At 42.2% G+C, this 144,179-nt stretch overlaps 4 protein-coding genes across 7 annotated transcripts in view; 3 read left to right on the top strand and 1 right to left on the bottom strand.

Moving 5' to 3' along the window:
- The window catches only part of rnf11b (ring finger protein 11b), a 37,915-nt gene extending 37,448 nt beyond the window's left edge, over positions 1 to 467 (top strand). The window contains exon 3 of the mRNA XM_035782064.1: positions 1 to 467. This exon is cut by the window's left edge and continues 1,516 nt beyond it. The gene's annotated coding sequence lies outside the window, so the exon portion shown is untranslated.
- Positions 468 to 8,013: 7,546 nt separating this feature from the next.
- Positions 8,014 to 12,699, bottom strand: cdkn2c (cyclin-dependent kinase inhibitor 2C (p18, inhibits CDK4)). 4 transcript variants are annotated; one of them, XM_035782034.1, is made up of 3 exons: positions 12,562 to 12,699; positions 11,031 to 11,157; positions 8,014 to 9,390 (listed from the first exon to the last, which is right to left on the bottom strand). In XM_035782034.1, the coding sequence occupies exons 2-3, from the start codon at positions 11,154 to 11,156 to the stop codon at positions 9,031 to 9,033; spliced, it is 486 nt and encodes a 161-aa protein (XP_035637927.1). In that variant the 5' UTR covers position 11,157; positions 12,562 to 12,699; the 3' UTR covers positions 8,014 to 9,030. The 4 variants fall into 4 exon arrangements, with proteins under 4 accessions (XP_035637927.1, XP_035637919.1, XP_035637936.1 ...); XM_035782026.2 differs by lacking the exon at positions 12,562 to 12,699 and adding an exon at positions 11,829 to 12,532; XM_035782043.2 differs by lacking the exon at positions 12,562 to 12,699 and adding an exon at positions 11,945 to 12,532.
- Positions 12,700 to 26,689: 13,990 nt separating this feature from the next.
- faf1 (Fas (TNFRSF6) associated factor 1) lies at positions 26,690 to 106,646 on the top strand. Its single transcript, XM_035782001.2, has 19 exons — positions 26,690 to 27,068; positions 29,322 to 29,390; positions 35,077 to 35,123; positions 38,769 to 39,004; positions 39,638 to 39,729; positions 39,934 to 40,025; positions 44,436 to 44,541; positions 62,334 to 62,420; positions 68,925 to 69,020; positions 69,111 to 69,237; positions 69,331 to 69,394; positions 69,495 to 69,576; positions 81,021 to 81,175; positions 86,641 to 86,777; positions 86,965 to 87,053; positions 91,195 to 91,275; positions 91,568 to 91,645; positions 98,399 to 98,614; positions 105,804 to 106,646. Exons 1-19 carry the CDS (start codon positions 27,021 to 27,023, stop codon positions 105,885 to 105,887), a joined length of 1,986 nt encoding a protein of 661 aa, XP_035637894.1. The 5' UTR covers positions 26,690 to 27,020; the 3' UTR covers positions 105,888 to 106,646.
- Positions 106,647 to 118,124: 11,478 nt separating this feature from the next.
- LOC118391042 (doublesex- and mab-3-related transcription factor A2-like) lies at positions 118,125 to 121,800 on the top strand. The gene is made up of 2 exons (XM_035781986.2): positions 118,125 to 119,627; positions 119,957 to 121,800. The coding sequence occupies exons 1-2, from the start codon at positions 119,180 to 119,182 to the stop codon at positions 120,799 to 120,801; spliced, it is 1,293 nt and encodes a 430-aa protein (XP_035637879.1). The 5' UTR covers positions 118,125 to 119,179; the 3' UTR covers positions 120,802 to 121,800.
- Positions 121,801 to 144,179: the final 22,379 nt, after the last annotated feature.

Below are 144,179 nucleotides of genomic sequence, written 5' to 3'. Positions count from 1 at the left end.
ATGAGTGTGCTAACCACACCAAACCTTTAGATTTTTGTGTTCGTCTGCATCTGTCTGAGCACGTGTGTTTCCTCATCCTAATTGTAAATAATGTTGTTTTTTCAAGACTTTCCTGATTTTCATACTTAAACATAGAAAAAATCTCTAATGTATTATGATAACATGCTGGAACCTTTTACAACTATTCAATCAACACAGTTCGCTGTAACCAATAGTTAATAAATAATGGGTGTGGTTTTGATCATATTATGTTGCTGTATTTTGACTGGCTCGAATTAAATGCAAATGTTTATTTACATTTTATTTTAAATGGGGGCAAAGTATCTTTCATGTTAAGTGATCATTTTGCGACATTTAATAAAAGTATTTTAGATGTACTTTGTTAATTGAAAACCTGTTCTCTCATAGTTGGGAAAAATATGCAAATGTTCCATAAATTACTATGAAAGCATAAAATGTTGATCCATTTTGTTAGTTCGAAGTTTTTGGATGTGAAGAGCGGTATATTATCTATTTTACAAAGGAAGTCATGTCGTAACTTGTTATCACTGTTTTCTCCTCATCCCAGACATTGAATTCACCACCGCCAGCTCTCTTTGGCATTCAGAGTGCTCGTCACATTCGTAATAATTGACAGATCTTTGATTTTCTCAGTGGAGGTAGAAAACATGTCTTGAGTGATCATTAGTCCACTGTTGATACAGTCCCAAAAGGTTTTCAAGATATTGGACTTCACCAGAAGTCACCAGAAGATAGTGTTTGTGTGGATTTTTCCTTAAATCTTTTAGTGTTATTTTGATCTCCATTCAATGTGGAGTTCCATTCCCTTAGGTCTTATGAGATGGAGGTTGATTAGCTCCCAGTCTGGCATGGGACCCACATTATCTCAAAGAGATGATGGGAGTGAACATGGATCCCAGACATATATATATATATATATGCCATTTAGCTGACGCTTTTATCCAAAGCGACTTACAGTCATGTGTGCATACATTCTACGTATGGGTGGTCCCGGGAATCGAACCCACTACCCTGGCATTACAAGCGCCATGCTCTACCAACTGAGCCACAGAAGGAATGGCCTGGTCATTGCCGATAAGTTTTAAGGACACTAGAGATGGTGGGAATACTGAAAGATGAAGCAACAATGAGATTGTGTACTTGAAATTATCCACAGCCCCCAACAGCATAAATTACAGGAATGCACTGCAAGACTAGAAGATATACAGTCAAAAGTTTTAGAACACCAACTCAATCTAGGATTTTTAATACTATTTTCTACATTGTAGAATAATAGTGAAGAGATCAAAACTATGAAATAACACATATGGAATCGTGTAGTAACCAAAAAAGTGTTTAACAAATCAAAATATATTTTATATTTGAGATTCTTCAAAGTAGCCACCCTTTGCCTTGATGACAGCTTTGCACACTTGGCATTCTCTCAACCAGCTTCATGAGCTTCATGAGGTAATCACCTGGAATGCATTTTAATTAACAGGTGTGCCTTGTTAAAAATTAATTTGTGGAATTTCTTTCCTTCTCAATGCGTTTGAGCCAACCAGTTGTGTTGTGACAAGGTAGGGGTGGTATACAGAAGATAGCCCTATTTGGTAAAAGACCAAGTCCATATTATGGCAAGAACAGTTCAAATAAGCAAAAAGAAACGACAGTCCATCATTACTTAAAGACATGAAGGTCAGTCAATCTGGAAAATTTCAAGAACTTTGAACGTTTATTCATGTGTAGTTGCAAACACCATCAAACGCTATGATGAAACTGGCTCTCATGAGGACCGCCACAGGAAAGGAAGACCCAGAGTTACCTCTGCTGCAGAGGATAAGTTCATTAGAGTTATCAGCCTCAGAAATTCCAGCCCAAATATTTGTATTTTTTATTTCACCTTTATTTAACCAGGTAGGCCAGTTGAGAACAAGTTCACATTTACAACTGCGACTTGGCCAAGATATAGCAAAACAGTGCGATACAAACAACAACATAGAGTTACACATGGAATAAACAAACTTACAGTCAATAACACAATAGGGAAAAAATCTATATACAGTGTGTGCAAATGAGGTAAGATTAGGGAGGTAAGGCAATAAATAGGCTGTAGTGGCGAAGTAATTACAATTTAGCAAATAAACACTGGAGTGATAGATGTGCAGAAGATGAATGTGCAAGTAGAGATACTGGGGTGCAAAGGAGCAATAATAAATAAATAACAATATGGGGATGAGGTAGTTGGATGGTCTATTTACAGATGTGCTATGTACATGTGAGCTGCTCTGACAGCTGATGCTTAAAGTTAGTGAGGGAGATATGAGTCTCCAGCTTCAGTGATTTTTGCAATTCGTTGCAGTCATTGGCGGCAGAGAACTGGAAGGAAAGGCGGCCAAAGGAGGAAAAGGCTTTGGGGGTGACCAGTGAAATATACTTGCTGGAGCGTGTGCTACGGGTGGGTGCTGCTATGGTGACCAGTGAGCTGAGATAAGGCGGGCCTTTACCGAGCAAAGACTTATAGATGACCTGGAGCCAGTGGGTTTGGCGATGAATATGAAGTGAGGGCCAGCCAACGAGAGCATACAGGTCACAGTGGTGGGTAGTATATGGGGCTTTGGTGACAAAACGGATTGCACTGTGATAGACTGCATCCAATTTGTTGAGTAGGGTGTTGGAGGCTATTTTGTAAATGACATCGCGCAAGTCAAAGATCGGTAAGATGGTCAATTTATGAGGGTTTGTTTGGCAGCATGAGTGAAGGATGCCTTGTTGCGAAATAGGAAGCCAATTCTAGATTTAACTTTGGATTGGAGATGTTTTATGTGAGTCTGGAAGGAGAGTTTACAGTCTAACCAGACACCTAGGTATTTGTAGTTGTCCACATATTCTAAGTCAGAACCATCCAGAGTAGTGATGCTGGACGGGCGGGCAGGTGCAGGCAGCGATCGGGTGAAGAGCATGCATTTAGTTTTATTTGCATTTAAGAACAGTTGGAGGCAACGGAAGGAGAGTTGTATGGCATTGAAGCTCATCTGGAGGTTAGTTAACACAGTGTCCAAAGAAGGGCCAGAAGTATACAAAATGGTGTTGTCTGCGTAGAGGTGGATCAGGGAATCACCAGCAGCAAGAGCGACATCATTGATGTATACAGAGAAAAGAGTCGACCTGAGAATTGAACCCTGTGGCACCCACATAGAGACTGCCAGAGGTCACGACAACAGGCCCTCCAATTTGACACACTGAACTCTGTCTGAGAAGTAGTTGGTGGACCAGGCGAGGCAGTCATTTGAGAAACCAAGGCTGTTGAGTCTGCCGATAAGAAAATGCTTCACAGTGTTCAAGTAACACGGATCTCATTATCAACTGTTCAGAGGAGACTGCGTGAATCAGGCCTTCATGGTCAAATTGCTGCAAAGAAACCACTACTAAACTATACCAGTAAGAAGACGTGCTTGGGCCAAGAAACATGAGCAATGGCCATTAGACCAGTGTAAATCTGTCCTTTGGTCTGATGAGTCCACATTTTTGATTTTTGGTTCCAACCGCCGTGTCTTTGAGAGGCGCAGAGTAGGTGAACGGAGGATCTCACTTGTGGTTCCCACCGTGAAGCATTAAGGAGATGGTGTGATGGTGTGGGGTTGCGTAGCTGGTGACACTGTCTGTGATTTATTTATAATTCAAGGCACACTTAACCAGCATGGCTACCACAGCATTCTGCAGCAATACGCCATCCCACCTGGCTTGCAATTAGTGGGATTATCATTTGTTTTTCAACAGGACAATGACCCAACACACCTCCAGGCTGTAAGTGCTATTTGACCAAGAAGGAGAGTGATGGAGTGCTGCATCAGATGACCTGGCCTCCGCAATCACCCAACCTCAACCCAATTGAGATGGATTGGGATGAGTTGGACCGCAGAGTGAAGGAAAATCAGCCAACAAGTGCTCAGCATATGTGGGAACTCCTTCAAGACTGTTGGGAAAAGCATTCCAGGTGAAGCTGGTTAAGAGAATGCCAAGAGTGTGTAAAGCTGTCATTTTAGTGCCATTCTCCCCTGGGTGTAAAAGAGACCAGGAGTTGCACCAGCAGTGTTAGGAGTGTGTAGATTTGATTGATTTATTTTATTTAAACTTTATTTAACCAGGTAGGCAAGTTGAGATCAAGTTCTCATTTACAACTGCGACCTGGCCAAGATAAAGCAAAGCAGTTCGACACATATTACAACATAGAGTAAAACAACACACACATTGAAGCTGGTCTGTAGGGTTGTTAACACAGTGTCCAAAGAAGGGCCAGAAGTATACAGAATGGTGTCGTCTGCGTAGAGGTGGATCAGAGACTTCCCCAGCAGCAAGAGCGACATCATTGATGTATACAGAGAAGAGAGTCGGCCCAAGAATAGAACCCTGTGGCACCCCCATAGAGACTGCCAGAGGCCCGGACAACAGGCCCTCAGATTTGACACACTGAACTCTGTCGGAGAAGTAGTTGTTGAACCAGGCGAGGCAGTCATTTGAGAAACCAAACCAAGATACTTTGAAGAATCTCAAATATAAAATATAACTTGATTTGTTTAAACTTTTTTGGTTACTACATGATTACATGATTACATGTGTTATTTCATAGTTTTGATGTCTTCACTATTATTCTACAATATAGAAAATAGAACAAATAAAGAAAAAACATTAATGTTTTTAGTTAACCTTTATTTAACTAGGCAAATCAGTTAAGAACCATTTATTGTTTACTAAAACAGCCTTCCCCAGACAACTCTGGGCTAATTGTGTGCCCCCCTATGGGACTCACAATCACAGCCAGATGTGATAGCCTGGATTCAAACCAGGCACTTTAGTGACACCTCTTTTACTGAGATGTAGGTCCTTAGACCACTGTGCCACTCAGGAGCCTAATGAATGACTAGGTGTGTCCAAACTTTTGACTGGTACTGTATGTAAGGAGTGTTTATACAGTATGTGTGTTTGTATGGGTGCCTGTGAGAATTTTCTTTGTAAAGTATACATTTGCATATGATATGTACTACAGGCAAAAAATAAATATAAACTATGCTATGGGACATGTTTGTGTGTGATTTATTTCATGGTGTCTTAGAATAGAAACTGCTTGGTTTTAGCTAACAAATGTACTCTGGTTTGCAAACCCTTCAATCACAAGCAATGTGTGTTGTTTCTACAAAATGTTATCCTTACATTTCCGGAATTAACCAACCAACCAACAGTTGCACATTGTGAACTTGTAATTGAAAATATGTCCAGTAGAGGGACATGATATTAATTATAAACTTGCATCCATTGTCAAAACACAACCAATATTTCGAACAGAGTATAAAAAAATATTTTAAAAGTGAAAAGAAAAACAACATTCACAATTGCTTTACACAAGACATTGACCTATTCGGTGCAGTGTCCAACTCAGAATTGTAGCACACTTTTATACGTAGACAGAGCCAAGTAGTAATCCTAAAGTAGTATTCAAGTAGAAAACGATAATACATCTGTGTACGTGAGGATTTACATTTTCTACACAATCTGCTTACTGATCCTCCCTGCAGCCATGCGCCACACTGAGAAAGTCTTTGGGAGGAAGCTGCCTTTGATGAAGGCCCTCTTGTCACTCTCCCTAACCAGAATACACTGCTGAAAGAAATAGGAAGTATATATATATATATCTCCCTAACCCTGTTGTGGTTAGGTGTTCTTTGGCTGCAAACACTTTTTTTTCTGAATCATCTCTTGAGAACAAAAGGGAAATATATCTTTGCCATATCTATGAGAAAGGTAACACATTCAAATTCCAGTGTAGATAGAGGTCATGTTCCAAGAGTTGGGGATGACACAGAGGTCAAAGGCTCTCTGGACACTATTTTCATGTCAAAAAGGTTTTTAGTCCCCTACTCCCCTGGGTGTAAAGAGACCAGGAGTTGCACCAACAGTGTTAGGGGTGTGTAGCTGTTGATCAACTCTTAATGCAGTGGGCCACAGGGCAACTTAGTGAGACAATCCTGTGAGGAAATCAGACAGTAACAGAGGATGAGATCGTACATTGTGGCTTTCTCTCTTTCTCTCTCTCTTGTTCTTTATTTTTTTCTCACTCTCCCCCGCCACCCCCCCTCTCTCTCTCTCTCTGGGATCTAGCTGATTGTGAAAAACATTCAGTGCCAGTTGAAATGTTTGTTGACTTTCGTCACCTTGAACCCTGGATAATGACTAGACAGCCCACATCTTACTGGAACTAAATGTCTCCCTTGTAAAGACACTATATGTGTCTCAGTGGGCCTATTACTGGTTAAATAAAGGTTAATTAAATTAAATTGAATAAAATGATTGTTCCACTGCTTTGTGTTTGGATAGAATCGACTGACTCAGTTGCAGAGGCAATGAAACAGCTATAAAGGAAGGAGACATAAGGGGTGACACTTGTACGAGGGTGAGTGAGAGAATGGTCAAAATAAGGTACTGATAAGAACAATGAATCATAGTGATGTCTAAAGATATGGGGAAAATAAACATTTTATTTATTATTATTTATGATTAATCAGCCCATGTGGATTCTCAGTCAGGGTTATCAATGTATTTTCTATCCAAATCATGTTTAGGGCCATCACTTTTAGATGCGACTTCCTTCCAATGCCCACCAGAAGTTCTCTTAATACTGTATCATATTTCATATTCGTCATGCCCCCCCCCCGCGCGCTCAAGTTGTGGAAAACTGTAGGACAGTGCAGAATTGCCTGAAAAACAGCCTATTTAAAATCCATAACCATTATACACGTTCTGACATCCTTTAATGGACAGGAATCCAACATTTGTAATTTCAAACCATATCAAATCTAGCCTACATCTGAACCGACTGCGCTGCAGGACAACGGTGAAGATTAACTGATAATTACATTCAATCGGATACCTACCTGACTACTTGTGTCTTAGTGACTGTATCCCGATTTATTAAAGTAGTCTCTTCGCTTTGCTTGCAATAATTATTAAACTTGTTTAAGCGACAACACGATGAGATGCACACAACCAGGAAGAAGCCAAATAAATAGTTATATTAGCTATTACATAGCCATTCACAGTTTGACTACACTGATATGTATGCAGTGTGTTTTCTTCTGATAAATATTGACGTTTTCTCGCTTTTGAAAGAAAAATAACATTGCCATTCAAAGCGCCAAAATTCGAAAATATGACCGTCGGACAAAAAAAGGACATGTTCCTCCTACTCACCTAACGGTTGTAGGCTATGCTTTTGCATTTCTCCATGTGGCATGCACAAGCGTGTGACTGTTTTAAGTTCGTGTTTTAATGTTCATTGCACTGTCCATTTGCAAAGGAATAACAATATATATACAAAAATTATGTAAGAATCGCCTGTTTCAGTGGTGAGTGGCCTATAATTTCATGCAGATATTATTAGTGTTGGTTATATATCAAATAATGTTGTCTAACATGTCATAATCGCATCTGAAGTATCCTATAAGTATTACTGTAATTGTAAGTGAGGCATGCCGAGATTATGTCCTGATTCAAAATCTGTTTGAATGTGAAATGAGGATGGCCTAAAGACAGACGTGTCTATAGAAGGCTTGAATAGCCCCATAAAATAAAGCAACTCTATAGTCACAGCAAAACTAACATTATGTGATTTCATAATCACACTGATATTACTAGACACTCAATTCAGAAGTAACGGGGATGTCATATAGCCCATGTTTGGATATGAGTAACAATATTTGCAGCATTTTTCATTTTGAACACTATGTAGGCAATTTACGCTCCAGCTCAGATATTTAATTCCAATATATAGGCCTACTTTCAATAGCCTATATTTTCTTCTAATGACTGAGTAAAGGAAAGGCTATAGTGTAATGCAAAATGATTCATGTAGGTGCATTTATCACAACTGTAGTGCTGAGTAGCCTCGGCTATCATGAAAGCATAGGGATCTAGATAAAAAGGTCAAATGCTAAAAGAAAAACGACAACAATCGAATAATCAGTGGACAACTGAATTTATTCGTCTCATAAATGACAACAGTGCAAAACATTGATTAGCAATATTCAAATAAAAGACAATACAGAAAAATGACGGCCGTCTACATTCTATTTAAACCTAATTTTGACCTGACACGCCAATCAGAAAATGAAACAAACAGGTTAAACAATGCAGACCTGTCGTCAGTTGCTGTCTTTGGTACAAAATAAAACGTCAATATTAGCAAACGCATGCTTTCACAGTTCATTACAAAATGTACTTGTTTCCCTATTTACAAAGTGCAAATAAAATCGAAGAGAATCGCCACATCAGTCAGGCTACCATTAGATTGGTAATTTATTACCAATGGTATGCATGGAAAAGGAGAAGAAAGGTATAGGCTACAGCTTTTTAGTCAAAATATCATGAGTTTAATTAACCGTTGCAAATGGGACAAAATAAGATATTTGCTATGGTGCATAAGAGTACAATGGATGAAGAGGGTCATATTTTTAAATTGTTACAGTCTAGAGAAGTTAAACGATACAATGTTGTTCCTCGTTTCATTTGAAATGGTCGGTATAGCCTACTAAACCCATCTCAAATTCAGTTATTATATTATTGGGATTGAATTGAAAGACAAATTCCTCTTCACTTTAACCAGCCATTAGGCTTACATTAGGCAACATCCCAAAACGCAAGATCATGTTGCCGCTCGAGATGTTGAGTTGTTAGGGAAATGTTGTGGGCCTAAAAGTTTTTAATGGATTAAAATTATTGTTATAGTTCCAGTGGCATATAATCTTGTCACATTTGTTTCGCAATGGAGCAAACTGGAGTCAAAACCTATATGGAATGTGTTCTTATCAGGTTACAAGGAAACGTAACTCGACCTGAGTTCATGATAGTCTTTATGGTTGAAATTGAGGCTATCATGTCTGAAAACATCCAAACACATTGTAACAAAGGAGAGGTAGATTACATGTTTGCTACTCTCTCTCCACCTCTTTATCCCAGTCAGGATTGTCCCATGTATATTCATAAATTCATGTGCGCCTGAATGTATAGCGCAATGGATATTCTATTGTTCATAGTCGCCAAATCATAAGGTGTATGGCCTCCGGAGTTGTGCCTTGCGGCGTCCTTCGTACAACCAACAAGGAGCTGAACCACGTCAAGATAGCCTTCTCTTGCGGCTAGATGCAATGGAAGATTGCCGTCGTTGTCCAAGAGGTTGACGTCTGCGCCATGATCTATCAGGACGCGTAGGGTGTCCACGTATCCATCCCTTGCAGCATCATGAGTGATAGTGAGACCCCTGACATGGTCGCGCACATTTGGATTTGCGTTAGCCCTTAGCAGCGCCTCCGCGATGGCTGGGTTACCAAGTTTCATCACCTGTAAAATATAATGAGAAGAGGTTATAGAGCAGGATAATTACACACAAGTAATAATATAAAGACAAAATGTACCCTATAGGAAGTCAAAGCTACAGTTTTAATATAAAATATAAATCCTTTAGGGATATGTTGCAGAGACACAGGTCTAGATTTACACCTATGTTTTCAAAAGGAATGATCCAAAATAAATCGTACCCACAAAAAGATTTATCAGTCCTGGGATATAAATGATTATCTTCAACTTTTTAAAATTCTTCTTCAGACCTAAATGCTTCAGACCAATTACCGTCTGATAAACAGAGTACACTTAATGAAATCATAGAGCCTTAGTTGATCATCGGTATTTAACTAAGTTTCATGATAGGCCTATATATTTTTCATTTGGAAGAGAGGAGCGATACGAATAGCTCATTACAGTTTTGTGGCAGTTTTTTGTTTGACACAGTGTTGTGTCATAGGCCTACTTAGATGATCTTTAAACAAAAAATAAGGTCAAGCTTTGAGCGCTTTGAATAAAGTATGCCAATTTGTAAATTGTCATTATACATTCAACCGGCTAAAACACTTTTCTTTTAGCATTTTCATCTGTGCCCTGTGCCCTATGACATGGTAAGAGATTAGCCTATCTGAAAATCTATGCAGCTTGGTCATATGAACAGGCTGTCCAAATCAACCAAGTCTTTCACAATCTGCAATGTGTTCGTTTTTCATATTAGTTTGATTGTGTAACTTGACAAAACAATAAACGGTAGTTTACATTCCTATAGCAAACATAGCATGTTGGGACTCCCATGTGGTACAAAGGAAGTTATTCAAAGGTATCGGTCAAGGAGGTAACAATACAAGCAAAGCAATACCGTATAAGTTCTCAACCACCATAATTGAAGTATGAGATGAAAAAACATATAATTTTAACTATATTTCTATAAATCGAGAAATATTCTTGTTGAAAACTATTAACGTTTTCATAGGCCTATTTGAGTGTGCATGCGGGCCCAAAGTGCATGGGGTCATGCAGGGTCTTGATGTTTCTATCTTATTTTCTTATCACTACTGATCAATGATCAGGCACACATTATTCTTTAAAAAACAACATAATCACATTATTCAACGAGTTTTCATAGTGAACCCATGTGATTCACCATCTTCATTAAGAAATGTAAAGCTGCTAAACTTTTAGCCTTCAAAATGTGTAAAACAACAATATTACATTGCATTTAGAGTGTTGTATTCTGTATTTCACGTCTCTGGTAAATCATATATAAATCATTAATCTACATTGTTTTTTTTAGTGGTTCAGATAGTGCTACTAAATTAAGGCCTATAAATCACTTTAAAGCCCTCTAATTCCACAAATCATACAATACAATTATGACATCCAACATAGTAGTCTATGCTTTATAAGGCCTTGAAAATCACTTGGATTTTTAAAAGTAAATCCAAGTTACAGAAATTGTATAGCCTCTTAATACTTTTACCACTTTGTCACCAAAGCACACCGTTCAGTCTATTTGACATGATGTCAATGCACAAATATGCTAATATGTTGTAGTTTAAGTTGAAATCGATCATATAACTTCTGAATAGACCGAATAATGAATTTATAGATTTAGGCTTCATATAAAATGCTTTACCAACCTGTAACGGTGTCCTGCCGAATACATTGTTTGCATTAACATCTGCTCCGTTCTGTAATAACATCTCAACTTCTGCCAAGTCTCCTCTCGCAGATGCACTGCTCAGTCTGTTTGCCTCTCCAGTCATTCTTGGTGGACGAAAACAATAAAGAGAATAGGGTTATATAATACAGGTTAAAAACCTTGATAGGCCTCCTCTGTATGTGCTTGATTTTGGTTGTAAGTCTTGGTTGTGACACAAGGCACTGCTAAAGTGTAGTAAATAGTCTGTAGCCCTCTGAAAGAAATTGGTAGGCTACACTGCCAGGGTCCGCCTCCCTTTTTAATGCCATCCCACTGTAACAACTCGCTTCGGCACGGAAAACAACAGGGATGTCACGCCATTTCTAACTCAAATTCATGGTCATCATCACCTTCCTTAAAAATATAGATTTTCATCACGTTGGATTGGTGTATGGGATTTCCAATAGTGGACCAAGACGCACGAAGTTGAAAAATGTCAAACTAATTCCAATCGCCCAGTTGCAGAATTGACGTTCATACTTATTATTGAACCCTGTTCACGTGCAGTCGGTAACATTTGAGATTCTAAAATAGAGTTCATGGATATTCCCCATGTTTATGTATAGGCTAGACCGGTGTTATTCCAGATGATTTTACCAAACTCTGCAGGTAGCATAGCCTACCCTCATAAGATTTTAACCTATAGCCTGATAATGTTTTCTAAATGCAGAGAGAGGGGGGTATGTCCATGAAATGATATCATCCAACAGTTACAACGCATTAGGCTACAACTCACATTCAATGTCCAATTCGACCTTGAGTAAAAACCCATTAAACTATTCTGTTTCATAGACAGCCTACTCCGTTCGATAGTCTACTTCACTCTGGGACTGACAATATAGGTTAGCCTACAGGTGCAACTCCCCAAAATGCTGGTCTGCTGTTCTCAAAAGCGTTGCTTTTGTCCTGCAACTGTATCCATGGCTGCCGTTTCGATAAGGGCTTGCAACTTTGTAGCGTCTGATTGCCGATTTGCTCCCTCACCAGTCCCGGATGAGAAAGAGAAGAAAAAATATTCTGACAACGTTAGGTTATCCAATGACATTTGGAGAGATGCTTGTTCAGACTTTTATGTAAACTTCCCGCCCATTTTCAAATGATGAAACTTGGTCTGGATATCGTCCTTCTTTTGGTTCAATAATAGTAAAGCGTTTGTTCAGACAGTGCGCGGGAACAGTTTCGTCATTTGATAAGCAACGTTCTCTTCTTCCACTTAGCACAATGTAGCAGTATAGGCGACCATCTGTTACAATTAAAATATTTAGACTACTAAACTTTTGTAAAGGTGGGTAAATCAATAAAAAAATCAACCACACCACGGAGTTTACGGGATTTAGTAGCGTTTCAAGTTCAGCCTGCAATAGGCATATGCCGGGTAGGTGTAGCCTAGTCGTGTAGGAATATTAAACAGAAAAGCTTACACGATTTTCGATTTATAGCCTAGACTTGATATAACATCCCCTACTTACTAGATACAACACCTCAGCATCAGTTGTTGAATGAGTTCACTCATTCGATTGGTTGGCAGTCAATATTTAGACGGGGAAAAAACGCTGGTTTTGACATAACTTATTTTTGAAATACAGAGCCATACGCCCACATAACAGTCGATGAGAGCAAGAGAAGGAGGGCGGGACAAAAAAAGACTGCAGTTGTGACGATAGCCTGGGCTTCTTTCCCGGTTGTAAAATAACATTTTCATAACCGAAAAATGCCACGACGTGTTGCTCTAGAACAGTTAATATTGCTTTCTGGTTAGTTTCGGTAGCGCTCTATGGGAAAGACAACAACGATAACCTAAATCATAAGCATTATTCTTTTGCTATGAGGTCTGTATGGCTAGATTATGTATTGAAAGCTCAGTCTTTATCATTTCAACACCCCTTTGATAAAATGAGGGATGGAAAATATTCATAGGCAGAGCTAGGATGCAATAATTGATATTCCATGAGATTGATAATTTTAACAATACTTTGAAATCTATTGCTTTTAACCTACATTGTTAAAAGGCTCAATTGACAATAAAAAAACAACCGTACATTCTGCGTTACGATGGGGGGCAGCTGCAGGGCCTATCACACTAAGCACGGACCGACGCAGACGTCTTTTGGATGTATTTCTTTGGTCCTATCTCGACCACCCGTCTTTTTTTATTTATTTTATTGGCGCGGTCCGAACCCGCCTTGATTTCAACGTTCATAGATTTCTATGTTTGCTTAATCTTTGGTCCGATTCGGACCGACCTATATTTACCGAGGTAAAGTTGGTTTTATATTCACACATTCGGACATTCAACAGACATTCAACAGACAATTCAACAGACATTCAACAGACATTCAACTGACATTCGCCAAAATCCATTTAAAAATGTAAAAATCAATAACTAATTCATCGTTTGTCACGGAATCATCAAACTAGATAAGATTTATTCTATAAATGTCTTGCATACGTTTACAATCTTTGTTTTGAGTAGAAATTCCAGTTTTGACTTGATAGAAATACATACAATCTAGAAAAATGCCATTTAAAGCGGTATAAATCAATAACTAATTCACCGTTTGTCACAGAAACATCAAACTATGTATGATTTATTCTATAATGGTCTAGCATACTTTTACAACTTTTGTTTTGACTAAAAATTCCAGTTTGGATTTGATAGAAGGCATGTAGTCTGTCTAGGTCAAAGTTCTAACGAGTCTGTTATACCCTATTAGAAGGGGCCTGGCATGAACTTTTGCATCTTCAGTCATATTCAATTTGATTACAGGAAAAAACTATGGGATGAAGGGGTCAGGCCTGCCTAACCAAGAAGACAGGTGGACATGGACATTCCACAGGGGACATAAGGACAACGAAGAGTGAACAATAACATACACTACCATTCAAAAGTTTGGGGTCACTTAGAAATGTCCTTGTTTTTGAAAGAAAAGCTATTTTTTTTGTCCATTAAAATAACATCAAATTGATCACAAATACAGTGCATACATTGTTAATGTTGTAAATGACTATTGTAACTGGAATATCTACATAGGCCTACTGAGGCCCATTATCAAATCAATCTTTATTTGCCACATGCGCGGAATACAAGTGTTGACTTTACCATGAAATGCTTACTTAGAAGCCCTTAACCAACAGTGAAGTTCAAGAAGAAGAAAATATTTTCCAAGTAGGTTAAAATAAAAAGTAATAATAAAAAGTAACACAATAAGAATAACAATAACAAGGTTATATACAGGGGCACCAGTACCGAGTCAGTGTGCAGGGGTACAGGCTAGTTGAGGTAATCTGTACATGTAGGTGGGGGCGAAGAAACTATGCATAGGTAACAAACAAACAGCGAGTAGCAGCAGTGTACAAGGGGGGGTGTCAATGTAAATTGTCCAGTGGCGATTTTTATGAATTGTTCAGCAGTCAAAAGGCTTGGGGGTAGAAGCTGTTGAGGAGCCTTTTGTTCCTAGACTTGGTGCTCCGGTACCGCTTGCCGTGCAGTAGCAGAGAAAACAGTCTATAACTCGGGTGACTGGAGTCTCTGACAATTTTATGGGCTTTCCTCTGACACCACCTATTATATAGGTGCTGGATGGCAGGAAGCTTGGCCCCAGTGATGTACTGGGACGTTCGCTCTACCCTCTGCACCGCCTTACGGTCAGATGCCAAGCAGTTGCCCTACCAGGCAGTGATGCAACCTTGTCAGGATGCTCTCGATGGTGCAGCTGTAGAAACTTTTGAGGATCTGGGGGCCCCGACCAAATCTTTTCAGTCTCTTGAGGCAAAGTCATTATTATGTGTCGGGTGATTAGTTGACGCTTCTTGTGTGCTTGACATCACTCCGAGCCCTTACCAAAACACAAAACAATGGCAGACAATTTCTCTCACCTTGGATCTAAAACCAGTAGTAGCTAACCACCAACTTCAATGACAGTTATCTTAAAATTAAAAGACACATCTAATATTCCCACTGTCACGGCTTCTATGAGTAGTGGGTGGAGGAGTCAGGCGCAGAGAGCAGAGTTAGTTCAAATGTGGGTCTTTATTCCAGGAACAGAGTAACGGTCACGCCAAACACACGGGCGCATAAATAACCAAGTCCAAGAAACAGAACAAAACCTTCCAGAAAAAGGAATCCACATAAATCCACACACATTAACAGAAAAACAAGCCCGCACAAAAGCAGGCGGGAATACCGGGTTTAAATAGCCCAAAACAAAACCCAAACAAGAAACAGGTGAAACTAATCAGACAAAACAAACTGAAACAGAAAAGGGGATCGGTGGCAGCTAGTAGGCCCGGCCACGACGACCACCGAGCACCACCCGAACAAGAAGAGGAACCATCTTCGGCAGAATTCGTGACAGTACCCCCCTCCCCCCCTGACACGCGGCTCCCTCAGCACGCCGACCCCGGCCTCGAGGGCGACGCGGAGGGTGAGGCGCAGTCCACGATGTTCTGCAGGCCCCTCACCCGGTGTCTCGAGTCCAGAATAGCTTGTACCGTGTACGCCGGGGACCCCTCGATGTCCGGAGGGGGCTGAGGGAACTCCGGCACCTCACCTTCTTGTAGGGGACCAGCTACCACCGGCCTGAGGAGAGACACATGAAACGAGGGGTTAATACGATAGTAAGACGGGAGTTGTAATCTATAACATTTAGGATATAATGTTTATCCTCCTCAGGACTTTAAATGGCCCCACACACTGCGGCCCCAGCTTCCGGCAGGGCAGGCGGAGGGGCAGGTTTCGGGTCGAGAGCCAGACCCTGTCCCCTGGTGCGAACACAGGGGCCTCACTGCGGTGGCGGTCAGCACTCTTCTTCTGCCGTCCACCAGCCAGGGCTCCTTAGAGCGCTGCACCCACTCCTCCACCGCAGGAGCTTCGGTCTGAATGGCGACATGTTCGTGGAGGAGTGGCGGAGTGAGTTCTGTGCCACCTCTGCCCATGGGACGTACCTCGCCCATTCTCCTGGCCGGTCCTGGCAATACGATCGCAGAAACCTACCCACTTCCTGGTTCACTCTCTCCCCCTCCCCATTACTCTCGGGGTGATAACCAGAGGTCAGGCTGACCGAGACCCCAGACGTTCCATAAACGCCCTCCAAACTCGTGAACGTGAACTGGGGACCCCGATCAGATACAATGTCCTCCGGCACCCCGTAGTGCCTGGAAGATGTGGGTAAATAGAGCCTCCGCAGTCTGTAGGGCCGTAGGGAGACCAGGCAATGGGAGGAGATGGCAGGACTTAGAGAACCGATCCACAATGACCAGAATGGTAGCGTTTCCTTGAGACGGGGGAAGATCGGTAAGGAAGTCCACCGACAGATGAGACCAGGGCTATTGTGGAATAGGGAGGGGCTGTAGCTTCCCTCTAGGCAGGTGCCTAGGAGCCTTACTCTGGGCACACACCGAACAGGAGGAGACATAGAGCCTCACGTTCTTAGCTAAGGTGGGCCACCAGTATTTCCCCCTAAGACCCCGTACTGTCCTCGCAATACCTGGATGACCTGAAGAGGGTAGTGTGTGAGCCCACCGAATCAATTGATCACGGACACCAAGCGGCACGTACCTGAGACCGGTAGGATCATGTGAGGGCACAGGTTCCAACCACAATGCCCACTCGATGTCCGCATCGATCTCCCATACCACCGGTGCCACCAGCCTAGAAGCTGGAAGGATGGGAGTAGGATCGATGGAACGGTCCTCAGTGTCATAGAGACGGGACAGCGTGTCGGTCTTAGTGTTGAGGGAACCTGATCTATAAGAGATTGTGAATCTGAATCGGGTAAAGAACATGGCCCACCTAGCCTGACGAGGATTCAGTCTCCTTGCCGGCCGGATATACTCCAGATTGCGGTGGTCAGTCCAGATGAGGAAAGGGTGCTTAGCCCCCTCAAGCCAGTGTCTCCACACCATTCAGGGCTTTCACCACACAGCTAACAACTCCCGGTCCCCCACATCATAGTTTCGCTATGAGAGCTTCGGCTCTCGCGTTCTGACTTTAGTTCCTTTGTTATGTATTTGTTTTAGTTTGGTCAGGGTGTGAGTTGGGGTGGGTAGTCTATGTTCTTTTTTCTATGTTGTGGTTTTGTGTTTGGACTGGAATGGTTCTGTCACGTTCTGACCTTAATTTCCTTTGTTTTGTCTTTATTTAGTATGGTCAGGGCGTGAGTTGGGGTGGGCAGTCTATGTTTGTGTTTCTATGTTTTTTCTATTTCTGTGTTTGGCCCGATATGGTTCTCAATCAGAGGCAGCTGTTTATCGTTGTCCCTGATTGAGAACCATATTTAGGTAGCCTGAGTTTCACTGTTGGTTTGTGGGTGTTTGTTTCCGTGTGTGTGTTTGTCACCACACGGTACTGTTTCGGTTTGGTTATTTCACGTATTCATTTATTGTTTTTGTATTTCATAGTGTTCAGTGCTTTTCTTCTTAAAATCGTCATGAACACTTACCACGCCGCATCTTGGTCCGATCCTTACTCCTCTTCAGACGAAGGGGAGGAAATCTGCCATTACAGGTTCTCATTCGTTGTCTCTGATTGAGAACCATACTTAGGTAGCCTTTTCCCACCTGTGTTTTGTGGGTGATTATAGTTATATTATATTATTATTTTAGTGTTTTCTGCACCTTTCACAGGACTGTTTCGGTTTTCGTTTATTTCACGTTGTTATTTTGTATTTTCAGTGTTCAGTAAAATAAACATCATGAACACATACCACGCTGCACATTGGTCCAACATTTCATACTCCTCGTCAGAGGAGGACGAAGAATTCCGTTACACCCGCACAAAAGCAGGCGGGCATACCGGGTTTAAATAGCCCAAAACAAAACCCAAACAAGAAACAGGTGAAACTAATCAGGCAAAACTAACTGAAACAGAAAAGGGGATCGGTGGCAGCTAGTAGGCCGGCGACCGCTGAGCACCGCCCGAACAGGAAGAGGAACCATCTTCGGCAGGACTCGTGACACCCACACCCCAATAACATTGTTGCCGAGGTGGGCTTGTTAGTTAGCTACAGGGTTTGAGTCACCTCAGCCATTTTTTACCTTTATTTAAGTAGGCAAGTCAGCTAAGAACAAATTCTTATTTCCAACGACAGCCTACCCCGGCCAAACCCGAACGATGCTGGGCCAATTGTGTGCCGCCCTATAGGACTCTCAATCACAGCCGGATGTGATACAGCCTGGATTCAAACCAGGAACTGTAGATGCTGTGCCTTAGGAACCCATAGACATAGGCTTCAGGAGCTAGCTGGTTAGATATGATTCCACCACGGGCAACAACTGGCGACAAGTTCGTTTTCAGACAAATATGTTCAACTCATAGTGTATCCACTGACCACTACATTAAGAAGGATAGCTAAATTACTAAAATGTTACTGGCAAACGAATCGTGATTTCATATTCTTTGATACATTTGGTTTAACTTGCTCATATCGAGTAACAGACAGTTTGTGGAAAGGTAAAAATAACAATAAGTGGACTAGTTTTATGAATCGGACAGGGAAACTAAAATAGATATGTAGCTAGCTGGTGAGGGTTTCATTTATTCTCCAGTTAATTAAGCTGAAGCTGGGTTTCCCGAGTTGTTCGGTACTTCTATATCTGCATTGCTTGCTGTTTGGGGTTTTAGGCTGGGTTTCTGTATAGCACTTTTTGACATTGGCTGATGTAAAACAGTGCTTTATAAATAAATTTGATTGATTGACTTACTGCTTATGCTGGCAAGCAAGCTAAACAGACGGCTCTGCAGCGTATCTGTGTGATGTCACACACCCTAGAAGGCTCAACCAATCACCCACCATAAGTCATGAATAATAATATTTTTGTAGGAGTATTTTTCTCCGCTCTGCTGACCAGTATTTTTCTCCACTCACACAGGAGTAATAAAGGCCTAGTGCACTAATTTGGTGGCCCAAAAATGTTTTAAATATATTTTTTCAATATATATTTTAGCATTTTGATTTATCAGGGTGCTGCATCACACTCAGCACTGCCTACTTCCCCGCGGCTATGCATTGGAAAGGAGGAAATTGCCTATGTTAGCATCCCTATTTGTCAGACTTTTATGTAGGATTAATAACCTAGCCTACGTAATTCCAGTGGTGGAAAACTACTCAATTGTTCAAGAAAAGATAGGAAAATGACTCAAGTAAAAGTGAAAGTCACCCAGTAAAATAATACTTGAACAAAAGTCTAAAAGTATGTGGTGGTGGAAAAGTACAACATTGTCATACTTCAGGTGAATTCAGAAAGAGCGGGACATCATATAAACTGGGACAGCTTAATCCTGACACGTTTATTTCTTGGTCTGACATAAAACATCTTGTTGTTTCTAAACCACATGACCAAAATTACATTCCTTCATTGGTGTGACATCATAGAGGGCCGGAAGCTCACCCGGCTCAGTGACAGCTGTTTTTCTGTTTTGATGTTAAGGTTATAAAACGGTAATAAATAATGCACTGTCCCAGATTGTGATGTAAATGTGCATACTATGAACTGGTCAATCAAAACACATAAAAGAGTTGCCAATATTAGGTTTCAATTTTGTCATTCTGTTTTTTTTTTGTCATCCCACTTTACCATCCATAGTTAGCTAAAGTAAAAGAGCATGGAATAGCTCAAGTGGGACAGACTTACAGTATAAGCTTTTCCAGTTCACATTACATTACCCTGTACTTAGGTTAGGCAGAACTCGGGTTCTTGTAGTACTATTCATGTATTTCTTGTACTGTTATTGTCACGGCTGGCTGAAGGACTGGACCGAGGTGCAGCATGGTAAGCGTACATTTGAACTTTATTTAAAAATGACTCCGACAAAACGAAGAACAAAAAAAACAACCGTGAAGCTTTGGGCTATGTGCCCTGAACAACTACAAAGTTAACATCCCACAAAACAGGTGGGGGGAAAAGGGTACCTAAGTATGGTTCTCAATCAGAGACAACGATAGACAGCTGTCCCTGATTGAGAACCATACCAGGCCAAGACATAGAAATACAAAACATAGAAACAAGGACATAGAATGCCCACCTTAATCACACTCTGGCCTAACCAAAATAGAGAATAAAAAGCCTCTCTATGGCCAGGGTGTGACAGTTATTTGAGTGAATTCAGAAAAAGTGGGACACTTTTTGCGTTTCTGTCTTTTGTAACTACTTCCGACATCTAGCCAACATATTAGCCCAACACATGATAGATTTCTGAAATTGTCAGATGTTTCCTAATAACACACAATTGAATTGAATGTTGTCCCAGTTGATCTAACCTGCTTGATCTAGTCTACCGAATGCAAACTGAAAATAGGATTTTGACTCAGTGTACACATGCCTCCTGTGAATATGATATCAACATTTACTTTGTGTGTGATTAGGAAACATCTCGAAGATTTCAGAAATGTATCACGTGTTGGGCTAATATGTTGTATAATGTCGAAGGAGGTTACAGAAGACTGAATTGCAAGAAGTGTCCCACTTATTCCGTATTCCCCCGACATCAAATTCTTTATATTAAGCAAACCAGACAGCACCATGTTATTATTTTTTAAATTACAGACAGCCAGTGGCACATTCCAACACTCAGACATTATTTACAAACGCAGTATTTGTGACCGCCAGATCAGAGGCAGTAGGAATGACAACGAGTTATATTGATACGTGTGAATTGGACCATATTACTGTCCTGCCTGAGCCTCTAGGTGTCAGGGAAAATGTGTGGGAGTAAAAAGTACATATTTTCCTAACCTCTTAGGCAAAATTGGCAAAATAGACATACCCAAAAGTAACTGCTATTCATGTGTAATTGCATGATTCTGACATGCCAAAACTTGGTATATTTGGAAAGAAGATATCTGGGAGATTCTGAGGAAATTATGAGAAGGTAGATATGAGTTACACAGTTCAGAATACACAAGATCAAGCACACACAAAGTAACCATTTTTTTATTTTGAAAGTAATCTTTAATTGACAACCTATCAGTGAATTATTGATGCCCAGAGCTGGAAACACATCAGATGGCTTCCACAACATGTGAACAATATCAGGAAAAAATGGGATTGATAGAATTAACAACTAGAAATGGGTAGTTGTTTTTCGTAAGTGGTGTCAGGTGTGGTCACAGGACGTTTCAAAGTGTCCCTAAACCTCTCCAAATCAAATTGAATCAAATGTTATTGGTCACATACACGTATTTAAATCAAATCAAATGTATTTGTCACATACACATGGTAAGCAGATGTTAATGCGAGTGTAGCGAAATGCTTGTGCTTCTAGTTCCGACAATGCAGTAATAACCAACGAGTAATCTAACTAACAATTCCAAAACTACTACCTTATACACACAAGTGTAAAGGGATAAAGAATATGTACATAAAGATATATGAATGAGTGATGGTACAGAGTGGCATAGGCAAGATGCAGTAGATGGTATTGAGTACAGTATATACGTATACATATGAGATGAATAATGTAGGGTATGTAAACATTATATTAAGTAGCATTGTTTAAAGTGGCTAGTGATATATTTTACATCAATTCCCATCATTAAAGTGGCTGGAGTTGAGTCAGTGTGTTGGCAGCAGCCACTCAATGTTAGTGGTGGCTGTTTAACAGTCTGATGGCCTTGAGATAGAAGCTGTTTTTCAGTCTCTCTGTCCCAGCTTTGATGCACCTGTACTGACCTCGCCTTCTGGATGATAGCGGGATGAACAGGCAGTGGCTTGGGTGGTTGTTGTCCTTGATGATCTTTATGGCCTTCCTGTGACATCAGGTGGTGTAGGTGTCCTGGAGGGCAGGTAGTTTGCCCCCAGTGATGCGTTGTGCAGACCTCACTACCCTCTGGAGAGCCTTACGGTTGTGGGCGGAGCAGTTGCCGTACCAGGCGGTTATACAGCCCGACAGGATGCTCTCGAATGTGCATCTGTAGAAGTTTGTGAGTGCTTTTGGTGACAAGCCAAATTTCTTCAGCCTCCTGAGGTTGAAGAGGCGCTATTGCGCTGTCTGTGTGGGTGGACCAATTCAGTTTGTCTGTGACGTGTACGCCGAGGAACTTAAAACTTACTACCCTCTCCACTACTGTCCAATCGATGTGGATAGGGGGGTGTTCCCTCTGCTGTTTCCTGAAGTCCACAATCATCTCCTTAGTTTTGTTGACGTTGAGTGTGAGGTTATTGTGTGGTTATTGTGTGGTTATTGTGTGACACCACACTCCGAGGGCCCTCACCTCCTCCCTGTAGGCCGTCTCGTCGTTGTTGGTAATCAAGCCTACCACTATTGTGTCGTCCGCAAACTTGATGATTGAGTTGGAGGCGTGCGTGGTCATGCAGCAATGGGTGAACAGGGAGTACAGGAGGGGGCTGAGCAAGCACCCTTGTGGGGCCCCAGTTTTGAGGATCAGCGAAGTGGAGGTGTTGTTTCCTACCTTCACCACCTGGGGGCGGCCCGTCAGGGAGTCCAGGACCCAGTTGCACGGGACGGGGTTCAGACCCAGGACCTCGAGTTTAATGATGAGCTTGGAGGTACTATGGTGTTGAATGCTGAGCTGTAGTCAATGAACAGCATTCTTACATAGGTATGCCTCTTGTCCAGATGGGATAGGGCATCGTCTGTGGATCTATTGGGGCGGTAAGCAAATTGAAGTGGATCTAGGGTGTCGGGGTAAAATAGAGGTGATATGATCCTTGACTAGTCTCTCAAATCACTTCATGATGACAAAAGTGAGTGCTATGGGGCGATAGTCATTTGGTTCAGTTACCTTTGCTTTATTGGGTACAGGAACAATGGCTGGCTATCTTGAAGCATGTGGGGACAGCAGACTGGGATAGGGAGAAATTGAATATGTCCGTAAACACTCCAGCCAGCTGGTCTGTGCATTTTCTGAGGACAAAGCTAGGGATGGTGTCTGGACCGGCAGCCTTGCAAGGGTTACCACGCTTAAATGTCTTTCTCACGTTGGCTACGGAGGAGAGCCCACAGTCCTTGGCAGCAGGCCGTGTCGTTGGCACTGTTATACTCAAAGCGGGCATCTCATGTCTCATGTCTGAGCCGTTGAATTGCGACTCCACTTTGTCTCTATACTGATGTTTTGCCTGTTTGATTGCCTTACGGCGGGAATAACTACACTGTTTGTATTCGGCCATATTCCCAGTCACCTTGCCATAGCTAAATGCGGTGGTTCATGCTTTCAGCTTTGCGTGAATGCTGCCATCTATCCACAGTTTTTGGGTAGGGTAGGTTTTAATAGTCACAGTGGGAACAACATCTCCTATACACTTCCTGATAAACTCAGTCACTGTATCAGTGTATTTGTCGATGTTATTGTCGGAGGCTACCTGGAACATATCCCTAGTCCACGTAATTTAAAACAATCTTGAAGCATGGATTCCAATTGGTCAGACCAGCGTTGAATAGTCCTTAGCACGGGTACTTCCTGTTTGGGTTTCTGCCTATCGGAAGGGAGGAGCAAAATTGAGTCGTGGTCAGATTTGCCAAAGGAAGGGCGGGGGAGGGCCTTGTAGGCATCCCGGGAGTTGGAGTAGCAGTGGTCAAGTGTTTTAGCGCGAGTACTACAGTCTTCTATGTGTTAATAGAACTTCGGTAGCATTTTCTTCAAATTTGCTTTGTTAAAATCCCCAGCTACAATAAATGCAGCCTCAGGATATGTGATTTCCAGTTGACATAAAGTCCAGTGAAGTTATTTGAGGGTCGTTGTGGTATCGGCTTGGGGGGAATATACATGGCTGTGACTATAACCGAAGATAATTATTTTGGGAGGTAAATAGGTCGGCATTTGATTGTGAGGTAATCTCGGTCTGGTGAACAAATCACACCATTAGTAGTTAATCATAAAACATACACCCCAGCCATTCTTCTTCCCAGAGAGATATTTATTCCTGTCTGCACGATGAACTGAGAACCCAACTGGCTGTACGGACTCAAGACAGTATATCCCAAGAGAGCCAAGTTTCTGTGAAACAGAGTATGTTACAATCCCTGATGTCTCATTGGAAGGAAATCCTAGCCCTCAGCTCGTCAACTTTATTACTCAGAGATTGAACATTAGTGAGTAATATACTCGGAAGTGGTGGGTGGTGTGCGCGCCTCCTGAGTCAGACTAGAAGTCCACTCTTCTCCGCCGGCAATATTTTGGATCTGCCTCTGGATCAGTTCAATTGCACTGGGGGCTATGAACAAAGGATCCGATTTGGGAAAGTCGTATTCCTGGTCGTAATACTGGTAAGTTGTCGCTGCTCTTATATCCAAAAGTTCTTCCCGGCTATATGTAATAACACCAAAAAATATATGGCCTAGTAATGTAAGAAATAACACATGAAAAAAAACTGTAAAGTTGTGTAGGGGCTAGAAGCACGGCTGCCCTCTCTAGGCATAGGCATCCTTTTCAGTAAGTGGCATACGTCTGTAAATTACATAATTGCTATTGTGCTTTTACATATTTGTAATCCATAAATTCTATTTGTTCAGTATAAAAACACAATATATACCATATCAACCTCACTCAAACACTGTCGTGTTGTTATGGGGTATCCAGGGTACATTCAAGTGTCCTTTCAACCTCTCCAAAGTGTCCAAATGTGGTAATTGTACTGTTTTTGCACACTGGATGTGCCTTAAGTTATTGTTCACTATAAAAATGAATGTCTACAACACCAACCTCTCTGAAACATTGTGGTGGTGTAGGGGATATCCAAGTGTTTTCTCATCATATTTTTCATGCACAAAGATGAAGTCATACATCATCAGATAACATTGGCAGTAGGCTAGATTTGTTCCAACCTAAGCATTCATTTCATACACCCCATGTAGCTATAGCTCAAACACAGACCAAATCTAAGATGTTTGCTGTTTGGTGAAAACGTTGTGTACAATAAACATTTTCCCTCTCAGGGCTGCTGATCAATAACGGTAGGTCACAGCCAGACAAATAAGACATCCTCATGATCTGTGGAGTCCCGGCTTTCGGTGTGAATCAACGTATTCCGTGTTAATTTCGTTTATGCTTCACAGCGCTAACCGGAATGTAGGTAGCAGCCATCTTGGAATTAGGTCTGTATACGTGCATTTGTATGCCCATATATGGTAGTAAGTCACACCAAAGATTGTGCACAGATCAATAGCCAAGACACTCAGCTTTCCGCAGACACACTGCTTTTGCAAATAGGGACTACCGTTCACATACCAGACTGGATTGAATATAAATAAATAAATAGGATCCTCAAATATTGGGACTTTACATTTAAGAGGTTTAGGGTTAAACTTTGTGCATACAGTGAAGGCGCAAAGTTACAATGTTGGAGATAGAGCCCTCTTGGATACTTTTTGTGCTTATATATTTCATTCCATCTGCAATATTCAGAACATTGTGGCAAAATTAACCCTATACATAGAAAATAAAAGAGGCTTCTAGAGGCCAAAAGGCCGTTTTTGCATGGGCAGCGCCATTGAGGACTTCCACTATGCTTCCACCATTTTAAAGTAGTCAAAGTAGACCCAGTCAATTTGGTGGGGATTCCAATGGATTGTAGCCTAACTGGCACTGTGCCCATGCTGTCACAGACACTATTGATGGGTTAGCTGACAACGTCACAAAAAGGATGTGCACGCTTCAATGGGGAGTTGTTGTGATTCTGGATGGCCAGGTAGCTACCAACAATTACAATAAACTGCCACGTGGGGAATCATAAGTGACTCGTTGGAGCTAGTTTCATCTTGTTCTTGATACCATGTCTTGTTTTGAGGTGTTTTGGCTGATTTCATGTCAATGCTAATATGGCTCAAATTCGCTAGCTAGCTAACCAACAACTGTAATGATGTATTTGAGAGATAAACGCTCATTGTGTACATGTATTTATGTTCTCAATAAACATTGGAGACAAAATATAATTTAAATGTTGTCAACAATATATATATATTTTAAAGTATTTTTTTATTTAACCAGGTTGGCCAGTTTAGAACAAGTTCTCATTTACAACTGCGACCTGGCCAAGATAAAGCAAAGCAGTGCAACACAAACAACAACACAGTTACACATGGAATAAACAAATGTACAGTCAATAACACAATAATAATCTAAGCCAACCCTGTCTGTTTTTCCCCATAGGTGCTCACGAGTCGGTTGTGTTGCTAAACATCCAACCCGTATATAATAGAGAAATAGTAATGGCGTCTTTTTGTAGGCACTAACTCCACTATGGTTCATTGAACAATCCCTATTGAGAAAATGAATGGCGTTTCAGTAGGGTTTTTGGATGAACACTGAAAATAAGGTCTGTGGTAGCCTAAACACTGGCTTAGGAGATCTTATATGTTTTGTTCTATGAGATAATGTTAATCAGCTAACATCAGTTTTTGTGAATTTTGAAGAATGTATGTTATTAAAAATAAAAAAACACATAGGCTTCATAATTATTCATAGTAATGTTAACTGGCTACTATTATCTCAATGAACAAAACGTATAAGATCTCCTAAGCCTGTGTTAAATTAAGACCTTATTTTCTGCGTTTATTGCAAAATCATATTATTTCCCCATTGATTTTCCATATAGCGATAGCTGAAACAACCAGAGCAAACTATTTTCCGGGTTTTAGGACTACAAGTTGGCGAGCTCTATGGCACAGATATAAAGATGAGTCCTCTATCAATCTCTATTACATTATCCCACTTTGTGATTGCCGTAAAGAGAAGACAAAGCCGTGAATACCAACCAGAAAAAAAGTGATGATAACAGAGAATTGAAATTCATTTAAGTCGTAAAACCCAACCCAAAGTGCGGCATTTGCGACTTACATAGCTACCGCATATATATGTATTGAGTTTACTTAAGCAGATATTTACATGATATCGTACTCACCATTTGTTTGAGTGAGTGAGGCGAGAAAGCAAGCGATAGCTAGACGAAGAATCGCGTTTAAGCAGTCACTGCGATGGCCTCCGATAGCATGGACAGAGAAATGATTCTTGCTGACTTTCAGGTGGGTTCGGACTTTCCTTAGGATACAAAACTATCTAGATTGCTAGTTTAATTATGTTGAACCTTAACATTAAACAATATGCAGTGTTAACGTCAACAGCAATGTCTCGTCAGCTGACACGGCAAACACATTAGCTTACTAGCAAGCTAGCTAACACGATAGCTAGCGAACATTAGATGCGTTACTAATGAACGTTAACTAGCTAACGTTACGTCTAGACGCAGGAGCGAGTTTGCTACTAAATAATTGCATTGTTGCATAACATTTCGTAAAGCTGTCTACCCCAAAAGTATCTGAAGTCAGCAATATAATATACCAGTATGTCTGTTAGCTATCTAACAGTACTGTTAGACGTCAATTTAGCGAACCAACGTTAGTTGTTAGCTAAAAAGCTAGCTAGTTAGTAAAAGCTGGGATCATCGTGGCTAATTATAGAGGAATTTAAAAACGATATAGCTACCGTTAGCTTGCTTTGTCATTTCTCAGCGAAGATATATGCTGTATGAATTGTAAATGTTCTCAACTGAGTTGGTTAGCTAGCTAACTTGTGTTTGCTTAACTCTCAAACTAACGTTGGGTAGCTAACTACTTGCTTGGTCACTATTGAGTTTAGCTAGCTAGCCTACTATCAAGTGACATCACTAGCGTGCATTTCTTGTGCATGTTTCCAAGCTCTGTAAATTTAACGTTCGTGTTGAACGCTTGAGCTCTTCATCCTGACAATTTACAGGTCTTTGAATAAATAACAGGGCCACAAAAAACTGAAGAACACCGTTTTAAGCTGTCAGTGCTACATGCACTCCTTTTTAGCTCCTCGTTAATCACATTAGGCTACATGGAGGTAAATAGTAATTCTGGAAAAACTTTCTTTCAATGTAGCACTAATACTAGCTTGAGCATACTTGGTTGGTGCAATGTAAATACTTCTAGCTCACTGAAACATGTCGTTATACTGATAATGACCAGTCAGTCAAACCACCCAGTGATTTACTGAGTGGAGGACCAGATTAATTTGGGTGGTTGATACCAGGTAAATTACAGTATCATTCAGTGTTATGGTATTGATAATGGCAATTTATGCGAGCAGTGTACTTTCAGCTCAATGTCCATTTGGAATGTGGAACTTTTTGAAAGTCTGCTATAAACCCAATATCTTAATATCAATCAATCAAATGTATTTATAAAGCTCATTTTTACATCAGCAGATGTCACAAAGTGCTATACAGAAACCAGTCTAAAACTCCAAACAGCAAGCAATGCAGATGTATGGTGGTTAGGAAAAACTCCCTAGAAAGGCAGGAGCCTAGGAAGAAACATTTACATTAAAAAGGAACCAGGCTCTGAGGGGTGGCCGGTCCTCTTCTGGCTGTGCCGGGTGGATATTATTAGAGTATATGGCCATTAAGGCCATATTGTTCTTCAATATGTTCAAATATTCATAGATAACCAGCAGGGTCAAATAATAATCTGTTTGTAGAGGGTGCAACAGCCAAGCATTCAGAGGTCGAGACAGCAGGTGCGGTAGAAAGTCGAAAACAGCAGATCTGGTACATGGTAGCATGTCCGGTGGAACTGGAGAAGCAGCACGACCAGGTGGACTGGGGACAGCTAAGAGTCATCAGGCCAGGTAGTCCTGAGGCATGGTCCCAGGGCTCATGTCCTCTGCAGGGGGGAGAATTAGAGAGAATAATACAATTCACACAGGACACCAGATAAGACAGGAGAATTACACCAGATATAAGACTGACCCTAGCTCCCTGGCACATAGACTATTGCAGCATAGATACTGGAGGCCGAGACAGGGAGGTCGTGGGACACTGTGGCCCTGTCCGACGATACCCCCAGACAGGGCCAACCAGGCAGGATCTAACCCCAACCACTTTTCCAAAGCACAGCCCCCACACCAGTACAGGGATGTCAACAAACTACCAACTTACTACCCTGAGACAAGGCTGAGTATAGCCCACAAAGATCTCCTCCACCGCACGAGCCCAAGGGACAACAAACAAATCTGCTAAAACTCGTCAGTTTCTAAGAAGATGTCAAAGTTGGCCTTGGTTTATTTACCAGATGCTTTTATCCAAAGTGACTTAGGCTACAGAACAGGTCATAGTGGCAGATTCAGTATATGTTGCAGGATGCAAGAATCAAATCTATAATGCTGGTATTTTTGGTCAGCATCATAAATGCTCAATTACACTTTCTATTGGTTCTTGTGTTTTATGTACATGACCTCTTCTGTTTTTCTCACAGGCTTGCACTGGCATTGACAACATTGCAGAGGCAATCACGCTCTTAGAACTCAATAATTGGGATTTAGTGGTAAGTTCACACATCAGTAGGTCATACGAACCTGACATTTTCTTCTTTTAAATTGAAAATATATTATATACTTATTTTGCTATTAAAATTGTTAAACAACCTGGCCACTGTAGTGACTATAGCCTTTACCTCATTGGTCCCCAATCATAGCCGTGGGCCTATTTTTATTTTTTTCCCCCTTGAACAGATAATCGGGGGCCTGAACAGAAGCTAGTTTTCTAAGATTTCCATGCAAATATTCTGAAATCCACATAAAAACAATGTTTTTTTTCCCATCAGATGTTTCCCTCAAATGTACTTTTTGTACAAAAAAGGCTGTGTGATGACGCGGTGCACATAAATGTCTTTGGCAATTAAATTCCCATGTACCCAATTTAAAAATAAATAATAATAATTTTAATGTGTTTTCATTATGAACTCAGCACTAATGAACCCCTATGTACTCACCATCTTACTCTCTAGTCTAGGACTAGGTACAGTTCTCACCTTTGCCTGCTCCCACTGACTAATTGCATGAATAGGCCTTGAAATCAACACCCTCGCTATTATTCCAATTATAGCGCAACAACACCACCCCCGAGCAATTGAAGCAACAACCAAATATTTTTTGACACAAGCAACCGCCCAGGCAATAATCCTTTTTGCAGCAAACTTAACGTGTAAATATTTGTATGAACATAAGAATCAACAACTGAGACATAAACTGAACACAGACATGTGACTAACAGAAAGGGGGGGGGGGGGTTCAAATTTAACATTCAGTGTCTGGTGTGGCCACCAGCTGCATTAAGTACTGCAGTGCATCTCCTCCTCATGGACTGCACCATATTTGCCAGTTCTTGCTGTGAGATGTTACCCCACTCTTCCACTAAGGCACCTGCAAGTTCCCGGAAGTTTCTGGGGGGGAATGGCCCTCACCCTCCAATCCAACAGGTCCCAGACATGCTCAATGGGATTGAGATCCAGGCTCTTTGCTGGCCATGGCAGAACACTGACATTCCTGTCTTTCAGGAAATCACGTACAGAACGAGCAGTATAGTTGGTGGCATTGTCATACTGGAGGGTCATGTCAGGATGAGCCTGCAGGAAGGGTACCACATGGAGGAGGAGGATGTCTTCGCTGTAACGCACAGCGTTGAGATTGCCTGCAATGACAACAAGATCAGTCCGATGATGCTGTGACACCGCGCCAGACCATGACGGACCCTCCACCTCCAAATCGATCCCGCTCCAGAGTGCAGGCCTCGGTGTAACGCTCATTCCTTCAACGATAAGCGGGAATTCGACCATAACCCGGGGTGAGACAAAACCGTGACTCATCAGTGAAGATTTTTTGCCAGTCCTGTCTGGTCCAGCGACAGTGGGTTTGTGACGTTGTTTCCGGTGATGTCTGGTGAGGACCTGCCTTACAACAGGCCTACAAGCCCTCAGTCCAGCCTCTCTCAGCCTATTGCGGACAGTCTGAGCACCGATGGAGGGATTGTGCGTTCCTGGTGCATCTTGGGCAGTTGTTGTTGCCATCCTGTACCTGTTCTGCAGATGTGATGTTTGGATGTACCGATCCTGTGCAGGTGTTGTTACAGGTGGTCTGCCACTGCGAAGATGATCATCTGTCCGTCCTGCCTCCCTGTAGCGCTGTCTTAGGCATCTCACACTACAGACATTGCCATTTATTGCCCTGGCCACATCTGTAGTCCTCATGCCTCCTTGCAGCGTGCCTAAGGCACGTTCACACGCAGATGGCATGTGGGCTGTAGCCAACAGCTCGCAGATGCGGTGTGGGCATTGCCGAGATTATGGTCAAAAGAGCAGGATTATTTTCATTTGTCAAATTGCAGCCAAGCGTCAATCATCATGTCACCAGAGTAAGACCCTCAATTTATTGGAAAGTAGCAGCAAGTGATTCACCTTGCACTTTCACCACCCTGTGAAGTCTTATCATAATTAATTTAATCTGTAACCAAATTACTGCATGCTTTCCCCGAGTTGTTGTTGTTGGAAGACCACACAACGTATCATCGTGAGACTCCAAGTTTACTATGATTTGATGGTTATTACAGTGCATTCGGAAAGTATTCAGACCCCTTGACGTTTTCCACATTTTGTTATGTTACAACCTTATTCTAAAATTGATTTAATAAAATAAAATCCTCATCAATCTATGCGCAATACTCATTATGACAAAGTGAAAACAGTTGGAATTTTTGCACCTTTTTATATAAAAAAAATACCTTTATTTACGTAAGTATTTAGACCCTTTTGCTATTGGACTCGAAATTGAGCTCAGGTGCATCCTGCTTCCATTGATCATCTTTAAGATGTTTCTTCAACTTGATTGGAGTCCATCTGTGGTAAATTCTATTGATTGGACATTATTTGGAAAGGCACACACCTGTCTATATAAGGTCCCACAGTTGACAGCGCATGTCATCGCAAAAACCAAGCCATGAGGTCAAAGGTCAAATTATCCTTAGAGCTCCGAGACATGATTGTGTCGCGGCACAGATCTGGGGAAGTGTACCAAAACAATTCTGCAGCATTGAAGGTGCCAAAGAACACCGTGGCCTGCATCATTCTTAAATGGAAGAAGTTTGGAACCACCAAGACTCTTCCTGGATTTGGCTGCCCGGCTAAACTGAGCAATCGGGGGAGAAGGGCCTTGGTCAGGGAGGTGACCAAGAATCCGATGATCACTGACAGAGCTCCAGAGTTCCTCTGTGGAGATGGGAGAACCTTCCAGAAGGACAACCATTTCTGCAACACTCTACAATCAGGCCTTTATTGTAGAGTTGCCAGATAGAAGCCACTCCTCGGTAAAAGGCTTGGAGCTTGCCAAAAGGCACATAAAGGACTCTCAGACCATGAGAAACAACATTCTCTGGTGTGATGAAACCAAGATTGAACTCTTTTACCTGAATGCCAAGCGTCACATCTGGAGGAAACTTGACACCAGCTCTATGGTGAAGTGTGGTGGTGGCAGCATCATGCTGTGGGGATGTTTTTCAGCTGCAGGGACTGGGAGACTAGTCAGGATCGAGGGAAAGATGAATCCCGCAAAGTACAGAGAGATCATTAATGAAAACCTGCTCAGGACCTCAGACTGGGGTGAAGGTTCACCTTCCAACAGGACAATGACCCTGAGCACATATCCACTCCTGCATTGAGTTGGCTTCGGGACAAGTCTCAATGTCCTTGAGTGGCCCAGCCAGAGCCTGGACTTGAACCCGATCAAACATCTGGAGAGATCTGAAAATGGCTGTGCAGCTATGCTCCCCATCTAACTTGGCAGAGCTTGAGAGGATCTGCAGAGAAGAATGGGAGGAACTCTCAATATACAGGTGTTCCAAGCTTGTAGTGTCTTATCCAAGAAGACGCGAGGCTGTAATCGCTGCCGAAGGTGCTTCAACAAAGTACTGAGTAAAGGGTCTGAATACGTATGTAAATGTCTTTCTTTTATTAGACATTTCCGCCGCCATTTCTCACATAATGAATGTTTGACCCCTAAAGATCCCACGTTGTCTAGTCTGTTTTTTGTTGTTGCCATTTGCGAAGTTTACAGATGAATTTGCTATTTCCATCAGGCCTATCGTGATATTTTTGTACTTTACTCGCATAAATTGGTTGTGTGGAAACTTAGTTCTAAATAAATTGTACACTGCAAATTTAATTGCAACCGTCCCAAATGGATATATTTGACAAAAACAGAATCAGACCTTGATTACATTGGAATACGATCACGTATGCCTCTATTTATGCATTTGAATACTTGAACAGATTTCCAAAATCAAAATCACTGAGTAGATTTCCTGGTGATATTATAGTCTTATGTCCAACAACAAAAATTATACGAAACAAATTATATATTAAAATATATTTTGCTCAACTTGGGGTGCCAATTAAAATCACCGGACCACCTATTGGGGAACTTGCTTTACATTGTTGCACGTACTCTTGTGTAATGTGAGTTATAGATTTCCGTATGTGCTCTACGTTGAAAGTACTAATGTTATTTCTAGAATATTATGCCTAACCATTTTTTTTTTTAGCATGTAATGTCTATTGATACTCCAATTACTGTATTCTGAGATACATTTATCAAACGAAGACCCATTTATATAAATTCAAGGCCATGGGTAGGCCTCATTAACAACTCTCTACTCCTGTCATCCACCAAGGCTTAGTCTACATGGTGAACCTGACCAAATCATACTACAGTACAACTGTGAGCACTGGTGCTTGCTAGTTACTTCAACTTGTAAGCCAATTCAAATGACCAATTAAGCAAAAAGCATAGCTGCTAAAAGCACACTGTGTGATTTCATTACCTATTTCAGTTTGCTTCCTATTTGAACTACAATGCTACACTTATTACTGAGATGTATCGTCACCTTGATTGTGACATTTCAATCAACAATGCACCATCATTGCCATGTGTCTCCGTTTATCAGTGAGACATAATTTGGGCTACCTACCACCCCTCTTTAATGGGCGTATAAAGAAAGCATTGTGTCAGCTTTGATTTTAAGTTTGAGATTCAAAGGAGCGGTATGAAACTGTTTTCACTTTATTCCCACAATGTAACCCTTTATCATAGTGTGTGTTGGATGGGGTGGGCTATATTTAGCTGAGAGCTGTTCTTGTGCTGGCAGCTTTTCAAAGCAAGCAAGTAGAGCCTAAGCAGCGGTTAAACGCACCTGTAAATGTGATGACTTGCAGTTCCTTTTCGGTGCTGTTAGGTTGAGCAAAATGTACAAAAGAAACCTGTGTGTTGGGACAGGACAGCGAACAAAAGAAACCTGTGTGTTGGGACAGGACAGCGAACAAAAGAAACCTGTGTGTTGGGACAGGACAGCGAACAAAAGAAACCTGTGTGTTGGGACAGGACAGCGAACAAGTGTTAAATACTCGGTGGCCCTTTTCTCATGGATTTGTGGCTTCACTAGTAGACCTACTTACAAACTTTTCTTAATACTTGCCAAGTTTTCACAATTACAATTTTCTCTGGTATTTTTGTCCATTTTAAAATATTTTCTGTTCATGTACTTTTTAGTTGATGGTACATTTTGCAATGTTTGGAAACACTGCTGGACATTTCCCAGTGTTCTAGAGCACTCATCTCAATAGGTCTCCTAACAATGGGCCAAAAATAAACTCATTGGGAGTATTGTCCTCTCGCTGCTCTGTGTACTCAACAGTTCCCCTAAATCAGTTTCACTGTTTAAAAAACTTTCTGAGGCCAACTACGTACTTCAACCTCCTTTCTCATCAATGATCTGTTCTCGTATGAATGTCATATCATCGTTTGGGCATCAGTGCCCCCTCATTTTCTTGCATTACGTTCCCTTTACGTTGAGTCCAAATATGATAAAAATCTAATCGTTTTAACAGAAAAGAGTAGCCCATCAATGCATGCCTATAGCTTATACCTAATGTGTCTGATTATCATCCTAGCTTAGTACACTAACATTCATTTCAGAATTATAGTTGCTGTAGAGAGACTCACAGCCACTCGTATGGCTACCAAAAGTTGCCTTTGAAATTCAAATGACTAGTTCTATTGGCAGGAACTGGCAGTAGATAGTTATGGGAACGTTTACTGTTGATTATCAGTGTTTGAATATGCATGCTCTCAAGAGTGTAATACTTTGCGACACATTTTATTCCATGGTCTTTTCTCTTTTTACAGGCAGCCATCAATGGTGTGATGCCACAAGAGAATGGGATCTTGCAAAGGTAATATGCCAGAAATGACTGTTGCGTCTTCAGAAGTTAATCAAGTGTTCACTGTGCATTTTCTAAACATCCCCTCAAACTAATGTTTTGACCATATTGCAAAAATGAATGTTAACCAAAATAGGAAGCACAACTTGTACACAGGAGGTAAGCATAAGGGAAGGGAAAGGGGGAAACCTAGTCAGTTGTACATTTCAGTTGAATGCATTCAGTTGTATCTTACGCATTTATCCCAACCCCTCTGAATCATATGGCACAGTGTCATATGCAAAAACGCGTCGCCGTCAATGTGACGTTCTACCTGCTACACAGAAACAAACCAAAATCAACTTTATTTGTCATTTCAATTCACAAGCTAGAATACAAAACTACCATAGCACATGCCCACACCTGTGCTTACATGAAGAGCAAGGCCAATAACCTTGTTTTGTTGACCTGAATATTAATCAAATGTATTTATAAAGCCCTTCTTACATCATCTGATGTTACAAAGTGCTGTACAGAAACGCAGCCTAAAACCCTAAACGGCAAGCAATGCAGGTGTAGAAGCAGTACAAAATTTTGTATGCATTTCTGCTAGAGGTTATAGAAATGTACTGTCTAGAACTCTCAGTGAAAGCACATTTTGGAGAAATGGTGGTTACTTGTTCATGCAAAATATTTTTTTTATCATTTTGTAAAGTGCAGCTGTGGTCTCGTCTGTGTAGGCCTGGATGTCAAGAGCTAGGTTTTGTTATGTTTTAAAACGGCAATATTTTTTTTATTTAACCTTTATGTAACCCGGAAGGGCTCATTGATGAAAATCTCTTTTTCAAGAGTGCCCTGGCCAATCGAATTGTAACCTTGTGGCCTGATGACGATTGAGGAGTTCAGAAGATTTAGGATACATGTAGTAATCAATGGCTACATCAGTCACTTGACCTCTTGAATATGTAGCACTCGTTTTTGTACAAAGCCTATTGAGTAGGCACAAACTGACATGATGGAAAAAATTGTGATCATCAATGCAGGAAATTGAGGCTTTGGATCTCATTTCCCCCACAAAGCTCAGTGTCATGTAGTTATTCAGTCAAGATTTGAACACCAAATTAGGCAGAAATCAAACAACCAGATTTGTAGCCCATAGCTGGGCAATATTAAGTGAAATACTGTGGGGGTGGTTATAGTTTGAAGTGATATTACAAGTTGTAGGCTTGACATGGCTTTGAATTACTGCATTTCAGTGGTAGGCAGAAAAATAGAACTCATATAGAACTCATAGTATTTGGTATGCTCTTTGAGTAGAGTATCAGAAACGGAAGTGTTTTTATGTGAAAGAACATAGAGAGGAATATCTTCCCAAAAACTGGAATTAAAACGGCTACTGAGAAAAACGCCTCTGAGGCATTGTGGCTCACGTTTTGTCTCAACGGTCAGTCCGAACTCTATGAATACACTGGGCTGAAGAACAAATACATTGACTGGGCACATTCTGTTAAACGGTTTATTTTGCGAGTTTCTGAAGACTTTGGGCATGAGAACATGGTTTCTTAAGGGCACACATAATTATGAATGGAGCCTGGCTGTGTGACTTGCAGTCAGCCCGTATACTGGCTGGCACCAGGCTGCTCTCGTAGGATGGCACTCCTCCTCAGTAAACGGCTCCATTGAGGTGACCGGAGCCAGTTGGAGGCCTGCTCTTAGCCCAAGCCTGCCTCCTGACTAGGTGGAGAGCGACATCTAGATGTATGCCATGGAACAACCATTTGTATTATTTTTAACACTCATAATAGTCAACAATCCTCTGTATTAATGTGCCAAGTTTAACATTTTAGCTTAGAATGCTTACAAAAACCTTCCATCACGTTGCAAGGGAAATGTATAGCCTACCGTCTAGGGTGAATTATGACTTTGCTTCTTTCATCCTGTTTAAGAAATTGCGTAGCATGTCCTCATTGTTAGACCATGTTATGGTTTCTTTGGTTGTCTACACCCTTGATGAGAGTACAACTCAAACACACCAACATCTTCTATGATGGATATGAATGACAATCAACCGTGTATAACAGTTTTGCACCAAGATACTGAAACTGAAATATCAGTGCACTCTAGTTTTCTAATTTGTGTAGGTACAGGAAGTGTTTATTTGCGGTATTGGCTGTTATTTCACTCACTGAATTTACTAGCTAATGGTGAGTTACCTCAAACTGTCAGTTTGTTTTTTGTGTATATGTAAATGCTTACTGCATAGCTGATTATGACTTGATCTAATTTTCCTAACATCCATGCTTGTAGACTTCTTATTCTGTGGTTCATAAGAGGACGTTATGCACCTGTGCAGATCTCTGTAGGACAGGTGTTTGTCCATGCAGACTTAGACGGTTAGACCTTTGTATATGTCCAACAACAAGCCTCTGCTCTCCCTGAAACGTCATTTCCACCTGCCTATGACTGTAGGCCTAATTCTTGGCTGTGGGTGAATCCAAACCTCACAAGTGGTTTCTGTGTACAGTATGTTGTTTTATGCCATTATCATGGAACATTGATCTCTAATGATTTCCTACGTGCCCTCAGAACCCCCAACGTCTTTAACCTTTTTGGTATTGTAATCAGGTTGGATAAATACAGCCTTTGTGCAAGACCCTGCTCTCCCTCCCAGCACGATATGTGCTGACCCACGAGGAAAAGAGAAGCGTCTTTGTCCGGGTTGGGAGAGAAAATACATTATTTACTGCCGTGTGGGACAGAGCCTCGAGGGAATTCAGGCCTTAGACACGGAGAGAGGCTGAGAAAAAAATATGTTTTGTGTCTCTGGCCTCTGCAGCAGAATACGACTGAATTTGCTCTGTGGCAGACAATTCAGCATCTGCCCATATTATCCACTAAAGCCTGTTTACACTGACTCTGAAACTGTTTGTATTGCTGCTGAGAGGCTCTTGTTGCTGCCTCAGAAGCGGGCTGTGGGTATTTTGTGGATTTTGAATATTTCTGTTCAGTGTTGCTTGTACCATTTGTGATAGGGAAGAAACAAAAAGCATAAAATCATTTTCAAGCTATTTCAAAGGTTTAGCCCAGGGTTTTCAATGAGGTTCAGAGGCCTGGCCTGAATGTGTTCTATAGTATTTTACCCAAAACAAAACCATTTTTTTTTATGCTCTCTCACTGTCTAGCTTTCATTTCTGTGATTATTAGTTTGCTGGACACAGTCAAGAAACCTTATGAATGTAGGTCTTTTATCACTTCTGCACAGTTTCTATTTTGTTTTTAGGTTTTTTAAAGTATGAGTTTTACTTTTTTGCTCAAACTACCCATGGGCTGGATTGAACCCCTGGTTTGACACCCCTGCTTTAGCCTATTTAAGTGGACAATACTTTTTTTCCTGCGGTGGACAAAGTATTCAGAAACCCAGTAAAATCTAAATAGGCTAAATGTTTGAGTTTATTGAAATATTTAGCTTTGTTTTTGCATTTCAATGGTGTTGAGTAAAATTCCACATGTAGGGTTTAGTCTGAGAATTACATTATTTTGGTGGTAGACTTTCTACTTTTATAGACACACTTAACTCTGTATACAATTCAATATGATATTGAACTGCACAACATGATGCTCCCTGTGTTGATGTTTTCTGAACCTCTGCTTACTGTCTGAACCCACAAACTTTCCCAGCGAGGTGTCTCAGGCCAACATCTATGGGCCTCACAGCCAAGCAGCAACAGCAGATGCAGCAGTGGCCCCACCAGCCACCTCATCGTCTTCCTCCTCCCCGCCATCCTCCTCCTCAGCCTTCTGCCCTGTCCTCCCCTCTCGACACATTGTGGAGCGCCAGCCGCGCATGCTCAACTTCCGGGTGGAGTACCGCCAGCGCACTGTGGAAGTGGTCGTAGAGGAGGGCAGCGCAGTTGGTGAGGAGATGCGCTCACCGTACACTATTCTTCATACTATGGTTCCTACACTAATATTCCACTATGGGCCTTACACTAATATTCCACTATGGGCCTACTCATCATTATGTTGTAGAAATCTGTTGTGAATGTCTTGTAATTAAAAAAATGTATTACTGCCTTGATTTTGCTGGACCCCAGGAAGAGTAGCTGCTGCCTTGGCAGGAACTAATGGGGATCCGTTATAAATACAATACATCACACCCTTACTGCTTACTCAGAGAAAATGTGGGTGTTACAGATGTGGTGTTACTGAGAATCCAAAATATTGTGTGTTTCTGGTAAAAGGAGTGATGTTGGTCAATACAATACCTAGGTATAGTGCTTTCGTTTTTAGACTTTGAACCCTTTCTCAGAATCTACACACTTGTACACAGTGTTGAAACTATTTATGTTGTGAAGATAAGGTAGTGGAAGTGTGTATTACAAATGTAAATAGCTTGTAAAGGTGTAAACTTTCATTAATACACAATGAATTTTGTACTTTGCTTTGAAAACATGTTTTCTCATCTATTACTGCCATCTTATGGTGGGGATATGTCCAACTGCCAGTTCATAATTCTACAACTTGTTTCTTCCTTTTCTTGTTTGTAGGGGAAATCAAACATATTCTTGAGACAGAGCTTCAGGTCCCCATATCACAAATGCAGTTAAAGGGTTGGAAAAGTGGAGACGTATCTGACGTTGTGAGTATTTCTCAAAACAATTGTTTTGGTTAATGTAATACCTCTTGAAATGAGCATGTTTAAAGTATCTCTTTGCCACCTTTTTTAGTTTTATCTTTTATTTTTCACATCGGATGGGGTTTCACAATGTCACTCACACCCATCTAGTGGGGATGGATAAAGTACCACTTCGTATTATTTATTGGTCTGTCCCTGTGTCCTCAGACGGTTCTGCGAAGTTTACACTTGCCCAAGAACAACAGCCTGTATGTGCTCACCCCAGATATCGCCCCCACTGCCAGCACCAGCCAAAACAGGTACCCAACTTGACTCCTCTTTTGTTTCCTGTTTTAAGTCACATTATCTTCAGCAAACAATTCCCAGCAGGTAACTGACACTGTTTACCCAATACCCTCCAGTACCTCAATATGCAGCTGCATTGATTGTTACACTGATTGTTACCCACATCAAAAGGACTGGTAAATCAACAGGACTGCACCACTTTGCCAACAAAGCCATTTTCATATGGGTTGAACACTAGGTGGCACTGTACACCTAGTAATTTAAAAAAATAATTTATGGAATATATGCCATGAATATTGTACAATAGCTTCCAATTTGAATATTTACAAAGATATTTGACCCTTGTGCACAGAAGTTATTTTGACATTTGAAGTGAAATCCTACTGAAATATTCTTTGTATAATATAAATAATGCTCTTTATTGCTGTATTTGTTGCTATTTCCAGTCTTTATTTTGTTGCTGAAAATATTCTCTTCCTCTACAAATAGTAGAGCAGCCTTTTCACTTCTGTAATTTTGAGAGAAATTTGAAATTCAATGAAGAGGATCCATTAAGCCACTCTAGAAGGTCATCCTACCAAGCTTTATGAATCCAAGGAGGCTTTAGCCACTTCTCCTTCTAAAATGTCATAATATTCATCATTGAGCTATAATCCTGTCACGAAGGCTGGTTTCGTCGCTGATCTGATATTTCATCTGTATCAGCCAGGTAAAGTTCATACTAATAAGGAAATCCCACTCACTGTAATAATTCTCTCTGGTGCATCTGCTCACCAGCATGGCAACTCACCAATAAGGCTTGTCAATATTTGGTACGCTGTACACATGTTCAATCTTTATCTGAGCATACTTTAGCAACATCCTATTCAGTTTTCCCCGAATGTAGAGCGAGAATGGTGTAAAAGGCACTAAGGCATTGCTCCTGTAATTGTTGATGAGCTGAAGTGCTGTTGGAGTGTGTCTGTTGTCGGTTGTAACAGGAGGGGATGTGTCTGTGTAATTATCTGTGTTGATTAGGGAGGCTGTCAGGCCCAGAGGGGTTGCTGAGGAGATAGACACGTGGCACTGCCATGCATTATGAAGAGTCACTCCGGTTCTACAGCAGTCGTTGTGCACCGATGTGTGTCGGACAGGAGCACAACAGTCAATACAGCTGGTCTCATGTTTCTTCCCCGTGTTCATCTCAGAACCCATTGTATCAAACACAGAGAAACGGACAGATACCAGCATGGGTCAAATATTGCAATGCCTTGTGTGGTTAGGGTTCTATAATATCTCACAAATATGTAGGGTGTTGATTTCCAAAAAGAGAGAACGCTGCTGCTGCCATTGGCTGTGCTGCTTTGACAACCAGTAAGTAGAGGTTTGACTGTGTGTAGCATGCAGCTAATGGCTATTTTCTGGCTAAATATGGCCACTGCAGTGTCTAGTGGTACAATTCTCGTAGTGCTATAGCTATCATTTTCAGTGTTAGGCGCTCATTATCCTCCATAAACTATTTTGGTAAGGGTGTGTGGCGACCCTGTTGTGATCTTTGCTGCTGGAAGAGGGTGACAGATCACACCGCTCAGAGGAGCAGGCCTCCTACAGGGAGGGCAGGCAAGCTGTTAGCACAGCGGCATTAAACTAACTAACTAAATAACCGTTGCAGTGCATTCACAGAGCTGGAAGTCTGCTGCTGTCAGAGAGCTGCCATCCCACCGTTCTAACAAACCCTGTACTAATACCCGCTGAAACAGGGCACTACTAGCAGGGCTAGCTTGGGTACCACCTTTTTAAATCCCAGGGAACAACCAAGATGTACAGTAGCACTTCTGAGTTTTACTGAAGAGGGTGCATTCAAGCCTGCTTAACTCTAATTGAAATGAAACTTTGTAGTAGGCAGCAAGCTGAGAAGATTAACACTTTTTACTATTTATCTATTGCCTTCAGTTATGGAAGGCCATTACGTTTGGGGGCAATTTATTTATTCCAAAATAATCATATTGACTGCTTGCTGGAATAGACCTTCAGTATTTAATACTTTTTTATTTTTTTTAGTACTTCACTAGGATGTTTGTATTACTATGCAAGGAGTACTTGTGTCCTTATGTAATATACTCATTGCTTGAGTTTAAAATAACATTTTACCTCTGATTTAGTTCCTATTCCTTTGTAATAATTGGGAGAAGTTTCTGAACATGGGACATAACTTAACAAATAAAAGCCACAGTAGGCAATTACTTCAAAAGCACATCTCTGCACACCTAAACCAAACAGACTAATCAAATAGTTATCCATATCACCAGGCCCACTCAGTCAATCCTCTGTTTGATTTGAAATAAATTGGGAGGCTTTGGAGATTTCAGACAAGCGCTCCCTCCTCAAAGGTAGTTACCGAGATCCACTCCTGAGCCAAACAAACGTTTCCCGGTGTCTGTGTTGACTGACGGTTAATACAGGAGGGTATCTAGATGGAGCTAATCTCTTGCATAAATAATGTAGGATGATTTTATATTTTAATGTGACTCATCTATTTCTGTTGCTTCCAGGAAGTGTTTTATTGAAGGTTATTTTAATTTGAACTCTGATTGTGAAATACAAATGGATTATTAGACGTTTGGTATTAATTTGCAGCGTCCCTCCCTCCCCAGTTTGTTATCCCCTCAGATACTGATGCCTCATGCTGGCTGGCAAAAATCTGTGGAAATTATTACCAATTAGTATGCTGGTTGGTCTTGAGACAAAATTGCAGACCAACACATACCAGATCATGGGAGATTGCGTATTTGCCTATTATGTTGCAGGTCCAGAATGTGGAGGTAGGATGGTTATGCATGTCTGCTTGTAGTTTGGCCTCTTTAGATCATACATCACAGATGAGATGGTCAATGTGTGTGGTGTTCTAACGTAAAGGGAAAAGTGTGTGTGTCTCTCTGGCAGGGCTATTTTAATAAAGTCTGTGTGTCTGCTCTGTGCCTGGGGACCCTCCGAGGCTTATCTCAGAATGAAACCAATCTGTCGACTGCTCCTCCCCTGCAAAACGGTTTATTTTTTTGTCTATAAAGTTAATTGACATTTTACTCAGAACACCTCATGCCGTGTCAAGTACTCCTGAGAGGACACACACGGTGCCTCCATGTATAGAGGTCGCTGGCGCAAACGCTCAGACGCAGGACAGCCTGATGGGAGTGTAGGGAGAACGTCATGAGAGGAGCTGAAAGCACTTTGAGTCAATAGTAGGACCCCGGAAGCGAAGATATTAATTATCCTCTATATATTTGCTTAGGTCTTTTATCTCAATACGACCAACTTGCTGGAAGCCAAATCGCTAAGTTACAGAGGAGACAAATGCCTCACAGTATGGGCCACAGTCCGCTCGCGTTCAGTCTTTACTGTGTAAAGCCATAAGTCTTATTATTATTATTATTGCTGTCTTCACAATGGCTTATGTTAATGCTACAACACAGCTACCCACTTTTCCCCTATGCTGTTTCGTCTGCCAGAATCAGTCGGGACTGTGTCTAAAAAAATCATGCTGATATTAGCTGGCTCCCCTAAGTGAGTCCCCATTCCTCCCTCTCCCCTGCCTGCCTCTCCCTGCTCAACCCATTACATATGCATCCAGTCCTTCCACACCACACATTTTCAATCTTCCCGGTTAGCTACAACAAACATTACATTTACATATTGATTTCGTAGTTTTAGTCAATGTAAATATGCTGTCATTACAGTAAATTTGAGCTTCTGTTAACATAAGCTCGTCCAGATCTGTGCAGATTAAGGCAGTGATTGCATAATTAATGTGTGCTACATATTAATTCCGACTATCCTTTTCCTCCTCCCTTCAAGTTGAGCTCTGATTAACTGCCTGGCTTGGACTAAGCTTCCGATTCATATTCACGAACACAGACTGAGCGTTTGCTCAAACCGCTACTTAACCTCAACGTTTATTACAAGTGAAGCGTCCAAAACTTTAATCTCTCTGTGAAGCACACAGTGTCTTCCTGTACTGTACACATCCTCAGTTATTGCTCATAGCTGCAAGCTAGGGCCTAGAACTCTCCACTTGTCAGCCCTTAAAAACCACTCTGGCCCAATGTATAGGAGCAACTTTGAGAAAAATCAGTCTGACAAATCAATACATTGACTTGTCTGCCAGACGAGCAATGTTGAGGGGGCTGTGAACAGGTTGTGTAAGTGTGTGTGTGTGATGTCACTGCTGTGGCCCTGTGTCCTGACCACCACATGCGGTCTCAGGGAGCAGGCTAGCAGGCTGCTGAGCAGAAGAGGGACCCGGCACCAGGCCTGTCTGGACAGAGACTGAGGAGTGGGCACGAGCCCCAGGGGAGACACAGGGAGCCATCTCACTGCGGGGATAAGTGTCTGACTAGTCTCAGCTTGTTCTCCACTTGACTCTGTTTTATTTGTTCCTCCTTCTCCAGCGTTCTTCAGGAGTCATTAAATCAGAACTTCCTGCTTGTCATCAGCCACCGTGAAGCCCAGAGAGACTACAACCTCAACTTCCCTGGCAGCAGAACCATACAGGAGGTGGGTCTCCCTCTCTCTTCACATAATGTCCTGTCAGTGCTGAAAGTTCTTCAAGATATGGCCTACTTCCAGTAGGATAGTTGTACAGTTTGCTTGATATTACAGTTCTTATAAAACATAACTGCCATCACTGAGTAGGAACATTTTTAATATTTGAATTGACTATACAACTCTAATAACCGCTAACTGCAATCAAAGTTTTGCTCAGCCATTTTGCTACAATAGGAATTAATATCAATATTCTACATGAATGCTCAAATTTTACACACAGCTGTGGTGCATTGTTTGCTTACTAAAGGTTGAAAGTCATGCGTGAAAGTCATGCGTCCTCTGATACACAACCCGACCATGCCGCACTGCTTCTTAACACAGCTCGCATCCAACCAGGAAGCCAGCTGCACCAATGTGTCGGAGGAAACACCATGCACCTGGCCACCTTGGTTAGCGCGCACTGCGCCCGGCCCGCCACAGGAGTCGCTGGTGCGCGACCCCTACCAACCAAGCCCTCCCTAACCCGAACTACGCTAGGCCAATTGTGCGTCGCCCCACAGACCTCCCGGTCGTGGCCGGTTACGACAGAGCCTGGGCGCGAACCCAGGGACTCTGATGGCACAGCTGCAGTACAGCGCCCTTAACCACTGCGCCACCCGGGAGGCTGCCAGTGACTTTCTAAATGTCCGAAAAGCTGTTTGAGGACAAATTGGCAAGCAACATTGGGGAGAAATGTGTTTGTGTAGTGGTGGTTGGGAACGGGTCATGCTCATTTTCTTTATCTGAAACCAAACACTGGATTTGGTAGCAAATTTAAATATTCATACTGGCTTCCTATTTGCCCCTCTTTTTACTTATTATAGTCTCAGCTGCAGCTCGATCTGAGGGTTGAAGGTGGTAGGGTGGGTGGACTGCCATGTAGACAACACCATAATCTATTCAGTCAGTGCATCTCAGTTCAGTGGTTTCCCTATATGCATTTAGCAGTGGTGCATGTCCGAGCAAAAACCAAGCCATGAGGTTGACGGAATTGTCTGTAGAGCTCCGAGACCGGATTATGTCGAGTCTCAGATCTGGGGGAAGGGTACCAAAACATTTCTGCAGCATTGAAGGTACCCAAGAACACAGTGACCTCCATTATTCTTGAATGGAAGAAGTTTGGAACCACCAAGACTCTTCCTTGAGCTGGCCTCCACGGCCAAACTGAGCAATCGAAGTAGGTCAGGGAGGTGACCAAGAACCCAATGGTCACTTGGCAGAGCTCCAGAGTTCCTCTGTGGGGATGGGAGAAACTTCCAGAAGGACAACCATCTCTGCAGCACTCCACCAAACAGGCCTTTATGGTAGTGGCCAGACGGAAGCCACTCCTCAGTAAAAGGCACATGACAGCCCGCTTGGAGTTTGCCAAAAGGCACCTAAAGGACACTCAGACCATGAGAAACAAGATTCTCTGCTCTGATGAAACCAAGATTGAACTCTTTGGCCTGAATACCAAGTGTCACGTCTGGAGGAAACCTAGCACCATCCCTACAGTGAAGCATGGTGGTGGTAGCATCATGCTGTGGGAATATTTTTCAGCAGCAGGGACTGGAAGACTAGTCAGGATTGAGGGAAAGATTAATGGAGCGAAGTACAGAGAGAGATCCTAGATGAAAACCTGCTCCAGAGTGCTCAGGACTTCAGACTGGGGTGAAGGTTCACCTTCCAACAGGACAATGACCCAAAGCACACAGGCAAGACAACGCAGGAGTGGCTTCGGGACATGTCCTTGAGTGGCCCAGCCAGAGCCCGGACTTGAACCTGATCGAACATCTCTGGAGAGACCTGAAAATAGCTGGAGAGACCTGAAAATAGCTTTGCAGCGAGGCTCCCCATCCAACCTGACAGAGCTTGAGAGGATCTGCAGAGAAGAATGGGAGAAACTCCCAAAAATACAGGTGTGCCAAGCTTGTAGCATCATACCCAAGAATACCCAAGGCTGTAATCGCAGCCAATGGAGGTTCAACAAAGTACTGAGTAAAGCGTCTGAACACTTATGTAAATGTACTATTTCACTATTCAGTATTTCAGCAGTTCTTAACCTGTTTTTGCTTTGTTATTATGGGCTATTGTGTGTATATTGGGACGGGAAAATAACAATTTAATCAATTTTAGAATAAGGTTGTAACTTAACAATGTGTAAAAAGTCAAGGGGTGTGAATAATTTCCGAATGCACTGAATTGGCTAGTAGAGCAGTGGCCTGAGGGTGCACACTTTTTAAAAATGTTTATTTTCCAATAACAAAAATAATAAATAAAAAAAGACAGATTCTAACATTGACCTCCATTGTACTGTTGCATGGGATGGCATATTTAGAGGCCAAAACTTAACTCAAGCATACAAAAATAATCCTATTTAGGTGTTATACACTGCTCACAAAAATAAAGGGAACACTAAAATAACACATCCTAGATCTGGATGAATGAAATATTCATATTAAATACTTTTTTCTTCACATAGTTGAATGTGCTGACAAAATCACACAAATGATCAATGGAAATCAAATGGATCAACCCATGTAGGTCTGGATTTGGAGTCACACTCCTGGAAAACCACACTACAGGCTGATCCAACTTTGATGTAATGTCCTTAAAACAAGTCAAAATGAAGCTCGGTAGTGTGTGTGGCCTCCATGTGCCTGTTTGACCTCCCTACAACACCTGGGCATGCTCCTGATGAGGAGGAACCCAGGGTCAACCTCACCAGCATATGGTCTCACAAGGGGTCTGAGGATCTCATCTTGGTACCTAATGGCAGTCGGGCTACCTCTGGCGAGCACATGGAGAGCTGTGCGGCCTCCCCCAAAGAAATGCCACCCCACACCGTGACTGACCCACCGCCAAACCGGTCATGCTGGAGGATGTTGCAGGCTGGAGGATGTTGCAGGCAGCAGAACGTTCTCTGCGGCATCTCCAGACTGTCACGTCTGTCACATGTGCTCAGTGTGAACCTGCTTTCAGCTATGAAGAGCACAGGGCGCCAGGTGCGAACTTGCCAATCTTGGTGTTCTCTGGCAAATGCCAAACATCCTGCCCGGTGTTGGGCTGTAAGCAAACCCCCCCCACCTGTGGACGTTGGGCCCTCATACCACCCTCATGGAGTTTATTTCTGACACATGCACATTTGTGGCCTGCTGGAGGTCATTTTGCAGGGCTTTGGCAGTGCTCCTCCTGCTCAAAGGTGGAGGTAGCGGTCCTGCTGCTGGGTTGTTGCCCTCCTACGGCCTCCTCCACGTCTCCTGATGTACTGGCCTGTCTCCTGGTAGCGCCTCCATGCTCTGGACACTACGCTGACAGACTCCGCAAACCTTCTTGCCACAGCTCACATTGATGTGCCATCCTGGATGAGCTGCACTACCTGAACCACTTGTGTGGGTTGTAGACTCCGTCTCATGCTACCACTAGAGTGAAAGCACCGCCAGCATTCAAAAGTGACCAAAACATCAGCCAGGAAGTATAGGAACTGAGAAGTGGTCTGTGGTCACCACCTGCAGAACCACTCCTTTATTGGGGGTGTCTTGCTAATTGCCTATACTTTCCACCTGTTGTCTATTCCATTTGCACAACAGCATGTGCCATTTATTGTCAATCAGTGTTGCTTCCTTAGTGGACAGTTTGATTTCACAGAAGTATAATTGACTTGGAGTTACATTGTGTTGTTTAAGTGTTCTGTTTCCTTTATTTTTTTGAGCAGTGTATATTATTTGTAGATGGCATAGTCATTACAAGCAGTGTAGCTAAGTGACATTTAAAATTGCATGGAGTACTGCACAGGGTAGCAGCAGCTCATCAACCCAGTTATGAAGCTGGACTAGACCTTTTATCCTGTATAGGCTGCCATATTTTGTTTAACAGACTTCTATTGGAGGTATGGTATTGAATCTTTTCCATATTCATTACAGTACGTAAATCCTGTAACCACATTTCAAAGGTAGGTACAGTCTCCAATTTCCAAAATTGCATTATGAGCCTTTTGGCGAATAGACTTCAAAGATAGACAGCCTTCCCTTCCTTGTTATTCCCATCAACTGTACCAAACAGAGCGATCAATCGGTCTGGGGCTATAACTCTATCAAAGGCTTTAGATAAGTAATCAGAAATGAGAGCCCAGTAAACATGTATTTTAGGATGTCCAAAATAACTGGGTCAAAGTCCCCTCCTGCTTGCTCCTCTCACACAGTGGTGAGGTGTCTGGGAATATTTTATGCAGTTTCACATTTGAGTAATGTAACCTGTGTATCACCTTAAACTGAACAAGGTTGTGCCTGGCATTCACAAAACTGTTTTATATTCCTGAGAGCTTCTACCCAGTCCTCATCTGAGATTTCTGAACCATGTTTCCCTTTTTAATAGTGTATGTAGATACAGTTGAAGTTGGAAGTTTACATACACTTCGGTTGGAGTCATTTAAAACTCGTTTTCAACCACACCACAAATTTCTTGTTAACAGACTATAGTTTTGGCAAGTCGGTTAGGACATCTACTTTGTGCATGACACAAGTAATTTTCCCAACAGTTGTTTACAGACAGATTATTTCACTTATAATTCACTGTCACAATTCCAGTGGGTCAGAAGTTTACATACACAACGGTGACTTCACCTTTAAACAACTTGGAAAATTCCAGAATATTGTCATGGCTTTAGATGCTTTTGATAGGCTAATTGAAATCATTTCAGTCAATTGGAGGTGTACCTGTGGATGTATTTCACGGCCTACCTTCAAACTCTGTGCCTCTTTGCTTGGCTTCATGGGAAAATCAGCCAAGACTTCAGAATAAATTGTAGACTACAAGTCTGGTTCATCCTTGGGAGCAATTTCCAAACACCTGAAGGTACCACATTCATCTGTACAAACAATAGTATGCAAGTATAAATACCATGGGACCACGCAGCTGTCATACCGCTCAGGAAGGAGACGCGTTCTGTCTCCTAGAGATGAATTTACTCTGGTGCGAAAAGTGCAAATCAATTCCAGAACAGCAGCAAATGACCTTGTGAAGATGCTGGAGGAAACGGGTACAAAAATATCTATATCCACAGTAAAATGAGTCTTATATCGACATAACCTGAAAGGTTGCTCAGCAAGGAAGAAGCCACTGCTCCAAAACCGCCATTAAAAATCCAGACTACGGTTTGCAACTGCACATGTGGACAAAGAATGTACTTTTTTCTAGGAATGTCCTCTGGTCTGATGAAACAAAACTGTTTGGCCATAATGACCATCGTTATGTTTGAAGGAAAAAGGGGGAGGCTTGCAAGCAGAAGAACACCATCCCAACCATGAAGCACTGGGGTGGCAGCATCATGTTGTGGGGGTGCTTTGCTCCAGGAGGGACTGGTGCATGTCACAAAAAAGATGGCATCATGAGACAGGAAAATTGTGGAAATATTGAAGCAACATCTCAAGACATCAGTCAGGAAGTTAAAGCTTGGTCACAAATGGGTCTTCCAAATGGACAATGACACCAAGCATACTTCCAAAGTTGTGGCAAAATGGCTTAAGGACAACAAAGTCAAGGTATTGGAGTGGCCATCACAAAGCCCTGACCACAATCCTATAGAAAATTTGTGGGCAGAGCTGAAAAGGCGTGTGCGAGCAAGGAGGCCTTACAAACCTGGCTCAGTTACACCAGCTTTGTAAGTAGGAATGGGCCAAAATTCACCCAACTTATTGTGGGAAGCTTGTGGAAGGCTACCTGAAGCGTTTGATCCAAGTTAAAGAATTGAAAGGCAATGCGACCAAATACTAATTGAGTGTATGTAAACTTCTGACCCACTGGGAATGTGATGAAAGAAATAAAAGCTGAAATAAATCTCTCTACTATTATTCTGACATTTCACATTCTTAGGATCACCACTTTATTATAACTGACACAGGGAATTTTTACTAGGATTAAGTGTCAGGAATTGTGAAATGGAATTTAAATGTGTTTGGCTAAGGTGTATGTGAACTTCTGACTTCAACTGTACCTTTTTATGTGGGCCTGTAGCAAATTATAAAGTCTAGAGACTGACCCTTTTGAATGGGGTTTGATAAGGTTATCTAATGTAGGATTCTTTGGCTTAATGCCGTACTGTGGGATGTGTCCTTAAGAAATTCCTGATTTGGAGGGATCTGAAAAAGTGTTGATGGCATGTTATACTTATTACCTTGTAATTGTTGAAATTAAGCTAAATGACCAATGTATAAGTTACCGATTTTGTTGTGAGCCCCTTCTCTCTCCACTGTGATAACACCATATTATCCAATGCATGGTGGAAAGCATGATTCAGGCAAATAGGGCTGTCAATGTATACAGTGGGTATGTTAAGAAAATACAGAATCTGTTTCCAGATCCCAAGAGTGTGACATGTCTGGGTTAGAGTCATATGCTGGGCTGTTAACAAGTGCAGGGAGTGAGGAACATTTGACCGGAGGTCTGCTCAATCAAAAGTCATGAAGGCATATCATTCTGTCAGATCCCAGTTCAACTTTCCCTCCAGAAAGACACAATGTTCAATAATACAGTTTAAAGTGAGGAAGGCCAAACCCCCCCTTGTAACTTGTACTTTCTTAAATGCTTCTTTGAAATTCTGGAATTATTATTGAATCCAGTTTCTTAAAATAGCTTTGGTATGAAATTGGGTAGATATTGGAAGAAGTAAAGAAACCTGGGTAGGACAACCATTTTAAGTGTTTAACCAAGGAGAAAGGCCCGAGTTCTCCAAAAATCTGTTTTTGTTTAAGCTGATCAATTTTCATATCCCAATTCATTTTCAATAGCTGATTTAAGTTTTGTTACTGATGCCAAGGCTTGTGAACTTGTCCATCACTGTTCTAAATGGGGTAGATTGCAGAAATTGCATAATCACAGGCGATGATATTGGCATCAATTTGCTTTTTTGCCAGTTTATCTTATAGCCAGAGAAGGAGCCAAATGTATTCATCAAGTTAAGGGGGAAATATATGTTTTAGGCTTGGATAAAAACAAAATAACAGTCTGCATTGAGGGACATTTTGTTCTGCGTGTCTTATTTTAGCGGGAGCTATATCGGCACATACACGAATGAGAGTAGCAAGGGGTTCCATGGCTATAGTGAAGAGAGCAGGCAAGATTGGGCACCCCTGTCGGTAGCCTTTGAACAGGTGGAATGACTGCAACATCTCCTGATTGGTTACCACGGATGCCATTTGGGTGTGCATAAATAATTCTTATCCAATTAATACGTTCCTTTCCAAACCCGAAATGCTCCAGAACTGACATACTTCCGCTCAATCTGATCAAACGCCTTTTCTGCGTCGAGCAATTACCACTGCCTCAACTTTATGATCATGATACATTACGTTGAAACGGCATCTCAAATTGTAGTATATATGTCGACCTGGAATAAAAACCTGTCTGGTCAGGGTGTATGATGTCAAACATATTTTTTTCTATCGGTTTGCCAATATCTTAACCCACATTTTATTTTCTATGGGGAGCAACAACACGGGGCGATAAGAAAATATCTCTGTGGAATCTTTTTTCAAGATCAGTGCTATAGTAGCCTCATACAGTGTTTGTGGGAGTATGGCATTTTCTTTGGATTGTTTAAACATTCGCAACATAACTGGAGCTAGACTTGCGCAGTGCTACTTATAGAATTCTATTACATATCCATCAGGCCCAAGTGCCTTGGTGTTTGGAAATTGTGCTATCGCTGTGTTAATCGCCTCTAAAGTTATCCTGGCATCAAGTGCAGCAGTTGCCCCCCTGTCTAGTTTAGGAAGTTCACATTCGGTGAGAAAAGTGTTCCATAGTTTGGATCAGTAGCATCGCATTTCGATTGATATAGCTATCAGTTAAACTGCACAAAACAATTGTTAATATCCTGTTACTATTTTACCATTGTCTCTTTTATTTTATAAATAGTTCTAGATGGCTGTACATGCCTTACCTGTCCGGCTAATAATCGATGTTGTGTTTCACCCAGTTCAAAATAATCCCGAGCCCTTACGGGAGTTGTAGTGATGAGACACGATAGTAATTACTAACAACAATTGGATACCACAAAATTGGGGAGAAAAGGGGGTAAAATGTATTTTATTTTTTAATTTTACCCCCTTTTCTCCCCAATTTTGTGGTATCCAATTGTTTTAGTAGCTACTATCTTGTCTCATCGCTACAACTCCCGTATGGGCTCGGGAGAGACTAAGGTTGAAAGTCATGCGTCCTCCGATACCCAACCAAGTCGCACTGCTTTACACAGCGCGCATCCAACACGGAAGCGTCCGGTTACGACAGAGCCTGGGCGTGAACCCAGAGTCTCTGGTGGCACAGCTGGCGCTGCAGTACAGCGCCCTTAACCTGTAGTGATGCCCAGCCTGTGAACGGGACCGTTATCATCTGACACTAATTAGCATAACGCAACAGACATAAATATTCCTATTCATGAAAATCGCAAGTGAAATGTATTGGAACACAGCTTAGCCTTTTGTTAATCACCCTGTCATCTCAGATTTTCAAAATATGCTTTACAGCCAACGCTAGACAAGCATTTGTGTAAGTTTATCATAGCCTAGCATAGCATTATGCCTTGCTACCAGCAGGCAAACTTGTCACGGAAATGAGAAAAGCAATCAAATTTAATAGTTTACCTTTGATGAACTTCAGATGTTTTCACTCACGAGACTCCCAGGTAGATGGCCAAAGTTAATTTTTTTCCCAAAAGATTATTTTTGTAGGCGAAATAGCTCCGTTTGTTCTTCACGTTTGGCTGAGAAATCGCCCGGAAATTGCGGTCACCACAACGCCAAAAAATATTCAAAATTGGCTCCATAATATCGACAGAAACATGGCAAACGTTGTTTAGAATCCATCCTCAATGTGTTTTTCTAATATCTATTCGATATTATATCCGTCGGGACAATTCCTTTTTCTCTAATGGCTACCTCTGCACTTTACGTGAGAATCTCTCTTGGAGCCACCATGTGACCACTTACGCAATGTGCCCCCATACGGCTATTCTTCAACAGAAATGCGTAACACTACGTCACAATGCAGTAGACACCTTGGGGAATACGTAGAAAGCGTAAGCTCGTTGATGGTACATTCACAGCTCAATAGGGACTCATTGGAACGCAGCGCTTTCAAAACCTGGGGCACTTCCGGATTGGATTTTTCTCAGGCTTTCGCCTGCGGCAGGGTAGCCTAGTGGTTAGAGTGTTGGACTAGTAACCGAAAGGTTGCAAGTTCAAATCCCCGAGCTGACAAGTTACAGATCTGCCGTTCTGCCCCTGAACAGGCAGTTAACCCACTGTTCCTAGGCCGTCATTGAAAATAAGAATTTGTTCTTGACTGACTTGCCTAAAGGTTTAAAAAATAAATAAAAAAATCAGTTCTGTTATACTCAGACAATATCTTTACAGTTTTGGAAACGTGTTTTCTGTCAAACGCTGTCAATTATATGCATATTCTAGCATCTTTTCCTGACAATATCCCGTTTTAAAATGTATTTTTTTGTAAATAAATAAAATTGAGAGGTGCTCTAACAACACCTCTTTTCCATAGCTTGCTCTCTAGCGCCACTTAATGTCTTGCGAAAAGTGTTAATATTTTATATCTCAATGATGCTGGACCCCAGGAAGAGTAGCTTCTGCTTGCGATTCTTAATAAATACAAATAGGATGGCCACCATTGCCCAGCCCCCCCCCCACTAACTTTACCGCCACTGCTGAGAAAATCCTAGGGGAAACACTGCAGTTGCTCTCTTTTCATCCATTGCAGCTTTAGCCTCTAGTGTTTCCACTTAGTTCGCTCAGAGGACTAAAAAAGTTGTTATGATAAGGACACACCTCATCCTCTTTCTCTTGTTTTAATAGCATATGCAGAGCAATCTGAAATGGCTCCATTAATTATTCACAGCAGGTAGTCTGGTCCACGTTAAATGTAATAAGCTCCCCATGGACTGACGGTGTCGCTGAAATCCCTTTTCAATGTGAGCGATACTTTGGTATGTAACTCACTCGGGGAGTAGCCTCCATTTTGAAGTTTGAATCAAGTTTGTTGGGACCAAGTAAGAATGTTGAGTCGGCAATGACCTCTGACAGTCCCAAGGCACAACAAGTTCTGATTGATAAAAAGCAAGATGATATTCAAGTACAAATGTATCACCTTTGTAGTAAAGTTGTTTTCATTCTATTCTGTTCATGTCAAAGGCAGCATTTCCACTACTGGTGACTCTAGCGACGCCAAAGTGCCCGTGGTTATTGTTTCTGTCTCTCATAATTAGTCGGACTGCAGACAGACCGTTGTGTTTTGCTGGTGCATCGGTTAGATTGGTTTCCTGGGCCCCAGCGTCCCCTGCTCTTGGTGTTGCTGCCTGTATGGCGCTGGTGACCATTACTGTAATCAGCCTACTTTACGGGTTTGTAATGGTGCTAATTGAAGAGATTAATACAGCAGCAGCGGCGTGAGGGTGTCCTCTCCCCTTCCTCAGGCAGATGGTTTTGATGAGCACCCACTGTGAACCTTAAGTGTTTCTGCTGGGATTACAAACACTGGGGAGGGGTCCCTGTTGTGAAGAGGGGGAAAAGAAAAGAGGAAGAGGGCTGGTAGCTTGGTGGGGGAGCAGGCGAGGGGACAAAGCAGAATCAAACAGTCCTCCATGTCCTCCCACATGCTTGTCTTTAGGCATTCTGTTCCCTCAAAAGAGAATATGAGGCCCAGCACCTTTACCGCTGTACATTGATCTGTGTTTCACTGCGTGTTGGGCACATATTTACTGTTTGGTCATTGAGAGTTTTATTTAGTATTTTATTTTTTGCACCAAAAACGTGTAGAATATAATGAAAGATGCAGGTGATGTTTCATAAACAGGTGGAAAACTGCTTTTTGTATCGTCAAGTGCCAGGCCTAAAGAACATCAAAGGGTTTTGGAATACTTCATAAAACTCTGAAATTCTTAGAATAAGTAGTGTGGGGAAATATATAGTTGGCTGTCTATTAATTGACTTGCCAAGTACAAGTTCTAATGTAAGGGATTGTATTGCGGTCATGGAGATCTGAATGATCAAATAAGAAGGCAACAAAGAAGCAACACCATATTCAAAGATGCAGCCCCCTTTCGTCCATTCTGTCCCCAACACCGCCACACAGGGAGCCCAGTGCAAACCATCTTTCTCATCCTCTTTTGTCTTAGTTGAAGACCAGCCGATGGTCTCTGCTTATGCATATCAATGGGGAGAGTCCTGTCCTCTTGTTTGTCTTTGCCAAAAGCTCTGGCTTTGCCTTGTGGCTCCCAGGGAACGGCTCCCTGCTCTCCTCGCTCACCACAGTTCTTCCTCGGGGGCTCTGATTGGCATTCACAGCCAAAATGTGGGGGTACGCTAAGCTGGAGTGCAAATGTTTGCCAGGAAAGTGGCGGGTAGAATAGTGATGGCCGATGGGTCTGGAGTGTCCGTGATCAGAAGAGTTGTCCGGGGGATTTCTCCAGCCCTTGCCGTTTCTACTCTGCAGCTGGAGAGAGGAACGGAGAACAGAAAAGAAAGGGGGGAGAGAGACTGAATGAAAGGCATCTGGTGCTGGAGAGCTTGTGACTGTTTAACAGCAACCTTTTCTTCTCTTTGATTTTGCTCCAGCCAAGGATTACTAGTACTTGGCATTTAGAATGATTTGATCATTAATGTTTCTGTGTATGTTGCCCAAGCACTGTGATATTGAGTACATGCTGGTCTCAGCCTTAACAGCAGGGAAGGGCTTTCTGTGTGTTATAAATTCTGTTAAGTTATATATTAATGTGTTATTACAGTGGATAATTCATTTTCTATCTATATCCTTGTGTAAAATGACACCGCCTCAAAGCATTTGTCACAAACTATTTCTTTCATTGTCTGCGTCACAAACTGCTATTACCTTTTGTAGTCACAGCCCTTTTTGTTATTACTTGAACATTTACATTTTAACAGGGATATCCCATTGAGACCAAGGCATCTTTTGCATAGGGAACCATGCATGTATACAAAATGTACAAATACAATGTAATATTAACATCCAATATTTGCAAGCAATTTAAAAGCAATCCCAATCCTCAACAAGGAGGTCCTCCATTAACTACTACCCCACTCCAGAGCATCAAGGTGCAGAGCTCTACAGAGAATTCTATCCACGGGTGCAAAAAAATAACCAAATGCAGATTTACTTAATTCCATAGAGATCAGTGGGACCTCTTGAATTTCTGTGGAATGTGGATTTGCACAAGGCTTTTGACAGGGTTGACCATAGTATCATTCACTACAAGATGAAAGCCCTTGGTCTTAACCGCAGGACCAAATGGTGGATGTTAAAGGAAAACATTCTAGTGCGAAAGGGATCAGCTGTGGAGTCCCGCAGAGGAGCATCCTTGGTCCACTTCTCTTCCTACTGTACATTTTAATGATAAAATCAGCCTGCTCTCGTAATTCGTTTTTTTTTTTTATGGGTAACTACTCTACTGGTGTCCCATAAGAACAAAGCCTCGGTCAAAGAACTCCTTAGTGCAGAGTTATCCAATATCAGTAAATGGCTTTCAGATAACAAGCTTTCTCTGCATCTTGGAAAAACAGAATCCATCTTATTTGGTTCCAGAGTAAAGCTTGCATGATCCCCTGATTTTAGTGCCAAAGGGGGCAACTCGGTGGTTACACCAAAAACTTCAGTCAGTGACATTGGGTGTGAATTGGAAAAGTACTTGCCTGGTGAAACTATGGCCCTAAAGGTTTTAACAAAGATAAACCAAGGCATTTAATTCCTAGCTCAGACCTCAAAACATCTTGATAGTGACAAACTAAAGACTCTGGCAGGTGCGCTAGTTCAGTGACACTTTGATTATGCGTACAGATACCTTTTTAAAGAATAAGCTACAGACCAGCTACAATACAAGCTGGTGAGTTGTACTTCAACTGTCCCCTCATACTCATCTGAAGGTCAAGCATTTTAATCAGCTATCTGTACAGAAGTGTAATATTAATTCAATTTGGTCTTTTTCAAGATGATTTTACTCATTAGATATGTCCACCAATACAACACTAAAGCCAAAGACTATTGCCTGTTTAAAATAGTTTTTTGTTTTAATTGTTGTATCTGGTAAGAAGACCTTTTCATATGTGTACTGTTTCACGCAACAGACTACCACAGCAACTCCAAGCCATGCCGACCAATTTAAAAAGAATCTCCAAAAGCTGGCTAACGATCGAGCAATAGAAAATGTTTCTGTATGTAATGCTCTAGGTTATGACAACCTTGTCCTTTTTTGTTTTGTGTAACCAAAGTACGCATAGTTTACCCTAGGCCTACTAAGTTTTGATGGCGTGCGCAATTGGCATGCTGAATGCAGGAATGTCCACTAGAGATGTTTCCAGAGAATTGAATGTTAATTTCTCTTCCATAAGCTGCCTCAAACATCGTTTTAGAGAATTTGTCATTAAGTCCAACCGGCTTCACAACCATAGACCACATGTATGGCGTTGTGTGTGCGAGCGGTTTGCTCATGGCAACATTGTGAACAGTGCCCCATGCTGGGGTTATGGTGTGGACAGGCATAAGCTACGGACAACAAACACAATTGAATTTCATCTATGGCAATTTGAATGCACAGAGGTAACGTGATGAGATCTTGAGGCCCCTGGTTGTGCCATTCACCCCTGCCATCACCCCATGTTTCAGCATGATAATGGGGCGGCAGGGTAGCCTAGTGGTTAGAGCGTTGGACTAGTAACCGGAAGGTTGCAAGTTCAAACCCCCGAGCTGACAAGGTACACATCTGTCGTTCTGCCCCTGAACAGGCAGTTAACCCGCTGTTCCTAGGCCGTCATTGAAAATAAGAATTTGTTCTTAACTGACTTGCCTGGTTAAATAAAGGTAAAATAAAAAAAATAAAAAATGCATGGCCCCATGTTGGAAGGATCTGTACACAATTCCTGGAAGCTGAAAGTGCCCCAGTTCTTCCATGGCCTGCGTACTCACCAGACATGTCACCCATTGAGCATGTTTGTGATGCTCTGGATTGATGTGTACGACAGCGTGTTCCAGTTCCAACCAATATCCAGCCACTTCGCATAGCCATTGAAGAGGAATGCGACAACATTCCACAGGTCACAATCAACAGCCTGATCAACTCTATGCGGAAGAAATGTGTTGAGGCAAATGGTTACTAGATACTGACTCGTTTTCTGATCCAGGCCCTCTTTGTTTTAAGGCATCTGTGACCAACGGATGTATATCTGTATTCCCAGTCATGATTAGGGCCTAATGAATTTATTTGACTGATTGCCTTATATGAACTGTAACTCAGTAAAATCTTTGAAATTGTCACATGTTGGGGTTTTATCATTTTTGTTCAGTATATTTATAGTTGGCTATCCATTTGATCTGGTTTGGTGACTTGTGTATCTGGAATTTAACAATGAATTAAGGTACTGCAGAAGTTAAGAGGGCTTTATAAACAAAGAGAGCAGTGTATCAATCTAAGAGACTTAAGAGAGGGCCAGCCTGCTTTCTGATATAGGATGCAATGATGTGTACTCAACCTGTCCCCTGTAATAAAGGGAAATGTGCTGTGGTAAACTGCATCTAGTGGTTTGAATGTAGTGGCAGCTGCATTCATATAAATGATGTCACTGTAGCCTAGCACTGGCAGGAAAGTTGACTGAATGATCTGTTTTCTCCTGTTCATGCAGAGGCACAGTCTATTTCTAAAGAAGCCCATTTTTATTCAACTTAACTCATTTATCCATATGCTTTTTAAAATAACTTCATCAATCCATATGCCCAGATATTTATTTATAATATAATAATCTGAGTACTTGTACCGTTTCTTAACATGTACCATTCTAAATATTCTACATAAAGGGGATTGGGCTACATGTTAAGAAATTGTACATTACATTAAAATCACAACTTGTATCTGGTGAAGTGAGACCCTAATCAAGCTGCTCTCAAAGTAAATACAGTTCTCTGGCAGACAGGGGGCAGCATTAGACAGCACTTATCAGAGTATGTGTCTAACTGGCCTTACTAGTAATGTGATGGGCTTTTTTGAAAAGTGAATTGTAATATCGCTTTTGTCAGCAGTGGTAATGGTAGGTTCCTTTGGTGAAAGCTGAGCTGGGCGATTGGCGTTTTAATGAGATTTGTAATTGGAATGCCTAGCAAAAGGCTGTAGTACATAGAGATAGCATAAAAACATCGTGAATAGTTAATGCTTGTTCTATTTAGCCAGATATTGATAAAGGAATCCTGGTCTTATGTTGATATTGATTTTAGGGCAACTTCAGAGAGAATTGGTCACGATGGTTGTTATAAGCAAACATAATTAGCCTAATTGCTCATTTAGTTCTTTCCAAATTAGGGATGGGCATGAGTACTTTAACGGACGTCAAATTTCCATCTTTAACCAGAAATACTGTTAACATTTTTGGTGGATGTGCGTTGTGGGTGCCCGAACAGGCAAGTGAAATTTTGTCTTGAATACCTAGTTAATTTTCTTTGACTCTAGTGTTCCATTTGTACATGTGCATTTGTGGGTCACAAAAAAAAATAAACCAAGCCAAGCATCACACAGTTCTTCTCCCTAAATTACTTTTCCCCCTCAGTGTCTCATTCACTCAATTGCCATCCAACTGCTCCCTACACACACACACACGTGTGTGTGTGTGTGTGGAGTGCGCCCACGAGCTCCAGTTAGGCCTACAGAAATATATGCCTTTCAAAACACATTCTAAATGGACTGGATTTATTAAGCATATGCCAAAGCATATGCCAAAGAAAATGTCAAAGAACAGACAGAATTTTCTAAATTGAACATCTGTATATCACCCCGTTTCAAATGATCATTCTTAACTGGTTTAACTGGTCCAGATGTGAAATGTGCATAAACTTTTTTTCATTTGGAAAAATATTCTGTTCTGTTTGATTTAATTAATTAATTTTTTACTATGATGAGGGCTCAGGAAATATGGGTGTCTTGTCTGCTAAATTTAACCTTATTTTGTTATGCCATTGCACATCTATAGGCTTCTACAAGCAAGCACCACTGCTGAGGTTACTGCCTTTTCGAAGATTGCGTTGCACCATCTTATTTAACCAGTTGATATTACGGTTTCAATAAATTAATTTTATGGCACTTTTTTCTTTAATCGACTGACGTGTATACACTACATGACCAAAAGTATATGGACACCTCATCTAATATCTCATTTAAATATCATGGGCATAAATATGGAGTTGGTACCCCCTTTGCTGCTATAACAGCCTCCACTCTTCTGTGAAGACTTTCCGCTAGATGCTGGAACATTGCTGCGGGGATTTGCTTCCATTCAGCCACGAGCATTAGTGAGGTCGGGGTTCCAATTTTCTAAATCAGTGTGTAAAAACTTGACTGGCCTGCACAGCCAATACTTCAACCCATCGAACAGCTTTAGGATGTTCAACGATCAGGTTTCCACGTACCTTTGGTTGTGCATCTTACTTTTAGAAACTGTTCTCACAGTTCTGTCAACTTTCTTGTTGGTTTTGAGACTCGCCTTCCTGTTCTGTCTGCTATGCACGTGTTAGAGGATGTGGATACGTTGTGGTAGGGAAAACCTTCATTAAAGCAGGCGATTGTAATGCGTCTCGTAAAATCTGAGATAATAAACGTATCGCTGCTCGGATAGAATAGGTTTGGTTAAAGTGCTGTTTCCAACTTGCAGCCACCAGGACCTCCTTTATGGGCATTAGTTTGTTGTTTCTCTAAGGCTGCCTTAACCTTTGACTGGAGACGCTTAATTACAGCTGGGCGCTAGTGTTTATGCCTGCCTGTCGGTCAGCGCTAGGAGGAGAAATCCCTGTAGCCCTCTGGTCAAACACAGATATTACACTCTGTAATAACACTGGCCACCCGGCCTGACCCCACTCCACTTCATAAAGAAAGGCACTGTGCATGTGTGTGTTTGGGACTGGCGAGAGAATGAGGTTTGAATATCGTGATCCCATGTCAGCCACGCATTGTCTAAACTTTTACCAAGCCATTTTCAGGCCTGTCTGCTTCTTACCAAGTGACACAGACCTCAACACAGACACTCGTCTGCAGAATTGTAGGCTTTTATTCAACATAAAAAAGCTCTCCATCTGTGGGCACGAGACTGCAGTCTCGGCAAGGATACATCTCTTCCTCTGAGTGTTGGAGGATTTGGCTGTGTGTGGAGGGAGCTTTCTACCACAATGGCCAGTTTGCTCAGCATCAGTATCTACCCCTGCAGGGTAGTGCATTCTGCAGGGGTAATGCGCTAGAATCTAGCACTCAGGCGACACTAGCTTTGATCAACCTCTCCTTGCGCACATCAGGCTGGCATTGTGCTTTAAACCATCAGGGCAGGGATGGCGGGAGCTTGGTGGTCGTGGGACGCTGCGAACGGTTTAAAAGCACGGAATGTTAAGTGCAGATACACTTAAAAGAATGGGAGAAGAGAAATACTGTTCATTTGAGTGTTTCTGTGCATTAAGCAAGGCATCTGTGGAATGCAGATGACACAGCTTTTTCTCTCTGTCCAATGCCCTGTGCCCTCCCATCTTTGTTGTTCCTTTCCACACCTCCATGGGAGACAATAAAAGCTATGCCGACACACCAATGATGTTGTCTCTCATGATGTGTTTACTGTTATAGTTCGGTATAGGCTACTTACTGATATTTTCAGTTCTTTTCTTCAGGATTTCCATTAAAAGTATTCATGTTTTAATCTGAAATTATAGATTTAATAATTATTTGCCATTGTCTTTCTTTCCAGGTGAAAAGGAATGTTTCCGACCTGACAAACATCCCAGTGCGACACCAACAATGGGAGGGCTGGCCTGCTGCGGCATCTGACGATTCGGTAAGGAACAAAAACACATGTCTCTCAGGCTTGGACTTGGGAACACCACTCCATTTCCATGTTGTCTTTGGACCTTATAGCTGCTGTTCTCCAGCAGTCTTACATAAATTAGGAAAATATGTCACCCATGTTTTCATTTACTGAATATATTTTGATTTAAGAAGGTTAAAGACCTGGGTTCAAGTTTATTCCATGAAGGCTTTATAAAAGCCTATTTTACATGTAGTGAATCTCAGTTTGAGAGAAACTGTTAAATGTTTTCAGTGCTGAAACCATCTGTCCAGTCTAAAAGTAAGAGGTAGAAACTAATTAAAATGTCAGGACAGTCTGCAGGGGTTTGCAGGGTCCTTCTATCTGTGGACATTAAAGCTCACGTCATTGAGTGTCACTGACCTCTCCCGCCTGGGGTCACCGTTCAGCCATTCAGCTAAATTTAGTCAAAGTGAACAGACGCGGTCCTCACACGGAGCCCTGAGGAACTCCGAACCCCCCCCGCTTCTTTGACAGCTTGTATGTTCCCATGCTAATTTTATGGATGATTGTGCAACTGGGTTGTTCCATACACATTCTGTTGGCTCTTCAACTTTTATATTTGCTGTTGTTTTAAAATATTACCTCTTATTACATTATTTTGTGGCATTCTCTTTACTACCCTGAACTGAGTTTTCTTGCTCTGATCATGATTAAAATCTACAATGACATTTCTATTTTAGATGTAGTACAGGGTGTGGTCACCTGGTGAGAACCTGTTCTCTTAATGTTGTGTGGTTCTTATGGCAACCCTCTCTTTTCCCATCTACCATCTACATTCAAATATTCACGTTGGCAAATTGAATTAACAATCCCTGCATCTTTTGTTGTTTTGTTTTTAAGTGGAGCTTTTATGTCTCGTTTGGTTGCTCTCTTGTCAAAGCAAATACGTACATTGCAACTGTTTATTTTCCTGAAAGGCTGAGACAAAAGGTTCTATTTCTTTTTTGTTCTAAATTGTTTGCTCTTTGTGTGCCTTAATGTAAAGCGCAGTGGCCAAAGGCAGCCTCTCAAACTACAAACCCTATACAGCACTGATATGGATCTATTTAATTGTTATCCATCTCTTTCCTTAGACAGGCAATCTAGCCAAGATGTCAAGTCCAACCTGAAACCACAGTAAAGTGTACATTATTACTTCTCACCCACAATATTCCGGAATATGAGGTGGGCTGCTTGTCAATGAGTCTTGGCTCGACCAAAGCTCTAAGGTGGCTTGGGGATGAATAGAACGTGGCTTTAGGTCATAGCCAGGCTATGGCCAGGCACATTGCTAAGGCGGCTCACTGCTCCCATGTTTCTTGGGAGGAGATATTAAAAGCATTGACTGCAATATTAGGCCTCTCCAGCCCAAACCCTTATTGAAATGTCTCACAGCATTACAGAGAAAGCCCTTGCATGCCAGCCTGGCTCTTCCATTGCATATCTCATTAACCCCACCTCATCTCTGGGGATTTGTACCAATAAACATGGCAGCTAGGGTTTAAAAATACATTTTCAAGGAGTCAGAATCGGTGACTACTTTCTCATTATTTTTCAGCCTTTTTTCATTCAATGCACTCACTTAATATTTAGTGGGGGAAAAGTCAGAATTCTTTTTTACAGTAATCATTTGTTGTTCAATTTAGGGATCAATATTGTTCAAACATATAGGTTTTATTGTCACCCGGCTGTTTTATAATTAAATAACCAATTTAAGCCACGTCAAATGGTTGTCTACGTTCAAGTGAATGGGAAAAATGTGTTGTTTTTTTTTCAGACAGAAACACAAACATGCATACTGTTAGATAACAGGCCTTTATATTTGTGGTGCACAGTTTTATAAACTGCTGGAGCATCTCTGGAGTTAAAGATCAGTTCACAAGCTCAGCTGGGCACCACTTCTGCCAGCCACTGCCTTTTGATAACCAATTACCCAGACTCATTTTTATTTAAAGCCTTGCAGAGGTTGAAAATACAGTTTTCACATCCAAGGCTTAGATTTGTCTAATTAAACATGAGCTAATTGATTAACTTATTTACCTACTGCTTATTTTATAACTGTGCTTTACACTCAGAAATCGTCATCTTCAAAGATTGTTAGGTTGTTTCGTTTTTTTGTACAAGAAGTCAAATGTGGTAGGAGCTTACCTGTGGAGAAACAAGTGATTGGTTTTGGTACTTCACCTCCCTGATTCTGTGCCTTTGTGTATTGATCTACAAAGTGTTAGCCTACATCAAATTTAAATCGGAGCAGGAAGAAACACCTCTTGTTTTGGTTGGCTATATGATTCAGTGAGGTAATTTGATACTAAAAATGTAAAGGATGTGAAATATAAAAGGTGATAAAGGGAACTGCAAGCAACCTGGCCACAGAAACAAGAGGGTAATGCTCATTTGGCAGTGTTAGCCTATATCCATGGTGCCTTAGATTATGATGAAGCTGACGCTTTAAAGTCCCCATGCAGTCTTGAAATTATTGTTTTTAAATCACTGTCATGTGTATTGAAAATAAGAACTTTTTGTAATGTATTTCCCTGCGCCTCCTTTTGCCATTTGACATGTTAAACTAGGCAAGTCGGTTAACAATTTCTTATTTACAATGATGGCCAAACCCGGACGACTCTGGGCCAATTGTGTGACGCCTCCGCCCTATGAGACTCCCACTCACGGCTGGTCGAACCAGGGTCTGTTGTGACACTTTTAGCACTGAGATGCAGTGCCTTAGACCGCTGTGCCACTCGGGAGCCCCTCCAGTGTCGCCATGTGTTTACATTAACAACCCTGAATGGCGGATAGGATTGTCTAGAATCTAGAGCACGGCTCTCCAACCCTGTTCCTGGAGAGCTACTGTCCTGTAGGTTTTCACTCCAACCCTAATCTTCCACACCTGATATTGGAGACCCCTGCTCTAGAGCTTACCCCTTGAAAGTTGGAGGGTACATATGGAAATAAAAGATAACTGACCATCGGCCTAAATCAGATTTTGATGATCTGGGCCAAAAACATCTCACCTGAACAGACTGAAATTCCTGTATTTAAAAAAACAATAATAATAAATCAAATAAAAATTCAAATGACTCTTACATAAAAAGGGCATTATCATAATTTCACAATTTGAGTTTTTTTCTGACCTCTCTTTGGAAATATCATTAGAGGGGCAGTGCAGTCAAAAGTTTGGGGTTAGCTGAGTTGAAAAAACCAAACGCACATTGTGGAGAAACAGTTGTTGCTTGAGGTAATGGGCCATTGTCTGACTCCCTTGGTGTGAAAGATGATTGATCTGTTGTGAGACTTTCTTATTACCACCACTTTCGTCTACTCCTTTGAGGAAACAAGCCGAGCCAAGCGGCAAGTATTCTGGCCATTCTGATTGACAGAGCGGTCCTGCACCTGTGGGAGTGATTGACAGACAGTGAGACATCCTTATTAGACTCTGCTTTTTTCTCTTCCGCCATAATTGCTGACATTTATCCAGTGTTTCATGGTGTTTGCTAATGTATTAATGCAGTCACTCTGAGGGCTCTGAGCCCGGCTCCTCTCCTCCCAGCTTTTAATGGATTCTCTGGTTGACAGCCCCGTGCAGGCTTATTGGGGCCTGCTGGTTGCCGTAGCGACAGGGCTCAGTGATAAGCCGAGAAAGAGCCCCCTGTGTGATTGCTGTCTTCAGGTAACATTCAGTGGGGCCAGACTCAGTGAGGAGGACATGCGCTGCATGGAAGAGAGACTGTGTAGGCTCAGCCTCTATCCATCTCCCTCTGACCAAATGCATTTGCTACTTTGAGGGCTTTAATGCACAAGTCCCCCCATCTCCAGAATGTTCCTCATTCGTTTGGTCACTTCTTGGATCCCCTGCTCTGTGAGCATAGTAGTGAAATGCCCCGCTGTTGATTTCAGCAGCATTTTCCTTCAACACTATGACTTTCTGTGGAGAAGCTGGTGATCACAGTTGCCTGTGTGAACCTCAAACACTTGGTACATGACCCCTGATCTTAATCAGGAATGACATACTGTAAACAGGCAAGGAGGAACCTATAAGAGACCAACAGGTGTTTAGGGTGGGGCTTCTTTTCTTCTGTCTTTATTTTCTCAGGCTCTGTTGTCCCCCTTTATCAAAGAGTTGTTGAACAAGGTGGTATTGGGGCTCTGGGTACTGTCAGTGCAGCTGTCAGTGATAATTATCTCACTCACAGCCAGAGACCTAATCCAAACACTGCCCAGACAAAAAAGAAACAGAAAGAGAATGAGGGAGAGCGGGAAAGAGGCGGCAAGGGGGGCAGAGAGAGAATTCTTTCCTGGCATCGCTCCCCAATGCTTAGAAGCTTCAGTGCAAGTGTTAATTAAAAGAATCCAAAAAAGAGGAGCTTGTTCTTTGTGTTGGGATGGAGGAGAAGGTCAGTGGGGGGGGTTAACCTCTCCCCTGTGCCCCGCAGCGTTCCGCCACAGAGATGGGAAGCTGCACTTATCCCGCAGCATCAGTGGAAGGCACGGGGTCAAAGCTTGGCTTGGATGACCGCTCAACTTTATTTTTCTGATTTTCAGCACATGTCGTCCCTCCCCTCAATGTCCCCCATTGACAAGAGAAGTGATCAACTTTATTTATACACATATTAGGGCCTTGGAGGAAACCTTTTATTGTCGAGGGGGTCCACTTAGCCGCCATTAAGATTCTCACGTTTGATTGCCACTCGATTGGAGAGGCAAGAGAAAAGAGCAAGACATTCCTTCACATCTCAAAGCCCTCGTCTCTGTCCTGCTCAAGGGGTCAGCCTCTCAAACCACTGTGTCGATTAATTTTTTAACAGCACTTGGATTTCTATGGAGCACTGTTTAGAAATTTTCTTTCAAACCAACAAAGTGTGGCAACCAGACTCAATTTACATTCAAGGATATTTCCATCCAATTCCATTTGATTTAATAAGATCAACTTGGCTAATGAGAAAATGGGAATTGTACCGTTATACAATAATACTTAACCCGCTAAAGAATTAGTGTGGGAGTATTTTTGTTACATGAACCATGTCAGGCAATTCTGCTAAGTGTTCTTCCTAGGTGTTCCAGTGTTATTCAGTGTAAGTGTTGCTTTTAATTAACACTTGCACTCAGCTGTCCCAGCCATGGCAGCCTAGTCCTGCCTCTTTATTAATATGTTTTATTTTAAAGTACATTTGCTTTAAGTTAGTTGTGAAAGACAAACACAATCTGTCGTGTGTGTGTGTGGGCAGCGGAACTAACGAGGCCAAATGGGAAGACCATGACAAGAAGATGGTCACATGACTTTACGGACTCTGCTGCACGGCTTTCCTGCATCTTCCCCTGGCACTGTGCTGCACAGCAGGGAAATAGCTATGGGCCACAGCAGGATATTGCTCATGCTTTATTTGTCCAGGGAATACTGTTTTTCTTCTGTTTTTCCTGTTGAGCAAGTGGGAATTTGACTTATTTCTTGCGCCAATAATAATTTAACAGTGGATTCAAATGAGAATGATGGCTCTCTCTATATTTGGATATGTTCTGTTTTTATCATCCAGCAAATCATGTGCCCAACGAGGACTAGTGGTTACTCTATTCTCTGGCTGAATTACTTTAAAAGAGATGTGGAAAACTCCAGCAGTCACTCTGCTTTTGAAACTCAATTGCCGTTACATGTAATCGGGTCCTGATTCAACAACTACCAACTGGTTTTGTTGGCTAGAGGACCTGACAATAGCAACGATTTCCACCCCCTGCTGTTGACGGCCAGGGACTTTCCCTTTTGTCTGTCCGTGTCAATCACGGCATTAGGGTTAAACCTCCAGTTAATGCCACTATATCACTTGTTTGCAATAAACATAAGGTTGTTTTCTCAAACGATGAACCAGTAGGTAAATACATTTTTACTTTATTTGAACTGTAGTGGATGAGTTGGCTTGCTAACGTTGATTATGAACAGACTAAAATACTGTATTAAGTAGAGATTATTTCTGCTAGGTTTTGACAATGATTTTATTAATTTTCCGCTTGGCTTCAGTGGGCCATGTAGGATGTTGTGGTCAGGTTCAGACCATCTGCCCCATACTTGAAATGAAAGCCTGTTAAGACTTGCATTATCGATTTAACACTGATAATCCCTTACACTCTCAGGGAGAGCAGGTTAGTGAGTAGCATAGTTAGAAAGATGGGTGCTGGGGCCCCATCACTTTCCATGGCACCTGCCTCTATCTTTACCCTATCCCATTGGGTTCAGCCATATAGACCGTCTTTAATGAGTCCCTCCAGTGCTGCGGTTGGTGACATTTCCAGTCTTTAATTAGATTGTCCATAAACCATGCCTGTACATTTTATTCTGGGCTTCCTTATAAGTCTGGATAAATGTTTTGTTCTAATCCTAACAAAGTCAGAATGGTTTATCTGTGAATGTGGAACTTGGATCTCTTTCTGCCTTTACACCTCCTTATAGAATGTTAATGCATTGTTCAGATTATTATTGTAAAAAAAATATGTTTCTGTCCCCAGATGACACTGGCTGCCTCTGGAATCAGCTACCCCTGCCATCACCTCAGTGTGTGTCGAAGGTCCTCACCAGCCAACAACCAGGAGCCCACAGAAGAGGTAGAGCAACACACAGTACATTTGGCTTTGTTTTACATTTTTCATTGTATTTGATAGGTCAACAATACTGAAGCGAATATGTTTGAACAGTGCGCAGATGTCCACATGGTAAGCGACAGCGAGGGGGATGACTTTGAGGATGCGTCTGAATTTGGAGTGGACGAATCAGAGATGTTCGGTATGGGGTCTTCTACAGGCTGTCGGAAAGCCGCCTTGAGTACGTACCTCACTTAGCATGATGCTACCACTCGATTCAAAAAGGTTGATTTGGTATTTAATTGTTATCAAGCTAATGTGTTTTTCTCTGCAGTGCCAGAGAATAGTGAGAATGAAAGTGATGCCTTACTGCACTTTACTGCTGAATTTTCAACAAGGTACGTATTTAGTATTGTTTTAAGGGGCCTGTGCTTCTCAAACGATGTGGAAGATCCATGCATTCTTTTTACGGGTCAATCTCCTATGTGTGTGTTGTAGGTACGGAGAATGTCATCCAGTGTTCTTCATTGGTACTTTGGAGGCAGCATCTCAAGAGGCCTTCTATGGCAAAGCCAGAGATGTAAGTAACAGTAGAGGAGCTGGTCTCAGTAGTATAATTTACAGGTTAAAAGGACATAATACTAGTGCCTTCAGAAAGTGTTCATACCCCTTGACTTAATCCACATTTTGTTGTTACAGCCTGAATTCAAAATGTATTAACCGCTTACAGCTCCCCCGCTACTTTTTCAATTTCCGCCTGAAGACATACCCAAATCTAACTGCCTGTAGCTCAGGCACAGAATCAAGGATATGCATATTCTTGGTTTCATTTGAAAGAAAACACTGAAGTTTGTGTAAATGTGAATTGAATGTCGGAGAATATAACACAATAGATCTGGTTTAGATAATACAATGATTTTTTATTGTTGTATCATATTTAAAATGAACAAAACAAAACAAACATTCATGATGATGGGGATAATTTCAGTGAAAAACATGAGGGCAACAGTACTTGTTTCAGAATGATAACATCCAAAATGAGTGTGCTACATGACATTTATCATGAAATCATCACTCAGGTGTCCCACACAAGTAGCCCAAATGTACCCAAGTTGCCAAATTGGTGAAGTTATACATTTTGAATGGAATAACTATTTACAAAATACCAAAATGGTATTCTAACCCCCCCCCAGTCTTTGGAAGACCCTCAGTCCTCTACACAATATTGTGCTGCTGATACCAGGTGCCAAAGTAGTCTATTTCTGCTGTAAAGCAGAGGGTCACCAAGCATGTGGTGCAGGTGATGGGGGACTTGATTTGCAAAGAACAGTGACGCCTCCATGCTGTGCCCCTTTGGCCCTGTGGCACATCCATGCCTGCAGAAATTAATTTGGGCAGATGAACACCACTTGTGGCAGGAGCAGAAGGGACAGAGGTAGAGGGGCCAGAATGTGGTGCTGTGGTGCTGTAGCCAGCAAGCTCCTTGATGAGCAGCTCTGAAGGCTAGCTGTGAGATGGGGGGGCTTTCCACAGCTCTTAACCATTTCCTTGTGTAGCATGAATGCATTCACCACAGCAATGTCGATGAAATTATAGAAGGTCTTGTACCATTTCATCGTCTTATGGAGAACATTGTAATAGCCAATCAGCGCATCTGACAGGTCCACACCTCTCATGCTCTTGTAGTAGTCCTTTATTGCAGTTTGGGAAGGGGGAATTTTTTTGCGGTCCATGCCCCAGTAGCGCTGAGACAACAGGTGTCTGGCTGGTCGAACCAGCTTCAGTGGGGGATGGACACCTTGGCACTGGGGGCTCCCATTCGGAGTCAGTGTCACTGTGAAAGAAAATGTTCAGTTAGAATAGTTTCACATATGAGCCCAGTATCTACAGGTATATACAGTGGGGCAAAAAAGTGTTTAGTCAGTGCAAGTTCTCCCACTTAAAAAGATGAGAGGCCTGTAATTTGTGGTCCTTCTGTAGCTCAGTTGGTAGAGCATGGCGCTTGTAACGCCAGGGTAGTGGGTTCGATCCCCGGGACCACTCATACGTAGAATGTATGCACACATGACTGTAAGTCGCTTTGGATAAAAGCGTCTGCTAAATGGCATATTATTATTATTATTATTATAATTTTCATCATAGGTACACTTACTCTATGACAGACTAAATGAGAAAAAAAATCCAGAAAATCACATTGTAGGATTTTTAATGAATTTATTTGCAAATTATGGTGGAAAATAAGTATTTGGTCACCTACAAACAAGCAAGATTTCTGGCTCTCACAGACCTGTAATATCTTCTTTAAGAGGCTCCTCTGTCCTCCACTCGTTACCTGTATTAATGGCACCTGTTTGAACTTGTTATCAGTATAACAGACACCTGTCCACATCCTCAAACAGTCACACTCCAAACTCCACTATGGCCAAGACCCAAAGAGCTGTCAAAATACACCAGAAACCAAATTGTAGACCTGCACCAGGCTGGGAAGACTGAATCTGCAATAGGTAAGCAGCTTAGTTTGAAGAAATCAACTGTGGGAGCAATTATTAGGAAATGGAAGACATACAAGACCACTGATAATCTCCCTCGATCTGGGGCTCCACGCAAGATCTCACCCCGTGGGGTCAAAATGATGACAAGAACGGTGAGCAAAAATCCCAGAACCACACGGGGGAACCTAGTGAATGACCTGCAGAGATCTGGGACCAATGTAACAAAGCCTACCATCAGTAACACACTACGCCGCCAGGGACTCAAATCCTGCAGTGCCAGACGTGTCCCCCTGCTTAAGCCAGTATATGTCCAGGCCCGTCTGAAGTTTGCTAGAGAGCATTTGGATGATCCAGAAGAAGATAGGGAGAATGTCATATGGTCAGATGAAACCAAAATTATAACTTTTTGATAACTCAACTCGTCGTGTCTGGAGGACAAAGAATGCTGAGTTGCATCCAAAGAACACCATACCTACTGTGGAGCATGGGGGTGGAAACATCATGCTTTGGGGCTGTTTTTCTGAAAAGGGACCAGGACGACTGATCCATGTAAAGGAAAGAATGAATGGGGCCATGTATCGTGAGATTTTGAGTAAAAACCTCCTTCCATCAGCAAGGGCATTGAAGATTAAATGTGGCTGGGTCTTTCAGCATGACAATGATCCCAAACACACCGCCCGGGCAACGAAGGAGTGGCTTCGTAAGAAGCATTTCAAGGTCCTGGAGTGGCCTAGCCAGTCTCCAGATCTCAACCCCATAGAAAATCTTTGGAGGGAGTTGAAAGTCCGTGTTGCCCAGCAACAGCCCCAAAACATCACTGCTCTAGAGGAGATCTGCATGGAGGAATGGGCCAAAATACCAGCAACAGTGTGTGAAAACCTTGTGAAGACTTACATAAAACATTTGACCTCTGTCATTGCCAACAAAGGGTATATAACAAAGTATTGAGAAACTTTGTTATTGACCAAATACTTATTTTCCACCATCATTTGCTAATAAATTCATTAAAAATCCTACAATGTGATTTTCTGGATTTTTTTTTCTAATTTTGTCTGTCATAGTTTGTGTACCTATGATGAAAATTACAGGCCTCATCTTTTTAAGTGGGAGAACGTGCACAATTGGTGGCTGACTAAATACTTTTTTGTCCCACTGTATAGAGTACAGGGAACATAAGGTTGAATATATTATGACAGACCAGCTAGATCTACGGTCTGTTTTATATTATGACATTTCAGCTAGATCTACGGTCTCCATTTCACTTTGGCCATTTGTTGTGGGCCTGTCATCCCCTCAACAGCCTCAAATAGGCTATTTCACGTGGGGGTGGGGTGGAGCGGCAGACGCGCATCTCAGCCATGCTCCCTCTAATCCACAATATGTATATATACACACACAAACCTAGGCTATGGGTCATACACATGCATACAAACACCCCCACCCACAATGTACAGCCAACGTGTACACATTTCATTACATTTTTATATATTGCTACTAAAATTGTAAATAATCACAAATAATATTGTGTATTATTCATTTCAAACAACTGCATTAGCATGAGAAGAACTTACCAGTCAAACGATGTCCTCTCCGTTCAAAAAATATTCCTCCATTTGGGAATCAAAGCTATGCTAGCTAAATGAATCACCCTCCAACAATCTCTCACTTTCCCGATCAATTTCTTCTAAAATTGTGTGTACATCTGTATATTTTGATTTAGCTTTTGTGGTGTTTAAGTGTTCCCTTTTATTTTTTATATTTGTTTTTAGCAGTATATATCAAGCAGTATGGCGAATAGTCGCCATACTGCTTGATATACACTGCTCAAAAAAATAAAGGAAACAGAACACTTAAACAACACAATGTAACTCCAAGTCAATCATACTTCTGTGAAATAAAACTGTCCACTTAGGAAGCAACACTGATTGACAATAAATTTCACATGCTGTTGTGCAAATGGAATAGACAACAGGTGGAAAGTATAGGCAATTAGCAAGACACCCCCAATAAAGGAGTGGTTCTGCAGGTGGTGACCACAGACCACTTCTCAGTTCCTATACTTCCTGGCTGTTTTGGTCACTTTTGAATGCTGGCGGTGCTTTCACTCTAGTGGTAGCATGAGACGGAGTCTACAACCCACACAAGTGGTTCAGGTAGTGCAGCTCATCCAGGATGGCACATCAATGTGAGCTGTGGCAAGAAGGTTTGCGGTGTCTGTCAGCGTAGTGTCCAGAGCATTGAGGCGCTACCAGGAGACAGGCCAGTACATCAGGAGACGTGGAGGAGGCCGTAGGAGGGCAACAACCCAGCAGCAGGACCGCTACCTCCACCTTTGAGCAGGAGGAGCCCTGCCAGAGCCCTGCATAATGACCTCCAGCAGGCCACAAATGTGCATGTGTCTGCTCAAACGGTCAGAAACAGACACCATGAGGATGGTACGAGGGCCCGACGTCCACAGGTGGGGGTTGTGCTTACAGCCCAACACCGTGCAGGACGTTTGGCATTTGCCAGAGAACACCAAGATTGGCAAATTCGCCACTGGCGCCCTGTGCTCTTCACAGATGAAAGCAGGTTGACACTGAGCACATGACAGTCTGGAGATGCCGTGGAGAACGCTCTGCTGCCTGCAACATTCTCCAGCATGACCGGTTTGGCGGTGGGTCAGTCATGGTGTGGGGTGGCATTTCTTTGGGGGGCCGCACAGCCCTCCATGTGCTCGCCAGAGGTAGCCTGACTGCCATTAGGTACCGAGATGAGATCCTCAGACCCCTTGTGAGACCATATGCTGGTGCGGTTGGCCCTGGGTTCCTCCTAATGCAAGACAATGCTAGACCTCATGTGGCTGGAGTGTGTCAGCAGTTCCTGCAAGAGGAAGGCATTGATGCTATGGACTGGCCTGCCCTTTCCCCAGACCTGAATCCAATTGAGCACATCTGGGACATCATGTCTTGCTCCATCCACCAACGCCACATTGCACCACAGACTGTCCAGGAGTTGGCGGATGCTTTAGTCCAGGTCTGGGAGGAGATCCCTCAAGAGACCATCCGCCACCTCATTAGGAGCATGCCCAGGCATTGTAGGGAGGTCATACAGGCACGTGGAGGCCACACACATTACTGAGCCTCATTTGGACTTGTTTTAAGGACATTACATCAAAGTTGGATCAGCCTGTAGTGTGGTTTTCCACTTTAATTTTGAGTGTGATTCCAAATCCAGACCTCCATGGGTTGTAAATTTGATTTCCATTGATAATTTGTGATTTTGTTGTCAGCACATTCAACTATGTAAAGAAAAAAGTATTTAAGAATATTTCATTCTTTCAGATCTGGGATGTGTTATTTTAGTGTTCCCTTTATTTTTTTGAGCAGTGTATAAACAGCTGAAGATGCGCTTTACCAAAAAGGTCCTGTGCATAACATGCGCTTCTTCCAGTATGAATCTTCAATGGCGAATGACCCTCTTTACGCCGGAGTTTATTTTTACATATTGCCGTTTACCTCGGCTCATTGGCTGTCTACCCAGCTAGATTTCAAGACGATCAGTGGTCATTGGGTTAAAATACAGTCGATCAACGAAACAGCAGTCATATCATTGGTGCACAATGATGTCATTACTTGTTGTCTTCAAAATGTTTTTTTTTTTCAGTCAATACGTTCCGCGAAATGACCCATCAAGTTTGGTTGTGTTACAAACAAACCAGTTGATTGCAATGAAACCAAATATGACTGGAAAAGTAACGTTTAGTGTGTGTATTTACATCGAATGTGTCGTCAAATTGAATGAGACGGAATTCACGACACAAGCGGTTCACAAAATGTTTAGTGTTAGGCTATAAAAATGTATTTTATCGAACAAAAGATCATTAATTGTGTAACAATGAGCTTTGGGATTGCAAACAGAAAACGATCGTCAAATTGTAGATGTCTTTGTTGTTGTTCCAACTGCCGTGTCTTTGTGATGCAGAGTAGGTGAAAGGATGATCCCTGCTCGTGTGGTTTCCACTGTGAAGCATGGAGGAGGTGGTGTGCGGGTGCTTTCCTAGTGACACTGTCTGTGATTTATTTAGAATTCAAGGCACACTTAACCAGCATAACTACCACAGCATTCTACAGCGATACTCTATCCCATCTGGTTTGGGCGTCATGCCTCCAGGCTGTGTAAGGGTTATTTAACAGAGGAGGAGAGTGATTGAGTGCTGCATCAGATGACCTGGACGCCACAATCACTCAACCGATTTAAGATGGTTTGGGATGAGTTGGACCGCAGAGTGAAGGAAAAAAAGCCAAGAACTACTCAGCATATGTGGGAACTCTTTCATGGTGGTTGGAAAAGCATTCCAGGTGAAGCTGGTTGAGAGAATGCGAAGAGTGTGCAAAGCTGTCATCAAGGCAAAGGGTGGCTACTTTTTAAATATATTTTTGATTTAACACTTTTTTTTTGTTGGTTACTGCATCAAATCAAATGTATTTATATAGCCCTTCGTAAATCAGCTGATATCTCAGTGATGTACAGAAACCCAGCCTAAAACCCCAAACAGTAAGCAATGCAGGTGTAGAAGCACGGTGACTAGGAAAAACTCCCTAGAAAGGCCAAAACCTAGGAAGAAACCTAGAGGAACCAGGCTATGTGGGGTGGCCAGTCCTCTTCTGGCTGTGCCGGGTGGAGATTATAACAGAACATGGCCAAGATGTTCAAATGTTCATAAATGATTCCATGTGTTATTTCATAGTTTTGATGTCTTCACTATTATTCTACAATGTAGAACATAGTAAAAATAAAGAAAAACACTTAAATGAGTAGGTGTGTCAACTTTTAACTTGTACTGTATGCCTAATCATAATTATATCTCTGAGATCTACAGACATACTTGGACTTCATGGTATAGTTTCTGCTCTGAAATGTACTGTCAAATGTGGGACCTTACATAGACAGGTGTTTCTTTTTTAAAATCATGTCCAAACAATTGAATTGGCCACAGGTGAACTCCAATCAAGTTATAGTGACATCTCAAGAATGATCAAGGAAATTGGATGCACAATTTGGAGTATCATATCAAAGGGGTATGAATACTTCTGTAAATGTATTTCTGTTTCATTTTCAATAAATTTACTAACATTTATAAAAACATTTTTTCACTTTGTCATTATGGGGTATTGTCTTCGAGCTGCATCACAGCAAAGGGGAATAAGGAGTGAAGGCACTGTAAATTACCATTGTCTTTTCTTTTACATCTAAAGGTGGGAGTGCTTGTTCAAAAAGAGCCACCATTTGATTCCTCTCATAAGCCTCATTACATTTTCATCATGACAGCTGTCGCTTTTATTTTTAGCCCACAATTTTTCTTCATTTTTCTGCTTCGTCCTTCTTAAGGAGGGTTGTATCAACTGACAGCTTGTGTGGATTACTGTCTTATTAGAATGGGAGAACACAGCAAGATGTTTGGGGGGTTTTAGACCGTGAGGCAGAGGCTCGGCTTGCCTCCCAGCTGATATCCTCTTCCCTAAGCCAGCTCAGTATGGCCCCCTCTCCGTTGAGCTCTCTGTGGTGCAGCTGGAGACTGTACATTGTGTCAATGAAAATAAACCAATATGAAGGGACACATGCAGCTGACCCCCTACTCTCTCTCTGTAGCCTTAGGGGAGAAACACACATCTAACTCACTGTGACCATTGGGTGTCAACTCCCCAACCAGCACCACCTCCCTCTTGAAGAAATTTGTCTAAATCTCTCCTCTCTTGTCATCGCAACTAGCTGTTAATTTAGTGGATATTGGCGCCAGCTGTGCTATCAGAGACTCTGGGATCGCGCCCAGGCTCTGTCGTAACCGGCCGCGACCGGGAGGTCCGTGGGGCGACTCACAATTGGCCTAGCGTCGTCCGGGTTAGGGAGGGTTTGGCCGGTAGGGATATCCTTGTCTCATCGCGCACCAGCGACTCCTGTGGCGGGCCGGGCGCAGTGTGCGCTAACCAAGGTTGCCAGGTGCACGGTGTTTCCTCCGACACATTGGTGTGGCTGGCTTCCGGGTTGGATGCGCGCTGTGTTAAGAAGCAGTGCGGCTTGGTTGGGTTGTGTATCGTTGTGTATCGGAGGACGCATGACTTTCAACCTTCGTCTCTCACGAGCCCGTACGGGAGTTGTAGCGATGAGACAAGATAGTAGCTACTAAAACAATTGGATACCATGAAAAAGGGGTAAAATTAAATATATAAATATTTTTTTTGTAGTGGATATTGGTATGATGCAGGTTTCAGGGGAAGGAGGGACCAGGGAGAGATTTAGCAGAGGAATCTGTCACACTCAATGTCTGATGGGCTAATCACTAAGTAAAACACTACATTTGATGAAGCGTTTTTGGAGGGAGAGATGCACCTCAATCCAGCCTTAATGAAAATGCTTTGGGCCCCTGAGCCCTCCAGAGGATCAGCAGTAAGGCCCTTCAGACAGGCCACCCATCACTGCCAAGGCTCCCCTCAAATCCCCTTAACGGTGCGGTTAATCGGAGTAACCCTGCTCTCTCACTCACACAAAGACACACATCAAAATTCATAGCAGTGCCGGGGTGAGGGTTTTATCACACTCGAGTATCCGCTTAAATCCCCCGTAGTTTAGCAAAAGAGCAATGAGAGGGAGAGAGGAGAAATCGATACCATGGATGAAAATGTGTTTATCCATTCCCTACCCATCTCTCCCTGCTCAGGTGAAAGTGATCTCATTTTAATGTTTTTATTTGTTTCTACTAGAACACTTCCAGTCAGATGAACTGATGCCCAGCTGAATATTTAGACTATTATAGTTTAATGTGTATAAAGACTGAGGTTTATTATGTTAAGGTGCAATATGTGTAAATCGTTCTGCCATTACCTGGTTGCAAAAATTTGAATAGTTCGCCTAATTTCAGCTTACGTGACAAAACAATGTATAATGTTGAGATTGTTTTACCATCTAAACCACTGTCAAATATATTTTCAATAACCAAACATTTTATTTTCGGCTGTTTTTGAAGCTGATGTCCAAAAGTAAAAGATGCAAGAACAGGGAGCATAGAATAGTGTACCTAGAGAAGATCTACTGCTTCTTAGACTCACAGGTCTATAACTCACATTTATATGTACATTTGGTTAGGTCGCCCACAAAGTTACATTGCAGCTTTACATTCAATTTGACATTTGTGTGCTATTTTGTCTAAACTAAAATTTGACAAGTTTATGGCACCTCAAAAAAATGACATCAGAACTGGTTATTAATACAAAATGTGTTTTTCAATCATGTACCTACCATCTGTTAAAGCATTGATCCGAATGTGTGTTCTCAGTGTGTGTGTGTGTGTGTGGCAGGGGAGCAGTAATTTGAGTTCTTCTTTTTGAAGTGTTTGTTTTTCTTTGGGCTACTGTGGATGATCACTTTCCCCCGGCTTCTTTGCTCCCCAACACTGGCTATAATTAAAAACATTCTTCCACAACACAAATGCATAAACTGAATGAGACTAATGAAAACGGATGGCTGGCACAAATTACATATTTATCAGGGGCCATGGTTATCAAGCAGGTGTATTTTCACAAACTTTTTGTCGAACAAAACAAATGCTTGTATTTTTCACTGGAGTCGTGCTGCATTATCACAACCTGTGTCTGAGTGGTGTGGTTGAAGATGAGATGAGTTCAACATTTCACAAACTTTGTGAGTCGTTTTATTCTGACTGGTCTACTGCATCTTTCGGTTGTCATTCTATTCATCCCCCCAGTGGCACACCTGTGAAGAATTCCTGCTCATGTTGCAGATAATCATACGGTCCAGGCTAGACACAAAGACCATCCGGATGTGAGCTGAGCTCATTCTGCTCCTCCAGCTCCTGGCCAACGGCTACCTGTTTCACATGGCTCTAGTCTACACTAGGAGAGGGACAGACGGAGTGACAGGGTGCTGTGTGAAAATTACTACAGTCTGGCTCACAGAACAGATCGTTTTTCTCTTTCTTTACGCTCTCCCCTCTGTATGGTGAACAGGTGGGAGGATTCACACCAGAAAGAGGGCCTTTTGGGTCACTTTCTAGCCCAGGTTGAACCTAGTAAATTGGTTTTAGGGGATTTGTCCTTGCTAAGCATTAGGAAAGAAGATGGGGAACAGTTGGAGAAGAGGGGGAAAGACAGTTCAAGTAAAGTGAGGGAAAGACAGTTCAAGTAAAGTGAGGGAAAGACAGTTCAAGTAAAGTGAGGGAAAGACAGTTCAAGTAAAGTGAGGGAAAGACAGTTCAAGTAAAGTGAGGGAAAGACAGTTCAAGTAAAGTGAGGGAAAGACAGTTCAAGTAAAGTGAGGGAAAGACAGTTCAAGTAAAGTGAGGGAAAGACAGTTCAAGTAAAGTGAGGGAAAGACAGTTCAAGTAAAGTGAGGGAAAGACAGTTCAAGTAAAGTGAGGGAGTTGGTGATTGGGTGTTTATTATAGGAGAGGGGTTGTTCCCTCTTTACAAAATGTATGTTTTTGAACCTACTGTTTGTAAAAATGTCCTTTTGGAGACTTAAAACAAGTTGCAGAGGAACGTATGTATGTATGTATGTATGTATGTATGTGTGTATGTGTGTATGTGTGTATGTATGTATGTATGTATGTATGTATGTAATAATGAGTGCAAGGGTGTGTGCGTGTGTCTTATTTAAATCTTTTTTGAGAAGGGGGGGGCCACTCTCAATGCTGCATTTGCTTGTCTTCTCAGCATGAGTGTTTAATCTTTTCAGGGCGTTCAATTGGGCCACTGAATGAGCCCCAAGCTCCTTCCCGCTAGGAACCGGGGAGCTTATTCTAAACCTCTAATCGCTGAGCAAACACAGCAGTGCTCTCCCACTCCTTTTCGACACAGGCCACAATATAGCACAACTTTCTTTTAACTTTCCCTCACTTTTCTGCCTGTGCTTATTTTGCTTTTGGTATGTAGCTACAGCTCCTGAGAAATCACCCCCTTGAGTTTTGCAAGGAACGTAGGGGGTCAGAAAGAAATTTGTGAGTGTTATGTAATTTAGAGGGCTTTATTTCCTACACCATTCAAGAGAAGCTTTTCTGTTTGTAGGTTTTTTTTTTGTTAAATGTATTAGTTGTCAGTGAGTCCTGAGAATCTGTCGATCATATGATGGTGTCGATATCCTTGGATTTTAGTGCTTCGTCGATATTTCCCACCCCTACTGCTAACCTGAAGGCTAGTGGCATTTGGTGTAAAATAAATTAAGTGATTTGTCTGTTTTTGTTTTCTCATCGGCCCCCTCAAGGAAGTTTTATTTACTCCCTGTTCATTTGATTTTGTGTTTGCTTTTCATTGGTTTGGCCTTGCTGTCGGTGAAAGCAATCACTTTACTCACGGTCTCCTGTTGAGCAACGTGTGAAAGCTGTATAAAACCTCTCCCTTCAATGATTCAATTCTGAGCAAGGACCAGACTCTGCGCAATGACCCTTTTCTCACCCTGTGTTTCAGGGTCTGGTTGGTCATTAGCTTCTCAATCCGCACACCTCTGCTAATGAAAACCTCTCTGATGTCCATTTCCACAGAGAAAACTGCTGGCCATCTACCTCCACAATGACGAGAGTGTGCTCGGCAACGTCTTCTGCTCCCAGATGATGTGTGCAGACTCCATAGTGGCCTATCTGAGCCAGAACTTCATCACGTGGGCATGGGATGTCACTAAAGAAGCTAACAAAGCCAGGTATGTATTGAGTACTCTATGCCCTCATCACAACTCGGGAATCCACCGCTGTAGTCCTGAAAACAAAATATCAGAGATTGTCTGACAAGTGGATGCCATCTTAATAGCTGAGAATCATCCCCTGCTCCGCACCACTCTTTCTCTTTAACTCAAGCCCCTCTTCATCGCTGAGGGGAGGGGGATGTGTGCTAACAAAAGCAGTTGTGTTTGCCCAATTGGGGCCTCATACTGCAATCTTTACTAATCTGCCTCAATGTTAGAAATGAAGGTCCCATGAAGTCTGCATTGCCTGGGAGAACATCTCTATTTCCCCAAGGCTGAGGGCGCTCATGACATGGCAGCCTTATCAACCAAACTTCATCTTTCCTCCATAGCAATTCACAACCCAATTCCATTATTTCCACCAATGTCCTGCCTGTCGCAGTATGTGACTCCCTGCACTAGCAATACTCAACAATACTCTCAAGCCTTCAACTCCTAACCCCAAAGCCAGGCTTGACCCTCCCTGGACATGCTCTACTCCCCTAGCCAAGGGCAAGAAAGGGGCAGCGTCCCAGGTGTGATGTGGGGAATGGTAGAGAGGGCCGGTAACCAGGTGGAGGTTTGATTGGGGCTCAGCAGCAGCCTCTTGCTCCGGGGCAGGCCCTAGCTTTTCCTTCCACTAGACTTCAGGGCTAAGCCCACCCCCTGGTAGGAGGTGTTTAAGAAAGACTGGGGAAAGGCTCAGACACTGACTTTCCCTCATTCCGCACCCTTTCTCCCTTTTGGTTCTTGCTTTTTGCCCCAGCTGAGCCTTTTTATTGCAGATTAAAGGCAGGCAACTTCTGGAGCTTTTCATAATGTGCACTGCTACTTGCTCTAACGTATGTACGTACACACGTTTTTCTCACGCTCGTAGGTTGATCCTGAGTGACTGGTGATTGGCATGAGTCACAGTGGCTATAAAGAAGGTATTCTAACTCATAGGGCCTCAAAGCGTATCCTTTAGTTAAGTGAAAAATGATGCATAAAACCAGACCTGTCGAATACATGCCAATGTAATTGTTGCCTATGGCAAAATGTCTCTGAAATACCAGACACTGAGCCTCATGCACAGCTAGTATTGAACTGAATTATGAATAAATATACTCAAAACACTACATCTTTCAGATAGTTGTTAGCTTTTGATTCCATGCTTTTGCTTTTGACTGCATACTTTCATACCACATCTCATCTATTTTAATTTATCATACGGTGCTGTACCGATCAATAATGGTATTGAACTTATCGTAATTGAGCACATTACCAGTAAAAGTGTCATGCACTCATCTGACTTGTTCAGAAGCACTGTATTCAAAACGTGAGAATCGCCTGAGAAGTGCTATTTTCCATTCAAAACATGTCTGCGCAGAGTATCTGTGTTTTCTGTGTAGCATCCGGTTCCTATTCCACGTGATTGACTAAAGCACACCTGAGAGTTTGTTGTATGCTCACTGGAGTGTATGTAAAGTTGCAGCAGTCTCTCAACATCTCATGCATGACTTTGATGTAAAATAAGTGAACCTGACAGTCCAGGGAAACATTAACACTTTGCCATGTGGAGAGGAAGAGTGTGAGCAGAATTAGAAGCTTGTCACTCTCATTACCAAACCAACCATGACCTGATATTCAAGGACCAGGTGTTTCCAGTAGTTAGAAAAAAATAACTCCCTTAAGGATTTTGTGAGAAGCAAAGCTATACATTCTTTAAGATATGTTATGGCTGAAAGAGACTGCAGTGAACCGCTGACCTTATTCCTTGGTTTCATTTCTACTTCCTGCGCTTCAGATTTTCACCCTTCATTTGTGATGCTGTGTCAGTACTTGTTATTGTGCACCATATACAGGTTGATGTTTGTCATGAATCTTGCCCTGGAGGCAGAACTGAGTGATTTCCGCAAGATGGCCCAGATGCAATGTCAAAATGATCTATCGTAAAAATGTGTGCAAATTAAAGGTTAGTGTTAGGCATTAGGGTTACTGTAGCAATGTGGTTAGGTTTAAAACCAGATTGACTGACTTTGTAGCTGTGCCAGCTAGTGACCACTATGCAGAGCAGCCTCCAGTATGAGTCATCCCAATAAATGCCGACCTGCGAACCATTTATAGAACCATTTCTGCTCTTTAGAGTTACTCCGGAGTTAGTCAAAAGATTAAGCAGCAGTACACTATGTATGGTAGTTGTAAGAGAAAGGTGTTGGGTTGACTCCTAAGGTGTTTGATTGGAACCAAAGGAGGTTGTGTTTAATATGGGAATTAAGATTGGGTTTCTCTGAAGGCTGTGGCGATTGTTCCCAAGACCTTGGTGACAGGTTAGAATTACCTCTCTCCATTGTTTTGGCCTGGCTGTGTTGAGGCCTTTTCAGGGCCCCCTAGAGCAGGGACAAGGACGGGGCTTGGACATCCTCATTGTGTCATGGGGAGAACCCCTCCTTAACCACAGCTGGATGGTCAAAAGACTGGTCAGCCACATTGTCAGAACCCATGATCAACTACGGTTGAAGTCAAAAGTTTACATACACTTAGGTTTGAATCATTAAAACTCGTTTTTCATCCACTCCACAAATTTCTTGTTAACAAACTATAGTTTTGGCAAGTCGGTTAGGACATTTACTTTGTGCATGACACAAGTAATTTTTCCAACAATTGTTTACAGACAGATTATTTCACTTATAATTCACTGTATCACAATTCCAGTGGGTCAGAAGTTTACATACACTAAGTTGACTGTGCCTTTAAACAGCTTGAAAAATTCCAGAAAATGATGGCATGGCTTTAGAAGCTTCTGATCATTTGAGTCAACTGATCATTTGAGTCAATTGGAGGTGTATCTGTGGATGTATTTCAAGGCCTACCTTCAAACTCAGTGCCTCTTTGCTTGACATCATGGGAAAATCGCAAAAAAATCAGCCAAGACCTCAGGAAAAAAATGGTAGACCTCCACAAGTCTTGTTCATCCTTGAGAGCGATTTCCAAACGCCTGAAGGTACCACGTTCATCTATACAAACAATAGTACGCAAGTATAAACACCATGGGACCACGCAGCCGTCATACCGGGGGGTTTTGCTGCAGGAGGGACTTGTGCACTTCACAAAATAGATGGCGTCATGAGGAAGGAAAATTGTGGATATATTGAAGCAACATCTCAAGACATCAGTCAAAGTTAAAACTTGGTCGCAAATGGTCTTCCAAATGGACAATGACACCAAGCATACTTCCAAAGTTGTGGCAAAATGGCTTTAGGACAACAAAGTCGAGGTATCAGAGTGGCCCTCAGAATGCCCTGACCTCAATCCTTTACAACATTTGTGTGGCAGAGCTGAAAAAGTGTGTGCGATCAAGGAGGCCTTACAAACCTGACTCCGTTACACCAGCTCTGTCAGAAGGAATGGGCCAAAATTCACCCAACTTATTGTGGGAAGCTTGTGGAAGTCTACCCGAAACGTTTGATCCAAGTTAAACCATTTAAAAGCAATGCTACCAAATAGTAATTGAGTGCATGTGAACTTCTGACCCACTGGGAATGTGTTGAAAGAAATAAAAGCTGAAATCAGTATCTTTACTATTATTCTGACATTTCCCATTCTTATAATAAAGTGGTGATCCTAACTGACCTATGACAGGGAGTCTTTACTAGGATTAAATGACAGGAATTGTGAAAAACTGAGTTTAAATGTATTTGGCTAAGGGGTATGTAAACTTCCGACTTCAACTGTACATGAGCTATTTGGTGTAGATTTAGCGTAAGAGTTTATTTAAGCATCAGCTGTCAGAGCAGCTTACCGATCACTGTACCTATACACAGCCGATCTGTAAATAGCACACCCAACTACCTCATCCCCATATTATTATATATTTGTTTTCTCTTTTGCACCCCTATATCTCTACTTGCACATCATCTGTACATCTATCACTCTTTGTTAATGCTAAATTGTAATTATTTTGCCTCTGGCCTATTTATTGCCTTACCTCCCTAATCTTACTACATTTGCAAACACTGTACATAGACTTTTTCCATTGCGTTATTGACTGTACGTTTGTTTAGCCCATGTGTAACTCTTTTTTTGCACTGCTTTGGTTTATTGTGGCCAGGTCGTAGTTCTAAATGAGTACCGTAATTGCTGGACTATGAATATAAACCGCACCCACTGAATTATTAAAAAATATGTATTTTGTACATAAATAAGCCGCACATGTTTATAAGCCGCAGGTACCTACCGGTACATTGAAACAGATGAACTTTACACAGCCTTTAAACGAAACACGGCTTGTAACAAAAATAAATAGGCTTTAACGAAACACGGCTTGTAACAACAATTAAACAGTAGCCTACCAAGAAAGTCATTGGTCACTATCTTCCTCCTCCTGTGCACTGAAACCACTGAAGTCATCTCCTCCGGTGTCGGAGTTAAATAGCCTCAGAATTGCTTCATCCGATGTTGGATCGCTGCCCTCTTCAACACGCAGCAGTCCAGCCTTTCAAAACCCGTTGATGATAGTGGATTTTTTGACAATGCTCCACGCTGTCAGCAGCTCTATTTCTTTTTCCAACAGCCAGATCGATCGCCTTCAACTTGAAAGCTGCATCATATGCATTTCTCCGTGTCTTTGCCATGATGAGGGTGACAAAATGACTACCGTAATCAGAATGATGGGAAGTTTGAGCGCGCTCGATTTACGTCACATTATGTGACGTTGATCAGTTTTTTGGCGGCATGAATCTTGTGAAAGCGGGAAAAATCCATAAATTAGCCTCGTCATTGTATAAACCGTGAGGTTCAACGCGTGGGAATAAAGTAGCGGCTTATAGTCCGGAAATTACGGTACTTGTTCTCAACTGGCCTACCTGGTGAAATAAAAGAGTAAAGTTGTGGTTGAAATGACCTTGTTTCTCCTGGAATGCTGATTGAAGATTGGTTCTAATACTTCCCATGGTTAAGTGTTGAGTCGATGCTGTTCCATCTCAAAGTTTGAAAAGTAATGCAACCTACACTCTCAACTTTGAATTCATGATTAATGAGTAGCACCCCTGACCAGACCAATCACTCCATCCCTCTGACCTCATCCTCCACCCATTTCATTACTCCTGTATTTTACCAGCCAGTTATTAAAGTGGATCTTATTAAAAGGCAGGCAAAAAAATATAATCTGTATTTGCATTCACTCTATAGCAATTCATTAATATTATGACATTTACAGTGAGCGCCAAGGGCCTGCCTGCTACCCTTTTCCTTCTAGTGAAATGTTAATTTAAAGTTCTGTCTTTGTAATGGAATAAGAAATCCTCTCTGCCCTATCAGTTCATCACCACTGGTGGGGAATACTAATTTGTCTACTAGGCCTATTTAGACAGGGACATCTCCTGGTTTTAAAGTCCTTAATGGTATGAGCCGTGTACCTCTCATGTGAATGTGAAAAATGTCCGTCCTGTCTTTTCCTTTCCTAGACTACTCACCATTTGCACGAGGCATTTTGGCAGTGTGGTGGCACAGACTATTCGGACATACAAGACCGATCAGTTCCCCCTGCTCCTTATTGTCATGGGAAAGAGGACATCAAATGAAGTTTTAAATGTTATTCAAGGTAATGAATGTCAACAATATTTGTTATGTTCTGGATAAAAGGAGGGGTTTATGAAGCTATACTTAACTATAGCTATAATTTAGCAATTTACTCTGACCCTTCTGTAATGATAAAATAGTAAGTATTTATGCGAATGAGGAAAAAAATGTTGTTTTTTAATGCCTTGTTTTTTATTATTCTTTTGAAGGCAATACAACAGTGGATGAGTTGATGATGAGGCTAATGGGTGCAATGGAAATCTTCTCAGCTCAGCAGCAAGAGGACATCAAGGATGAGGTACAGATGAGAGGAACTCTGAAAGCACATAGAAGAACAGAGTCTTTAAGGGGGAGTAGATGTTTGAAATGTAAGCCATGATTAGGCCATGGCCACTGAAATATACCATGATTTGTTTAATCAAAGGAGGCCAAGAGGGAGACAATTATTGTGCCATTTGAGCTGTTCTCATAGAATTATGCCATAGTTTGTCTCTGAGCTAAATGGGGACATGCGGAGACAAATCGGAATGCATTGTGACTGCCACCAGCTCCACTTAGGGCCAAGGCTAGGAACACACATCTGAGAGGCCCTTTGTCTGGGGCAGGGGGGCGAAGCACAATTAATTTCCCTCCCATTTGGTTTTAGTTAACTGTGCCTAAGGTCTTCACAATGGGAGCAGGATACAAACTGTTCTCTTTTTCACCATTCTCTGTCCATTGCCGTTTTATAGAAACTCGACAAACAAATTCCAAGCTCCACTCTGAGAGGAAAGCAGCGAAACAGAAGCGGTATTCTTTCATGTGAGGACAGGAATCTTGGGACAGTATGGCTGGGGTCCCTCTGTCAGACATTTACCTGACCTCATGAATGCTGTCTTTTATATGTTGAAATGGATGGATTTAATCATTCTCCCGCTCTAGCAGATATTTACTCAACATCAAATAAACAAAGAACGGCATTCTAGTTTTGTCTGACCCTTTAAACAGGTAGTTCCCCTCAGCTGACTACACCAGACCCATGTTGTCTTTGGCATACAGTTCTTGTTGTTAGTGAATACAGATGACTCAATGCCCTGTTTCTTTGTACTGTTTAAACCTCTCATTAATCAGCAGTCTGGAAGAGATGAAGTGGGAAGACGTGCCATCAGGCTCAGACCAATGTGCTCAATACTTAGCGTCAACTTGTCAGTGGGAGATTATTGACTACCAGTACACATTCTCTCTCACCGACATATCTTTAGACCTTTCACTCTTGTTGATGGGATAGAGGTTTAAAGAAAGAAATGGTCACAAAGTGGTTACTGTCTCTGAGATGAAAGGCATCTGCAGCAGCGTGTTGTAGTAGATGAAAACCTGAGATTGTCTCATGTTCCTCAGCACTAGGCCTGGCTGGTTGCCTGTCTGTCTTAGTCACATCATATGAGGAATGTGTTCGACTCCCACTGTGTTTACTTAACAATACTAGTTTAGTGACCTTTCAGTGTTCGATTAGTTTAGTTACAGCACATCATCATGGGAATTGTGAGACAGTTGTTTTGCGCACAGCCGGAGGGGTAACTGTAGGTGAGCCAATAAGTGTCTGCAACTGGGGTTCCCATTAGGTTCTTATTGGATGTCTACCCTTTCAGAAAAAATCATTAAGACCAATAAGCAACAAGAAGTGTGTGCACATGTCACTAAGCTGTATGTCGTGTGTGTGACCAGGCTTGGATGACACAGCACCAAGCTGTATGACGTGTGTGACCAGGCTGGATGATAGCACCAAGCTGTATGATGTGTGTGTGACCAGGCTGGATGATACAGCACCAAGCTGTATGTCGTGTGTGTGTGACCAGGCTTGGATGATACAGCACCAAGCTGTGACCAGGCTGGATGATACAGCACCAAGCTGTATGTCGTGTGTGTGACCAGGCTGGATGATACAGCACCAAGCTGTATGTCGTGTGTGTGACCAGGCTTGGATGATACAGCATCAAGCTGTGTGACCAGGCTTGGATGATACAGCACCAAGCTGTATGTCGTGTGTGTGACCAGGCTTGGATGATACAGCACCAAGCTGTATGTCGTGTGTGTGACCAGGCTTGGATGATACAGCACCAAGCTGTATGTCGTGTGTGTGACCAGGCTTGGATGATACAGCACCAAGCTGTATGTTTTGTGTGTGACCAGGCTTGGATGATACAGCATCAAACTGTATGACTTGTGTGTGACCAGGCTGGATGATACAGCACCAAGCTGTATGTCGTGTGTGTGACCAGGCTTGGATGATACAGCACCAAGCTGTATGTCGTGTGTGTGACCAGGCTGGATGATACAGCACCAAGCTGTGTGACCAGGCTTGGATGATACAGCACCAAGCTGTATGACGTGTGTGTGTGACCAGGCTGGATGATACAGCACCAAGCTGTGTGACCAGGCTGGATTATACAGCACCGTTTAGAAAAGTTGAGGGACAGGTTTTCATGGGTAGAAGCTTGGGTGGTTGCATTGCTGTTGTCTTCATAGATGCAAAGCGAATGACAGCTTTTGATGTCAACAGAAATACTGTTATTCACTTAACATACCATGCAATTTGGTTCTTAATGACTTTTCAATTTGACATATTTAGAATGTTTATAGTAGTATATTATTTTCTGGCACATTGACAAGCGATCTGGCTCCGTAAAGGTCAATGGTTGTGTTAATTACACAGGCCTGTCGGGATTGATGGAAATGTGAAGTGATAATGTCACAAATCAGGAGAACAAATGATCCTGAGTGGGTAATGTACCAGAGTGATTAATAACCGCAGGAATCTGGAACCACATCCTGTAAATGCCAGACCATATACATCTTCGCTGTGAAGTGAACTTGTCACTCCTTGAACTCGCCTACCGCCTTTCAATCATTGGAAAGAGTTATCATATTAGCTTAATCTCCTCACTACGTTTACAGTCATAGATATTTAAATACAATTGTTTGGCCCCTTGGCCCCCTTATCAGTTGAATGCCTTGGGTTAGATTTATGTACAGCATGTCAGTAATCAGTCATCATTTGGACTTGAGAGTTCAAGCAGAGGACTCCTAAGGCTAGGGGTGTTGGTGTACTTTGAGTCACCCTTCAGTACAGGTCACTCAGAAGAATTCAGGTTCACCCCAGGAAGACTAGCTGTCGCCATTGGCGTCGGCTAATGAGGATCCCCAAAAAAATCTAAACCTCAGTCCCTATATTTCGACCTGATGTTCTCCCATTGCCACAACCCCCGCTATCCCAGACTGCTCTGAGCTCACACCTACTCACTGTCTGAGGCTGTCCTGCTCTGCTGGCCCATTCCTCTGAGGACAGACCCAGACATCTGCCAACATCACACTCGCATTCCTCACTAACTGACTGACATGCCTGGGAGGTGGACAGACTGCAGCAGAGCCAAAAAGTTACTTTCACATAGATTTGAACGAACTTGACTTCACCAAACACACCTGGATTGTCTGTTTAGTTAGTTATGGACTGTGCATCAACAGCAGGAAATACCTGGCTGTTAGAATCTGTTCCATACTTTTTTGTTTATTCCTTTAATATTTTTTAATAACAGATAAAGGCTACATAAGTAGTTGGAAACTATATTGTGTAGTATCACTTCAATACCCAGTAAATGAAGAAAGGTACCTGTCCATAATGTGTGTTATGGGTAGTAAAGGCAACGTTTGTTTGTTTGTTTGTTTCATGATATTTTATTAAAGGGAATGAACACAATACGGAACATTATACTTTACAGTAACTGTTATTGCGTGACTGCTGGACAAATGCACTTTCGATAAGTGACCCTTTATTCTTTTGTCCTCAACCATGCTATTAAAATGTCTATTCAGCGACCAATATCATTTAGGACAACAGAAAAATGTATCCTTTTCATTCTCAGGCTTGCAAGAATTGACCACTCCCCCTGCCATGTACACAAACCCCACAAATCACAATAGCTTAACTTTTTCAAGTCATTGGCACAAAGTCCAGGGTTCAGAAAAGAAAAGGTAGTCTCCCAGGCTCCAAAACAAATGCCATTGCTGACACAATGGAAACAGTTCTTTCTCCCTGCTTTAGAAAGCCTCTTACACACAGCCTGTAGAAAGGCAGTCGTCTGCCTCTGTACAAACAGGAACTCTGAGGGAAAAGAAAAGAGCCCTCAGGTCTGTTAAGGAAGTCGAGGCCCGGATGGATTCCCTTCTCCCACATGATACTCTTTCAAGCCTTGTCTGGCTAAACCACACAAAGCATTCAGTTCTCTCATTCTACTTCCTGCTGCTCAGCTGCCAGGTATCACAGCTATTCAACACAGAACAATATAACATGTGGCAGAGGAAGAAAGCTACTTTGTTTTTACTTTAACTACTTCTGTTATTGGTTACCTCATAACTTGAGGGTATTTGACTTCTCTTCTAACGTGGTCTCTTTCTCTATCCAGGATGAACGTGAAGCCAGGGAAATGGTGAAGAGGGAGCAGGATGAGGCCTACCAACTGTCATTAGAGGCTGACCGTAAAAAGGTTGGGCATCAACTACAACACAATGGCATGGATCCATTCTCATCAGATTAATGTTAGAGGGTTTTTAGCATGCATTTTAGCATTAAACTCAAGTGAAACATTATACAGAGCACAACTTTAAAGTGGATACCCTTCTATAATCATGTTATGATTGTGGCCATTACTATGTGTCATTAATGGTTATTGTGAAACCACCCAGTAAACCTGTTAACAGTCACATGGTTGATTGTTTGATCACTATTCGTAATGGTTTGATGTCGGATGAATTAATAAAAATATATTTCTGTTTCAGAGAGAAGCACAGGAGAAAGAGCAGGCAGAACAGCTTCGCCTGCAACAGATCCAGAAAGAAGCAGATGATGAGAAAGAGGTGAGAACATTAACCATAATGTTTAGAGTTAAACAATAATTTCCTACTTAGATAACTGAAAACACATGGTCACTTTGTTCGATAAAAAAAAATATACATGATTTATACAGTACATTACCAAAAATATGTGGACAGATACTCGTCAAACATCTCATTCCAAAATCATGAGCATTAATATGGAGTTGGTTCCATCTTTGTTGCTATAACAGCCTCCATATGACTGGGAAGGCTTTCCATGAGTTGTTGGAACATTGCTGCGGGTACTTGCTTCCATTCAGCCACGAGCATTAGGGAGGTGTGGCGCTGATGTTGGGTGAATAGGCCTGGCTCACAGTTGGTGTTCCAATTCATCCCAAAGGTTTTGAATGGGGTTGAGGTCAGGGCTCTGAGCTGGCCAGTCAAGTTCGTCCACACCGATCTCAGCAAACCATTTCTGTATGGACCTTTCTTTGTGTACGGGGCATTGTCATGCTGAAACAGGAAAGGGCCTTCCCCAAACTGTTGCCACGAAGTTGGAAGCACAGAATCTTCTTGAATGTCATTGTAGGCTGTAGCATTAAGATTTCCCTTCACTGGAACTAAGGGGCCTAGCCGGAACCATGAAAAACAGCCCCAGACCATTATTCCTCCACCAAACTTTACTGTTGGCTGTATGCATTGGGGCAGGTAGCGTTTCCTGGCATCTGCCAGACCCAGATTAATCTGTCAGACTAGCAGATGGTGAAGCGTGATTCATCACTCCAGAGAACGCGTTTCTACTGCTCCAGAGTCCAATGGCGGCGAGCTTTACACCACTCCAGCCGACACCTGGCATTGCGCATGGTGATCTTAGGATCTTAGGCTCGGCCATGGAAACCTATTTCATGACGCTCCCAACGAACAGTTCTTGTGCTGACGTTGCTTCCAGAGGCAGTTGGTAGTGAGTGTTGACAGGGTTGTTTTACACGCTAAAGCACTTGGCGGTCCCGTTCTGTGAGTTTGTGTGGCTACCACTTCGCAGCTGAGAAGTTGTTGCTCCTTGGCGTTTCCACTTCACAATAACAGCACTTACAATGGACCAGGGCAGCTCTTGCAGGGCAGAAGTTTGACAAACCAACCTATGGCGGTGCCAGGTTGAAAGTCACGAAGCTCAGTAAGGCCATTCTACTGCCAATGTTTGTCTATGGAGATTGCAAGGCTGTGTGCTCAATTTTATACACCTGTCAGCAATGGGTGTGGCTGAAATAGCCGAATCCACTCATTTGAAGGGGTATCCACATACTTTTGTATAGTATTTGAGTCTGTTTCGTGCTGCATGTCCATATATGTTGTTTGTGGAGTGTATGCTAACATATGATCCCCATGGTGGAGGCAGAGAGAGGGACATGTACTAATCTCTTGTGTGTACAGTAAGCCCTATCCCTGTTAAGCTTGTCATACAGAGATGTTATTGTCCTGTTTGAATTCCCTACAACACACAAGCTCATATTGAAACCAAGTGAACAAAAGGTGCAGCACAAAGCACGGTGGGACAAAGAAAAACAATTATGGCAGTGGGAACGCAGTGGTGGATGCTGTAGATATAGCTCCTTTTAGCCAGCTGATTGGCTATTTACTCAGCAGCAAACTCCACAGACAGCAGGGATCAGGTGAACCAGCTAGCTGAGATAATTTGTCACATTAGTTAAACAGCCCCGAACAAAAGCCCTTTCTGTCCAGTCTTAATTATATCACTGTAGTCCTCTAGCCCGTTGCCATGGTTTCCTCTCCACCAACCGACCCTGCTTGTATGCAACAGTGTAGATATTCAGAAACATGATACCCAACAATGGCCCCTCTGTTGTTTACATGCAGTCTATACCACATCCTTTACCTCAGACAGGCTTACCTTATTGTGGCCCTAAAGTCTAAAGCAGGGGAAAACACAATCTAGTCATTGACCTGACCTGTGTGTGACTGTATCAGGTGTATTTTCACCTGTCTGGTTGTGTGTCTGCCTGGTCAAGTGTGAGGCAGGCAGGAGGGCATGTGGTGTGTTTTTAGTAGGGTTTCACATTTTGAGGAATATTCAGAGGTGAACACTCCTCAGTTCGCAGCCTTATCCTCTTGGTGTTAGGGGGCAGTATTTTCATTTTTGGGAAAAAACGTTCCCGGTTTAAAATTGATATTTTGTCAGGAAAAGATGCTAGAATATGCATATAATTGACAGCTTTGGATAGAAAACACTCTAACGTTTCCAAAACTGTAAAGATATTGTCTGTGAGTATAACAGAACTGATGTTGCAGGCGAAAGCCTGTGAAAAATCCAATCCGGAAGTGCCCCAGGTTTTGAAAGCGCTGCGTTCCAATGACTCCCTATATGGATGTGAATGTACCATCAACGAGCTTACGCTTTCTACGTATTCCCCAAGGTGTCTACAGCATTCTGACGTAGTTTTACGCATTTCTGTTGAAGAATAGCCGTATGGGGGCACATTGCGTAAGTGGTCACATGGTGGCTCCGAGAGAGATTCTCGCGTAAAGTGCAGAGGTAGCCATTACTCCAATCGGTCCTAGAGAAAAAGGAATTGTCCCGACGGATATATTATCAAATAGATATTAGAAAAACACCTTGAGGATGGATTCTAAACAACGTTTGCCATGTTTCTGTCGATATTATGGAGCTAATATGGAATATTTTTCGGTGTTGTGGTGACCGCAATTTCCGGGCGATTTTTCAGCCAAACGTGAAGAACAAACAGAGCTATTTCGCCTACAAAAATAATCTTTTGGGAAAAAATTAACTTTGGCTGTCTACCTGGGAGTCTCGTGAGTGAAAACATCCGAAGTTCATTAAAGGTAAACGATTTAATTTGATTGCTTTTCTGATTTCCGTGACAAGTTTGCCTGCTGCTAGCAAGGCATAATGCTATGATAAACTTACACAAATGCTTGTCTAGCGTTGGCTGTAAAGCATATTTTGAAAATCTGAAATGAAAGGGTGATTAACAAAAGGCTAAGCTGTGTTCCAATGTATTTCACTTGTGATTTTCATGAATAGGAAGATTTTCTAGGAAGATTTATGTCAGTTGCGTTATGCTAATTAGTGTCAGATGATTATAACGGTCCCGTTCACAGGCTGGGCGTCACTACAGGTTGAGCAAGCTAAACCCCAAATGGTAGCAGAAACTGTTAACAAGTTAGAAATGATTTAAACACACTTTGCTGTAGGCTACTATTTACTAGTTAACAATAAATAATTTGTCATATAAAATATATTCACCCCACCCAGTATTGTAATCAAAACTTACCAGAAAGCATCTCATTAGTGTGCAAGATCTTGAATTAGCTGTACATGTGATGGAAGGATGCACTGCATGCGGAGGGTTGCAATTCCATTGAATTGGGGACATTTTAACCAAAATATTCCACAAGACCTAGAATTGCCTTGTGTGTATCCCACAAAAAAGGTTCACTGTTATAAGCTTACTTTTTTGATGAATTGAAGCAAAATTCCTGGGCTTAACTTCCCATGGAAAATATTCAAGAAAATGTTTACTGGAAATTTACTGGAAAGTTTCCAACCCTAGTATTGAATGATGAGAGTGGAGACTGAGACACACTGTTGGATTCAGTAATGAAGCCTAAAGGACACTCCCCACAACAGGAGAGTGACACAAACAACCTGGAGGAAGACCAGGTTCATTCCACAACCATAATCATGTGTAGGGATGAGGTAAAGGGAGTTCTTTGTGTGTATGCCATTATTGTGTATGACAGGCTTTCACAGGTGGTACATCTTCATAGATTACTTCTAGATATACATCAAGTATTTGACATTCATTTTGTACCTATATCTGAACTTAATGACTCATCACACAACCGTAACTGCCACTGGAACCTCAGATGTACAATTGAAGTCGGGAGGACTCCACTTAGGTTGGAGTTTTTCAACCACTCCACACATTTCTTGATAACAAACTATAGTTTTGGCAAGTCGGTTAGGACATCTACTTTGTGTATGACACAAGTCATTTTTCCAAAATTGTTTACAGACAGATTATTTCAAGTATACTTCACTGTATCACAATTCCAGTGGGTCAGAAGTTTACATACACTAAGTTGACTGTGCCTTTAAACAGCTTGGAAAATTCCAGAAAATGATGTCATGGCTTTAGAAGCTTTTGATAGGCTAATTGACATAATTTGAGTCAATTGGAGGTTTATCTGTGGATGTATTTCAAGGCCTACCTTCAAACTCGGTGCCTCTTTGCTTGACATCATGGGAAAATCGCAAGAAATCCTCAGACAATTGAAAAACAATTGTACACCTCCACAAGTCTGGTTCATCCTTGGAAGCAATTTCTAAATGCCTGACGGTACCACGTTCATCTGTACAAACAATAGTACGCAAGTATAAACACCATGGGACCACGCAGCCGTCATACCGCTCAGGAATGAGACGCGTTCTGTCTCCTAGAGATTAACGTACTTTGGTGCAAAAAGTGCAAATCAATCCCAGAACAACAGCAAATGACCTTGTTAAGATGCTGGAGGAAACGGGTACAAAAGTATCTATATCCACAGTAAAATTAGTCCTATATCGACATAACCTGAAAGGCCGCTCGTCAAGGAGAAGCCACTGCTCCAAATCTGCCATTAAAAAAGCCAGACTACGGTTTGTACTTTTTGGAAAAATTTCCTCTGGACTGATGAAACAAAAATATAACTGTTTGGCCATAATGGCCATTGTTATGTTTGGAGGAAAAAGGGGGACGCTTACAAGCGAAAGAACCCCATCTCAACCGTGAAGCACGGGGGTTGCTGCATCATTTTGTGGGGGTACTTTGCTGCAAGAGGGACTGGTGTGCTTCACAAAATAGATGGCTTCATGAGGTAGGAAAGTTATGTGGATATATTGAAGCAACATCTCAAGACATCAGTCAGGAAGTCGAAGCTTGGTCGCAAATGGGTCTTCCACATGGACATAGGCTATAAGCATACTTCCAAAGTTGTGGCAAGATGGCTTAAGGACAACAAAGTCAAGGTATTGGAGTGGCCATCACAAAGCCCTGACCTCAATCCTATAGAAAATGTGTGGGCAGAACTGAAAAAGTGTGTGCGAGCAAGGAGGCCTACAAACCTGACTCAGTTACACCAGCTCTGTCAGTAGGATTGGGCCAAAATTCACCAAACTTATTGTGGGAAGCTTGTGGAAGGCTCCCCAAAATGTTTGACCCAAATTAAACAATTTAAAGGAAATGCTACCAAATACTAATTGAGTGTATGTAAACTTCTGACCCACTGGAAATGTGATGAAAGAAATAAAGCTGAAATAAATAATTCTCTCTACTATTATTCTGACAATTTACATTCTTAAAATGAAGTGGTGATCCTAACTGACCTAAGACTGAATTTGTACTAGGATTAAATGTCAGGAATTGCGAAAAACAGTGTTTAAATGTATTTGGCCAAGGTGTATGCAAACTTCTGACTTCAACTGTATTTAAACAAGGCTCGAGTTCTAACCACAGACTTAGTTCCAGATTGTTTCGCTCGATCACCCACTACTACTGTTGTCGGTCATCAGGTAGAAGGTTGGGAGATAATAAGCGGAGCCAGTGTGTCTGTATAGTGTGTGGAGGAAGGACAACAGCTGTCCCAACCATTCAGAGTTGTGCTGCTTATCCCTGGCTGCTCCAATGCCTAATTTCTCTGACATTGTGTGTGAGTAAACAAGGCAGCATGGTGTCCCACACCTGGAGCCCAGCCAAACACCCACTCAGCCGCCCGGGACTACACACTGTCTGTACCCACAGACCAGACCTCAAGTCTGCCTCACGTCTCCGGCTGTCTGCCCTGCACCACCCGTCACAATGCCCCGCAGGGTAACAAACCGCTCAGTAGACCCATGAGTACAAGGGGAAATGCTTTCTGTGATTTTGTCTTTGTGTGGAGAGGGAGATGAAAGGATAAGAGGCAGGGGGGGAGTGGTGATGTCATTATTTACTGGTACCAGTGGCCTCATGGTGCTCCTGTCAGGTGCGCACACTTCCCCCTCCCACCCCTCCTGTGGTGGTGGTGGTTGTTTTTTGCGTTGAGTGGTTATGCTCCTGTGTGTTCTTTGTGAGATGCAGGCCTTAAGTGAGGCGTGTGCTCTGTGGCTTTACAGACGCCACAGTTCAGTGTGCTGCTGGGGGGCCCTTTACCAGGCATCTACCTGGGGAGTGCCTCTGGCACGCTCCCACTCGAAGCCTGGAGCTGCTAATGAGCTACTGTTGTACACTTTTATGAAATATAATTGCATTATGGTTGGTAAATAAAGCTGCTGTGTGTTGTCACAGCATATGCTACCCTCTGTCAAAACAGGAACAACAAGCTGGAGGGAAAGAGCCCCGTGGGAGCAGCAGGTCCTGCTCTGTGACACTGGAGACCTGATTAATTTCCCTGCTGTTGATGAGGCGATCCTATTTGTTCTGGGCAGTTATCTAATCTACCCCGGCACGAGTTAGCGTTGTTCTACATGTCTTTATTAATGAGACGCACCGACTAGCCTACACGTTTTGGAAGAAGAGGCCAGAGGATTTGATGCCTTGTGGATTCAGTGTAATTTATATGTTACCTCATAAATAGTTGTTTTAAAGTTTCCCTTTCTACCACAGTTTGTTCCATGAAACAAAGTGAATCTATGTCATTGTAAGCAAATTAATCACACTTAAGTCATTGTCCAACTGTGAATAATCACCCCCTTCCCTACCTAACTCTATGATCGCTTTGTCCCTCCCCTTTGTTCAGGCCATCCGTCTCTCATTGGAACATGCCCTGCCGCCAGAGCCGGCAGAGGAGGGAGGAGAGCCAATTAGCAAGCTGCGTATACGAACTCCCAGTGGTGAGTTTCTGGTGCGGCGCTTCCTGGGCAGCACCAAGTTGCAGGTCCTCTTTGACTTTGTGGCCTCCAAGGGCTACCCCTGGGATGACTTCAAACTGCTCACCACCTTCCCCCGCAGAAACGTGAGTATTTAAATTTTTAGTCTTATCCAAAGCGACTTATAGTAGTGGAAGGCATACATTTTCATACATTTTCCGTACTGGTCTCCCGGTGGGAATCTTTCCCATAACCCTGGCATTGTAAGCGCCATGCTCTACCAACTGAGCCACACGGCACCACAGTGTGTTTATATTAGGAATGTAGCGATTCACCAATACGTATCGGTCCCCAATACAAATATTTAAGATACAAGTGCATCGAGCCACAAACCGATTGAAATGTAGCATGCGGCGATCAGAAAATATTTTATTTATGTTCTTTCTAACTTCCAAAAAAATAACTCCTCTATTGTGACAACTGATGCATCCTCTCGTTTAGTGTGGAACTCCATGTAGGCTTAACTGTGTTGAGTCATTGATCTACAAGTCATTTTGCATGCAGAACAACTCCAGGCAATGTCAGTAGCCTAGTCAAACTGAGCTCTGTGCCCAGCTTCGTGCACTGACCAGGTATGCGGTCTGTTCCTGATCTTGCTCATCTGCGCGGCACCTTCAGCATTCACATGCTTAAATGGCTTGCGTGATATTAGGCTTTTTTAGTTGAGTAACAACTGAGCAAATTACATAGGTTATCTGTGTGCTGTTGAAAAAAGTGTTTTACGGGAATAAAAGTAAGATACTGGAGACAAAAAACAGGCTCCATTAAACACCCCTAATCTGATAGTGGTAGTGGGGTGGTAGAAGCCTGGTCTCCCTAAGAATTGTTATTATTAGGTGAGTGCTTACATTTGTCCTATTTCACACATTAGTGTATTATACAAGTGTGAATTAGTCATGTTATTTTTTTGCATATCCCACTCTCCCTGAGACACCCTCGGAGAGTGGGGCCCGGGATCAGCCATTGACGGCGACCCTGGAGCAATTAGGCTCTTTTTTTTTCACCTAGTCGGCTCGGGGATTCAAACCAGCAACCTATTGGTTACTGGCCCAACGCTATTATGGCTCAACTCAGGTGCCTACATAGTCCATATGCCATAGACCTACACGGATTATACAAAACATTAACACCGGTTCTGTCCATGACCTAGACTGACAAGGTGAATCCAGATGAAAGCTATGATCTCTTATAGATGTCACCTGTTAAATCAGTGTAGATGAAGGGGGAAGACATTTTTAGGCTTTGAGACATGGATTGTGTACATGTGCCATTGAGAGGGTCAATGGGCAAAACAAAAGATTGAAGTGCTTTTGGACGGGTATGGTAGTAGGTGCCAGGCTCACCGGTTTGTGTCAAGAACTGCAGCGCTGCTGGGTTTTTCAAACTCTGTTTCCCATATGTATCAAGAATATACCACTCAAAGGACATCAACCAACTTGACACAACTGTGGGAAGCATTGGAGTTGACATGTGGAAATGTTCTGACACCTAGAGTCATATCCCAAAAAATTGCGCAACTCAATATTTGGAAGGTGTTCCTAATATTTGGTATACTCGGTGTACAATCATTTACACACCAAACACAGAAGTCAGCTCAAGCTCAGAGGCCTAGGTCATGAGCTCGAACAGCAACAACAAATGTTAGTGCATTGGATTGTGTCGCATCGATTTGTTCTCTAATCGCACCAAATCATTTCACTAAAACATATCGTTCTTGTATCGAATCGTCTTGAACACATCCCTACTTTTAACAAGGTGGAACCAAAGTGTAATTAATGACCATTATTTAACTCCACAGTATGTTTATCTTTATTTGCTCAGTACCTTTGGCTGGCTAACTACAGGTACTAAGCAGTGATCAACACAGCAGCCTGTAATGTAACATCTCTGCAGGAGAAGTCCACAGTCATAATTGGCTCACCCCTGCATGTGGCTCCAGTTTGTTGCTCATCTCAATCCCTAGAGTCCGGAGAGTGTGACTGTTCAGATAGTTAGAGGATTTCTGTATAATTAAAAGCCATGGTGGGCTAATGAGAAATGTGTTTTTTCGTGTGCTTGCATGAGTGTGTGTGACTTCTATCCACAAGTGCATTTATAATGTGTTGAATATTAATTAGCCAGTACGTATACACAGAAGAGCGCTGGCTACTTAGGATACAGTCAACAGTATTCTCCTCGGTTGGTTCCTCTGCATCCACGGAGCACGGCGCCGCACCGACTGGAGTTCTCCTCCCAGTAATTAGAGCTGTTGGCCACGCTCTGCTCTGTGCTGTGGCAGGTAGCTAATGAGCACCATTTTAACTCCCTGCTTAATTGGAGTGGTGGAAACAAAATGGGATTTCCATGAATCAAGGGAAGTGTGTGTGTGCAGGCCTGCCCAGACAGCCTGCCATCCAGGTCTGTAGGGAACATGGGGGTACAAACACTTCACTCTAGCTAACTCACCACACGCGCACACACTTATACACATGCGCACACTAGACTCATACAGTACACAAACATTGGCGCACATACAAATGCTCACACACTCAGGTGGGCACACATGCCTTCATCTATATTCAAGCATATCCATGCCTTATTCACATCTTCTTAAATACGCTTTAAAATCTATGTGTTTTAGGCCAAGATAAAATGTCTTCATCTCCAATGAAGTTCTAGTAGAGATGTGGTGCAGAGGACAGGAGAAAGAGAGAGCAGAGTTTATGGGTATGTCCAAAATGGTACCCTGTTCTCTATATGGTGCACTACCCTGCAGGCCCTGGTCAAAAGTAGTGCACTACCCTGTGGGCCCTGGTCAAAAGTAGTGCACTACCCTGTGGGCCCTACATAGAAAACAGGGTGCCATTGTGGACATCACCAAGCAGTGTGTGCCAGAGTGTTTGTGCATCTGAACAGTGCCCAGTCCGTCTAATCCTGCAGCTCTCCTCTCTAATTAAAAGGAGCCTCGATCTCCTCCAGACGCTTCCACTGTTGCTCTGCTCGGATTAGCGGATGTACCACTATTGCATTTGTAATACACCGCAAATGTTTAAACTTCTTCTCTCCTTCCCCTGCATGACAACTCAAGATAATTGCCAGCAATAAGAAAGCAATTAAGTGGAAGATGATTAAACAGAAATAAAATCAAATGCATCGCTGACTTTATACTTTTGTTTCTTTGACTGCTTGTTAGTTATTGGAGGAAGTTTCATGTTTTGCTCTTTGCGTCAACATGTTTCTTCACACTCACCAGAACTGTACTGTGTATGTGGTCTAGATACTCAGTAGTTCCAGTCGTGAGTTAACTTAGCTAGTCTAGGTTTTAGACCCCCAAACATTCTTCACAGGATATTTTTCTTCACGTTGTGATACTGTACTTTGTGCTGAGTTTAACCTTACCCTAATTGTTGTTCCAGGTTTCTGAAAATTAAATGTTTGAACAGTACCAACGTGTAGAATGATTTAGACAAAACTCTAGATTTAGGAAAAATAAACAGTGCTATGAAATGATCCTCGTGTCCAACTGAACTAGACATCACATCTGCACAACTTGGTTCATTTCAAGGAAGAACAATTGCAGTTTGTTGATTTAGTCCCAAAATTCCTACTCCTTCCCCGAAAGTATTTCCACAATATCCTCTCCCACATGTATGACTGCATGTGGGATATAGCTCCATGTAGGTTATAGCTCTGATTCCAGTCGCTCTTATCCAGAGCGACTTACAGGCGCAATTAGGGTTTAGAGTGCCTTGCTCAAGGACACATCAACAGATTTTTCACCTAGTCGGCTTGGGGATTTGAACCAGCGACCTTTCGGTTGCTGAGTCAAAACTCTTAACCGCTAGGCTACCAGCTCCCCATAGTTCTGTACATGCATACTGTACTCAGTCTCACACTTTATGCATTGTGTGTGTGTGGGACTGGTGTTTGTGTTGGCTCCGCTCTAGACGGCATATAAGCGGACTTCTGAGAGCAGATTGCTTCCCTGTTCCAGAGAAGTTAAAAGCTCAGGGCCTGTTCCCCTGGGGAACGGCAGCCCCCCTTTTCACCCTCCTCCTTCTCTCCAGGCCGCGCGGCGGCCCACTTTGAAGTGTGTTGTTCACGCCCTGGCTCTACGTGTTGTCATCGTTCCTGGAAGCACATAATGATCTCCCACTGCTTTTGTAATTGGCCAAATAAACACTTGACAACACAAGTTTTTAAAACAGACAAGTTATATGGTTTGAATTAACATAGAACCTAAATGGCTTCATAAAAAAATGTTATTTCAGCTGCACGTTTGATTGTTAGAAACTGACATCTTGAGACGGGTGTTTATTTTTTCACTCGTCTCAAGTTATCAAATGTTTTATTCATACTAATGAAGTGATTTGCAATATTTATTTTTACTTCAACTTAAGTGTTAATTATGTTAAGCACGATAATCATAACACCGAAGACAATGACATGGAGTTAATCCATTATTTTGTGAGATGTGATGGCAGATCCTCAAACGGATATAAAGAAATGTTCCTACTAGTCCTTTAGTAGAGATTAAAGGTAAAGATCCAACATTCCCTCAAATAAAATCTAGAAATTCTACTTAGTGGGACATCCGAGGGTAGGCATAACATTTCTTGTGCGTTATTTTCTTGATACAACCCACATTGATGTTCACATACTGAAACCTCCAAAGTCCTTGGGTAACTTGCATAAGTAGTGTACGTGAATGAGCCTGTTTTAGACCAACATTTTCCATTAGTTTTAATTTGATGGAAAACTGTTTTATATGACATCTTCAGAGGAATTAGACTGTTTTGGCAGTAGTAGTGGGTCTCTCAAGGAAGGTGGCATCTTGTTCTGCTCCGTTTGTTTGGCCACTGTGAGCCTGTCAGGATGAGCGTGTGATCGAGTTAGATGATTATCCACCAACATTGTCAAGCACTTGAGAAAACACCGCTGCTACAGATTAAACCGCAACCTTCAAAACACTTAAAATGGCCCTCCACAGACTGATGCTAGACTTTCATGTTGTGTGCCAGACATCTAGTTGGTTTATCTACTACACTATAATATAATATAATAATAATATAATAATATATATTATATTATTATTACTACACTAAAATGTAATTACAAGTCATACAGTACAGTTTAAATGCTTGTGTATTGCCTTTATCATAGAGCTGTTCGTTGATAAGATTGCTTTGTTGGCCATATCATGAATAATGTAGGCCTGTGTATGTTTGTGTCAGGCTCTGCCCGGCTGCTGTATGTGTCACAGGGGAGAAGAGAATTCATCGCATATAGGGAGAGCCAGACAGTGAAAATATAGAGGGTATCGCGACGCAGAGTGGAGAGAAAAACAACAGCTTTGTTTGTTGACAGATGCCTCAATGCTTATGGTCTCTTAATTGGATAACAATGTAAACAATCACTGATGGCGCTTGTCTCCTGTGTCAGTGTGGCATCTTGTTTCTCTACTTTTTTTTTAGTCAGATGCTCTCCCCTCCCCCACGTCAACACACACACAGCCGCACCTGCTCCTCCCTAAACCCTAATTTACTCATACCTGATGCTGTGGTGTCATAACAGCCTGTCAGGTTCATTAGCATAGCTGGCATTTGTGAAATACTGAGCAAAAGGTGGGGGGAAAAGGTGTTCAGTTCACCCGTTGGGATGTAAATCTTTTAGCAGCACAACATCTTGCTTTCCCCTGGCTGCGGTGCGTTGTGTAGGTTGACGTGACACCCCTCCCTGTGCTGCCTTATGAGCTCAGGTCATGCTGGGGAGCGAGGAGCACTAATGACAGGAGAAATGAGTATGAGAACGTGATGTCAAAGAGCCTCCATTGGTGTGACATTTCCCTTTTCCTCTGGGAATAGCTGTGTTTGCTGATGAATTCTTGCTCCTCCTGGCATCATACCGTTGAAATTATGTAGCTCGAGTGAAGGTTAGGTTTTGATGACTCAATGATCATTGGAAATATGACTCATTAGGAAAGAATACTCTTTATTTATATTGAGGGAAGATTAGTTTATTACCATATGTGTGTGGTAGAACAGATATCAGGGAGTAGGATCAGCCTGTTGGTGGCATAACAGGCACAATACATCCAAATTCAACGGTGAACCGGGCAGGACAACTGACAACTGCAGGGATTACTTCCCCAACCAGAGCAGAGGTTGAGAGAGATCTGTCAGGATAGTTACAGAGCAAACTCTGACTCCATGGTGAAAGGAGAGTTGATGTGGGTGTTTAACTTGATTTCAGCCTCAAAGGTCTTCCAGCTTTCACATCATCCAGCAGTGTTTCTCCACCTAATGTCGTTGTGAGGATGGTCTCATCAGTGTGAGGTGAACTCGGACCTTCTTGCGCTGGTTGTCTGATGCCTGCTAGTTAATTACCACCCCAGTGATCATAACAGGAGGTCTAATCAGAGGCTGTCACCACAGGCAACAGATAAGCCCTGGCCTGGCCCCCACGTCACAGTAGACAGAGGGCCCAGGTGTGGGGAAGGGGATGACGGGGGCCTATGTAACAGGAGACTCCCGGTGATTAACCCTCATAAGCTAGCAGGCTGGGTTGTCTCATGTTAAACAGCATAGGTTACCCGTGTGTCACCATGGCTGACGAAATTGGCTGCATTATGGGTGGCAATGCATTATTACCATCTTGCTCTGCCGATGCCCTGAACCTGGATTTGAATGATGAATATTTTGACACTTATTGATACTGTATGTCTTTTTTAATATTAGCATCTACCTTACGTCTTTTTGTTTGGTCATTCATTCAGTAGGTAAATGTGACTAGTTTAAGGTCGTAACACACATCGTTCAAGGCAGGTCCTTGTAGAAACCACAGCTGTTTAGTTTGGATGGAAGCCTTAGAAAACAGAAATGATCAATCTCTCTGGGGAAACGCAACGCTGGCCACCAAAACGGAGATGATCAGATTACTGTCTCACCGTCAACGGCTTTTCCACTTGATGATGTAGCTTAGAGACATACCCCAAGCAGAGGCCAAGTTAACACCTTTTCAGTACGTCTGTTTGCATGGTGTACTTTGGTACGTTCACATTTGTGTACATGTCCCAAGGTACACAGAAACGTGTTCAATGATAAAAAGATTAAGAATTGGACTAGTTGATAGTTTGTACTTTTTACCAGGCACATTGCAACTTAACACTTTCCATGTATGCACATGTGGTTAAATGCCACTTCCAACTGGAGCTAGAACAAGGACGTGTGTAATGACTGTCATGTGTCCTGTATGAATGTGTCCTCTTCTCATGCTTCTCTTGTTCTTTCTCTGCAGATCACCCAGCTAGACCCAGCCTCGTCTTTACTGCAGGCCAAGCTTTTCCCGCAGGAGACCCTGTTCCTGGAAGCTAAAGAGTAGGACAGCCTGGCCATGTGGTGGTGGGACTGGCTGGAAGAGTAGTGAAGAGTTCTAGCATGGTTTTAGTGGGTCTACAGAGACAGACCACCCTCTCACATGGAGGTGAACTCTCAAACACACACAATACACAACATATACAGTACACTATTCACACTCACAAACCCCCCCCACACACACACACGTGTAAGCATCCCTGCTCTCGGCCTGTGCATCGTACATGAATGCCTAGTGTACACGTATGCACAAAGAAGCTACCACAAGCACACAGCCAAACACTCTCGCCCCTCACTTAATTGCAGTGTCATGGTTTTCTCTGTCCACACTTACAGTATGATAAAGGATATTAATAAGAAACTTTTGAGTAGAAGAACAGCATCACGGACAAGGACTTCCCACTACAGTACGGCTGCTTTTTTAAAGTCATGTTTTGTTTGAATAAAATAAACAAGGAGACATTTCCTGGAGAACGCTGGACTATCTAATCTCCACCTGCAGTTGGCCATACCCCCATTGCTCCCACCTGCCCCTCCATGCACCCAACCAGGGATGGACCCCCTCCTGCCCCCTTCCCACCCGCAGCCAGAGAGGCTCAATGTTCCTGATCTGCACCCCTCCTGCTCTGCTCTGACCAATCTGGTTTTAATTTCAAAATACTCCACAACCAACTGTTACTACTTTATTTTTCTTGATCCTTTTTAAGTTTGATGCTGTATTAGTTTTAGTTTGATTTACATTATATAAAATATATATGAACATGCATCCGTCTGAGCCAGCACTCTCTTGAAACGCGCACACACACATACATGTCATATGAATTTTGTATTATTGTGGCCTTTTGTGATTATTTTTTATCCCCCCTAATTTAAGTGGTATCGTTAATACAGATTTGACCGTGAGTGTTTTGAGCTGTAGTGGAGAGATGGGTAGGCTATTAATTTTGTAAATCTGACTTGGAACATTTAGTATTTTAAGTGGCTATTAGGTTTTATTTAAATTTGGTTTATTCCTTGTCACCTTCTGAGTCATTATTTCTGGGTTTCTGTCATTGAGACTTCAGCAAACTTTCTACAAAACATTAAAGCTATTATATTATTTAAACCATTTATTGTCTATTTGGCCAGCAGGCTATGGGCTGTCCTTGTATGAAGGATCTGAATAGGAGTTTTTGTGTTTGACTCTGAAGTGTGTACGTCAGCATGCTGAACTCCGTTAGCTAACATGGTAAGCTTCCTGTCAAGCCAGGCATGGGGAAAATACACCACATCTGGTCAGCGATGGGCTCTCTGGAGTAGCTGTGAAGACTACATGTCGATATGCAGCCTGAGTTTGCTTTAGACATTTGAGACATTTCTAAAAGCAATACGTTTGGATGAACTTCAGTGTACTGAGTGACTGAATTCCTGATGGACAATCAGTTATATTATCTAATATAAAAAATGTAACTAGTGATGGGTATCAGTGTATGATGATGCGGCAGTATTTGCTATTCAGTAACAATATACATATACAATATACAAATGTATGTGGACTTCATAGGAACAGCAGTTAAAGTCGAAGTTTCCATACACTTAGGTTGGAGTCATTAAAACTAGTTTTTCAACCACTCCACACATTTCTTGTTGACAAACTAGTTTTGGCAAGTCAGTCAGGACTTTGACCGTGTTCATGACACAAGTCATTTTTTTTTCCAACAATTGTTTAGATGATTTCACTTTTATAGTACACTGTCACAGTATTAGTGGGTCAGAAGTTTACATACACTAAGTTGACTGTGCCTTTAAACAGCTTGGAAAAAAACTCAGAAAATGATGTCATGGCTTTAGAAGCAACTGATAGGCTAATTGACATAATTTGAGTCAATTGGAGGTGTACCTGTAGATGTATTTCAAGGCCTACCTTCAAACTCAGTGCTTCTGCTTGACATCATGGGAAAATCGCAAGAAATCAGCCAAGACCTCAGAAAGAGAATTGTGGACCTCCAAGTTTGGTTCATCCTTGGGAGCAATTTCCAAATGCCTGAAGGTACCATGTTCATCTGTACAAACAATAGTACGCATGTATAAACACCATGGGACCACACAGCCGTCATACTGCTCAGGAAGAAGACGTGTTCCGTCTCCTAGAGATTAACGTACTTCGGTGTGAAAAGTGCAAATCAATCCCAGAACAACAGCAAAGGACCTTGTGAAGATGCTGGAGGAAACGGGTACAGAAGTATCTATATCCACAGTAAAACAAATCCTATATCGACATAACCCGAAAGGTCGCTCAGCAAGGAAGAAGCCACTGCTCCAAAACCACCATTAAAAAAGCCAGACTACGGTTTGCAACTGCACATGGGGAAAAATATGGAAATTTTTGGAGAAATGTCTGGTCTGATGACACAAATAGAACTGTTTGGCCATAATGACCATCGTTATGTTTGGATCAAAAAGGGGGAGGCTTGCAAGCCGAAGAACACTATCTCAACCGTGAAGCACGGGGGTGGCAGCATCGTGTTGTGGGGGTGCTTTGCTGTTGGAGGGACTGGTACACTTCACAAAATAGATGGTGTCATGAGGAAGGGAAATGATGTTGCATCAATATATTCACATCTCAAGACATCAGTCAGGAAGTCTACATACACTATATATACAAAAGTATGTGGGCACCCCTTCAAATTAGTGGATTTGGCTATTTCAGCCACACCCGTTGCTGACCGGTGTATAAAAGCACATAGCCATGCAATCTCCATAGACACACATTGGCAGTAGAATGTCCTTGCCCAGTGACTTTCTACTTGGCATCATCATAGGATGCCACAATTCCAACAAGTCATTTGGTCCAATTTCTGCCCTGCTAGAGCTGTCCTGATCAACAACTGTAAGTGCTGTTATTGTGAGGTGGAAAGGTCTAGGCGCAACAATGGCTCAGCCACGAAGTGGTAGGCCACACAAGCTCAAAGAATGGGACCGCCGAGTGCTGAAGCGTGTAGCAGGTAAAAATAGTCTGTCCTCAGTTGCAACAGTCACTACCAAGTTCCAAAGTGCCCCTGGAAGCAAAGTCAGCACAAGAACTGTTCGTCGGGAGCTTCATGAAATGGGTTTCCATGGCCGAGCAGCCGCACACAAGCCTAAGATCACCATGTGCAATGCCAGGCGTTGGCTGGAGTGGTGTTAAGCTCACCGCAATTGGACTCTGAAGCAGTGGAAACGTGTTTTTCTGAAGTGATGAATCACGCTTCACCATCTGATAGCCGACGGACAAGTCTGTTTTGTGGATGCCAGGAGAACGCTACCTTGCCCGAATGCATAGTGGCAACTAAAGTTTATTGGAGGAGGAATAATGGTCTGGGGCTGTTTTTCATGGTTCGGGCTAGGCCCCTTAGTTCCAGTGAACATTCTAGACGTTTCTGTGCTTCCAACTTTGTGGCAACAGTTTTGGAAGTCCCTTTCCTGTTTCAGCATGACAATACCACCTTGCACAAAGTGAGGTCCGTACAGAAATGGTTTGTCGAGATTGATGTGGAAGGACTGCCCAGAGCCCTGACCTCCTTTGAGATGAATTGGAATGCTGACTGTGAGCCAGGCTTAATCGCCCAACATCAGTGCCTGACCTCACGAATGCTCTTGTGGCTGAATGGAACCAAGTCCCTGCAGCAATGTTCCAACATCTAGAGGAAAGAGTGGAGGCTGTTATATCAGCAAAGGGGGGACTAACTCTATATTAATGGCCATGATTTTGGAATGAGATGTTCGACAAGTAGGTGTCCACATACTTTTGGTCATGTCGTGTATCATGGTAGAGACTAGCTTGCTTTTCCTAAAAAAAAGTCATTTGCATTATTTTCTTGGTTTAGAGCAATATTTTCCAGACATCTCCTGGTATTATCTGCCACAAAGGCAAAAAAGAAAATCTCACTTCCACGACAAGCTTATAAGCTTATCTCTCCATCTGAAATGGCCTTCTTTTAACAGCAAAAAGCAACGTTTGAGCCGGCACAGTGGGCCCGATAGTAGAGCCCTCCTGTTCACTGAGGACTTTTCCTTTTATCAAAGAGGCAGGTTTTGGGAATCAGGATTAGTGCTCTCAATGCATGCCTCTAATGAAATGACCAGAATAGATTTAGTTATTTCTGGCATTCTTATTTATTCTTTGGGTGGAGGGTCAGTCATTAAGTTGGAACAGGAGCTCATGCAGTGTGTTTCAGAGCGGGAGTCTGACATTCATTGGGTCATTGGTTAAGACAGGTGGTGAGCAAATAAGAAAATCTAGAAATTCATAATCTTCTTGTCAGATTGTGTTCATATGACCTCTGTTTAAGTGGAGAGGAAAGACTCTACATCCTTGAGGCGAATTCATCCCTCTGCAACATACCCACCTCTTTCGTGGTTCTCACGCAAGGATTTTGAATGTTTAATGTGTTCATTCAGTCAGACTTCCCCAGGCTGCTGTGTGTGTGCCTGGTGAGACCGAGCAGAGCATGCGTCAGTCGGTCCCCTTCACAACCTGACATGACACACCATGTCAGTAACATACTGCTCATAGCATTTAAATCCTCATTTGAATTATCCAGGATTATACGTAGATAGGAAAAGTGTTCCTGATACCCTGGCGAAACAAATAACTGTCAGTGACAAACTTCCCTCATGCTTTCCCATTTTAAGCTCCCACAACTCTGACTTGTTTAAATAGGTAAGATTATGATTTTAAATGTAAGGAGCTTGCTGCACGTCCAGTTACAGAGCTACCTGTTTTGGCCCAGAGTTGACATCATGGTTGTAAAAATAAGGAATCCAGAACAGAGCTTAAGGCAGAGGAGAGGTCACTGGAAGGTCAGGATTTCATTGAACATATACTAGGTGTACTTAATCAAGAGACAGGTGCATAATACTTGTCAGGCCTTCTTCCCCAGGGAACTATGTGGATTGTGCAACTCCTGGTGTGTGATATTACTGTTTCAATCATTGAATGGTTCACTAATGCACTTGGGCATCTCTTTTGTACAGCTGCAACTAATGATGATGATTCAGTCAGAAATGCCTATTGGATATTATGATATTTCTCTCAACTTGATCCAACTTGTCACCTGATTTTTTTTAAATATATTTTTTAAGGCCGGTATATGTTAACTGTGCCATGCTAAAACAACATTTTACTGTACTAGAATTGCAATTTGTCCTGTTAAAGATCTCTCTTCCAGAGAATTGGTTGGGTATTGATGTCTACACGGTTATTCAAAACCACTTTATCGCTAAATAATTTGTCCGTAAAGGCCTGTTTTTACAATATTGTTGAAGTTTGTAGGAGTCCTCATATTCCCCAGGAAAACCATTCTCAGGCATAATGTTGCAGTAAACAGTGGGTGAGGTGAGTCTCAATGACTTGATCATTCAGAATTGTAAAACTTGCTTTCTTCCAAAAATATTCGACTTCACTTTCCCACTTCAATGTATGGATATGATGCTTAGTATAAATATTGTTTTATGTTGTTGACTGAGATTTTCCACCATCTCTCTTAGACTGGACCATAATTATAACAAGGTAAGTGTTGTGGAGGCCCATGTTCATATGGATATTAGAATGCAGATAGCTGTTATTATGCATGTACAAATCAAGTCAATGTGGCTTGACTATTTGGTGACGTCAGCTTGAACTCCCAGGACACCTATTTTGTTGGGGGTTCTTGGTCAACCTTTGGATGTCAGTGTCTTAAATGTGGTGGCTGTCACTCAGATTCTGATCTTGAAATGCCACCACCGTTAAATCCCACAATTTGAGAATGTGGTGGTGTGACAATGGACTTATTCTCTGGCTTCCTATGACACAGATTCACTGGTGGCAACATCAGGTGGTGACTTTCTTCTTCCCTAACAAAAGGGAAGTGTTCAATAATGTTTAACCAGTCTTCCAGGGTCAAGAATGTTGGCCCCTGGTGAGGGAACAGAATTCCTGATGCAAGTCATCTCTCCTTTTGAAGTAAGATGTGATCCCACAGCATCCTGCTTCTTAAATCCACTCAACAAGTGATGGAGGGATCCCAGACTAAACTAACCTGGAGGGTCACTCTAAGTTTACTTTCTCAGACGTTGGCACTCAATGAGTGCCAAAGAAACAGAATCTATGCAGCTTAAACTGTTGGGCACAAAAGGGGGCTCATTTCTCTCTGGGTTTCTTGTTCAATAAGAGGGAGTGTGGTGGTGGGGGTAGAGCAAGCGAGAGTCTGGATGTGTGCATGGTCGATGGACAGTGAGTAGGGGAGGTGGAAGAGTCAAAAACGTTGATCTGAAGCCACAACTTTTTCCAAATTAATGCATATTAATTGTACCTCCCTTCACAACATAGCATCAGAAGATATGATTCATTAGGTTTAACAGTCTTATGATGAGCCTTGTCATTATTGCCTAATACCCCACCCCTAAAGTCAATTTAGCTTTGGATGATGCAAATATAAAGGTTGTGATAGTAAAAGTATTATTTAGTAGAAATAAACGTGTAGAAACACACTCTATAGGTAAAGTAGCTATGTGGAACACTAATCAGTAACCTGCATATGTTATATGGTGTAAATCTATAAGCTTACATGTATACTCTACATTGGACCGTTAAATACTGATTACAGTGAGTCCCCCTAGTAATAAAACTCAACTGTTTTTCGATTGAAATTAGGACTTATGGCATATGAAAAATGTATCATTTCTGTTTTTAGGTCTTTCTCGCATTATTGTTGGTCTGTCTTTTATTCAATTTGTAGAAGTAAATAAAGTTCAGAACTTAATTAAACCTATTGAAGCCTACAAAAATAAATGCCTTTTTATAGAATTGTATCCTTTATGTAAATTCAAACGGAATAAGAACTGTTCAGGATAACGCAGACCATTTTATACTATTTTTCATGCAATTGCCCACAAACATTTGCACAGCTACAGTACGTTTAAAATAATGCTTGTTTCATGTAGTTCATAGGGACTGTAGGCCATTTAAAAAATATATATATTATTTCACCATTATTTAACCAGGTAGGACAGTTGAGAACAAGTTCTCATTTACAACTGCGACTTGGCCAAGATGAAGCAAAGCAGTGCGACAAACACAACACCGAGTTACACATGGAGTAAACAAACGTACAGTCCAGTAACACAATAGAAGAAAAAAACGTATCAATATGTTCCATTTTTAGGCCGTTTTATTTTGATAGAATATAATTACAGCCTCCGTAGGCCTACACTTATAAATGATGTATTGTAAACAGCATTTTAATCAACAGCTATTATGAGGCTAATCAGGGCAAAAGCGATGCAGTTACGTTTCGCTGCGTGCTTAGAAGACCAATTAGCATACAAAAATATATATATTTTTTCCATTTATGAAATTGTTTAACTTTGCCTCATTCGTTGCCCTACTGAGTTGTAGCTTTTACGATTTGTTATTTTTCCGGTTTTTTTTTATTCCTCACTAAAAACATGAGATAGTGAGTTGATATGCGGAGTGCGATTTTTATAAACCTATTTCTGACTGCATGAATAGTCAACCACAAATAAACTAAAGGTGCAAAAAAAAACAAGCCAATAGGTTTGTTTCCCGAGCCTCATGTAAATTGCATGACAATCTAAATGCTGTGTGACATAGCTGTTCAGTTATTACAAGATCTGAAATACTGACACAACTGAAATCGTGTCAGTAATTTCAGCTCTTGTAAAAACACAAGGAAGAAATATTATCAATGCCATCATGCCAATTGGTGATGTTTGCTGTTTTGTAATTCTAGTAAATTGGTAATCGATTAAACTCAAATTGACGCTTAATTGACTGTAGTTGTGTTTTTATTATGGGCCTAACATCCGGGTAAACTTTAGGCCTGAGCGAAAAGCTATAATTCAGCAGGCTGGTATTGCAACGACATGGAACATTAATTTATTTAACGAGTCCCAAATCAATTTGTATGCAAAAAATATATACGCCAAATTAAATCTGTTGCTTTCGGATTATCATGCTCTGGAATAAAGCATTAAGCATAGCTAAAGGGAGTTGAATGGGAGCAGTGGCGTGCGAAGTGAAGCAGAGTACGCTAATTATTGCTTCATAATTGTGTTATTTTTCTTTTTGAGCACGGTCTTGAGGCGAGCATTCAGGAGGTGACATTTAGGAGGCAAGCCTTTGTACTGAACACTTCAAGTTTAAAAAACAAGGCCAATTGAAGCGGCAGAGCTCAAAGCCCAGCCCATTGTAGGACAACACATTGAGTTTTGATTGGGGACAATGGTGTTACTCAAATTTCGAGCAAAAACCCATACTCCATCTGTGATCTCAATGAACGCCCATTCATGGGCTACCTTTTCTGTGCCATTCGTTTGCAAAGGAGGCAGATGTGGAAGGATAACGTCTGCATTTTAATTGGCTGTGCGGACGTAAGTAACACACACACACACACACACATTTAGGCTACTCTAAAACTGTTTAACATTTTAGAATTAGAGGCGTGGAATGGCTGTATATTAATAGCTTGATTACTTTTGTTGACGTAGTCATATGCACACTGTTGTCATTATTGCATGGGTGGGTCTAAGGCTAAGTAGCCTAATACAGTATGACATTATCAAATTAATCTCCTTATGGATAAATTCATTTTAACCCCCACTATGTAAAGTGAGGGATAATACCTCTGCTGCACTGCCTCTTGGGCAGAAGAAACGGCCGGCTTCAAAAAGTGTGTGCGTGCACTGCCACTGAAAGGTGGGGAAAAGGTTTGTCAAAAGACCCATAAAATGTGATGTCGAGGTTATCCCTCATTTAGAAATGCGTGTTCCATCGGTCAAGAGTGGGGAAGAAGGGCTCAAGTGTTTTTTTTTTTTTTGAGGGACTTTGACCTTCCAAGTATTCTCAGAAATATACAGCAATGCCAGTGTCTCGCCTTGAGCCTATGGGACTCATTATTTGAAGAGTAATCCATGAGTTACGGGTAGAGTAAATTAGGCCTACTAAAAACGACCAAGCGTAGTCAATTTTTACTGGGGTGGCCTGTGAGGTTCAATATAGCTCAACTAGTTCATGGCCTAAATTGTGGGTCACAGCAACAAAGGGGTATTTTTATGCAGTTATTTTAAGGTTTAGATCTAAAATGTCTTTCGGGAAATGCCACCATTCGCTTAAACTCAACATCGCCAGAGCCTCATTTGAACTAGAGGTTAGCAACCTAATGAGCACTTGGTGAACAGATGAAGCGTGTAAATGCGCAGTGGTTTTTCCACCAAACCCGGTGCCGCTTACACTTTGTATAACTGCTACTCTCACCTCGGTCTCGTTTAATAAACTATGCTAGTTCAGCGGAAGACCCCAGGAGGCAATCCTGGTTCAGCCGTGCTCAGGCAGGGCGGCAGCAGCGAAAGTGTTCGCTCGAATACTTTACCAGAGGGTGCTGCGGTAGCAGAAACATGCTGCTACATATGTTGTGTCAAGCATTCCTTTTGTGGCTGTCTAAAAAGGTGTAAACTCAGTCACCTAGCCTCTCGTAAAGAAATAAAAGCCTCATGTTTTTTTATGCATAGGCTTAATGAACAGTTCATAGAATGTTGAATTGTTTTAAGTGCCCACAGTCACTTAACTGCGCTGGGGCATTTCATTGGAAACCATGAGAGAACCCAGATAAGAATGTTGTATGGTACTAGGCCTGTTGAATTCTTATTGAACTACAATTTTAAAGGAAAATGCCACCCCAAAATTATCTTTTGGTATTTCTTTCATTAGTCCATTGTTGATATAGTCCCACAAATATTTTGCATGTTTTAAAGATATATAACTTTAAAATGACATACTGCCAGTATGATGCATCATACCGTATGTATTTTGTAAGTTATATCTTTAAAACTTCATTGCTGACATGCAAAACAATTTGGGACTATATCAACAATGGACTAATGAAACAACAAAATATAGTTTCTGGGTGGACTCTGTCAAGGCTATTATATTTTCAACTTTAACCGATATTGTTAGATGAATGTTTAGTGCCACACAGCCCTCAACGGATTTGTGTGATTGTGTTTAATTAGCATGTTGATGTTTATCGTCAAAATATTAATCAACAAATTTGTTCAACATTTACTACAGGTTAAAAAACTACAACCTTTTTTAAAATAAAATATCACATATTAACCCACACCGTGATTTATAGTGAACGCAATTAACCCCTCTTTTTTTCATGCGTGTGAGATCACTGCCGACATTACTTGAATGTAAAAATAAATACATATGTATTTAATATCTTCTATTAGGCTAATTAAAGGTGCAGATGACAGCTGCATGGAAAACAAATGTCATTTGCTTACTGTGATTCTGTAGGTAATCAATGAGTGGCAGTCCCGCGTGCTGGGATACGCAGCGCGCGAAACAGAGTGGGGCATACACCTCCAGTGGAGGAGCCCAGAAAAGCCCTATACCAAATGTGGAAAGGTGCTCAGGGTTATAAAGGTACAGGTTATGATGTTTTGGTTTGCTTTTATGAAGTTACTCATGCAGCCCTATCCAGTCAATATAGCCTAAACCCACATTCATTAGAATACAATTATTGCAGTGTCCCATGTAGGCCTACAAAAATGTTTAGCCGACCTGTATTACTAAAGGTTACTGGAGAGGAGACATGGGTAATGTTGGGTTTTCTGCGGTCCATCAATATCACTGTGAAATTACAGAATTGTAGGCCCTATGTTTGTTACGTTTTACTTGCACCAAATGAACTAACACTCAACATTGATCCACCAGGATCGAAACACGAAGGCCTACAGACCCATTTGCTCTTGATATTTGCGTTTGTTTACTGGTAGTAATTGTGCCATTTTAAAATGGTTATTGGAGTCGACTAAATTCATCAAAATATTCTTATTGAATTGATCCACTCGAATTGACATTTCTCACCCGTTTATATTTTATAATAGATCATTATCGTTAATTATTTGCCTCATTATTTAAATGGTTTGTACAAAGTGAAAAATTAAGGTCTACGGTTGATGAAAATTGACCCAGTAGAGCATCGGCGAAGTTTCATCTAATTTATCAACCATACCCACGTCGTTTACAATTTGATTGTAGGCATAGGTCATCGAGGACAGGGATCCAAGGCACCATCAGGATCCCAAGTTCATCCTGGAGTGACATGAACGATTGCAACATCATCCCCTGGTGTCCATGGCGGGCCAGCAACCTTCAAGTTAGTATCACCTGCAATCTGGTCGTCCAAAAGTACAAATTAAATATCGTGGTATGTTGTGATTTTTTTTACAATTCAATGTACACTTAGGCTGCAAGTTTAATAATGGTTCATATACAGGCTAAGTTGTAATATATTTGTCATAATTCAATATGAAACTTTCAACATTTGCTAGTAATATAATTGTTAATTTGTGTAAATAATTACTTACTGATTCTCACGTTGGCAGTCAATGCCTTTTTAAATGATTGTCTTAAGATGAAATAAATTAAGCTAAACCATAAAAACACTTGTGAACATCGATTTATTAATAGAAAATAATACAATTATAAACTTGATTGTTGGAAAATGTAGACGTTGTCTATGGAGTAATTTAAGAATTTCGCCTGTTTTTTTTCTTGACGTGTTGCATACAGACTTTGACTACTGTTTGCACTTGACTTGAGGTATTGCCTACTGACAAAAGCCAACGTGACAAGCAGCAATTATTTCAAGATGGTTATTCTCAAAAATAATTCCACGCAAAAGACCAGTCTGTCAAGTACGAGGTTATTTGATTTTATATTTTCTCACGACCTCAAATGCTGTTTACTGTAATTGCAAAACATGCGGTCATTAAATTTCCAGCTCACTCACAGTAAATTATTTGTTTAGGCTATAGCCTATCAACTCATAAGGTTACTCGTTTTTTTTACCATTTGATTCATGCATGTTTAAGGTATTTGGTAGCTATGTGCTTAAATTGAAATATTGTACCCCAAAAAATTGAATGGAAGGATAGTTAGTTGTTGGCTCACTGTTTGCTGGCGACGTAAATAATATGTAGGCTACTTTTCGATATGCCAATTCTATTCCTAAACTTAACCGCACTGAAACTTTTATTATTGTCAGTGCACAATAGGCTACTTATCTTACGCAGGCTATGTATCAAAGGGTCCGGCTTGGCTCAATCGAATCGCATAATGAATGTCCATGAGTAGCATTAAAATCGTGTAATAATGGTGCTATCATTGTACAATAAAAACACGTAAATTACTATTATGACAAAAAGTTGTATTTTTATTTAAGACATGTTTTTCCCAACTCCATGCACAACATTCTACCAGCTCTTGCACTGCATAGGCTAGTCTATTTGAATCAATATGTAAATGTACTTACCTTGTGATTTGACGGAATTAAAGGACAGTGACGTCAGTGAGCCTTTAAATATTGTTTTCATAAAAAAAAGCGTAAATGAAAGGATCAATAAAGGCGTTTTATACAGGAAAGACACGTGACGATACATCAAGCAATATAATCAAGTAAAGCAATACAGATCAACTTCAAATCGAATTATTGCCTGAATGTCTCGATAATTGCATTTAATATGAGCTTTGGAATCTTACCATAATATTTCATTTTTGTATAAATATTACTTGATTTGATATGTCGTTTTCTTTTTGCTTTTGAATTGAAGATGAAAATTATGTATTTTAGCTCTTCGGGATCCCCTTCAGATTCTAAACACTTGTTATTTGAGAAAGAACTCAGGTGGACACAGTTGAAAAAGTGACAGGCCAATCAGATTGCACCTTCCCCCTTTGGCCAATGACAGGCGCCACATTGTTGTCAAATTTGTCTAATGAAAACGTAGGAGTAACAATGGAGAGAGGAGGATCTGTATCTAGTGGCAATCTCTTGAGTAAGTTAGTGTCTCACGCTGGTGCGAGTATAGCAACCTCGCTTGCTCCTTTTAGGTGATATTAGGTGATATTAAATTAAAACAGGGCACTACTTTCTGCAAGTCTCTTGGATTTCTCCTCGTACATAACACGTTAAAAGTTCGTTTTTCAGTACAGATTGTTGCAGAGTTAATCAACTCTTGACAGGTTGCATGGCGTTTTTAGACCTTACTCGCGCAAGTTGACAATCGGTATTTTATCTGGTTGCGGCTACGTATCGTTATCTTCAATGGACAGAACACCAGTAGATTAACCTACTTTAGAAGTTGTGCAGGGATGTTGACAACTGTTCGACTGGTGTGAACAATTTACTCCTCAGCATCAATACAAACTACGCTGCATCATCACGTTACTTTTTCCGATTGATAGTAGATATTGATCAGCAATAGGACATGGATCTGAGACCAGAGCTCTCCACCGCACCGTCAGGATCCCAGGTCCACCCTGGAGCCGGAGCGTCTGTCAACATCCCCGTCTCCATGGCCAGTAGCCTCTTGCGGGGTCCAATGCTATATCGCGCAACGGAGAAGTATCCTCGCACCCCGAAGTGTGCTCGCTGCAGGAATCATGGCGTGGTATCTGCGCTGAAAGGCCATAAACGCTATTGCCGCTGGAAGGACTGTATGTGCGCCAAATGCACCCTAATCGCTGAGAGACAGCGCGTAATGGCCGCACAAGTGGCTCTCCGTCGACAGCAAGCTCAGGAGGAGAACGAAGCCCGGGAGCTGCAGCTCCTGTACGGGACAGCAGAAGGGCTAGCTCTGGCGGCCGCCAACGGCATCATACCACCTCGTCAGAGTTATGAGGTCTTCGGTTCTGTCAACAGCGAAAGTAACTCCGGTAAGTGGATTTATATATTATCCTGCTCAGAGTAGCCTGCTCATAAACACTGATAGGCCGACGTAATGATATTGGCACAATGTAGGTCAGATTGTTTTGTGCTTAAGCGTGTTTTCCGCATTGTTTTTCGTAACTTTGAAGAGTAACGTAAAGGACCCTGATGGAGAAATTTGAGGTGACGCATATTTCCAGATGACAAGTTGGCATTTTAATTGACCAAACTGTCAAGTGACAGTGAACATCTTGGTAAAACAATCAAACGGAGCGTATTGGGCGTCTTTGTTATTTGACTGACATCTCATTGTTTTTTTTATGTATCTATTTCACAGATTCAAGCATGCAGAAGTTTGAATTGTTTCCGAAGTCCCAAATGTCAGTATCAGTGACCAAGCAGCAGACTGTGGGCAAATCGGTTTCCACTGACAGCGAACCAGGGATCTCATCCCCAGACGGGCGTCATGGCTCGGGCTCCGAGAATGGAGACGGAGAGTCGTTCATTAGCTCTCCTGTCTCCAAGGCAATGAAAGACGGAGAGGACACCCCGGGTTCGATTAGCCCCTTAGGATCTGACTCGGGTTCGGAGACCGACAAAGATGATCAAGAACCATCGGCCGCCTCCAGGCAAATGAACCCCATCGACATATTGACCAGAGTGTTCCCCAGCCACAAGCGAAGTGTTCTCGAACTGGTTCTACAGGGCTGTGGGAAAGACGTGGTGCAGGCCATCGAGCAAATTCTCAACAACAGTGGACAAGCCAAGGCCCCGGAGCAGGTGTGGACAGCAGAACGGATGCTCCAGAGCGCACAGCCGCACCTTTCTTCCACTCCAAGGCCCTTGTTACCGGGAGCAATAACGCTGAGCAACCGCTCCGCCTTCTCCCCTCTGCAGCCAAATGCGCCACACTTTGGCGCGGATCCCAGCACCTACCCCCTGAGCACCCATCTGGGACTAAACCCCTTGCGGCTGGCCTACTCGGCCCACAGCAGAGGGCTCACCTTCATGACACCCTACTCCACCACGGGGTTGATGCCAACTCTGGGCTTCAGGCCACCAATGGACTACTCATTCAGTGACCTCATACGGGACAGGACACTCTTGCACAAAGACCAAGGGTACACCAATGGCCTGTACGGGCCCCTCGTCAACAATAACCCAGACAAACCGTTAGACTGAGAATGTGCAATGTTTCATTAACTCAGTCGTGTTGGGGCTAAGATTCAAGTGGACACATTCAGAGAGGAACAGTGTATTTGTAGCCACAAGTGTTGAATGTTATGAAGAAATAAGTAATGTTTGATACTCCACTGCTGTACATAATGCTTTGTTTTTAGTCCCATGCGAACCCAAGCTCACTTATATAACTTTGTTTTCTCAGAGAGAGCCTATTATTCCATGGGCATATACACAATTGTTGCTTTAAGTCCCCCGCCAATGATAGTGTGTAACCTGAAAATATCTCGCCAATGAAAGTATTTTGTCTGAAACATTACTAAAGGGGTTGCAATTCCAGAAAAACGGACAGACAAATTATACATCACACCATAATGTATGCAGTAGCATAATACCGAAGTACATATACGAAGCACATCCAAATGATAAATTCGATATGGTTCCTGTAAATTGTAGGGTTTTGTGAGATTGAAAAAAAGTGGTGCAACCCAATTTCACTTTTTGAAATATTTGGGTTGTTGTGTTTGGTGAACCTGGTGCAATTGTTACTTTTTATTTTTAGTACAAAAAAAGAGAAATCTAGAGGAAACATCCAACCTTAGTTACTAAGGAATTATTGCTCACTTAATTTTTTAAATATTTTTTTTTAGGACAGCCAAGCTTTAAAAAAAAAACGTTCAAGTGGGATCAAGTTATTTCCATAACGTTTAGGTTACTGACGTTGAACATTACAATCGAAAGTTTAATTGTTAAAACGAATGATGTATTGGCATTATTTTTCTGACTTTTTATCCAACAGTACATTGTATATTGCATTTGATTATATAAGATTGATTATATTATAATTGACTTTACCTGTGTACTTTATCCAGCATTTTATCAACTACACTACAACCCTTCTCTGTTTTGTGAAATTGCATTTGTTTGCAAGTCTATTGCTCCTCTGTCACAAGCTGTAGTGTCACGTGAAATTACTGGAAATAAATGTTATTTTATACAAAATGGTTGCCAATTATTTCTAGACGCCACACAGACAATTTACTGATATTATTTTTATTATTCATAAGGCTATTATTTGCAGTAATTATCATATAGTGCTTATACAAATATTATTTAACCTTTGCCAACTTTTATGTTTCATAAATGTGTCATGTCTCGTCTTGTACCCCACAAATCTGATTGGGCACAAAGTATGTGAGGGTTGTCCGGAGGTGGTCATTTTTCTAACATACTTCATTGTATGTTAAAAAAAAAATGTGTTTTTCTGCATTTCTAAAAATACGTCTTGAGTTGTCTGTATACTCTTGACTGTTGGTTCTTTAAAAAAAATAATAAAGAAACGAAATATACATCTCTGCTAAAATCGGGGTAAAGAAATTAGTCTTATTCAGTACATTTAGTTAGTGGTTGTTTTTCTTAAGACTACCAACCTTGCCAGCAGGGCATGCCAGCTAAGATAGAGTAGCTGGCTTGTCAAACTAACTTGATTTCTAGCCTGAAATTGCTTCTTAATAGCTAGTTATAAAGTTGGGAGATTGGGATCCTAGCTGGGCTAGCTAAAGCCAACTTCATGAAATTGTTAGGTGGCTAGTAATATTACAGGCAAACAAGATTTATACACACACACACACACACACACACACACACACACACACACACACACACACACACAGTACCAGTCAGAAGTTTGGACACATCTACTTATTCAAGGGTTTTTCTTTTATTTGTACTATTTCCTACATTGTAGAATAATAGTAAAGACATCAGAATTATAAAATAACACATGGAATCATGTAGTAACCAAAACAGTGTCAAACAAATCAAAATATATTTTACATTATTCAAAGTAGCCACCCTTTGCCTTGATGACAGCTTTGCAAATGCTTGTCATTCTCTTAACCAGCTTCACCTGGAATGCTTTTCCAACAGTCTTGAAGGAATTCCAGATATGCTGAGCAATTGTTTGCTGCTTTTCCTTCACTCTGCGGTCCAACTCATCCCAAACCATCTTAATTGTGGAGGCCAGGTCATCTGATGCAACACTCCATCTCTTTGGTCAATTGGCCCTTACACAGCCTGGAAATGTTTTGTGTCATTACCCTGTTGAAAAACAAATGCGCAAACCAGATGGCATGGTGTATCACTGCAGAATGCTGTGGTAGCCATGCTGGTTAAGTGTGCCTTGAATTCTAAATAAATCACAGATGGTGTCACCAGCAAAACAACCCCACACCATCACACCACCACCTCCATGCTTCACGGTGGGAACCACAAGTGAGATCATTCGTTCACCTACTCTGTGTCTCACAAAGACATGGCGATCGGAACCAACAATCTCAAATTTGCACTCATCAGACCAAAGGACAGATTCCCACTGGTCTAATGTCCATTGCTGGTGTTTTTTGGCCCAAGCAAGTCTTTTCTTATTATCGGGGTCCTTTAGTAGTGAAGCTGGTTGAGAGAATGCCAAGAGTGTGCAAAGCTGTCATCAAGGCAAAGGGTGGCTACTTTAAAGAATCTCAAATATAAAATATATTTGGATTTGTTTAATACTTTTCTGGTTACTACATGATTCCATATGTGTTATTTCGTAGTTTTGTTGTCTTCACTATTATTCTACATTATAAAGAAAAGCCATGGAATGAGTAAGTGTCAACTTTGGACTGGTACTGTGTAAATATTTTTTACAGGGCAAATCTGAAGGGGCGCGTGCCCGTGTGGGCATGACGCCTCTGTCTCGTGACAATATTTGTATTCCTTTGTATGCATTTTTTAAAACTTATAGTAATCGTATAGACTTTCCAGCTATAGACCTGGTCGCATACCTTTTGAGAGGGAAAACAGAAACACAATGGGGAAGTGGCAAAGAGCACATTCATTTCAGAATTCAAATGTCACTACTCTTGAAATATGCCGTGGAAACCTCATCTCTCTTGCTCAGCGGAATTGAAGTGTTCACTCTCACCTTCCAAATCACAATGTAAACAAAGTCATTGACAGGGTGCCTTCATAATGACAAACGGAAAACGAAACCCAACACTTACTGAGAGGCCCATTATTACACATTTCATAAAGTGTATTTGTTGTAATAACTTCAGAGCCTTACATTAAAATTACCTGCCACAAGGAATGATAATAAATCTGGTTTTCGAATTGAGCAATCATTGTAGTATCTGGACATTCAAACCCTGCGGTATAATCGTCTCTTTTATACTATGATTGTCCTTTGGACCAAGTAATTGTCAGTCAGCCGCATACATCACATGTTCTTAGTAAGGTGATATTCGATAGGAATGGGATAGAGATCATTTGATGGCTTTAATTTAACTGGAAATACATGTTCTCTGTTATTCGATTCATATCTTTAAATTATTATTTGTAAAAAAAATGTATAAATTGTTTTTGATTAGTTTTTCCACATCACAAACGCAACACAAAAACCAAGCGCCCACTATACAACACCTTCCCCGGTTATCAAAAATAAAATAAAATGTTATTTGTCACATAGCGCGGAATACAACCGGTGTAGACCTTACAGAGAAATGCTTACTTACAAGCCCTTAACAAACAGTGCAGTTTTAAGAAAAATACATATGGTTTCCAAATTTTGTCAAACACTTCCGGTTTTTGTTTACCTTTTATAATATACAAAATCCAACGGTACGTAGCTAGATAGTTTGAGGGTGAAAATGAGGATTTCCAACTGATGGCTCTACATTTTTTTTGCAGCAGCAATTAGACCGATTACAAAACTTTGATATTGAGAACCAATATTTACATTTCCCAACAGACATAATCGTGGAGATGGATGGGTATAAATTCCTAAACACAATGAAATTATAGCACATACGTTATCCCAAAATGGTATCAGTTTATCACAGGACCACAGCATATGTAATAGGGTTCCAACAGAGATCTGATATTTCTGAGTGCATTGCATGCATTCTGGCAGGAGTGCAACCTGGTCAGAGCATTTTGGATCATTCTGTACATAAATCCGAGACTCCATTTAGTATGATACGTGTTAAATTTCGTATGGTATTTATTAATTTGTGGATGTCCATCACACATTTCGTATGACATGTTACGAAATACAATTCGTATTATATGTTACACATTTGCAAAACGTGCAATATGTTACGAATGAGCTAAATGTATATGTTGCAAATTCTAGCTAACTTTAGCTAGCCTAGGGGTTAGGGTTAAGTTTAGGATTTGGGTTAAGGTTAGGGGAAGGGTTAGTGAAATGGGTTTAGGGTTAGCTAACATGCCAAGTAGTTGCAAAGTAGGAAATAGTTGAAATGTTGCGAATTAGTTAAATTGCTAAAGTTGTTCATGATGGAATTTGACCTTTGGGTTGCTTTATGTTCAGGTTATACACCCACACATCCACCTTTCAACCATTTAAGCCTAAAGTAACCATATGTCTTATGTAACCATACCAAAAATAACACAACATACTAAATGGAGTGTCTCGGATTTAGTATATAGTAATATGAAATGCTCTGAGACCAGGTTGAGGAGTGTAGTAACTCCTATGAATCATCTTAAATTACAGTAGTTTGTCTGAACATTTGAACATTTTCACATATCTGTGATCAATGGTTCTCCTCAATTTCTTCCTTTAGATCTGTTTCCCATTTTCCCTTATACAGTGGCTTGCGAAAGTATTCATCCCCCCTTGGCATTTTTCCTATTTTGTTGCCTTACAACCTGGAATTAAAATATATATATATATATTTTGTATTATTGGATTTACACAACATGCCTACCACTTCGAAGATGCAAAATCATTTTTATTATGAAACAAACAAGAAATAAAAATATATAACTTTAGCGTGTGTAACTATTCACCCCCCCAGTCAATTTCTTTGTAGAGCCACCTTTTGCAGCAATTACAGCTACAAATATTTTGGCGTATGTCTCTATAAACTTGGCACATCTAGCCACTGGGATTTTTTCCCATTCTTCAAGGCAAAACTGCTCCAGCTCCTTAAAGTTGGATGGGTTCCGCTGGTGTACAGCAATCTTTAAGTCATACCACAGATTCTCAATTGGATTGAGGTCTGGGCTTTGACTAGGCCATTTCAAGACATTTAAATGTTTCCCATTAAACCACTCGAGTGTTGCTTTAGCAGTATGCCTAGGGTCATTGTCCTGCTGGAAAGTGAACCTCTGTCCCAGTCTTAAATCTCTGGAAGACTGAAACAGGTTTCCCTCAAGAATTTCCCTGTATTTAGCGCCATCCATCATTCCTTCAATTCTGACCAGTTTCCCAGTCCCTGCTGATGAAAACATCCCCACAGCATGATGCTGCCACCACCATGCTTCACTGTGGGGGTGGTGTTCTCGGGATAATGAGAGGTGTTGGGTTTGCGCCAGACATATCGTTTTCCTTTGTGGCCAAAAAGCTTCATTTTAGTCTCATCTGACCAGAGTACCTTCTTCCATATGTTTGGGGAGTCTCCCACATGCCTCTTGGCAAAGACCAAACGTGTTTGCTTATTTTTTTCATTAAGCAACAACCTTTTTTTCTGGCCACTCTTCCGTAAAGTCCAGCTCTGTGGAGTGTACGGCTTAAAGTGGTCCTATGGACAGATACTCCAATCTCCGCTGTGGAACTTTGAAGCTCCTCAATCCAATCCAAGATGGCGTAGCAGTCAGACGTCCTTGTCCCTTGTATATATCGTTTTACATCTTTTTCGTCGCATATCCTTTAAAATATTTTGCTAAACCTCAACATCTAAATACTCTCCTGCAACCCGCCTCACCCAATGTGGCGTGCATCTGCTTTTTTTTCTAAAGTATTTATATTTACTTCGGATCTGGAATCCCTCAACTGAAGCTAGCCAGCTAACTACCAGATATCAGTCAGCAAACCATTGCCAGCGGTCATCAGCTAACCTTCAGCTCGGAAAGCTCTCGTCAGTTCGAACAACGTGACTCTAACCAGAGCATAACGGACCTGTTATTTTTATCCCCGGATTCCTACCACAAACTGAACATTTTCATCTGGATCTTCACAACTAGCTAACCGCAATCCCGTATGACTACTCCTGGCTAGTGTTTCCATCCCAGAGCAAGCACAAATTAGCTTGAAGCTAGCCCGGCCAGGGCTCCTGTGCTACCACCGAAGTATACTCCTGGGCTAACCACCAAAGTATACTCCTGGGCTACAACCCCGCAGATCCCCTACGACTGGAATACCAACATAATCTGCCCGAGGACTCCCAACAGGCCCCTCAGGTGCGACATCCGCTGAAGGCCCATTATGCTAAACAGCTAGGCCTGCTAGCTACCTAGAGCTACTTGGAACCGTACTAATTCCACGACTGGTCTATCGACGTCACCGCACAAAGAGGCAAAAACAGACTTACCCCCATCGCGACGTCCCCCAAAGGCTAACTTTCTAGCCCCTGCTATCTGCTTGCTTGCTAACCCGGTCGGCTAACTGCTAGCTTGCCTGCCCGGTCTGCTAACTGCTAGCCCCTGATAACTGCTTGCTAACCCAGTCTACTAACTGCTAGTTTCCGGCCCCGGCCTGCTAACTGCTAGCTTACCTGCCCGGTCTGTAACTGGTAGCCCATGCTAACTGCTAGCTTGCCCCGGTCTACTAGCTGCTAGCTTGTTTAGCCCCGGCCTACTAACTGTTAGCTTGTTAGCATTGGCCTGCTAACTGTCTGCAGCCAGCCCAACCACTCACTGGACCCATATGTTCACTTGGCTACACATGCCTCTCTCTAATATCAATATGCCTTGTCCATTACTGTCCTGGTTAGTGATTACGGTCTTATTTCACTATAGAGCATCTAGCCCTGCTCAATATGCCATAACCAACCATGTTGTTCCACCTCCTACATATGCAATGACATCACCTGATTTAAACATCTCTAGAGACTATATCTCTCTCTTCATTACTCAATGCCTAGGTTTACCTCCAATGTACTCATATCCTACCATACCTTTGTCTGTACACTATGCCTTGAATCTATGCTATCGTGCCCAGAGACCTGCTCCTTTCATTCTCTGTTCTGAACGTGCTAGACGGCCAGTTCGTATAGTCTTTGCCGTACCCTTATCCTACTTCTCCTCTGTTCCTCTGGTGATGTGGAGGTTAATCCAGGTCCTGTATTGCCTAGCTCCTCTCCCACCCCACAGGTGCTCTCATTTGTTGACTTCTGTAAACGTAAAAGCCTTGGTTTCATGCATGTTAACATTAGAAGCCTACCCCCTAAGTTTGTTTTACTCACTGCTTTAGCACACTCTGCCAACCCAGATGTCTTAGCCGTGTCTGAATCCTGGCTTAGGAAAACCACCAAAAACCTTGAAATTTCCATTCCTAACTATAACGTTTTCGCCAAGATAGAACTGCCAAAGGGGGCGGTGTTGCAATCTACTGCAGAGATAGCCTGCAGAGTTCTGTATTACTATCTAAGTCTGTACCCAAACAATTTGAGCTTCTACTTCTAAAAATTCCCCTTTCCAGAAACAAGTACTCACTGTTGCCGCTTGCTATAGACTTCCCTCTGCCCCCAGCTGTGCCCTCGATGCCATATGTGAATTGATTGCCCCTTATCTATCTTCTGAGCTTGTGCTACTAGGTGACCTAAACTGGGACATGCTTAACACCCCGGCCATCCTACAAACTAAGCTTGATGCCCTCAATCTCACACAAATTATCAATGAACCTACCAGGTACAACCCCAAATCAGTAAACATGGGCACCTTCATAGATGTCATCCTAACTAACTCGCCCTCCAAAATACACCTCTGCTGTTTTCAATCAAGATATCAGCGATCACTGCCTCATTGACTGCATCCGCAATGGGTCTGCAATCAAACGACCACCCCTCATCACTGTCAAACGCTCCCTGAAACATTTTTGCGAGCAGGCCTTTCTAATCGACCTGGCCGGGGTATCCTGGAATGACATTGACCTAATCCCGTCAGTAGATGATGCCTGGCTATTCTTTAAAAGTGCCTTCCTCACCATCTTAAATAAGCATGCCCCTCTCAAAAAATGTAGAACTAGGAATAGATATAGTCCTTGGTTCACTCCAGGCCTGTCTTCCCTTGACCAGCAAAAACCATCCTGTGGCGTTCTGCATTAGCATCCAATAGCCCCCGTGATATACTAACTTTTCAGGGAAGTTAGGAACAAATATACACAGGCAGTTAGAAAAGCTAAGGCAAGCTTTTTCAAACAGAAATTTGCATCCTGTAGTACTAACTCAAAAAAGTTCTGGGACACTGTAAAGTCCATGGAGAATAAGAGCACCTCATCCCAGCTGCCCACTGCTCTGAGGCTAGGAAACACTGTCACCACCGATAAATCCACTATAATTGATCATTTCAATAAGCATTTCTCTACGGCTGGCCATGCTTTCCACTTGGCTACCCCTACCCCGGTCAACTGCCCGGCACCTTCCACAGCATCCCACCAAAGCCCCCACCATTTCTCCTTTACCCAAATCCAGATAGCTGATGTTCTGAAAGAGCTGCAAAATCTGGACCCCTACAAATCAGCCGGGCTAGACAATCTGGACCCTCTCTTTCTAAAAATATCTGCCGAAATTGTTGCAACCCCTATTACTAGCCTGTTCAACCTCTCTTCCGTATCATCTGAGATTCCCAAAGATTGGAAAGCTGCCACTGTCATCCCCCTCTTCAAAGGGGGTGACACTCTAGACCCAAACTGCTACAGACCTATATCTATCCTACCCTGTCTCTCTAAGGTCTTCGAAAGCCAAGTTAACAAACAGATTACTGACCATTTCGAATTCCAGCATACCTTCTCCGCTATGCAGTCAGCTGGTCATGGGTGCACCTCAGCCATGCTCAAGGTTCTAAACGACATCATAACCGCCATCGATAAGAGACATTACTGTGCAGCCGTATTCATCGACCTGGCCAAGGCTTTCGACTCTGTCAATCACAACATTCTTATTGGCAGACTCGACAGCCTTGGTTTCTCAAATGATTGCCTCGCCTGGTTTACCAACTACTTCTCTGATAGAGTTCAGTGTGTCAAATCGGAGGGACTGTTGTCCGGTCCTCTGACAGTCTCTATGGGTGTGCCACAGGGTTCCATTCTCGGGCCGACTCTCTTTTCTGTATACATCAATGATGTTGCCTTTGCTGCTGGTGATTCTCTGATCCACCTCTACGCAGACGACACCATTCTGTATACTTCTGGCCACTCCTTGGACACTGTGTTAACTAACCTCCAGACGAGCTTCAATGCCATACAACTCTCCTTCCGTGGCCTCCAACTGCTCTTAAATGCAAGTAAAACTAAATGCATGCTATTCAATCGATCACTGCCCGCACCTGCACGCCCGTCCAGCATCACTACTCTGGACGGCTCTGAATTAGAATACTTGGACAACAACAAATACCTAGGTGTCTGGTTAGACTGTAAACTCTCCTTCCAGACTCACATTAAGCATCTTCAATCCAAAATTAAATCTAGAATCGGCTTCCTATATCGCAACAAAGCATCCTTCACTCATGCTGCCAAACATACCCTCGTAAAACTGACCATCCTACCGATCCTCGACTTCGGTGATGTCATCTATAAAATAGCCTCCAACACTCTACTCAACAAACTGGATGCAGTCTATCACAGTGCCATCCGTTTTGTCATACACTACCCACCATTGCGATCTGTACGCTCTCGTTGGTTGGCCCTCGCTTCATACTCGTCGCCAAATCCACTGGCTACAGGTTATTTACAAGTCTCTGCTAGGTCAAGAACCGCCTTATCTCAGCTCACTGGTCACCATAGCAGCACCCACTCGTAGCACGCGCTCCAGCAGATATATCTCACTTGTCACCCCCAAAGCCAATTCCTCCTTTGGTCGTCTTTCCTTCCAGTTCTCTGCTGCCCATGACTGGAACGAATTGCAAAAATCTCTGAAGCTGGAGACTCACATCTCCCTCACTAGCTTCAAGCACCAGCTGTCAGAGCAGCTTACAGATCACTGCACCTGTACATAGCCCATCTGTAAACAGACCATCTATCTCCCTACCTCATCACCATCCCGGGTTTTTATTTATTTATTTATTTTGCTCCTTTGCACCCCAGTATCTCTACCTGCACATTCATCTTCTGCCAATCTACCATTCCAGTGTTTAATTGCTATATTGTAATTACTTCGCCACCATGGCCTATTTATTTCCTTAACTTACCTCATTTGCACTCACTGTATATAGAGTTTTTGTTTTATTTTGTTCTACTGTATTATTGACTGTATGTTTTGTTTATTCCATGTGTAACTGTGTTGTTGTATGTGTCGAATTGGTACGCTTTATCTTAGCCAGTTCGCAGTTGCAAATGAGAACTTGTTCTCAACTAGCCTACCTGGTTAAATAAAGGTGAAAAACTAAAACAAATAATTTAAAATAATTCGACATTTTACATTTTAAAAAGCTCCTTCAGGGTTATCTTTGGTCTCTTTGTTGCCTCTGATTAATGCCCTCCTTGTCTGGTCCATGAGTTTCAGATATTTTTTTATAACCCAATCCTGATCTGTACTTCTTCACAACTTTGTCCCTGACCTGTTTGGAGAGCTCCTTAGTCTTCATGGTGCCCCTTGCTTAGTTGTGTTGCATAATCTGGGGCCTTTCAGAACAGGTATACTGAGATCATGTGACAGAGCATGTGACACTTAGATTGGACACAAGTAGACTTTATTTAACAAATTATGTGACTTCTGAAGGTAATTGGTTGCACCAGATCTTATTTAGGGGCTTCATAGCAAAGGATGTGAATACATATGCACGCACCACTTTTTTCTGGTTTTTTTTGTTTGTTTTTCTGAAACAAGTCATTTTTTTTTAATTTCACTTCACCAATTTTGACTATTTTATGTATGTCCATTACATGGAATCCAAATAAAAATCCATTTAAATTACAGGTTGTAATGCAACAAAATAGAAAAACGGCAAGGGAGATTAATACTTTTGCAAGGCACTGTAGATTTTTTCTATGCTAGATGCCTTAGATTCATCCAGATTCTGTTGAAGCGATTGAATAAGACTTCTGAGTTGTAAAAAAATAACTTTAAGAAGTCAGCCTTGGATAATCCAAATATTTATTGTATTTATTGATTGAAGGACAGTAGAGATCCATCATAGTGCACGTTCAAAGTTCATGATGACAGTTTGGAACCAGGACAGGTGTTGTCATTAAACACTTGAGGTAAGGTGGGGTTATTCCAAATAAGGTTGCCTGGTGATATTGGTTCTTTCCACCTCCTGAAATTATGTACATTTTCCCAAATAAGAATGGAATTTGAGAATCCATGGATTAACTTTTTTTCTTTAACACCTTGGACCTGAAGCAATTAATATATTTTAGATCATAAGGGATTACATTTATGGCTTTGATATTCCTCCATGCACATGGATATTTTGCTGTTCATTGTTTAAGTGAATGCAGTTGTGAAGTCCAGTAATACATTTTCATATTTGGTAGTCCAAGACCTCTAGCTTTATAGGGTAAGTGTAAAACAGTCCATTTGACACTTGAGGTCTTTCCATTCCAAATCAAGTTGGAAAGCAGGCCCTTTATTTTATTTAAAAAGATGGAATTGAAACTGGCAGGGTTTGGAATAAATACATAAACCTTGGTAATATACTTGTCACGGTTCATGAATCCACTGCCTCCCTTTCTCTCTCTCTCTCTCTCTCTCTCTCTCTCGTGTTTGTGTGGGCGTGGTTCCCAATCTCGGCCTGATTGTCTGCGCCAGCTGGAACCACTTATCTTCCCTTTATATGTTCTGTAACCAGTGTTTCTTGTTGTCAGATCGTTGTTACTTCCCTGAGGTTGTGTTGTGTGTCTGTGCTCTTCTCTCGCCGTCCTTGTGTGGATTATCTGCTGTGCTCCTTCCTACCCATCCGGACACACTCCCCTGGATTTCTCAGCACGCTATCATTGGAAGATGCGCCCTAGTCCCTGGGTCGGATTCTGTCTAAGTACAGTCTGTCTGTCCTGTTGCTGTTGTAAACTGTATTCATTAAACCATCGTTGCTTGCATCTTGCATCCGCCTCTGTGTTGTCACAGAACGATCTGACCAGACCATGGATGCAGCGAGTTCAACGAGTCTGACCGAATTCATTTCCCGCAGTATCACGAGAATGGATCAACAAGAGGAGAACATCTCCAGCACCGGTCAGGCAGTACAAGCCCTTGCGACGCAGGTAGCCCAGCTGATCCAACAATTACACCATCTGAGGGGTTCCGCCACGCCACCTACACCGGCAGTTCAACCCGCCCCGCCAGAGCCGGATTCCCAGCTAGAGCCACGGCTACCGACACCAGAGGGTTATTCAGGTGATCCTGACTATTGCAGAGCCTTTCTTACGAGATGTTCCATGCATTTCTCGTTGCAGCCACGGACCTTCAACCGTGAACAGTCTAAGGTAGCATTCGTACTCACACTGCTATCAGGCAAAGCGGCCCTTTGGGGAACGGCGGTGTGGGCGAACCAGGACCCATGCTGCACCTCTTTCCAGACACTCTCCGAGGAGATGAGAAGGGTCTTCGATCGGGCCGTGGCGGGTAGGGAGGCGGCCAGACTACTCGCTGACCTTCGCCAAGGAGACCGTTCAGTATCGGAATACTCCATCCAATTCCGCACTCTGGCCGCAGAGTGTCAGTGGAACGAGGAGGCGCAGTGGGACATGTTCCTGCATGGGCTGGAGGACCGGATCCAGAAGGAGATTTATGTTCTGGACCTTCCCAGGAGTTTAAACGGACTAGTGGAACTAGCCTTGAGGGTCGACGCTCGTCTGAGTCGTATTGGCCGCCGAGCATGCCCTAACAGACCGTATAACGACACGGAGGGCGGGCATGCCAGCGGCGGGAACACGGCCAGTTCAGCCTCCGCTCACGAACCCATGCAGCTGGGAGAGCTCGCCTCTCCCGGGAAGAGAGGGAGAGGCGGAGATCCCAAGGACTCTGTCTCTACTGTGGTAGAGCGGGCCACTTTATCCACTCCTGCCCGGTAAAAGATCAGGCCCGGTAGTAAACATGAGGCTACTATCGGGTGGTGTCACCACAGAGAAGACCTCATCATCTACTCTCCTCCCGGTAAGACTAAGATGGGCCACCCACACGCACGACACCCAAGCCTTACTGGACTCAGGAGCAGAGGGTAATTTCATGGACTTCAAGCTCGCTCACAAACTCCAGATTCCTATCACCTCACTCACGCACAAGATATCCGTCAACGCTCTCAATGGTCAAGAACTCCCCAACATTTCTCACACCACTGAACCTATCACACTCATCACTTCTGGCAATCACACTGAGACACTATCATTTCTACTCATGGACTCACCCCTTGCACCTTTAGTCCTCGGCCACCCTTGGCTCACCCAACACAACCCCAGAGTTGACTGGGGTCATAACTCTATATCCATGTGGAGTAACAAGTGTCTTGAGTCCTGTTTAGTGTCTGCCTGTTCGTCTGTGTCTGATTCTGTGTTTCTAGAGGAGGCAGTGGATTTGTCTAACGTGCCCGTTGAATACCTCGACCTGAAGGAGGTGTTCAGTAAGTCCCGTGCTGCTTCTCTTCCTCCGCATCGTCCCTATGACTGTGCAATAGAATTATTGCCAGGTGAGTCTCCGCCTAAAGGCAAGTTATATTCACTCTCTGTTCCTGAGAGGGAGGCTATGGAGAGATACATCTCTGATTCTCTGGCATCTGGATTCATTCGTCCTTCCTCTTCTCCAGCGGGGCGGGGTTCTTCTTTGTGGGGAAGAAGGACGGATCTCTGCGTCCTTGCGTTGATTACCGTGGGTTGAATAACATCACAGTGAAGAATACCTATCCCTTACCGTTGATGTCCTCAGCCTTTGAAAGGTTACAGGGAGCATCCGTGTTCACTAAGTTGGATTTACGTAATGCATATCATTTGGTTCGCATAAGGGGGGACGAATGGAAGACCGCGTTTAACACCCCCAGAGGGCACTTCGAATATTTGGTCATGCCTTTTGGGCTATCCAACTCCCCAGCGGTTTTCCAGGCACTCGTCAATGACGTGCTGAGAGATATGATTGATCAGTTCATATATGTTTACCTGGATGACATACTGATTTTTCTTCTTCTCTCCAGGAACACGTTCAGCACGTCAGACGAGTGCTTCAGAGGTTGTTGGAGAATGGACTTTTTGTCAAGACGGAGAAATGCATTTTTCATGCACAATCCGTTCCATTCCTAGGTTACATCGTCTCGACTGAAGGTATTCGCATGGATCCTGACAAGGTTAAGGCTGTGGTGGATTGGCCAAGCCCAGATTCCCGTAAGGCCCTACAGAGGTTTCTGGGATTCGCCAATTTCTACCGGCGTTTCGTTCGCAACTTTAGTCAGATAGTCGCTCCTCTTACCGCCTTAACCTCCCCCAGAGTGACGTTCAGGTGGTCCGATACAGCCGAGGCTGCATTCGCCAAACTCAAGAGCCGCTTTGTTTCGGCTCCCATCCTCATAGCTCCCGATCCCTCGCGTCAGTTCGTAGTAGAGGTGGACGCTTCAGAGGTGGGGGTAGGTGCGGTACTTTCCCAACGTTCCTCTTCTGACGACAAGATGCACCCTTGTGCGTTCCTTTCCCATCGGTTATCACCTGCGGAACGCAACTACGACATTGGCAACAGAGAGTTGTTGGCAGTGAAGTTAGCACTGGAGGAGTGGCGCCATTGGTTAGAGGGTTCGGGGGTACCTTTTATAGTTTGGACCGATCACAAAAATTTGGAATATATCAGAACCGCCAAGCGACTCAACTCCAGGCAGGCGCGGTGGGCACTCTTTTTCGGACGTTTTGACTTCTCTCTCTCGTATCGCCCGGGTTCCAAGAATGTCAAACCCGATTCCCTTTCTCGCATTTTTGACCATTCCGAACGCCCATCCACTCCCGAGTGCATCCTACCCGGGACCCTAGTAGTATCCACACTCACATGGGAGGTTGAATCGAGGGTCAAAACGGCCTTAGAAGGGGTCACGCCTCCGCCCGGTTGCCCGCCTAATCGGTTGTTTGTGCCGGAGGGGTGTCGGTCCGATGTTATTCGGTGGGGGCATTGCTCCAACGTAGCGTGTCATCCAGGAGTCAGCCGCACTAGCTTTTTGGTTAAGCAACGCTTTTGGTGGCCACTGATGGCTCGTGACATTCACAGTTTTGTCTTGGCTTGCTCGGTTTGTGCCACTGGGAAGACTTCTAATCGACCCCCAGATGGGTTACTCCAACCGCTGTCGGTCCCTTCGAGACCCTGGTCCCACATCGCGCTAGATTTTGTTACCGCCCTCCCGCCCTCCCAGGGCAAGACTGTGGTGTTGACCGTGGTGGACCGGTTCTCGAAGGCAGCTCATTTTATTCCCTTGCCTAAATTACCATCTGCCAAGGAGACAGCGGTAGCTGTCGTCGATCACGTCTTTCGCTTACATGGCCTGCCGATGGACGTAGTTTCTGACAGGGGGCCCCAATTTGTGTCCAAGTTTTGGCAAGAGTTTTGTAGGTTACTGGGAGCGAGTGTCAGCCTGTCTTCAGGGTTTCATCCCCAGAGCAACGGTCAAACGGAGAGGGCCAACCAAGATTTGGAGAGAGTGTTGCGATGTTTGGTTTCTAAGAATCCCTCTTCCTGGAGCCAACAACTCTCTATGGTTGAGTACGCTCACAATTCGTTGCCAGTGGCAGCTACGGGTCTCTCTCCGTTTGAGTGTAGTTTAGGTTACCAGCCACCTATCTTTCCCAGTACGGAGTCCGAGGTCACTGTTCCTTCCGCTCACGCTTTCATCCAGAGGTGCCGTCACGCATGGAGCAGAGCCCGTGAGACTCTTCTCCGGGTGGGGCGCGCACCAAGGCTAAGGCTGATCGCCACCGGTCGAAGCCTCCGGTATACGTCGTTGGCCAAAGAGTGTGGCTTTCTACTAAGAACATTCCACTCCGATCCGTTTCGAACAAGCTTGCCCCCAAATTTATCGGCCCGTTCAAAGTCATCAGGATCATTAGTCCGGTGGCGGTCCGGCTCAAGCTTCCTCCAGCGTATAGGAGAATTCATCCTACCTTTCATGTGTCTAAAATAAAACCTGTGTTTCAGGCACGCATTAACCCGCCGGTCCCGGTTCCCCCGCCGCCACGACTTGTTGATGGGGAACCCACCTTTTCTGTCAATCGTATTTTGGACTCTAGAAGGAGGGGACGCGGATTCCAGTACCTGGTGGACTGGGAGGGTTACGGCCCGGAGGAGAGAAGTTGGGTACCTGCTAGGGACATTCTGGATCACTCCCTTATCGATGATTTCAATCGACAGGTAAATTCGCCTGGGAACGCCAAGAGGCGTTCCTAGGGGGGGGGGGGGTATTGTCACGGTTCATGAATCCACTGCCTCCCTTTCTCTCTCTCTCTCTCGTGTTTGTGTGGGCGTGGTTCCCAATCTCGGCCTGATTGTCTGCGCCAGCTGGAACCACTTATCTTCCCTTTATATGTTCTGTAACCAGTGTTTCTTGTTGTCAGATCGTTGTTACTTCCCTGAGGTTGTGTTGTGTGTCTGTGCTCTTCTCTCGCCGTCCTTGTGTGGATTATCTGCTGTGCTCCTTCCTACCCATCCGGACACACTCCCCTGGATTTCTCAGCACGCTATCATTGGAAGATGCGCCCTAGTCCCTGGGTCGGATTCTGTCTAAGTACAGTCTGTCTGTCCTGTTGCTGTTGTAAACTGTATTCATTAAACCATCGTTGCTTGCATCTTGCATCCGCCTCTGTGTTGTCACAATACTGAACAAAAATATAAACAATTTCATTTTTACTGAGTTACAGTTCATATGAGGAAATCAGTCAAATTAAATCAATTCATTAGGCCATTATCTATGGATTTCACATGACTGGGAATACAGATATGCATCTGTTGTTCACAGACACCTGGGCTTCACAATAAGTCTCAGGATCTCCTCACAGTATTTTTGTGCATTCAAATTGCCATTGATGAAATGCAATTGTGTTTGTTGTCCGTAGATTATGCCTGCCTATACCATAACCCCACCGCCACCATGGGGCACTTCACAACGTTAACATCAGCAAACCGCTTGCCCACACAACGCCATACATGTGGTCTTTGGTTGTGAGGCCGGTTGGACATACTGCCAAATTCTCTAAAAAGACGTTGGAGGCGGCTTATGGTAGAGAAATGAACGTTCAATCCTCTGGCAACAGCTCTGGTGGACATTCCTGCAGTCAGCATGCCAATTGCACGCTACCTCAAAACTTGAGACATCTGTGGCATTGTGTAATGTGACAACTGCACATTTTAGTGTGGCCGTTCTTTGTCCCCAGTACAAAGTGCATCTGTGTAATGATCATGCTGTTTAATCAGATTCTTGATATGCCACACCTGTCAACTGAATGGATAATCTTGGCAAAGGAGAAATGTTCACGAACAGGGATGTAAACAAATTTGTGTACAACATTTGAGAGAAATAAGCTTTTTGTGCGTATGGAACATTTCTGGGATCTTTTATTTCAGCTCATGAAACATGGGACCTACACTTTACGTGTTTCATTTATATATTTTTTGAATGTATAATCATTTTGATTATGCTGACCCTACCTAACATATAAATAGGGAGATATCTCAATCTCTGAATATCAGATTCAATCTAATCTATTAAAGGAAAATAATAGTTTTGATATGCCTCCTCCAGATTGTATGGTATCAGGCACAAGTATTTCATGTGTCTTTGGACATTTCCACGTACATTTACTTTCTAAGCTTGAAAAGTCATAACTTGAATAATGGACATTTAACATTTTCTCCCAATTCACTTTGAATCATGATACAGCACCATGTGTCCAACATTGACAAACAATTCCATGATATACCATGGGCCTACATCTTGACCCAATTTAAGTTCTCTTTTTTATTTGCTATAACCCAGAAATGAATGGAACTAGCTATCTATTTCTGTTAATTTAACCACGGCCCTTTTATACAATGTACAATGTTTAAAGTGCATACACTGATACTCTGTATCAAAGCATAGCCATACCTCAAACAGCAATTACGTAAACAGTGTAGACTATAGTTTTATTATAGACATGGCTTAATTATATCTGATCTTCTTTAGCCAAAGCTGAAAGCATCATGAAACAGCCTTTCAGACTAAGGCCACAACAGTTATGCTACAATGGTTAAACTAAGCCCTGTTTTCATAGGCAGGCTATACACCAGAGGTGACTCTGGACATGTGAACTGTCAACCACGTTACATTCTGAATGTCAGTGGCAGACAGTTGAGTATGTCCATAGCCAGTTGACAGTAAACAGTAACATTTTTTTTGGTTAATCTCCTATTCCTCAATATGTAAATATTTTGCCCTGAAAGCTTTTAGGGTGATGGCTTGGCAAACCTTACATACTTTATTAGTGTAAAGGGAAGATATCTCTCAGTTCAAGTATATGAGAGACCACTTTGTAATTTAGGCAGCCACGTGACTCCATATCTGGGCCCATATTCAATGGGTAACTGCATACCTTTTCCCTGCCACTGTTGAATCACTCTCTTCGATGGGATAGGATTTGATATAGGTGTAAGCTCCTGGTTGGTAAGCCCTATGTCAGACACTCAACCTGGCCTTCTAGCTAGCTTAGGTGGAGCTACTACCATATTGCTCAAACACTTCCAATCCTTTCAGATCAGCAAGGGGTACTCAACAAGGGCAGAGAAAATGGAGCAAGATATTGAATTGGGATTTATCCCTGGATACAGCCTAGATGACTAACAATGTCTCTCCTGCTCTTAGCTGTGAGAGTGGAGTAAATCCAAGACTGGGCGGAAAACCTCAGATCTGAGAATTCATTTCAGTGCATATACATACACTGTGTCACTAGGATTTTACTAAATTTTTGTTGTTTTAAAAATAAAGTCACACTTAAGATGCTTTCTCTAAACAACCCTATACTTAGGGCTCTATTTGGTCAAATCCGATTTTGCCGACATCAGCACAGTTTTTTTGGTTTTGCGGTGTCGGAGGTGGAACTGCTTTAGAGCTGTCAAATCCACAAGCGGCTCCTGGTAATGTACCTAAAGCAGACATTGTCATTGGTCGCATGGTGTCGCATGATGAGAAATCCCATGTAGCCTTGTTTACAAATTCGAACTCTGGAATGTGAGCTGTCATCTACACCTTGATTAGGCCGATAGAAATCCTCATTATTTCATTGAATGATTTTTCACGTTGAGCTTAATTATTTCTATATAGCCTGCCCTTTAAGAACATCTAACAGGAGTGGGGTGGGTGTGGCATTGTGACAATGATTGCAAGAGCAACTGCTCACTGATTTGACAGCTCCAACTCAGTTCCACCTCAAACACTGACAAAACATCTGTTATGCGGGTGTCTGCTGTCGCAGGTTGATCTGATTGAATCTCTAGGCCCTAGATTTGATTTGATCAGTGATATATATACACCCTGGATTGCTGATGCTATGTATTGGCCATTAAGAGGCTTTGAAGCCACCGGTTGGCCATATTGCCCCCCCCCCCGAAGGAGCAGTCCTTCATAAGAATGTATGGAATTCTACATTATTTAAATCAAATGTTATCTATCCAGTTCCCTCTGTACTTTACCCCTGTCTATGTATACATATGATATTTACCCCTGCACATCGACTCGGCACGGGTGCCCAGTGTGTATAGTCGAGTTATAAAGAAAACAAAAGAAGTGTATAGTCAAGTTATCGTTGTCACTACTCATTGTGTATTAATTCCTTGTAATTATTTTACTATTTTTTTCTCTGCGTTGTTGATAAAGGGCCTGCAAGTAGGCATTTCACTGTTAGTCTGTTGTTTACGAAGCATGTGACAAATAACATTTGATTTGATTATTTGGTATCGGCTTTGGCCTGTCATCTTCCATCTTCATCATCAAGTTTAATGCAGCCAGGGTACAAATCTTTTGCTGTCATGATCCCAGAACTTGTCTGACCACAGCCTCTGCTGTAAATGATTGTTATTACAACTTGGCAGCGTCTTAGTGACAACACCACCTGCCTGCTGTTGATCAACTTGATAGCCACTGTGATAGTACTCTGTTGCATCCCTATGTTTTCTTTCTCTTCCAGAAGGACGTCAAGAGCGTTGCCATTTAGACCTGTTTAAGATGGATAGAACAATACAGATAGAACAATACAAATGTAACAATTGATAGAACAATGCAGATTTAACAAGTTATAGAACAATGCCATTTTTTAAAAAGTGTTCTGCAGGTGTAACGTAAGTTGGAAGCCCCAAGGGCTGATATGAAAATCGCACCACAAAAAAACAAAACCCAATAGACAAGTACAAAAATAAAGGTTTGTTGAAACCGATAACAAAATCTACTATTCTGAACAAAAATATAAACGCAATATGTAAAGTGTTGGTCCCATGTTTCATGAGCTGAAATAAAAGATCCCAGAAATGTTCCATATGTACAAAAAGCATATTTCTCTCTAATTTTGTGTAGGAATTAGTTTGCATCCCTGTTAGTGAGAATTTCTCATTTGCCATGATAATCCATCCACCTGACAGGTGTGGCATATCAAGAAGCTGATTAAACAGCTTGTTCATACTTGAAACTGCAGATGACCTTGATTCTTCTCTTAGCCTTGAAGAAGTTATCCAGTCTATCAAGTCAATGCAAGGCAACAAAGTTCCAGGGCCTGATGTGTTTCCAACTGAGTTAGCCCCTTTACTTTTATCTATGTATAATGAGTCACTTGAACGTGGCTCGCTGCCACCTACCCTAACACAGGCTTCAATAGTGCTTATTCTTAAGAAGGGGAAAGACCCCACTTCCTGTTATTCATTTAGGCCTCTAAGCCTCTATGTGGATGTAAAGGTGCTAGTGAGGCATCTGGAAGTAGTCATAACCAGGATTCATATCACAGGATCAAAGCTGTTTTATAAAGAACAGATAGTATTTTGTTTATATCCGGATGCTGTTTAACATGATTTATTGTAAACCATTCTCCAACTCCCCTGAGGAGGTAATCTCCCTAGATGCAGAGAAAGCATTCAACAGAATTTAATGGGAGTACCTATTTGCTGTTCTTAAATCATTTGGATTTGAGGACAAATTTAGCTCATGGACCCATCTCTTGTATACATCTCACCAGGCCAGTGTCTGTAGCAATGACACATGTTCTGATTATTTTGCCCTGGAATGTGGGACACGCCAAGGTTGCCCACTGTCCCCTTTATTATTTCCCGTCGCCATTGAGCCCCTTTCTGTAGCTTTACGGGCATCCTCCTCTTTCCAAAGTGTAACACGGGAAGGAGTTGAACATAGAGTAAGACATCATCTGCATATAATAATAACTTATGTAAATAACCCTGTAACCTGTTTACCTTCTATCCTTTCTATTCTGAAGAACTTTGGCTCCTTCTACAGTTACAAGCTGAATCTCCAGAAAAGTGAATGCTTCCCAATCAATCCAGCAGCGCAACAGCTCCAATAGACCGACTCGACTTTTCAGCCTAGCCTCTCTGGTTTCAAATTTATTGGAGTGAACGTAACTCGTAACTCGTTCATAACATGCTCTGAGTGACGTAGCAGTCTAAGACACTGCATCTCAGTGCAAGTGGCGTCACTACAGTACTTTGTTCGAATCCAGGCTCTATCACAACTGGCCGTGATTGGGAGTCCCATAGGGCAGCGCACAATTGGCCAAGCGTCGTCTGGGTTTGGCCGGGGTAGGCCGTCATTGTAAATAAGAATTTGTCCTTAACTGGCTTGCCTAGTTAAATAAAGGTTAAATTAAACATTTAAAAAATGTTGTTCCCCTTGTTACGCAAATGAAATGGGGTAGCTTACCACTATCACTTATAGGAAGGATTAATGCATTGTTTTTACCAATGTTTTTTTAGAAAGTCAATCAATCAGGCTGTTACCACATTGATTTGGGGATGAAAGGTACCCAGAGTCAGTAGACCTTTACTTCAGAGATGCAAGTTTAGTGGAGGGCTTGCACTAGCCAACTTTTTATATTATTACTGGGCAACCAACTTTCAGAAATTGCCATTCTGGTTAGTTGGTCCTGATACCCCATGGTGCCACCTAGAGGCACATTGTATTTCTGTTTCTCTTCCTGCTTTACTCTGCTCTTCTCTCCCAGCGTCCCCCTCTCGCAATACTGGCAATCCTGTAGTACTTTCCACACTTAAGATTTGGTATCATTTTAAATTCTCTTTTGCAACTGTTATGGGTCCTATTGATAATAATCACTTATTCCTCGCTTCCCTAATAAATAATACCTTTCCTTATAAAGTAAAAGAAAGGATTAAGTACTTCCAATACTTATATGTACATGTTTTTTTTCTAGTTTTCCCAACCTGGTCTCTAAATACTCTTTGCCTCATCTCACTTTTTCCGTTACCTTCAAATTCGGCATTGTGCCTCCTTGCAATTTTCTGGCTTCCCTGCTCCACCCACTTGCCAACCCTGGGATGACATATTGACTCTATTACCTCGACAGAAAGCAATAATTTCTCAGATCTATTTGTATTATGTCATTGGACAAACACTCCACCAACAAAACTAAATCTGCTTGTCAATGGGAAATGGGTGTTGAATTTACACAGGAGTGATGGGATGAGGCGATTCATAGAGTACGCTCCACTATATATTGTGCTCATCTTGGCGTCATACAATTTAAGGTTTTACATAGAGTGCATTTTTCCAAATCCAGATTGTCTGAAATATATCCAAATGTAAATGATCAGTATGATAGATGTTGACCTTAGTCACATGTTTATTCTACACTCTAAACTACAAAATTACTGGGATTCTATTTTAAACATATTATCTGAGGTGCTTTAAATAAACCTGCAGCCATGGTTGTTGCTAGCTGTTTTTGGTATTGCAGAGACCTTGTTCTCCTTGGACCCAAATATGCCGATATTGTTGCTTTTACATCCTTAGCAGCTCGATGTATACTTTTTTTTCCAGTGGAAGTCTGCTCAATTCTGCTCTACTTTTCAATGACTCAACAATGTAATGTTCTTCCCAAAGCTTGAGAAAATGAAGTATTCTCTTAGGGGCTCCAATGATATGTTTGTTAGAAAATGGCAACCATTTATGTCATACTTCAATGGCTTGCAGAGGCTCCCATCTGATAAGATATATTAAGGTTTCCCAGTAGTCATTACATAATAGGTACAATCGTCAATATAATGCTATCCAGTTGTCTTGGGTTTTCGGATAATTTATTAACTGATTTTTATTACCCCCTTTTTCTCCCCAATTCCGTGGTGTCTAATTGGTAGTTACAGTCTTGTCATCGCTGCATTTCCGTACAGACTTGGGAGAGGCGAAGGTTGAGAGCCGTGCATCCTCTGAAACACAAC

This window comes from Oncorhynchus keta, chromosome 1, assembly GCF_023373465.1.
Source record: "Oncorhynchus keta strain PuntledgeMale-10-30-2019 chromosome 1, Oket_V2, whole genome shotgun sequence".
NCBI lineage: Eukaryota > Metazoa > Chordata > Actinopteri > Salmoniformes > Salmonidae > Oncorhynchus > Oncorhynchus keta.
Note: the sequence above shows the minus strand (reverse complement) of the source record. Positions and strands in the feature narration are given on the sequence as shown.

Coding starts and splice junctions, on each gene's coding strand:
- cdkn2c (XM_035782034.1), bottom strand. CDS start 11,156: ATGACTGGAGAGGCAAACAGACTGAGCAGTGCATCTGCGAGAGGAGAC. Junction 9,391..11,030: donor TCGGCAGGACACCGTTACAG/GTTGGTAAAGCA, acceptor TATATTTTACAG/GTGATGAAACTTGGTAACCC.
- faf1 (XM_035782001.2), top strand. CDS start 27,021: ATGGCCTCCGATAGCATGGACAGAGAAATGATTCTTGCTGACTTTCAG. Junction 69,395..69,494: donor ACTGCTGAATTTTCAACAAG/GTACGTATTTAG, acceptor TGTGTGTTGTAG/GTACGGAGAATGTCATCCAG. Junction 86,778..86,964: donor AGTTTTAAATGTTATTCAAG/GTAATGAATGTC, acceptor ATTCTTTTGAAG/GCAATACAACAGTGGATGAG.
- LOC118391042 (XM_035781986.2), top strand. CDS start 119,180: ATGGATCTGAGACCAGAGCTCTCCACCGCACCGTCAGGATCCCAGGTC. Junction 119,628..119,956: donor CAACAGCGAAAGTAACTCCG/GTAAGTGGATTT, acceptor TCTATTTCACAG/ATTCAAGCATGCAGAAGTTT.